We start from the raw sequence: 142,425 nt of genomic DNA on the forward strand, positions 1-142,425 counted from the left end.
GATGTGCAGGCAGCCAAGAGATGCTGAGCTCAGACTGCCCTGGACTGGGAGAGTCTTCAGGAGTCTTCTGACCACACTTACTTCCCCTGCCCCTGGTCCACACCCTGGCCTCTACCCCTCAGACGTCTTGCCTCCTCAGGACCTGGACATCCAAGTTCTCTCCATCTTCATCCCAGCTCCAGAAAGGGAACATGAAAACAAGGAGTGAAGGTGAACACCAAGACAGGGAGTGGAGATGAGCACCAAGTAGTGATGCATCTCAGATCCCTGAGAGGAGAAGGTAGCACCTGTCCGAGGGAAGCTAATGAGTGGTTCGTCTCCATTTGGCTCCAGGGCCCCTTCCAAACCATGACTAACAAGAGATCCCTGCCAGCTCCGTCTGTGATTCCATTCCAGTCTCTACTTCCGTTGCCCTCTCTTGGAGAACGGCCCCACTTGTAACTCTCACGGCGACTCTGTAAGTGAATAGCTATATGTTGTACCAAATCCTCTCAACACCTGTCTCCCACTGATGCCCATTAGTGATCCTCTGGTGCTCAGAGAGTGGTTATTGTTCCGGGGGAAACAGAGGGGGTGACACCGACCTTGCGGATTATACTTTGTACTTCCATCCTGTTCCTGTGTTGCCACTAGAGCCCAGTGACCATGTGTGTGGTGACAGTGAGTCTGTCCAGCATCCCCAATGTAGGAGAAGGTAAAGTGCTTCTGGTGACTTGTGCCCTGGGGTGAGGGACAGAGATACCTGCAGCGCCAGCGCTGCTCTCCTCCTGAGCTCCCCTGGGCTTCATTATACTCAAGGCTAGGGCATCTCTCAAGCTGGAGGGTCCAGAGGTTTCTCTTGACATCCTCACTTCCCTAATCACCATACTCTGTCCTGCCTCTTAGGGGCCGCAAGCAGATGGATGGCTGAGAGGAGAGAAAGTGCAACCGGAAACCACAAGGTACAGACAGAAGGGCAGGAGAGGATATTTCCCCATAACCTGTAAGAGGAAAGACAGGCCCTAATTATAGGGAAGAGGCCAGGCAAACCCAGCTCAGGGGCGCCGTACCCATCTTATAAAGGTTAAATAACTCAAATAATTTATTGTGGAAAATAAGCAGCCATTTTCAAACATTCAAGAAGACGTACTTAGTTCTCAGAGTGAGGAGTGTGTTTATGTATACTCTTTTCAAAACAAACTAATAATAGTATTTTGATTGAGGTGATATTCACATGACATAAAATTACTATTGATGGTTTTGGATGTGTGAGCTATTGGAGAATGAGGTGAAGCAGAAGCTAAAACGACATCGGATGATAAAATAACATGAACCGAAAGTTGCCCCTTGTGGAGTAAAGAAAAAGCATTCTTGAGAGTTCTAGACTCCATGACAATGGGATGAAGTCTTGAGAGATGGCCTCTTGGCCCCTGCAGCACAGTGACAGGAGAGAGACAATCAGGAAGAGACTTTCTGTGGTGGATGAGCTTTTGGAACATGATGCCTAGTATCCAATTTAAACTACTTTCTAACCTGGAGCTTCATTCTCTTCTGCTGTCCCCAAACCTTGAGTGAAGAGCATCACACAAAATATGCTTGAGTTTCGTGCTGGGGAAATGCCACCAAGAAGTCTTAGGTCTCATGTTGGGGGAGAGGACGCCAGCTTGCATATTACAAACCCCATCACCCCCAGGAATTCTCCCACATATTGTGGCGGGTTGGCTGCTTTGGTTCTTTGTAATTATTAAGCGTGGGAGACCCAGTTTCTTCCTGTGGCTTTGAAAATGTGAGCAGGATGGAGATGAGGGCTACTGGTTTGGACCATAAAAACTGAAATCTACTGCCACTATCTTGGAAGATATGAGCCTCGTGTAGTGCAATTTGCACAACATTAAAGCGAGAGAGAAGGAGCTGGGAACAAAGGTACAACCCCTTTGAGACTGTGGTATGCTTCATGAGGCAGGAAGTACGTGGAGGCAACAATCAAGGGCCCCACCTAGGAGAGGTATGGACCACGGGGAAGATGATTGGTTGCAGGGCAGAGAGAAAACTCAGGTGGCCATGAAGTCATCCTCTCTGATTTGGCTTCCTTGGATGGGGTATGTCTAGCTTGTATTCATATTTCGTTTGACTGAGTGTTTATAGAAATATTTTCTTTTGGTAAAATATATGCAACAAAAATTGCTACTTTGACCATTTTCAAGTGTACAGTTCAGTGGCATTAAGGACATTCACCTTGTTGTGTAACTGTCAGCACCATTCATCTCTAGAACTTTTTCTTCTTCCTAAACTGGAATTCTGTCCCCATTAAATGTTAACACTCCCTTTCTCCATCACCCCAGCCCCTGACAACCACCATTCTACTTTCTGTCTCTATAATCTGACTCTTGCCTGCACCTCATCAAAGTAGAATCATTAAGTATTTGACATTTTGTGTGGCTTATGTCCCTTAGCATAATGTCTTCAAGGTTAATCCATATTGGAGCATGTGCTAGAATTTTCTTCCTTTTTAAGGCTGAATAATATTCCATTGTATGTATTTGCCACATTTTGTTTATCCATTCATCCATCGGTGGACACTTGGGTTGCTTCCACTCTCCGGCTATTGGGAATAATCCTACTATGAACATGGGTGTACAAATATCTGTTCGACCTTGCTTTCAATTCTTTTCAGTATCTGCCTCGAAGTGGAATTGCTGGATCATATGGAAATTCTGTGCATAATTTTTTCAGAAATCACCACACCGTTTCCCACAGTGCCTGCAACATTTTGCAGTCCCACCAGCAACACACCAGGGTTATAATTTCTCCGCATCTTTCCTAACACTTCCTATTATTTTTATATAATGGTCATCCTACTAGGTGTGAAGTAGGAACTCACTATGGTTCTGATTTGTATTTCCCTAATAATTACTATAAATTAGTTTCCAGCCTTTAAATATTGGGAAGTCTCTTAAAATGATATTAAAGCCCAAATTTCCTTGAGAAATTGGAAGATCTGGCATTCTCTCCTGATGGTGACCAAAATGGGGCTAAGCAGGGGCCACCTCTTTTACTTTGCTACACTCCCCACCATGCACTGCGGTCTTCCTGGCACTCGGGCCAAAACTCACTACACTCCTCAATCATTTTCTTTACGCCAGACCTACTACACTCACTCACCACAGCTGCCTTGCTCTTGTTGTATTTGATTTGGGGGCTCCTGGAAAGGTTAATGCATTGATGCACCAAACAAAAATCCCACAGGCCAAAGAGTGTCTCTTTAATTCAACTGCTCAGAAATGGTCTGGTCCACCCCCAGCATGGTCAAGGCCTCCCTCTGCTGGACAAGATGTCTTCAGCATGTTGATGGTCCAGAGTACATGTCACATGAGACCTTCTCCATGGGAAACAAGTACATGCCGGTTCCGCCACCCTAACAATGTGAGAGATTCTTATCTTCAGGGAGCAGTGGTTGGTTTGATTTTCCATAAAGTGGTAAAACTGACTTGGATTCTTTTCTGTACGTTTGGCTCTAGAGTCAGTTATAACCACTAGAGGAGATGATTGAACTCATTGCTCACACGCCTTACAGGTTTGGCCCAGAACCATCAGCTTCATCAGTCAGTCTCCGAATTCCAGGGGTAGGAGGAGGTATAGAGCTTGAGGTCAGGCAGGCCCCCCGGCACCCATTTTCTGGATGGAGAGAGGCTGCCAGCAAGCCCAGCTCAACCCCCACCTGAACTCCTCAGCCTCATACTTTCCCCCATTACACTTAATAGTAGGGGATTATTGTCACAACACAATAAGAAAACTTTAAAAGCAGCCAAATATTTTTTTTTATTAAGGTTATGAAAGTTAACATCCTTGTGAAATTACAGTTGTACATCATGATTAGTCATGTTGTAGGTACACCACTTCACCCCTAGTACCTTCCCCCAACCCCCCTTTCCCCTGGCAACCACCGATCAGTTCTCTTTGTCCATATGTTAACTACCACCTATGAGTGGAGTCATACAGAGTTCGTCTTTCTCTGTCTGGCTTATTTCACTCAACATAATACCCTCAAGGTCTATCCATGTTGTGAATGGGACGACTTTGTCCTTTTTTATGGCAAAAGCAGCCAAATATTTTTAAAATTACAACTAGTTGCCTTCATGGAGTGACAATAATAATGAAGATGACATCACACAAGAAACTAAGTCAAGAGACGATGAAGTGATATCTTTAAAGATATTGCAAAAATATGCCACCCGAATTCCACACCCAGACAAAATATCATCCCAAAATTAAATTGAAAAAAGATTTCAGAGTAAAAGGAAGTGGACAGAATTGAACTCAAGTCAACTTTCATTATGGAAATAGTAAAGTAAGCTCTACAGGAGAAGTAAAAATGATTTATTTTAAAATTTTTTAATTATGGTAAAATATATATGACACAAAATTCCCATCTTAACCCTGTTGAATGTACAGTTCGGTAGTGTTAGGAATATTCACATTGTTGTCCAAAGATCTCCAGAAGTTTTTCATCTTGCAAAACTGAAACTCTGAACTCATTAAACATGACTCCCCCTTCTTCTCTCCACCTAGGCTCTGGTAGCACTAATTATATCAGAAATTATAATATCCATAATAAGACAAAATGATCCAAATAGAAGACAAGGGATGTCAGAGTGAATTTTGAGAAAGAACCTTAGCTATTTGAGAGGCACACTTTAGCCATAAGAAAACAAACTGACTGAAAAACAAAGAAGGAAAAAGGATTTGACCTGTTAACCATAACCCAGAAAACTTGTCGTTATAATGACGTTGGCAAGAAATATTTCTAAAGAGAAAGTTCAGTTCAATGAGAATGCATAATAACCCTGAATTTATATGCACCTAATAACATAGTTCAAAATACACAAAGCACAAGTTCATGGATCTTCCTTCTCTCAGGAACTAACAGAACAAGGAACAGAAATTCAGTTAGGGATATAAAAGATTTCAACAACAGAATAGGGCAACTTGACCTTAGTTACAGGTATAGAATGTTACACCCAAGAACTGCAGAAGATACATTATACCCAAGCAGGCAGAAAGAATAAGAAAGATAAAGCAGAAATCAATAAAATTGAAAACAGAAAATCCATTTAAAAACGATGAATGCAAACACTGGTACATTAAACATTGACATGAAGTTGATAAACTTCGAGCAAGATATACAAGATTTAAAAAAAGGTGAGAAGACACATTATCAATATTGTGAACGAAAAGAAGGACATCACTACCTACCCCACAGATATTGAATGGATAACAAGGGACTCGTACAAGCAACTTTATGCATATAAACTTAACAACTTAAATAAACGGACCAGTTCCAGGAAAACTGCACACTACAGTTTGACAGTTTCTCATAAAATTAAATATGAACTTACCATATGGCCCAGTAATCCCATCCCTAGGAATCTATCCAAAGGCAATGAAAACATATGCCCACACAAAGACTCGTACATAAACGTTTGGAGAAGCCTTACTCTTAATGGTCCAAAACTGAAAACAACCCAGGTGCCCTTCACAGGGGAATGGATAAACAAACATGATGCTTCTATATGATGGAATACTACTCAGCAAGAAGAAGAAATGAACTATGACCAGTCTCAAAGGCATAGTGCTGAGTGAAAGAAGCTGAGTGAAAGAGGTTACACACCACATGACTCCATTTCTAGGACGTTCTTTTTGTCTATATTTTTTGCTTGAGGAAGATTGTTGCTGAGCTCACATCTGTGCCAATCTTCCTCTATTTCATGTGGGATGCAGCCACAGCATGGCTTGACGATCTGTGTGTGCAGTGCCCAGAAAGTGAACCCACAAACCCTGGGCCACCAAAGCGGAGAGCACAAACTTGACCACTACACACCGGGCCAGCCCCTGTATGACATTCTGAAGAGATAAAACTGTAGTTATGCAGGATGGATCAGCGGTTGTCAAGGGTTAATTTTGCTTGGAAGCTGTAAATTATCAAGGAACAGCACAAGGGAGTATTTCAGTAATGAAATTATTCTATATTCTAATTGTAGTGGTGTTGGTTAAGCAAATTCATATCTCCATTAAAATTCATTGAACCGTACAGCAAAAAAATAAATTGTACTATATAATAATTTAATAAAAATTAATAAATGGGAACATTTGATAAGATCATTAAGACACCGGGATATGCTAAGATTTCATGACTGGGGCAGCCAGAGCAGTACACAAAAATGAGAAGGTTGACAAAAGAGATTTCCTTAAAAATTTTAAAACTCTTGGGGCCGGCCCCGTGGCCGAGTGGGTAAGTTTGCACGCTCCGCTGTGACAGCCAAGAGTTTCACTGGTTTGGATCCTGGGCGTGGACATGGCACCGCTCATTAGGCCACTCTGAGGCAGCGTCCCACTTGCCACAACAAGAAGGACCCACAACTAAAATACACAACAATGTACTTGGGGGATTTGAGGAGAAAAAAAGCAGAAAGAAAGAAAAAAAAAGACTGGCAACACTTGTTAGCTCAAGTGCCAATCTTTAAAAAAATTTTTTTTAACTCTCTCACATCAAAAAAGAGAATGACAAATGGGAAAAGAGAGTCACAAGTTAGGGCCAGCCTCAGTGATCTAGTGGTTAAGTCCAGCATGCTCCACTTCAGCGGCCCCAGTTTGGTTCCTGGGTGTCGTCCTACACTGCTCTCTTAGTGGCCATGCTGTGCTAGCAGCCCACATACTGAAAAATAGAGGAAAACTGTCACTGATGATAGCTCAGGGTGAATCTTCCACAGGAAAAAAAAAGAGAGAAAGTCACAATTTAAAGGACTCACATCCAGAATAAAGAACTGGAATAAATCAACACAAAAAAGACAGCCCAAAGTTCATTTTTAAATGGGCAAGAGCCCCAAACAGGCATTTCACAAAAGGAGATATTCAAATGGCCAAGAAATATATGAAAAATCTCAACATCATGACTCGTTAGGGAAATGTAAACTAAAATGACGATGACATACCAGCACAAACGGATTGCAATGGTTAAAATTGAGCAGTCAGACCATAAAAGTGTGGCTAAGGAGGTAGAGAGACGAGAACTCTCAAAACACAGCGGGATGTAAATCCACCTGACCTCTCAGAGAACTGTTTGATAGTATCTTCTACAGCTCAATAGACACCTACCCTACGATGGAGCAGCCCCATACCCACCAGGAAAAAGTGCTAGTGCTCCCATTTTCATCACAACATTCCTATCAAGATGATTTTTGAAAATCCAAACACTGGAAACTAATTCAATGCCATTGTACTTTAGAACAGATGAATAAGTTGGAAGTATGTTCACACATGAAATACTATATTAAAAGCAAAACAATACCAAGAAGAAAGATGAATTATTGATAGAGGTACCGACATGGATGAATCTGAAAAACAGTACTGAGGAAAGGCAACCAGACACTAAAGTGTGTACAAAGTCTGACTCCACTTCTATGAAGCACAAACACTGGCGATATGGATTCACAGGGACAGGGAAGAGGGAGGTGGTCCATTTGGGACTGTGTTGACTTGAAGAGCCACAAGGAAACCCCAGCGCCCTCAGCCTGCACTCAAGGCTCCAGGTATCCGATCTTCATTCTCTCCCACCCCTGTGTGTCTTTGGTTCTCCTGGTCCTCGCTGCAAGCAGCAGATACAGGGCATCCCCTCGCCGCCGGCCTGTCTCAGCTCTTGGCACCTCTTCGCCTGAGCTTCTTGCCCACTTCTCATCTTTCCAACCTCAGTTCAGCCCCCTTCCCTCTGGTAGCCTGACCTGACCACCAGGGTGGGTGGAAAGAGTCTGTACGTGGAGCCTGGTGGTGGAAGCGTGCGTGTGCACGTACATAAACATTCATCTAGTCATACTATTGAGGTTTGCTTATTGCACTCAGGTTAAGTCAGACATCAAAAAACGCTGAATAGACAAAAAGCCTGAGTGGAAACAGGTTCAACAAAAATAATAGAAGATTCAGACATAAATTTGCTCTAGAAATTCCCATGGAGACAGTCAATGGTAAGCTCCCGTTTTAGGTTTTGTTGCTTAGTAAAACTTTTGTTTATAATTAAATGTTGTGAGGTTTCATTATAATTATTATGAGATCGGCATCTTTAAATCGGGAAAGAAAAGCTGTGCTCCTGACCCTACTGTGTATCCATGTCTACTTTGATGGAGAAGTTTGGGAGACCAGAAACTCAGGTGTTAAACCAGGTAACTTCTGGGTAACAAGAGGGTAAGGCCCCAAGGTCTTTCCCTTCCTAGGGCTGGGGATGGAGAGAGAGTAGGTGGCAGGGGCAGGGTGGGCAGGACCAACAAGGACGGGTTGGTAAGAGATGCGGAGGGGAGCAGGCCGATGGGGTGTGTCAGTGGGCAGTCAGTGGGATGTCTACAAAATGATCATGTTTTTATTTTCTGTATCTTATGATGTTTTGACACCTTTGAAAGCTTGCTGGCCAGTGGGAGTCTGCCCTACCCTTCCCCCTACCCCCAGGGGTAGCCAATTCCTAGAGACAGCAAAGGGCTCTGCCAGGAGACCAATTCAGATGCAAACCAAGCAATCCTGAGTCCATGTCCCCCAGGAACCCCTTTATCTAACTCCCACACCCCAAGACACTATTTCTCCTGCCCCAATCGCCCAGGACCAGGTACCAGACAACTAGAGACCACCCCGGTTGCCCAAAGCCCACCAGAATTGTTCAAGCTCCCTGATTCTAAACCGTGTGCCCTGCCCTAACTTGTCTTTCCCGGGGAAACCCCAAGAAAGGCCCTGGCCTAGGCTTCCATGCACCTGCTTCTGTCTCCTGACGCAACCAGGTGCCTCCCCTGTGGCGCTGCCAGGAGTGACATGCCACCTTCTCTCCAGAAATGGAAGTAATAAAAATCTTCTTTCAATGGCATTGACCTCTCCAGGTTGCGAACTCCACAAATTGAAATCCGTGAGTATAGACGAGACAGGATTTGAGACGAGAGTTTCCAGGGAGGTGCCGAGAGGGATGTCCCCACGTCTGCCCCTCTGGGCTCCATGTCAACACCTCAGTCTCTTCTTAAGAAGGAGGCATCCTCAGTCAGGCCTTCAACCCTGCGCCCTGGGGCCCTCCACACCTGCAGATCCAACATGGGTCTCAGATCAGAGTCGCACACTTTGAGTTTGACTCCAGGCAGGATGGGACAGCTCAGCCCCACCTGGCACTCAGGGGCCAATCACTGGACTTCCCCAGAGAGGGCCAGGCCTGCTCACCTGGTGTAGTAGATCCAGGTGAGGCCATAGGTGAGGAGAAAGCCTGCCCCCATGAGCGACCCTCTGATCAGGGTGAGGACCAGGGGCCAGGAGCCCTGCTGCTCCTCAGTCACACAGCTGCAGGAAGAGGGGCTTCCTGGGGAAGGGGAGAGGGGGTGAAGTTCTGTCCCCAGACCCCAGTCCCTCCCACGGCCAAACACCGGACCAGGCTGCCCAGGCCAGCACCTGCCCTGCAACTCACTCTGCACAGAGAGGCTGAAGGAAACATGCTGGGAGCCCAGCGGGTTCTGAGCTCGGCAGGTGAATTCCCCTCCGTCTCCGGCCCCCACCTGGGGCAGCTCCAGGACCCCGGGTGCAGAGGGCTGGGATGGGCTCAGGGCTTTTCCTTCACGGGACCAGCTCATCGTGGCAGGGGGGTTGCTGTCAGCCACGCAGACCAGGCGCAGGGACTGACCCTCCAGGACAGGCAGCGATGCGCCGTTCTTTAGGGTCTTCAGGGCTTGGGGAGAGAGGCACAGCAAGGTGGGTGGAGCCAAGAGGTCCACCTCCCCCTCACTCTTCCCACAGAGCCAGAAGGAGAAAGGTGGGGCATGTGACCAGTGCGAGGGCATGGGTTCATCATGGCTCAAGAGGCAATGACCCTGGTGGTCAGGTCAGGGTGCCAGAAAAAAGGAGGCTGAGCTGAGATGGGAAGGATGAGAAGCGGGTGGGCAGCTCACGTGGAGATGTGCCCAGAGCTGAGACAGGCTGGCAGATGAGGGAATGCACCTGTTTCTGTTACCTGCAGGGAGGACCAGGAGAACCTAACACACAACAGGGATGGGCGAGAGGCAAGTCAGATATTTTGGAGCCTTGAGTGCCAGGCTGAGGGCACTTGGTTTTCTCCTGAGATCACTGGGAAGTCATAGCAGCTGTGAGTCCAGAAAACACAGAATCAGCACTGAGTCTAGAAAGCTCCTGCTGCGCCAAGTGGGGCCTGGAATGGAGGCACAGACAGGAGGTAGGGAGGTTGAAGCAATGGTTCAGGGTCAAGGACAAACCCGGAGCTGGGTCTGGGGCCAAGGGCAAGGAGAAGAGGGAAGTAATTGAAGAAGCAAAGTCCTTGAGACTCGCTGAGTCATCGGGTGGAGCTGGTGAGAAAGACAGTTGCAGAATCTTGAGGGTTTTAGGTGAGAGAATTACAGAGAGAGAGTCCTGGAAAGCACTGTGGGAGGCCGGCAGTCTCCATCCCTCCCTCCTTCCACGATCTGGTGGGCATCTCCCTCTCCTTTCCTGGCCCGTTGACTTGGGTCTGGGCATTTACACCCTAGGAGGTTGGCCCAGAGTGTCTGGGCCTCACACCTTCAGAGGAGGCTCCACATCCCACTGGGACACCCTTGGACTGTTTGGTGGAGGGAGAACAGAGAGTCCCACGGCTTCGGGAAATAGATTCCACGAATGCAGCAGGAATAGGACTAAGGAGGCTGGGGTGGAGCCGTAGGAGGAGAAGCACAGAGCAGTGCCATGGTGGGGCGAAATGGGCTTTGAACAAAGTGTATATGTGTGTGTGTGCACATGCGTGTGCATGTGTGCAGACGTGGGCACACGGGAAGTGGGGGGAGAAGGTGGCCATTTTTATCCTTGCTTTGCCCATATCAGATCCCATTCAAGCTCTAATACCCCCTCTCTGCTCAGAGTTGGACCCAGGGGCAGGTCACAACCCCAGAGAGGAGAGGTTCTTTCCTACCTGTGACATTTCTGGAGAAGATGCTTATGGTGAGGTTCTGTGGAGCATCTGGGATAGAAAGACATAGCCCCGTTTCAGAGGTGAGGAGGGGGATGGAAGTTGAGCCTGCACCCAAGGATGGTGGTGGAAACTGGAGAAGATGGAGGTTGCTGTTCTTCCTGCACGCTCCCCACCTGGACTCCCAGGGCTCAGATCCATGCTTGCGTGTTCGAAGCTTAGCTCACCCTCACTCTCTCCCTCTACTCTACACACACAGCCTCATCCGCCCCCAGGGACCAACCATCCCTCCAGCACTCACAGGAGATGTTGAGCTGGATGGTTCTCTCCATGGCCGCCTGTGCTCCTTGGTGTTTCACCCAACAAGTGAAGTTGGTGCCACGGTCTTGGAGCCTCGGTGTGAAGGTGAGCACTGAGGAACGGAGGGTCTTGGGGTCCAGCGAGTGAAGAGCCGTCCCCTCCCAGGAGAACATGAGAGGTCGTCCCCCTTCGCAGGACCCTGGCAGGCTGCAGGTCAGCTTTGTGGGGCGGCCAGACTCCAGAGGCTCCAGAAGGTGGATGTCAGGTTTCTGTGTCAAGTCTGAGGAGGAGAAAGAGAGATGCCTGGGCCCCAGGGGGGTGGGGACCCAGGGTGTGACCCTGAGAGGGACCAGAGCCTCTGGGTCCAAACTGACCCTGGTCCTGTATCCCTCTGACCAGCCCAGCCCAATGCCTGGAGCAAGGAATGTTCCAATGTTCTGTCTAAGATGAGGGTCTCCACATCCCAGGCTCCTCTCCTGGGGCCCCTGCTGTACCTGTCACCAGCAAATGCAGCTTCTTATCTCTGTAACTATAGTTCACATAATGTCCTCTCTCCACTCGGAAGAAGTAGATGCCTGTATCGCTCCTCCTGGCGTCTCTGATGCTCAGGGAGCAGTTGTTGGTCCTGGGGTCCCCGAGGAGGCGGAATCGGCTCTGGGTCTCTGTATCCACTTGTTGCTCTGGGTTGTTTGTGGCCACAGGCATAGGGTAGCGCTGGTAACCCCCATCCCGGAACCAGTAGATGTAGAGTTCACCAGGGGGATTCCTCCGATCCCAGGGGTAGGAGAAGGAGCAGAGCACGAGGACACACAAACCCTCCTGCACAGTCACTGATTCTGGCAGTTGGAGCTGGTACCCTGGATACTCCTGCAGGGACCCTGGGGGCGGGGGTGGGGGGACACAGACACTCAGCTGTGGCTCCAGCCCCTCCCCCTCCCATGTCCATCCCTCCCCCTGGGCAACTCACCCCCCCACAGCAGGGGCAGCAGCAGCAGGGGCACCATGTCTGCCCAGGCCAGAGCACAGCCCAGCTCTACTCCCTCTGTCAGGGAAGGAAATGCCCCAAATATGGGGTGGGGCCGAGGAAGCCCCAATAGGAAGGCAGTGGGTGACAGAGAGCTGTGTTCACAAAGGAAAGGGAACTGGGACACCACAGGCCATGGGGGGAGGTGGGGGCTGAGAAGCCATCCTGTCCCACCCTCTCTCCCATTTTCAGATGGGACTGGGAGCTACCGAGATGGTAAGAGGCTTCTCTAGACTCATAAGCTCCCATAACTCAGTCCTTTCTTCGTGCACCATTGTCTACACAGGGTAAAGAACAGCACCCGACCAGCCCCCTGGGGATTGGAGCCTCTGGGTCTTCTGGAAGATCGAAGAGCAAATTCACTGTCATATGATGGGAGCCCTGAGGACAGGAGCCCAGGCGACGGAGGTGTACCCCTCTGTCAGGAGAGAAGGTAAGTTCTCAGGGACAAATGCATCAGGTGGACATGACTTGGTCTACAGGAGTCATAAGAGATGTTGTCCCCACCAGTGACCCTGGGGCCTCCTGACCCCTTGAACTTGACTCCCCATTCCCATCACTGTCCTCATCCCAGGCGGCCTCAGACTCTGGCCCTGGTGTTGACGCCCAGAGCAGCCCTGAGGGCCGGCATTGGGAATGCAGAAGTTGAGTGCAAAGGAGTACTCGGGCTGGAACCCAGACCCCTCACCCACCACCTGTTCAACTTTACCAAAGTTACTCAGCCTCTCTGTGCCTCAGTTTGCTCATCTAAAAAATAGGGACACTGTTAGAAATACTGTGTGAGGATCAAATGAGTTCATATATGTCAAATGCTTAGGACAGTGCATGGCACTGAGTATTTGCTCATTCCACTAACGTTTCATGGACACCTACTGTGTGCCAGGCCCTGTTTCAGAAAGGTGAGTCAAAAACTAGTCAGAGGAAAAGCATTTAATTAGGAGACTAAAATACATTGTCTCTTAGAGAATGATATATTTTAAGGAAAAAACTGAAAACAAGAAAGCAGAAGAGAGATCGTTGAGGGCTGCTCAAATTTCTAAAAACATGGCTGGGGCAGGCCTCATGGAGAAAGTAACATTCAAGTAAAGACATAAAAGAAGTGAGAGAATGAGTTCTGCGGGTATCTTGGCAAAGGTGGTCCATTCTGAAGGAAAGGGGTGTTCAAAATTCCCAAGGTGCAGTTTGAGTCTGAAGGCAGGAAAAAAACAATGTCCCAGCTGGAAGGCAGTCAGGCAGGAGGAGTTCCCCTTACTCATGGGAGGGTCATTCTTTCTGTTCTATTCAGGCCTTCAACTGGTTGGATGAGGCCCCCCTACATTCAGGAGTGCAATCTGTTTTACTCAATCTACTGATTTAAACATCAATCTCATCCAAAATTGCCCTCACAGAAATAGCAAGAATAATGTTTGGCTAAATGTCTGGGAATCCCATGGCCCCATCAAGTTGACAGAAATGAACCATTACACTGAGTGAGTTGTTGTAAGTGCAACAGCAATTCTGATGTGTGTGTTTTTTCCACATCACCAAGGAATTAACTCCAACCTGACTCTATTTACCTAGAGATAGCTTCAGATGCCACAGGTTCAGGGCTCCAATCCCACAAGACCGCCCTCCACCTCAGACGCCAATTGCAAGTCCAGATCGTCCCCTGCTCTTTTGACCGACTGGCTATAGATTGGAGGTTCCCATGACCCCCTCCTCAGATTTGATCGATTTTCCAGAGTGGCTCACAGAACTCAGGAAGCCAGTTTACTTACTAGATTACCAGTAAACTAGATTACTGGATTATTACAAAGGATATTAAAGGATACGAATCAACAGCCAGATGAAGAGATTGTGAAATGTGAAACAAATATGGGGTCACTTATGTCTAAGGGCTTTAAAATGGAGCCAGGAAGCTGTTAAGGAAATAGGTCTTATTCACGCTCTCAACAGGCAGAACGTGAACTTTTTTTTTTTTTTTTGGTGTGGAAGATGGGCCCTGAGCTAGCACCTATTGCCAATTCTCCTCTTTTTTTGCTTGAGGAAGGTTGGCCCTGAGCTAACATCTGTGCCAGTCTTCCTCTACTTTGTATGTGGGATGCTGCCACAGCATGGCTTGACGAGCAATGTGTAGGTCTGTGTGCCAGATCTAAACCTGTGAACCCTGGGCCACCAAAGCAGAGTGTGCAAACTTAACCACTATGCCACTGGGCCAGCCCACAGAATGAGAACTTTTGAACTGAGTCAAGACACAAATATTCCCAGAACGCTGAGAGAAACCTGCAGCTTGTCACTGTGACTTTTACCTCCCTTTAGCCAAAGTCTTAGCAATCAATTACATTTAGCCAAGATTGGCTTTCTGCGCCAACCCCAATCAACATTCTTTGTGATGCAAACCTCCCTCTTTTGCCTTGAAAAGCCCCTGCCTCTTACTCCCCAGCGAGACACTATTTGGGTTACTACCCGAATCCGTGTGCCCCGAATTGCAATTCTTTGATCCCACATAAACGCCTCTCTGCCTCTCACTTCGGCTCTTTATTTTTAGGCTAACAAGATGCATAGGGGAAAGTATGGGGAAAGGGCACGGAGCTTCCATGCCCTCTCTAAGCTCACCACTCTTCCCGCATCGCCATGTGTTCACCAACCTGGAAGCTCTCCAAACTCCATCCCTTTGGGTTTTATGGAGGCCTCATTACACAGTCATGACTGATTAAATCATTGACCATTGGTGACTGATTCAACCTTCAGCCCCTCTCCCCTCCCCAGAGGTCAGAGGGTGAGACTGAAAGTTCCAACCCTCTAATCACGTGATTGGCTCCCCTGGCAGCCAGCCCCCATCCTGAGGGTCTTTCCAAAAGTCACCTCGTTAACATAACAAAAGATAACTTTGTCACTTAGAAAATTCCAAGGTTTTTAGGAGCTCTGTGCCAGAAACAGGGACAAAGACCAAATATATATATTTCTTATTAGAAATCACAGTGTCACAGGGGTGAAGGCAGTTCAGGGCTCAAGCAGAGAAGGGATAAGATCCAATTTGCTGTCACCTGATCACTCTGCTTGCTGTACTGAGCCTAGACCCCTCCCGGCTGTGACAATGCCCCAGGAGTGAGATGGAGGCACCCGGGTCTGGGTGGGTGCGGTGGAGTTGGTGAGAAGCCGATGGGTTAGCAGTGTTTGTTGACAGACAGCTCAGATGCACATTGGGGGAGAAAGACAAAGGGCAAGAACTACGCCAGCATTTTTGGCCAGAGCAGTTGCAGGCGTGAAGCTGCCATTGTTGGAAAAGGGAAAGACTTTCAGAGTTTTTTTTTTTTTTGAGGAAGATTAGCCCTGAGTTAACATCTGCTGCCAATCCTCCTCTTTTTGCTGAGGAAGACTGGCCCTGAGCTCACATCCGTGCCCATCTTCCTCTACTTTATATAGGGATGCCTACCACAGCATGGCTTGACAAGCGATGCCATGTCCGCACCCGGGATCCGAACTGGGGAACCCAGGGCCGCCGAATCGGGACGTGTGCACTTAATCACTGCACCACAGGGCCGGCCCCCAGAGATTTTTAAAGAAGAGATTTGGGAGCTCAATTTGGGACATGTTGGGTTAGAGATGCGTATCAGACACACAAGTGGAGAATCAGCAGAGGGTGTTTGATCGGCGCGAGTCTGGGGTTTAGGAGAAAGTTCTCACTGGATGCACTAACTTGGAGTCATCACTGTACAGAGAGTATTTAAAGTCATGAGCCTGAGTGAGGTCACAAAGGGTGGGAGTTTAAATGGAAAAGAGATGAGGACCATCTCAGGGGGGTTCTGTGGGCTGAGTATCAGACCCAGCTTCCCGCTGAAAATATCTACAAATACAAGAGGGAAACAAGTCATTGTAAATCTTCTTAAAACCATTGAAGGGCTGACAAGAGAGAAGAATTTTCAGTGCAAAATCTAAGATAGGGTGAGAGCTGTCCCAGTGGCATAGTGGTTAAGTTTGAGTGCTCTGTTTCAGCAGCCCAGGGTTCACAGGTTCAGATCCCAGGCACAGACCTGGCACTACCCATCAAGCCATCCTGTGGCAGCATCCCATAAACAAAATAGAAGAAGATTGGCACAGATGTTAGCTCAGAGCCAATCTTCCTCACCAAAAGAAAAAAAAAAAAAGTAGGACATAGTGGAAATTCAGAGAGGGAATCAGAGCACCAAAGCCACACGAGCCCTGGGGGAATTTTGAACGTGGCAGACTTGAATTTGGGGCTTCCTGGGCCTAAGGATAAAGTCAGACTAGATGTAGAGGAAGGCTGGGGACTTCTGGTCACATGTGTCTTCCTGCGTGCTCCCAGGCTTCATCCAGGGGGACAGAGACTGGAGCAGGGTCAGCCCCACCATCCATCCCCGCCCCGCAACCCTCTGGGGTTCCCGGTCATTAGTAGAGAGGGCAGAAGCATCTCTGGGCTGGAGGGTCAAGATTCTGTGCTGGGATTTCTTCAGTCTCTGACCCAAAACTCTGATTCATCTATTAGGAGTGTGAACACAGAAAAGGTTGGCGAGTGGGAAGGAAGTTGCATCCAGAAGCCACAAAGTGTGGACATAAGGACCCTGGTTCAACAGAAAAGGAAGTCTCCCCATTACATCTCTGAAGCAGGAAGGACACACGGTGGGGAGGAGGCTGGACCGGGCAACCTCAGAGCCAAATATGTGGCAAGAGCTTGCCCGAGAACAAAGCCAACAGAGGACAGCAGAGCTACGGGGCTAACAAATAAAGAAAAAGGGCTTTGGTGACGTTGACCGAGCTCCGGAACCCTCTGTGCCTGAGGCCAGTGTCCTTCAGAACTTTTCAAGCTGAATGAGTCAACACTGCTTTTGTTTTGTTTTGTTTTCTCCATTGGGCCAGTTTGAGCTGGAAAGATATTGTGTGTGTCTAACACAACCTCTCCCCTAACGGCCATGACCACACACCCTTCCCTACTCTGCCTCAGCCCGTGAAGCTGCCAAAAACCACCCCCGTGAAATTTGATTTCAGTTTCACTGTTCACAACCCATCCGTGGATTTCTGGGAAGGATGCTGACATACGTTCATGCTGTTTAACAAGTCCCTCTCCGTCGCCCATCAACATAAAATGAACGTGACCAAAACCAGTTTCAGAAATCAAGGCCAATGCCCCAGCTTAGGCTGCCATAACAAAATTCTACAGACTGGAATCTGAAACAAAAGGAATTTGTTCCTCGTGGTTCTGGAGGCTGGGAAGTCCAAGATCCAAGCCCTGGCTGATTTAGTTCCCTGGGAGGGCTCTTTTCCTGACTCGCAGATGGCCGCCTTCTTTGCTGTGTTGTTACATGGGAGAAAGAGAGAGACAGAGAACTCTGGTCTTTCTTCTTCTTATAAGGACACTAGTTTCATCATGGCGGCTCCACCTTCATGATCTCATCTATACCTAATTACCTCCCAAAGGCCCACCCCCCAACACCATCACATTGGGGGCGGGGCTTCAACATACAAAATTTAGGGGGATGCAAACATTCGGTCCATAGCAACCAACCACATGAGAACAAACGGAGGCTATTCACTCAGGGCTTGCTATAGTAAGCAAGTTGGCCACCATCACTCGTGTTTTGGCAGCAGAGGGTTGGGAAAGCTTCATAGAGAAGAAGAGAGAAGGCTTCAGGGGTACTCTGATCAGAGGCTGTTGACCTAGGGAAGCTGGAGTTGGGCTAAGTAGAAGCGGGGTGTCTAGTGTGACTGGTTAGGGTACACATTTGGCTTTTTCTGGTTGGTACTAGAAGCAGGAACAAAAATTAGGGAGGCCAAGTTATTCATAGAGTCCTGGACATTTTGGATGGATACAGGGGTTATGGTTTGATTTCCTCAATATGTTGCCAGAGACGTGGTCTGACTTCCTACAAGTCTGACTTGTCGATAGCAGGCTGGCTTCTTGGGTCGGTTACTGTAAGTGATGGGTCAACTTCCCGGGCTGGTTATGACACACTGTCGATCAGAGTTCTATTTTTACGTAGGGTCTGAGATCATCCGTTTGTGTATTCAGCCTCTCAACAGTGTTGTGGAAAAATCTCCATATTCAAGAAGGCCTATGAAATTCATTTCAGGGAGAGGACCTATACACTTATTTTTCAAAGCAAATCAGTGACTTTTCGAGTGTCTAAACAGAAAGCCCAGGACTAGTCAGGAGGTTGAGCTGAAGAATTGGCTAAAATTTCTCCACCTAATAAAATCACGGGAATCCTAAGATTGTGGCTAAGAGAGAAGAGACTGTGGGCGGCATTGATCTTCGTGGCGATGGAGGTGATGGGGACGGGAGCTGGTCTTCTTCTGCCGTGAGAGATGAGGCCCCAGCAGCATGGCGACAGGAGATACACAGCTGGTATGAGGCTCCATGGTGTGGAGATGGATGCTGGGGATTAATATCCCATTTAGATTGCTTTCTTGTTTGTGTGGCCATTCTGTGCTACCGTCCCTAAACTTTTACTGTGTTACACATAATACCATTGGATTAATAGTGCTGGAGAATGCAAGAAAGACGTTTTTGCTCCCATGTTGGAAGGAAGGACATCACCATGCATTTGACAAAGGGGAGAATTGTATCATGCACAGCAATCCTCACAGTGTGCAGAGTTGGCAGTTTTGCATTGAATGTGCTTTGGTGGCAGGGGGGTTCCAGTTATATTTTTCCAGATATTAAAAATCCTGGAGGGCTGCAGGATTTGGGGGACCTCTGGTTTGTACCACATGTGATATTAAAATCCCTGGGGATATCAATCTGCTGTAGAACAATTTGCACTTAATCAAAGGTGGACAGAAGGAGCTGAGAACAAAGGCAGAACCCCTGTCTGAGAATAAGGTACAACATTGGGGGTGGGGGGACATAGGGAGGAAATTCTGCAGGGCTCCACCTAGAATGAGTGTCAACCACAGGAAGGACGGCGTCCACACTTGAGCATCAGTTCCTCCAGAGCTGAAGGGAAAACCAGGCACCTGTGAAGAGTGTCTCTCCCTTGATCCGGCTTCCAATGAGCAGGCTAGATCTAGGCCATATTTGTATTTTGTTTGGCTGGAATGGTTTGGAAACATTTTCACTAATAAACTTAAAACATTCAAATATTGGGAGATACCTCACAATAACCCAGATTTTCTCCCAAAATTGGAAGATCTGGCATGCTAACATAGTAGCAGTCAGCTGAGGCTGAACAAGAACTGACTGCTTTAACTTTGCTGCACTCCCCACCATGCCCTATCGTCTCCCTCCACTAAAGCCAAATCTAGGTACCATTTGTCAGAACACTTGCCCAGTTGGTTGTTTTCCTTACATATTCATTTACCATAACTGCCTTGTCCATGTGGAGATTTGATTTGGGGTGCCCTGAACCTACCGAACAAAAATCCCACAAGCTGTATGGTGTCTCTCTCTAATTGGACTTGGCAGAGGTCAAGTTCACCCTGAAAAAGGGAAGACAGCTCAAGGGCGCCCCCTATTGGACCAGGTGAACTTAGCATTTTTGACATATTTTAGACACAAGCTTAGGGAGACCATGTTACCAAAGTGCAAGTTTGAACCTCCAACAAAAAGTGTACAAAAAAAAAAAAAAAGAAGAAAAATGACACAGCAAAAAAGACATCTGGTTTCAACTCCAACGTGTAAAGGGCTTAGAAGGTGTCACTCTCATTCTTAGAACAAGAAAAGGCTGAACAAATTGGGAATCAGTGACTTTTCTTGGATCCATCAGAGAACTGAGATCACCAAGCAAGCCACCACCCCAAAATCTAGAGGGACTGGCAAATCCAGAAAGTTACAATTGAGATCTGTTTACCTAGAGCAGAAGCTACTGGAGTCATAAACTGACAAGGACACTGACACAGTGGTTTGGACAATTTGGGGAGGCTGAGTGTGGGTTACCATGACAGTGAGAAACTCCTGTGGCTCTTGGTTTTAGGGGTCCCCACACTTTCACGGATTTTGCTTTCCAGGAACCCCACCAGGTTTGCATAGTGAAGAGCCCCTCATGGCTCCACCAGGCAGAGCAAAGAGTAATCATTGCTAAATTATGCCGAGAATGTTCTCCATCACATAAGCCTACCCTCCAGGGAAAACTCTTTAGCAGGGATTTTCCCATTTCTCTAAATCCTGCACACTCTAGCCTTCCTGTGTCACGTATGGTGGGTGGAGGGAAGCAGAGATTCACTTGTGAGGACCACAGCCCAGGGACATGGGCTCACTGTTGTGTGGGACTCAGCCTATAGAAGATGATGCTATCGGCTTGGGACACCTCAGGCACCCACCCAGCCCATATTACTTGTAGCCAGCCCCCACAGGCATTTCCCCGACCAGAGCTGATGTTGTGGCTGGACCAGCCCCTGTGGTTCTTATTTTGACTGCAGGACGCACTTCAGAAAAAAACATCAAGAAACTTGGAGGAACAAGATTTACTGTTCACAGGCGCTGGAAGGTACACTGCGCACCTGAGGGCCACACGGTAGAGAGAAACAGAGGGAGTATGGACCTCAAGCTCTGCCTTCATTGGGGTCTGAGGGTGGGATGTCCAGGGTTTCACTAGTTCACTCTTTATTGGATAATTTAAAATGTAAGAGAGAGAATCAAGGCATGGGGAGTGAGGTCACTCAAATGGTGAGTTATCTAAGTTACAGGGGACTTTCTGAGAGAGGGACCTTCATGGATGGGGTGTCCTAGTTTTTTATCTGGTTGTTTTGCCAGTAGCCCTGTCATCCAACTGGCAATATGTTTATTCAAGATAAACGTCTTTTTAAACGGATGCCTCAGCAACCAAAATCTTAACATCAAATGTTTATACTACACACACTAAAAAGCTGAGATTTAATCATAAGATGTGGTGGGATGAATAATGATCCCCTAAGAGATACAGGTCCTAATGCCCAGAACCTGTGAATGTGACCTTAGGTGGCAAAAGAGATTTTGCAGATGTGATTAAGGATCTTGAGATGGGAAGATGATCCTGAATTACCTGAGAGGGCTCTAAAGGTCATCACAAGGGTCCTTAAAAGACAGAGGCAGAGGGAGGTTTGACTACAGGAGAGGAAAAGGCGATGCGACGATGGAAGCAGAGACTGGGCTATGTGCTTTGAAGATGGAGGAAGGGGCCACAAGCCAAGGAATACAGGAGGCCACTGGAAGCTGGAAAAGACACAGAAGCAGATGCTCCTCTCAGAGCCTTCAGAAGGAACCAGCCCTGCTGACATCTTTGCTTTAGTCCCGTGGAACTGAGTTTGGATTTCCGGCCTCCAGAAATGAATACGTTTGTGATGTTTCAAGCCACTGAGTTTGTAGTAATTTGTTAGAGCAGCCAAGGAAACTAATACATAAGACTATAGAATGCTTTTCTCAGCCACACCTGCAAGGTTCTGGGATAAGAACAGGGGGTTACTGCTGAACGAGGACACAAGGGGAATTTGAAGTGCAGCACCTACAGCTACAGAAAACGTTAAACGCAGCCCAACTCCTAGTCACATTAACGTAAACCCTAACACTAAAGGCCAGTTTACCTCAGCTCCTATCCCTCCATACATCACGTCTGGCTTTCAATAAAAAAAATGTCAAGGCACGTTAAAAGGCAAAACAAAACAAAACAAACAGCAAATGACAAGGAGGACACACGGGAACTTTCCACACTTTCTGCTCAATTTTGCTGTGAATCTAAAAAATTAAGTCTGTGAAAACAACCCTAAAGTCTGAAGAAACTAAGCATCAGAATCAGATTCAGACATGACACAGAGGTTGGAACTGTCACACAGGGAATTTAAAATGGCCGTGATGACTATGTCAAGGTTCTAAAGGAAAAGGTAGACAACATGCAAGAACAGATGGCAAGGCAGCAGAGAGATGAAAGCTCTGAGATAGAATCAAAAGGAAATGTTAGAAACAAGAACACTGTAACAGGGACCAGCCCCGTGGCCTAGTGGTTAAGTTTGCAGGCTCCACTTTGGTGGCCCAGGGTTTCACTGGTTCGGATTCTGGATGGGGACCTAGCATCACTCATCAAGCCGTGCTGAGGTGACATCCCATATGGCAGAGCCACAAGGACCTACAGCTGGAATATACAACTATGTACTGGGGGGGCTTTGGGGAGAAGAAGAGGAAAAACAAAGATTGGCAACAGATGTTTGCTCAGGGCCACTATAAAAAAACCACACATACTATAACAGAAATGAAGAACACCTGGTCTGTCTGGCTGACGGCAAACCCTGCCTCCCCTCTGTAACACTGAGATGGGGCTGGGAGGAAAAAGCCCTCAGCACCTAGGGTCCCGGCTCAGGGAAATATTGATCTCTTTAAAATATCGAATATTCTAATTCACTAACATGATATAGCTCTTCTTTAGAGCTTCTTTAATTTGTCTCAGCAACATTGTCCAGTTTTCAGTGTAGAGGTCTTGAAAGTATTTTGTTAGATTTACTTTGAGGAATATCGTGATTTTTGGTGCTTTTTAAAAAGATATTTTTTAATTTAATTTTCTGATGTTGCTAAAATAAATAAAGAAATTATTTCTGCATGTTAATTTTCTTTTTTTTTTTCTTTTTTCTTTTTGGTGGTGAGGAAGATTGTCCCTGAGCTGACATCTGTGCCAATCTTCCTCTATTTTGTATGTGGAACGCTGGCACAGCATGGCTTGATGAGTAGTGTGTAGGTCCACACCCGGAATGTGAACCCAAAAACCCTGGGCCCCTGAAACAGAGCGTGTGAACTTAACCCTACACCATTGGGCCAGCCCCTGTATGTGGATTGTGCATACAGCTACTCTGCTAAATTACATATTAATTCTGGTAGTTTGTTTGTATATTTTCAATTTTCTATGTACACTGTCTTGTAACTGAAAACAGTGATATTTCACCTTTCCCTTTCTAATCAATCTGCCTTTTATTCCTTTTCCCACTTCATTGCACCCTCTAGTGACTTCATCACAATGTTGAATGGAGTGGTCAGAATAGACATCCTTGTCTTTCTCTTGACTTTAGGGGAAAACTGTTCAGTATTTCACTGTTCAGTATAACTGGAAGCCCATGCTACATAAATACAGTGAATCCAGCGCCGCTCCCCCCCCCCCCCCCCCAAAAAAAAAAAAAAATTCTGGATCATATTAGTTTACACACAGATTTTTGAAACTTTTTAAATTCATTGGTCACAGATTAACATTTGGAGATATCTCGCACTAATATGAATGCCTAACTTCTCTTGAAAATTTTGACTATCTGGCATTCCCGTATGACAGAATTCAGCTGCCCGGCTTTATCCTGCCGCATTCTCCCATCAGGTGCTGTGACCTCCTGAACTGAGGCCAGAGCTCAGGTACCATTTGCCCCATTGTTTTTCTTACCCCAAGTCTGCTACACTTATTTCCTATACCTGCCTTTCTATAGATTTGTATCTCCCAGGAAAACGGATACTGTGACCCATCACACAAAACTTCCTCTAGACGGCGGTTTTCCTCTCTAACTGAATTCCTCAACCGTGCATCTTGTTCAACCAGTCAGGAAAGCAATCGAAGTCCAAGTGCGCCCTCTGCTGGACAAGGTCCGATCAAGCGGCACGCTTGACTGGTGAATCACGGCGAGACCAAGATCCCCAACTTCTTCCAACACTTTTTTTAAAGATTTTATTTTTTTTCCTTTTTCTCCCCAAAGCCCCCCACCGGTACATAGTTGTATATTCTTCGTTGTGGGTCCTTCTAGTTGTGGCATGTGGGACGCTGCCTCAGCGTGGTTTGATGAGCAGTGCCATGTCCGTGCCCAGGATTCGAACCAACGAATCACTGGGCTGCCTATAGCGGAGCACGCGAACTTAACCACTCCGCCACGGGGCCAGCCCCTCTTCTAACACGCTTTTGACAAATAATAAAGTAGAAAAGGAATATAGCATGAAAAAAAATTATAAAGAGTACTTTATTGATTAACTGAATGAAAGGAAAAAATGGTAGACGTAGCAGCTTCCTACTTACAAGGAAATTAAAGAACTTTCTTTTTAGGTGTAAGCAATGATAAGACAAGAGAACAAAAATGGAACTAGAAAACCGAGAGGAAATAATTAAGGAGCAAATAATGACAATGAAAAATTAAAATGGACTTAGAAGCGTAAAATACAATACTCAGCACACAGAAAATAAAAACCAGGGGCATTAAGTCCAGGGTCAGGAAAATTGCACAGGATGCAGGAGAAAGAAGCGGGGGGGGGGGGGGGGGAGGCAATGCAGAGAGAAAAGGGGTCAGCTCTGGAGGAAGCAAATTACCTAGAGACTTTTTTGTTCAATTCCTTGCTAATAACAAGGAAACTTGGGATGAATGGATGATTTTTCAGGAACATGTAAATTACAAATATATATATATTCTCAAGAAGAGTTGGACACATTAAACAGATTGATAACTGCGAAATAAATTGACAGGATCATATTAAATTATTTCAGACTATCAACAAGCAGAAAGTTCTGACAACATAAACTAAAGATAAAAATTTAAACCTTCCCGATTATCCATACAAAGCCAGCACGACATAATATAAAAATCTAATATAGGGGGCCAGCCCCATGACCAAGCAGTTAAAGTTCTGCGCGCTCTGCTTCGGCGACCCAAGGTTTGTGGGTTCGGATCCCAGATGCCGACCTACTCCACTCATCAGCCATGCTATGGAGGCATCACACATACAAAGTAGAGGAAGATTGGCACAGATGTTAGCTCAGGGTTAATCTTCCTCAAGCGAAAACAAGAGGAGGATTGGCAATGGATGTTATCTCAAGGCAAAATCTTCCTCAAAATGAAAAAAAAAAACACTTAATATGGTAACACAAAAAAGGAAAATTACAGACAAATCTCCCCAATGAATATTGATAGAAAATTTTTCAAATAGATGCTAGCAATAGAAATCTCCAATAAATTAAAAAATATATACCATGGCCAAATGGATATTACCTAGGAATACAGGCATGATTGAATGTTAGAATATCTATTAAAGTAAATCTTCATTTGGATAGATCAAAGGAGACTACGCATATCGCTTTGTTATATGCTGAAAGGGCACTCTGAAAATTCAGGTAGCTTTCCCAACAAAAATCTCCTTCTCTAGGATTATTTCCTCAATCTAGAACTCTATTTCCCTACCCATCAATAGGCCACATAAAGCCAAAACCAAGTTAAATGCTTCTATGTAAAACACTACATTGACCCACCCCAGGACTCGGTCTTTGGACCACTTCTCTTTGCCATCTTTACTCATTCCCAAGGCAATCTCATCCAGTCTGAAGACTTTAAATTCTATAAAATATTGATAACTCCCAAATGTGTATCTTCATCCTAGTCCTCTCCCCAGAGCTCCAGACTCACACACATGGTTGCCTGCTTCCGTATCTCAGACGCATCGTAAACGCATCCTGTCCAAACCTTACTACAGACTTCTGCCTCAAGCCTGCTCTTCCCACAGTTTTCCTCATCTCTGTAGATGTTAACTCCATTTTCCAGATGCTCAGGCCAAAGATCTTAGAGTCATCCTTGTCTCTCCTCCATCTCTTACACTGTATATCCAGTCAGAAATCCTCTCACATTCACATTCAAGATGTATCCAGAACTCGTCCTCTTCTCCTTCCCTTCCCCTCTATTTCTTTCTCTTCCTCTTCTGATCAATAGAGCTCAGCTATGACAGAACGAGACGGATACCTGTGCAGATAGGTGGCCTAGAATGGGTTGTCTTAAAGAGAGAGAGAGGGATTTCTACCCAAGAACGTCAGAGAGGAATGTCAGAACCTGAGCCAGAGGAGGAGGGCATTTGCATGTGTCTGTACTTGGGAATGACCTGACACGGTGAGGAGGGAGTCCTTGGTGAGATGGGGTGGGCTGGGGACATCCCAGCAGTGGAAGAAAAGCCAAGCAGGATGAGGAGGATAACCTCACTGTGGAGGAACAGTAGCTGAGACAAGGAACTAGTTACACACAGGGGCACTGATCAAATAAGTAAATACGTTATGAATAATGGGAAACAGGTTTCTCATTCTCAGAGAAGGGATTTACACATAGGAGGAGGCAGAAAGTTAGAGTGACCCATGTGGTATTGGATTGGAACTGGAGGTAAAGGAGAGAACTCATGGATTTCAATATTTGTTTTATGAATGAATGAATGAATGAGTGCAGACAAGACACTGCTTCCAACAAAGTCAAGAACAAGACAATGGCGCCTGCTATCACAATTATTATTTAACGTTCCAACAGTGGGGTTCTTGCTTGCAAAGGAAACCCATTTGGATTAACTTAAGCAAAAAAGGAATTTGTTCGTAGGACCTTGGGCAGCTGACAGATTGGATGAGAAAGCTAAAGGACCAAGTTTAGAAAATGGGTCAGAATCCAAGGGAAACAATGAAAGGAGAATCATCGCCAAGTTTGCCTAGGGACAGCCTGGTTCCGTGCCAAGGCCATCAAAGTGAGCACTGGACCCTTCTTGATGTCTTTATAAAGTCTCAGTGTGAGTTCAGTCAGACACCTGCACACCAGCCACTAGGTTTCAGGGAAAGCAAATATCTAGTCTGTAGGTCTTTAGTGGCCGGACATGGAACCTCACACAATGATGGAATTCCTAAGTAGAGAGAAATACAGTTCAGCTGCTCGGTGCCAACATTGTTCTGAGAGTGCTAGCCAAATGCAATTACAAAACGGAACCAAATAAGAGGTATAAATACTGGAAAGGACGTATCCTTATTATTTGTAATCCAAAATTAACTGGGAAATCCAAAATCAACTGGAAAAACTGTTAGAAGGAATATGGTAACTCATTAAAGTGTCAAATTACACCACAGTTTATCAATTTCAGCACTATTGACATTTGGAATCAGATAATCCCTTGATGGGAGGAGGGGGGTAGGGGGTGGTGGGAAGGTGTCTTGTAGGATGTTTAGCAGCATCTCAGTCCTTCACTCACTAGACGCCAGTCGTACCCCTCTCTCCCACTCGGGACCAACAAAAATGTCTCCAGACCTTGCCAAACATCCCCTGGAAGGAGGGCAAAATCATCCCCACTTGAACTGGCTAGCACAATTAATGTATAAAAATCAATGACTTTCTTACATTAAAAAATGACCAATTGAATATTATAATGGAAAAATAATTTTTGTTCGTATTTAAATCACCTTAAAATCATATTAAATCCATCTGGAATGACATTGTGTATGGTGTGAGATAGGGATCTAAGTTTACTTGCTGATTCTTCATAAGATCTTAATTAGTATATTTATCTCACATCGTGCCAAGTCAGAGAACTTGATTACAAGTCCTAAAGGTTTTCCATAAGTTCTCTTGGGTTTTCTGTCATTGGCAAGAGATAATCTTGTCTTTCCCTTTCTCTTATTTACACTGCCTGTGTCAATTTCCTGTCTAGTTGCCTTTCTTAGCACTTTAAGAATAATTATAAATGTGTTCATAGTGGAACTTTGCCTTGTTCCTGGCATAAATGGGAAGACTTTAGAATTTCACCATTATCACCAATGGCTTTTAAATTTCTTTAGCAGTCGATGCATGTAGTCTGTTGGATTTGATATAATTATTTTCTAGATATCCTGAAATAGTGATTTTGATTTTTCTTTTTGGCTTATTATCAGAGAATGTTTTTCTCTCATTTTTGCTCTCTGTGTGTGTGATTTTCACCATTTTACTATATATATAATGACTCATTAATTATATGAACTAGATCCCTTATACAATTCCACAATGATGGAAATGTTCTCTATCTGTGCTGTCCAGTATAGTAGCCACTTGCTACGTGTGGCTGTTGAGCTCTTGAAATATGGGTGGTTGTGACTGAGTAACTGAATTTTCAAGCTTATTTCACTTGAATTAATTTAAATTTAAATGGCCACATGTGGCTAATGGCTACCATTATTAGGCAGCAAAGTTCTAAAACTTTACTTATTTTTATCCATTGAATCTACCATGGCTGAGAGAAGTTAAATAAAATCTCTTGCTACAGATAAATATTTGTATATTTCTCCTCACATTCTGTGGCTTTTGCTGTTTAAGTTTTGATGCTATATTATTTGACATATAGATAATCATGGCTCTTAGATCATTCTTGCATAATACATCTTTTATCTTTAAAGTATTGCATCCTGTTTATGGCTTCTTGTTCCAAATTCAACTTTGTCGTATATTAAAATTGAAGCCTGCTGTCTTCTTCTTTCTGTTGGTGTGATGTGCCTCGACCCATCTTTTCATTTTCAAACTTCCTGAGTCAGTTTATTTCAGCATGTCTCTTCTATTCCCAGAAAATAGGTGGGTTTTGCTGTGTGATCTGACGTGATAACTGCTTTTTTGCAAAATATGTAGAATAAGCACACTTAAATTCATTCCTAGGACAGATACATTTGACCTTAGTCTTATCAGCATTTTAATGATGTACTTTGTTTTTATTGCGTCTTTGAAATTACATTTCTGTGTTTTCTTTGCCTCCTTGTGTGTTTATGTGTGCGATCATTCTTCAGTCTGAGTGATGACAAAATTAGAATATTTCCACTTCCTCTCTTCTCCTCTCCTTCCCCTCCACACTCAATTTTAGTTGATTTTGCTGTTTTTCTTAGTTCCTCTAGTTTTTACTTTCATACCTTAAAATACTCATTCTCCTTTTGTTTGATTGATCTAAAGTTGTGTTTTACTCCACCTGTGCAAACTTAGGAATTGCATGTTCTTCTATCACTTTACATCTCTCATTTTTCTCAAATTTTGTCAGTATATTATTTTTATAGGGGAATGACTTATAATGCTCCTATTCTATGACCACAATCCCTATACTTGTCTTACTCTTTGCCCAACAGGTGAGTAGAGTCAGTGATTAATGGGTTGAAGTTCATCATTTCGTGGCAGGGCTGATACTGCTGGTCCTCTGCCCTCTTCGCTGGTGCTCACCTCCCCCTATAGAGACTGAAATGGCAAGAAGCTAGTTCTCCACATCTGCTGAAATGATCTTCAACTCACTGTTTACAGCCAGTGTCTTCCACTGAAGCCCAGGAAGATGGTAAAAGCTGTTCCTCATATGGCTCCTACAATCTACAATGACAGAGCAAGTAGAATTCTTTCTCTTTCCTGTCATTCCAGTGGAGGGATGAACGACATTTCTGTCTTCCAACGTGGTGTCAGAATACTCTATAAATCCAGTATTATCAGATTGGTGTAATATTGGAATAGGAGTAGAAAAGTAGATCAAAAGACACAATAAGGAATCTAGAATAGAGCCAAGTCTGCATGAGAATTTTAAATGTAACAATTGTGATAGTCATACTCAACAAGAAAGGAGAGTTTATTTAACAAATAGGCCTTGGAAAAACAGACTTATCTGAAAAAAATAATAAAGTTGGACTCATCTCACATCATATACAAAAGTGCAGGCAAGGCTTAAACATTAAAAAAAAAAAAAAAAAAGTCATGAAAAGATTAGGAAAAAACCAGGGAAACCCTGTGTCTGTGGAGGTAACTTTCTTAACCAAGAAAGCTCTGGGGAAAAAATAGTCAGGTGGCTCTAGGAATATAAAAACTTTTGCATAGGAAAATGTACCAAGCCAAATGTACCAAAACCATAATCAGTGTATTAAGGGTCATGGATAGTAAATTTTTCAATACAGATGGCATATAAAAATCAAGATCTATATTCTTACAAGAAGTAAAAAAAAATAACAATCTTGTAGAAAATGGGCAAAGAGCATGAACAGAGAATTCAGACAGAGGCAAATTCAAAAGGCTAAACATCAGACAAATGCTCAAATTAACCAGGAGTTTGAAAAGTGCATAGTTGAGTAAAAATAAAGTGTCACTTTACACATATAATCTGGCAAAACTATAAGGAATTTGAGCACCCTTAGCTGGCATGGATGTGAAGGAAAAGGTGTCCTTACGTGTAGAAGAAATCAGGCACTATCCATTAGCATCACATCTGCACATCCACTCACTCTCAACAATCCCACTCCTGGGAATCTATCCCACTGAAATAACAGCAGGAGGACGTAAGGATAAATGTACAAGGATGTTTATTGCAGCATTACTCCTGGTGGCAAAAACAAAACAAAACAAAAATCACAAAACTAGAAACAGTGAATGATCATCAGTTGGATAAATGGCTGCGCAAATTTTGGCATGCCAACACCACCGAAGACAAGGCATACAAAAAAATCACAACAAACTGAATGAAGAAGATGTGTACGAATTCGTTTATCTTCCATTCAGCCAGATATCAAAGAGACTTGCAAAAATGTGAAACAATGTCTCTTTACATTGATTTTTGAAAACGGAGGTATTTTTCATTAAAATATATTGTTTTAACATGTATAGGCTTATCATTGTTATTTTAAGTGAATTAAAATATATTGTCACAACAATTCCTCATTGGATGAGGATTCTAAAGAAACTATGAATTCAAGTAGAAAAAAAAAAAAATCGGACAACCCAATAGAAAAATTGGCTAATGACCTGAGCAGACTTCACAAAGTCTGAATGACTGCTAACGATATAAAAAGCCTCTCAATAATTTTATTATTTAAAAATATATAGTAATATTTAGTAGTATCATACCAATGTTAATTTCCTGAGTTTTTAAGTTTTTAATTTCATTGTGATAACATTTAACATGGGAACTACCTTCTTAACAAATGTTTAAGTGCGCAATGCAGTATTGTTGACTGAAGATACAGTGTCATACACCAGATCTCCAGCACTTAATTATCACGTTTAACCGAACGTTATGTCAGTTGATTAGTGACTCCCCATGGTTCCTTGCCTCTGTCCCCTGGCAACCATAATTCTACTCTTTGATTCTACGAATTTGCCTATTTTAGATATAAGGGGAATCATTCTGTGGCTAGCTTATCTCAGCATGATGTCCTCAAGGATCGTGCATGTTGTCACATATTGCAGAATTTCTTTTTTTTAAGGCTTCATGAATGGTATTCCATTGTATGTATATGCCACATTTGATTTATTCATTCATCTGCCCATGGACATTTAGGTAGTTCCCACATCTTGGCTGTTGTTAATAATGCTGCAGTAAACATGGGACTACTACCATCTCTGTGAGATCCTGATCTCAATTCTTTTGAATAAATATCCAGAGGTGAGAATGCTGGATCCTAAGGTATTTCTATTTTATCTTTTGAGGAACCTCTATACTGTTTTCCATAGCGTCTGCATCATTTTGCATTCCCACCAACAGTGTGCAAGGGTTCTAATTTCTCCACATCCTTACCAACACTTAGCTTTTTTTTTTTTATAACAGTCATCCTGACAGGTGCAAGGTAATACCTTATTATGGGTTTGATTTGAATTTCCCTGATGATGAGCTATGTTGAGCATTTTTTCATATACCTGTTGGTCATTTCTATTTCTTCTTTGGGGAAATGTCTATTCAAGTCCTTAGCCCATTTTTAAATCGAGTTATTAGATTTTTCACTCTTGAATTATGAGTTCCTTATATATTTTGGAGATTAACTCCTTATCAGATATGTGGCTTGCAAATATTTTCTCCCATTCTGTAGGTTGCCTTTTCACTCTGTTGATCGTTTCCTTTGCTGAGTGGAAGCTTTTTAGTTTGATGTCGTCCCACTTGTTTATTTTTGCTTTTGTTGCCTGTGCTTTTGGTGTCATATCCCTGAAATCATTGCCAAGACCAATGTCATGAAGCTTCCCCCCTATATTTTCTTCTAGGAGCTTTACAGTTTCAGGTCTTACACTGAAGTCTTTAGTCCATTTTGAGTTAATTTCTGTGAGTGGCAGGATAAGGGTCCAATTTCATTCTTGTGCATGTGGATATCCAGTGTTCCCAACACTATTTGTTGAAGAGACTGTCCTTTCCCCATCATGTATTCTTGGCATCAATTACATAAGATGTTAACACTTGGGAAAGTTGAGAGAAGCGTGTGCAGGAATTCTTGGTACCATTTTTGCAACTTTTCAAAACAATAAAATTAGTGCAACATAAAGAGTTAAAATTGTACACTAGTGTAATTTTAACATTTCAGTGTGGAAACAATGATTTCACAGCACTTTTAGCTATTTTTTTCTCTGTTCACCAAAATCCACAGTTCTGATAACTAAACAGATGCTTACTTTGCCAGCAAAGGATCCTAGCGATAGTGATGTTGCCATCAAGTCACTAAGCTTTCCCTCCTCACTAATAGAAACTGACTAAAGGTAAAGATTACTTCCTCTTTAGAGTTGGTCAAAAGTGATGATGTAATTTCATTAAAGCTGTACCACCAACTGAATCTTTGCTGCTTTCTCAATAGTTTCAGAAGCAGATGTAAGATCGTTACCCTCAGTTATATTTTTTTTGTGAAGTATAACATACACAAAGACACATAAAGCAAACGTATTACACACATGAATAATTTTAAAGCAAACACTCTTGGTGTCATAAAGGTCAAGAAATGAAATCTATACAATATTTCAGAATCTCCTCCATGTGATGTCCCCCATGATAACTCCTCCATCCCTCCAGAAGTAAAAAGCATTCTAACTCCTTGATCATCTTGTCCTCACTCTTTTTTTTTTAGTGCTATCACTTATGTAGCTTTCTTTTGCCTGTTTTTAAGATTAGATATTTATGTACATGGAACAAGACTTTATGTATTGTTTGTATCTTCTTATTTTCTCCAACATTGTGTTTGCGAGAGTTGTCTATGTTGTTGCATAGCAATAGTTCATTTCTTTTCATTGCTCCAGTATTCCATTGTGTGGATATACCACTTTTTATTTATCCACGTGACTCTAAGTGGACATTAGGATTGCTTCCAGATTGGGGCCATGACAAATGATGCCTCTATGAACATTCTTGCACACACATCTAGTGTAACTGTGCACAGGTATCTCTCTAGGGCAGCGGTTCTCAAACTTTTGGGTCTGAGGACCCCTTTACACTATTTGAGAAAATTATTGAGTGCCCCAAAGAGCTTTTGCTTGGGCAGATTATAACTATCAATATTTGCTTTATTAGAAATTAAAACTGAGAAAATGTCAAAATATTTGAGTATTAATTCATTTAAAACAATATTTAAAAATTACCTGTTAATACAAAGAATATATTTAATGAAAAATAGCCATGTTTTTGAAAACAAAATCAATGAAAAGAGCGGCATTGTTTTACATTTTTGCAAATTTTTTAATGCCCAGCTTAATGGAACAGATTGCGGAACTTCTCAGCGTCCATAATTGCATGAGCCAATTCCCTATCATAAACCTCTTCCTACGTATCTGTATGTATCTGTCGGTTGTCATACTGTGGCGGCTGCATGTTGCTGTGATGCTGAGAGATATGCCACCAGTATGTCAAATACCGGCAGGGTCACCCACGGTGAACAGGTTTCAATGGAGCTTCCAGACTAAGACGGACTAGGAAGAAGGACCTGATCACGCACTTTGGAAAAAAGTGGCCATGAAAACCCTTTGAACAGCAGTGGAGCATTTGTCTAATGTTGCACCGGAAGGTGAGAAAGGATGGCACGACAAGACCTCATGGGGTTCCACTCTGCTGTACAGTGTCCCTACGAGTCGGAATCGACTGGACGGCACCAACGAAAACAGCATATCTATATCCTATTAGTTCTGTTTCTCCAGAGAACCCTGACTAATACTTCGATCCTCCAAGCCTACAGTTCTCACTGGCTTCAGGCAGCATCCTTCCCTCTCTTGCCCCATCAGGTCTGGAGTCAGTAATGGCTTTCCCACTGCTGCTTGTATGTGGATCCTTTACCACCCCTTACTGGATGTCTTAATGCTGCTACACCTCTGTGACTAGGGCCTTCATTAATTTATGATTAAGTAGGCCCCTGACAGTGCCATCAGTTTCCTGGCATCTATACACTTACCATCTTCTTGCTTTATGTATCTCAGTCCTTCTGCCTGGGATCATTTTCCTTCTGCGATTGAAGTACCTTCCTCCAGAGAGGGTCTAAGTTTGCTCTTCCATTTGCCATGGCCCCAGGCTGGTACCATCTTTATTTCAGTTCTCCTTATTCCAGGAACCTGTTGAAAACTAGAGGTCATTTTCAAAATCAGAATAAGCAAGTGCCGATTGCTGAAAAGCAGCCTGGAATGCTCTGCTTATTTCTCTGTGTTCTAAACTTCAGCTGGGAAATTCCTCACTAGACTGTCATATCCTTCATGATTTTGTAAAGAACGTTTTTAGTATTTTATCCAGCATTTTGAGTTGTTTTCAACAGGAGGGCTGCTCTAAATAACCTAACCCACCATTATCAAAAATAAGAAAGTCCTGCCCTCTCTTACGGTTTTCTTTTCTAAGATTTTTGCATGCACTCATTGTTCTACATAATCACTCAGGAAGAATCTGTCCATAAATTTTGAATGAGAAATACGACAGTGGAGCAAGGCCATTGACTTTCAAGATGTCAATATCATATTAGTTACCTATTGCTACATAACAAATTACCCCCAAAACTAAGCAGCTTAAAACAACACACTTTTATTATTTCCTAGTTTCTGTGGGTCAGGAATTCGAGTACAGCTTTTGTTGTCTTCTGTTTCACAGTTTCTCACTAGGCTGTAATCAAGGTGTTGGTCCAAGACCTGCAGTCTCATTCAAATGCCCTACTGGGGAATGATCCACTTCCAAGCTCATTCATTGGTTTTGTGCAACATTCAGTTCCTCACAGGAGTTTGGAATGAATGCTTTGGTTCCTTGCTAGCTGTTGGCCAGAGGATTCCCTCAGTTTCTTGCTACATGGGCCTTTCCAAAATGGCGCCTCAAATACAGCCACTTACTTCATTAATCAGTGAAAGTCGAGAAGGCGATGGGGAGAATTTGCTAGCAAGACAGAAGTCCCAGTCCTTTAGTAACCTAATCGTGGAAATGAAACGACATCTCATCACTTTCGCCATATTCTATTGGTTATAAGCAAGTCACTAAGTCCAGCCCACACTCAAGGGGAGTTGGATTACCCACAAGGGCATGACTATCAGGAAGAGGAGATCATTGGGAGCCATTTTAGAAGCCTGCCTACACCACAAAAATGCTGTCTGAATTTCCAAATTTAGCTCAGCTTTCAAAAGCTGCACACTAATTTCAGCACCTTGGTAGGAGTGGAATGATAACAAAGTTTTTTTTTTCTTTTTTAAGATTGGCCCTGAGCTAACATTGGTTGCCAATCTTCCTCTTTTTGTTTTTTTCTCCCCAAAGACCCAGTACATGGTTGTATATCCTAGTTGCAGGTCATTCCAGTTCTTCTATGTATGATGCTGCCACAGCATGTTGTCATGAGCGGTATATAGGTCTGCACCCAGGATCCTAACTGGTGAACCCCGGGCCATCAAAGCAGAGCAGACAAACTTAACCACTTGGCCACAGGGCCAGGCATTGATAGCAAAGTGTTTATAACATGTATCACATATGAAATGCTGCTGCCTTCAGAGCACATTGGCTTGGCTTCTTTTTCAGTAGGTTCATCACATAAATCACTTCCTCTGCAAGCAACTCTCGGTTGTCAGTTATTCCTGATCTGTTAGCACTGCCATCTGCAGAGCACACCATAAAATCTCTTTTTGTTCAATAGCCCTTTGAACATGGAAGAACTTCATTGCCATTTTGTTTGAATACCTTGGATGAACACAATTCCAGGATTTCTCCCATGTCATGAGCTTGATTTTGGCTGAAGAAGAATGATGAAAGTGGAGCCCACCATCTTTCTGCTTATGGCCAGGAATTCTCTCACCCGATACTGAGCTCTCATTGTTTTTGGACACAGAACTAAAGAGTGTGAACAAATCACAATACGCTTGTAATTTTGAATTCGTTCATAGCCTTCGCCATTTTTGTCCCATTATCAATGACGACTACTGATTTTCCATTCTACATACATTGCATAAACTATACTCACTATGTTGTAAACTATGCGTGAGGCCCAGGAATATCTCAGCAACTAAACAGAAATACAGTTAAATTCATTACCAATCAGATAAAAAGACATTTGAGTGTTTCTTCATGTCCAAAGTTTCAGGTATAAGATACAGAAGTAGTATATACAATAATTCTGTGCACAGGTTAATATAATGCAGAATAATTTTTCAAAACATGTTTTCTAGAAAGAGCTTTTAGGAATAATAGCTTGGACAAATTTTTAAAATCATTCATCTTCCACTTCTGAAAATGGTTGACAGTAAGCAGTTTGGCAGCTTTGACTTAAAGTTTTGGCTTCAACAGACTCAAAACTAAAACGAATTTATCTTTTTAAAGTATTCTTATAAAATAGTATGTTGTTTTGAAGTTCGATTAGTGAAAACGAAATGTGTTTAGGGGACCTCATTTATAACACTTTCCTTTTTTTTGGTGCTCTTTGCATTCATTATTATGTCTGGATCAAAGACGATTTCTCATAGAAGTTGTTATACACGATTTTAGAGAAATTTATTTCCACTTCAAGAAATTTAAGTCAGCAAAGTTGTCAGTCTTCTTAAACTCATCTTCACAAATGTGAAATATGTTCAAGTAATACTTTTTCTTAAAGGATGCCTGGCCTAAATGAAATTAAATAACTAAAACCTCAAATACAGCTATTAAAGACTACTTTCTTTAATAATATGAATGTTAGAATACCCCATAATTCTACAAAGAAGGCCACCTGCCATTAAAATGATCTCTAAATTTCCGTCTAATGTAATCTTTGCTTTTTGCCTCTTGTTATTATTTACATTTTTACAGGCATTTGTCAGTTCCAAGAGAAGGAAATTTTCTTCCTAATGATATCTAAAATGGCTTTCCTTTGATATTTATACCAACACTCATTCCATTTCCTGATTTGTATAATTACACAGACGTTCTCAAAATTTGCTTTGGGGCATAAAAGGCAGGGTGTAGTGGACAGACTTCCCCTCTCAGGACTGAAGTGCTCACTCACTCCTTCAGCTACTGGGAGTGTTGAAGGCTTAAGTTGAGTGCTCCCTCCCAGAGCTGCCTTCAGAGGAAAGAAGCCACCTGGCCCATGGTCATAGCCCCTTCCTGGGGGCAGCCCACATCCAACGAGTGGTCAACGTGTAACATAAAGGCCCAGTTCCCTGGCCCCCAATTCCAGACACATCTTCAGGGCCCTCGAGCTCCAGAGCTCCCTGTGGGATTGGCTGAGGCCTTTGTTATGACTGCACAATAGTTCAGCATCTCCCACTGCCTAATCCTGCTTTCTTCACTCCCTTCCAGGTATTAAACCTGAAAGTACTCTCCAACTAATTTCCTGAACTCTAATTTCTGTTTCATAATGCTTTTCCTGAAAAACCCCACCTGCAACCCACAGGCTTTCACAATCCTCATTAATTATTTCAGCCTCTTACTCCAGTAATTATATAATTATACACACACACATGACACACGCCTATACTTCAACTGACAAAGTTTTAACCTTGAACACACACACAAGATTTTCACTCGGATATTTAAATTTGAAAGTGACTGTTGAGATCTCAACATTAGATAGGCAGAACCTGACTTGTTCGATATTACTAATGTTACTGCCCTGGCTGGAAGCCATGGTAACCCAATTGATCACATATTCATGGAGCCCACACAAGTTCAAGGATGCCAGAAATGACCTCCAAGCTGGCATTCAAGGTTTCAGCGTTCAAAAGACCGAGGTCAGGCTGAAGTCAAATAGAAAAATTTGAGCAAATATTGACGCTGAAGCTGAATTTTGTTTTTCTTTGTGAGGAAGATTGGCCCTGAGCTAACACCTGTGCCAGTCTTCCTCTATTTTATGTGAGATGCCGTCACAGTGTGGCTTGACAAGTAGTGCTAGGTCCACGCCCAGGATCTGAACCTATGAACCCTGGGCTGCAGAAGAGGAGTGCACGAACTTAGCCACTGTGCCACGGGGGCAGCCCCTGAAGCTGAATTTTAATGCAAACTAAATATGTGTAAACTCATGTACGTGTATGTGTGAAGTAAAGAATGGAAAGACACATAGGTTAACATAGATCCTGTATTGCTTTCCTAGGACTTCCATAACAAATTATCATAAACTGGGTGGCTTGAAACAACAGAAATCGATTCTCTCCCAGTTGTGGAGGCCAGAAGTCAGAAATGAAGGTATCAGCTCCTTCTGAAGGCTCCTTCCTCCCCTCTTCTAGCTTCTGATGGTCCAGCAGTCCTCGGCTTGGAGACGCATCACTCCAGTCTCTGCCTCCGTTGTCACATGGCCTTCCTCCCTGTGGGTCTCCTCTGTATCTTCAAATCTCTCTCTCCTTTTAGGGATACCAGTCATCGGAATTAAGGCCCACCCTAACCCAGTATGACCTCATCTTAACTTGATTATATCTGTGAAGACCCCCAAATAAGGTCATATTCACAGGCACTGGAGATTAAGCCTTCAACCTACCTTTTTGGGAAGACACAACTAAACCCACAACAGACACGTGATTTAGGGTGGAGAGGCCCCTGGGGAATGGACAAAAAGGGAGAAGTCCAGAAAAGGCAAGCAAAGAAAAAAGAAAGGTGGGGGAGGGGAGAGGATGAGTGTCATAAGAATATCTCCATGAGTATAAATTGTCCCATTTATGTGAAATTCTGTGCCTGTGCATGAAGAGACTAGAAGAAAGACCTAGCTCTATATTTCTCTGTAGGAATAATAACAACAGATAATTCTTCTCTGTGGCTTACCATGTGCCAGACACTATTTTAAGCACTTTACATATGTTAACTCCTTTAGTCCTCTGGTCTCAACCCTGCAATGTAGGTACTATTATTATCATACCCATTTCAGGGATGACAAAACTGAGGCATAAAGAGACACAGCTGGTGGAATAGCTGAGCCAGGATTCAAACCCGGGCAATCTGGCTTCAGAGTCTGTGCTCTTCACTGCCTTGCTGCATACAGTACAATTCTGTTCCTGGAAATCAAAAACACTATATGTGCATACAAATGTTTGTATATTTTAGAAGACATAAAATAAAGTGTCAGGATAAGAAAATAAAATCTTGAATTCTAATCAGGTCTGATGGGGAGGGGGTCACAAATGAATGTTCTGATTGGCCCGTATTGGGTCTCACACCCAGCCCATGTGTTTTAGGGGAGGGAAGAGGGGCACTATGCTAGAACATTCTTGTTAGAGTCACATGGAGTGGGTTTCTCACAGGAAAGAGAGGCTCTCTTACGAGAGGAAGGGGAAGTGCATGGCAGCTGATGGGCTTGCAAAACCTATAGCCACTCCGGCTCCAATCTCCTTGAACCTCGGAACCACCTCCCCTACTTTTTGCTGAGACGTGAAGAGCAGAGCAGCTGAACACCCTTCACTATTCAGAGGACCAGAAGGCATGATCCTAAAGGGAAGAGACGGGCTATAGAGAAACCCTCCCCCTCAAATCACACCTATTTTTCCAACTCTCCTTGTCCAGGAAAGGGTTAATAGTGGGAATGAGATTTGTCATCTTCTCCCCACCCACCACCACCACCACACACACACAGAAAAGATGCCCCCGTCCTCAATTCTTACAAGTCCACCAGGGGCAAGTTACCACTTGGGATTATTCAATGGCGCAATCGGAGCATCTGTTGCCTTTGGATCATCTGGTATTGCGGATTCTCTGCCCACCTGAGGATTATCACACCTGTGGGGATTAAGCGGTGCTGTAGGATTATCTTGAGTTTAGGGTTTAACCCCCACCTGGAAGGATTCTCTGGTGGTGCTGTAGGATTATCTCGGGTTTCAGGCTGATCCCTCACGTGGAAGATTCTCTGCTTTGATGTTCTTCATGAGCTGGTGCCTCCTTGTCTACAGCATTGACAGGTGACTCAGACCTACCCAAGGGCAGGCAGAAGTGTCTTCCTGGTTAACAGTCCCAGGAACTTGGGGACGGCCTGGTAAAGGGCAGAATGCTTCTGTTTTCCATTGACATGTTGTTCCAGGGTATAAGAATGGTGGAACTTGTGTCTCAGGCATGGATAGAAATGGTGGTCCCTGTATCTTAGGGGTATGGGAATTGCAAGCAGTACTTGTGTGCCAGTGTCTGATGGGAATGGTGGCCCTTGTGTCTCCAGGGCTGACAGGAATGGCGGATCCTGAGTCTCAGGGGCTGATGGCAATAGCGGATCTTGAGCCACGGGGGCTGCTGGGAATGGTGGATCCAGAGTCTCAGGGATTTGTGGGAACTGCAGTAGCTGAGTCTTAGGTGCCGAGGGATTTGTGAACCCTGGATACCAGAGAATGATGGAAACAGTGGCCCCAGTGACTCACTAACCAATAGGAATGTAACCCTTATGTTTCAGGAACTAACGGGAATTATGTTCTCTTATCCCAGAGGCTTCAGCAAGTCCCAGCCTAACCCACAACCCATTTGTTATTCATCTATCCCTCCGTTCATTCATTTAGCAAACATTTTCCTGAGCCTCTGCTTTGAGCCACACCCTAAGCTGAGCGATACTGAGGAAAGAGATGACTCAGCCGGACAGCGTGCCCTCATAGAATTCCCAGACAGACCGACACCCAGAATCACAACACAGCGGCATCAAGCCCAGGACAGAGACAGCAGAATGGTGTGGTTACCGTCCTGACCTCACTATGGGGCATCTGGGGTGAACGCAGGGTGATTCTAGATACCAAGTCAAGGTGCAGATTTGTGTGCATGGCAAGTCTCCCATGTGCCCAATGTCAATTTCAAGTAGTTCCACATTTTCATGGAGGCAGCCCACCTCCAAAGAAAGGGCATGGAATGTGGAGCCACAGAGGCCTGAGTTCGAATCCTGGCTCTGCTACTCGCTTTGTAAGCTTGGGCAACTCACTATGCAGAACCTCAGTTGCCCCATCCTTAGATGGAGATAATAACAGCCCCTAAAAATAAGATTGTTGTGATGATTGAATGATATAATGTATAACCAATACCCAACCTAGGGCCTGTCCCCAAGTAGACATTCAATAAACGGTATGTGTATTGATTATTATTATTCCTATCATTAGTAAATACTAATAAATTTTAAAAGACCTAGAAGTAAGTATTTGTCAAAACTTGGGTCCAGAGGCTTAAGAGCATTGGAAGAAATCAGTAAAAAACAAAAATCCTCAGTAATCTGCATATGCATAAGCATTAGTTTCTTTATGTAAAAAAAAGCTCCCAATTGATTGAATAAGTATGGATAAATAAATGTATACAATGAAATACTATGCAGCCACTAAAATGAATGTGGTAGTTCTATACGCATGGATATAGGGGAATCTTCAGGATATAGTGTTAAAAAAGCAAAGTGTAGAATAATGTGATCCCATTTGGGGACAGAAATAGAAGGAGAATGGTATAACACATGTGCATAGGTATAGAATTCTACTGGAAAGACACACAAGAAATTGGTAAGCATAAGACGTCCCCAGAAAGAACTGGGTGGCCAGGGGACAGGGTGGGAGGGAAATGCATTTGTCATTGTTAGAGCCCCAGAACCTATATCCACCATTGCCTGAGTGTCTTCTCGAAATGCCCCCAGGCCCCTAATGTCCACTAAGTTCCAAGCTGTGCACAGCATCTTCCTTCTTCCTCCCGGTTCCCCCCTGGGAACAACTCTTGTCCCCTCATTTCCTGGGCCAGACGGACTCCCGGTTGTTGTATCTTTTTCACTTCTTCCCTCCCTGTCACCCCCCACAGGCTGTCAGTCCCCAGTCCCTCCTGCCTCCTCACATTCTCTGCCCCATCCTCTCCTCTCTGCCTGCAGGGTCCCAGCCCCAGCTCACGCATCCTCCTCCCCACTCTCCCAGCCTCCACCACTCTTTCGTCCTTTATCCGTCCCCCACAGGGCCCCAGAGAGGGCCTTCTGACTCCCAGATCAGACCCTGCCCCTCCCCCTTGCTCACAACCCTCTGTGGCTCCCCATCACCCGCAGGAGAAAGTCCCCAGTCTGGCCTTCAGAGCGCTTGCGAACCTGGCCCCGCCCACCACCTCAGCCTCATCTTCTATGCTCCTTGGCTCCTGTCCTCTAAGGCTCCCGTCGGACTTGACTGCTGTGCTGTTCTCCCGGAATCGCCCCTGGTTTCCTGCCTTTGGGCCTCTGCTTAAGCCGTGCCCTCTGCCTGGACCGCCCTTACTGCTGCCTGCCTCTATCTCGACAATTCAGATTTAACTTCTCCCAGTTCTTGGAGGTCAGGCCACAACCACTGCCTTCTCTGGAGGTCCTTTCAGATGTCTCCAGCTAAAAGGATTCCTTCTGCCCCTGGGATCGAACAGCCGCTGGTCTCCCCTCTGTCGTACCCCGATCACCCTGGATTGAAACTGTCTGCGCTGCGTCTGTCTCCTCCATCAGACCGTGAGCTCCGCGTCTGCAAGGGCAGATACGGGTCTGATTCACCTCTGAGGCCCCAATGGGTGGTTGGGTGGGTGGAGAGACCCAAGCGGAGGGAGGGGAAGGAGGCTGGGAGAGAGAGAGGAGAGGAGCAGACCCCGATGGGGCGGAGGTGTAAGGAGGAAGAGGAGAGAGGAGAGAATGCACAGGGCAAGGAGGCAGGCAGAGAGAAGGACAGGGAGCAGAGGTGGAGGAACGAGGGAAAACGGAGCGAAGAGAGAGAAACGGGCCCCGGCCGAGGGAGGAGGAGGGACGGAGAAGTGGGAGCGCCGCCGGCCCCGCCGCCTCCCGGCTCCTTTTGTCCCTTCCCTCCTCCCTGCGTCACGCTCCCCGGCCCGGCCGCCCCTCCCCGCGCCCTCCCCCGCCCCGCTCCTCCTCCCCGGGGCTGGATGGAATTTTTTCCCCTGGACCGAGGCCAGCTCCGGGGCAGGGGGGAAGCCAGGCCGGACTGGGCCGGGCGGTGGGGAGGGGCCGGGGCGGGGGCCCCCTGGGGAGGGGGCTGGTCCGGCGGGGTCCCGGGCGGGGGAGCCGGCCTGCGGAGCCGGGGAGGAGGCGCAGGCCGGAGGGAGCCTGGGCGGAGGGAAGGAGGATGGTGGGGACGCGAGGAGGAAGGGGAGAGGCCGTGGGGCGGCGGAGGCGGGGAGAGGATGGAGAGGAGCCGGCGGTGGTGGGGCCAGCTCAGCCGGCCTGGGGGCTGACCGAGGAGACCCTTCCCTCCGACGCGGGAGCCGCGGAGCCGTGAGTCTGCGGAAAGGGAGGGGGATGGGGCCCGGGGCCCGGACTCCAGGGTCCCTGAGGGAGGAGGCAGCCGGGGGCCTGGATTTCTGGGTTCTGGGAGGAGGAGGGGGCTGGGAACCCAGACTCCTGAATCCTTGGAGGAGGGAGCTGGGGGCCTGGATTCCGGGGTCCAGAAGGAAGAGAGGGCAGGGAACACCTACTGGATTACATTGCGCGGAGAGAGATGGGGCTGTGGGAGCTGGGTACGGAGCTGGAGGAGCCTGGGGGCAAGATGCCCGCCCGAACCCTCGGGGGAGGCGAAGGGAGAGACTCTGGCTTTGGAGGTGCCCCTGGCAGCGGAAGGGTTAACGTCTGGCTGGAGGGGAGGGGGAGGGGCAGGGAAGGGGCTGCGGGGCTTTGAAGGGTCAAGGGTGAGCCGTGCAAGTGGGAGGGGGCCGCGGAGGAGGGGGGAGGTTGTCTGGGCTGCCAGACAGGCCAGGGTCAGCGGCGGGGGCAGGGGATGTCTGGCGGAGGAGAGGCCCAGCATCCATGCTCCCTTGGGGACCCGGGATTCCAGGCCCCAGCCCCCTCCTCCCTTAGATCTGGGAGTCGGCAACGCTGCCCCCTCCCTCAGAATTCCAGAATCCAAATCCCTAGCCCCCTCTACCCCAGGACCCAGGAGTCTGGGTCTCCACCCTCTTCCCACAGACCTGGGAGTCCACACTCCAGCCCCCACTCTCCACGAAACCCCCGAGTTCGGGCCCCCAGCCTCTTCCTCCCCCGAACCCAGGAGTCCCCACCTCCCCCTTAGCCCCAGCTGGAGTCCAGCCCTCCGGGGGTTAAGGGGGCGGGGCCAGCTGGTTGCCATGGTGCCAGACTGTTTGGGTCTGCTCTCTGACCCTTGGGGGCTCCCCAGGGTCTGCAGAGAGGGGGAGGGGGACCCAGACCTGGGGGAAGTCCAGCGCCAACCCCTTCCCCAAATCGGGCCTCTGGGCCCAGGAGTTCGCATCTCCACCAACGCCTTGTCCAGTGACCTTGAACAAGTCCTGACCCTTCTCTCTGGGCCTCAGTTTCCCCAAGGAGAAATTTGTTGGGGGAGTGGGGAGATGCTCAGGTCCTGCAAATCTTGAAGATTCTCAGCTTCCCCTCTCCTCTCACCCCCACCTCAGGCCCCAGGCAGCCCCGGGGCATGCTGGGAACCCAGGCCTGGGCTCTGGGCCAGGTTGTGTGGGGGGGGCGGGGGCAGCCTCCTCCCTTCCCCTTCCTCCCCACCTTGGCCTGACTCTCGCCCCCGCCTGAGGGTCTGGGAGGTTGGGAAGGAGGGAAGGGGGATGAGAGCTGGGACCGGAGACCCGTCTCTGGCCCCCGCCTCCCCCTTTCCTCCTCCGCCCCTTCCCGCCTCTCCTCCCCCTCCTCAGCAGGTCGCTACCCCAGCCCTGGGCCCCTTCTCCAACCACCCCCACCCCACCCCCAGCTCCAGACCTGGCTCTGAGCTGCGAGGGGGAGGGAGAGAAGGAAGGAGAAAGACAGAAAGAGAGAGAGAGAAGGAACAGGGAGGGAGACGGAAAGAGAGAAGCGATGGAGGGGGAGGGAAGGGAGGAGAGAGACCCAGGAGGGAGGGAAGGAGAAAGAGAGAGAAAAGGAGAGAGACAGAGGGAGAGAAGGAGACATGAGAGATGGAGAGAAGGGGGAGGGGAGAAGGGAGGGGGAGCAAGAGAGAGAAATTGAGGGAGAGAGAGACCGAGAGAATGAGAGGGACAAAGACGGAGGGAAAGAGGAGAAGAAGGGGAGGATGAAAGACAGAAGGGAAAGGAAAAGATTGAGAGAAGAGAAGGAGAGAGAGGGAGGGAGGAAAATAAGATCCGAGAGCGGAGAGACAGACTGAGGAAGGCACTGTGAGAGAGAAGGGGAAGACAGACAGACAGAGGGGGAGAATGAGCCATGCACAGCGAAGGAGAGACCACAGATGCAGGAGGAGAAGGAGACCAGGTAAGACAGAAGCCGAGACAGAGACCAAGCGGCAGCAGAAAGAGACTGCAGGACGGTCAGAGAGAGAGAGTGCCAGAACGATGGAGATGGAGCGTGAGACAGTGAGAGCAAGAAAGACAGAGAATGGACAGAGGGACAGCGATTGCACAGAGGGAGGGACCCCCAAGGGCACAGACTCTTGGCCCAGGGATGGAGAGAGTGGGTGCTGGGTCCCGCTGGCCTTACAGGCCCGGCCCCTCCCACTTACCGGCCAGCTTTGGCCAAATCCCTTCCCCTCTTGGGGCTCAGCCTTCTCCCCTGCAAAATGGGGGAACTGATAGCACCTTGTACTCCTGCCTGCGAGATAGCAGAGGCCTGGGGTGGTGTTAGCGCTCAGGGATCATAGCTGTCATCATTGTAAATGATGAGAAGCCGAAAGAAGGGACGGGAGAGGGGAAAAAATTACCCAGAGAGACTTTGAAGGTTTCATGTTCCCTGGTCCTCCTCTGCTCTGGTCCTGGATTCCTGAATCTGACAGGTAGGTGGGGAGCCGTCTTGCCCAATGGGCCAAACTCCAACACAGGTGAGGTTCCCTCTGACCCAGCATCCAGGAAGCCAGGCTGTGCCTTCCCCAGGGAGGCAGGCCTGGCTGGACTCCCGGGTCTGAGGGAGGCGGGGGCTGGGGCCTGGACTCCAGAGACCTTTGGGGAAAAAGGGTCTGGGGGCCTGAACTCCTGGGTCCCTGCTAAGGAAAGGGCCAAGGGACTGATTCCTGGGCTCCTTGGGGAGGAGGGGGCCGGGGGCCCGGATTCCTGGGGCCTGGCACCCACCCGTAGAACCGACCTTGCGGGGCCTTCGCCGCACACAAGCTCGTGTCTGTGGGTCCGTGTCGGGGGCTCACCATCGCGGCTGGGGCCTCCCCGGCCCTCCCCGCCCTCCCTGGCCCTCCTGGCCCCCGTCTGTCCGTCCATCCGTCTGTCTGTCCACCTGCCGCGCCCCCCGGGCTGAGGTAGGAGGTTGTATAGTTGAGGAGGACACCCACGGAGATCACTATACGGCCTCCTAGCTTTCCCCAGGCTGCGCCCTGCACGGGACGGCCCGGCGGGGACCCCCGGGCCCTGACCGCTGCCCCACCCCGCCGGGCTCAGGGGGCTGCCGCAGGGACCCTGAGAGGAGGAGCTGGGCTGTCTCTCCTGTCCTCGCCCCTGCATTCCTTCCCTGAAAGAGATTCTCTCTCATCGAGAAACCTCTATTTTGCTTTCTCTGTCTGTCTCTCTCCATGGTGTCTCTGGAGTCTTCTGTGTGTCTCTGCATGGTGGCTTCTTGGACGCTGTCTCCATCTCTTTTACTGTGCTTTCTGGGTCTCTGACCCTCCCGACGTCTCTCTGTGTCTCAGCTTCTGTCTCGGGCCCTCGTGGTGTCTCTGTGCCATCTCCACCTCTGATCCACCCCCCTACCCCACCCCAGGGTCTGTCAGGCCACCACACACCACAACTGCCGGCCTCTGGGTCCCTGAGACCCTTTAACCTGTGAGGACGTCCAGGGTCACAGGTGAGGTTCTTGGGAGCCTGGCGTCTGGCCCAACCACAAGCCTGGGGATTGCCAGTCCGATCCCTGACCCCTGGCACCCTTCTTTGAAAACCTTGGAGCCTGACATTTGACCAGCAACTGAAACCCAACCTTTGACCCCACACCATGGCCCCTCCCCCGCCCCACGGTGACCTCACAAAGGTCACCAGCTTCTCCCTGGGCCAGGACACAGAGCCTCTGCCATGGCCCTGCTGGCCCCAGAGAGTGCTGTCCCATCCACCCTGGTGGCCCTCGTGGTCCTCAGGGTGCCCGCCTGGGCCTGTCTCCTCTGTTTCACATCCTACAAAGAGCGGCTCCGCATCTGCCAGATCTTCAGCGGTGTGGAGGGCCCGGAGCGTGAGAAGTGCGAGAAGGCGTTCACAGCAGCCTTTCAGGGCCTCCTGGATACTGAAATCAGTGAGAAAACCCCCGTCGTCTTCCAGGGCCCTGGGGGGCATGCAGAGGGAGGGACCAGAGAGGCTAGAGAGACCCAGAGAGACACACAGACACAGGTGGACAGAGATCGGGGGGCAGACCCTGAGAGCGGGGAGGAGAGGCTGGAGCGGGGCTCAGACTCAGAGAAGGAAGGATAGAGACCAAGGGAGTCAGACTCAGAGAAGGAAGGATGGAGACCGAGGGAGTCAGACTCAGAGAAGGAAGGATGGAGCACTAGGGGCATAGAATCAGAGGGGAAGATAGAGACTGGAGCCGGGGCAGAGATTCACAGAGGGGAGGCTAGAGACTGGGGGGGACAGACTCAGAGAAGATAGGATAGAGTCTGGGGAGGGACAGAGACTCAGAGACTGAGATTGTCCACACTGTGGCCATGGTGTTGTGGGGAGGGCTGCCTCCCCCAGCCACTCCCCCCACCGCCCCCCCACCCCCAGACTACGATGAGAGAAACCACCTGCACGATGCCTTCACCCAGATGACCCACTCCCTCCAGGAGATGGCCACTGCCCGGGGTGAGTAGGGTGAGGATGGCACGGGTGGGAGATGTGGGCTCAGAGCCCCAAGAGGCAGACGTGTGTACCGGGAGGACGGCCAGAATGTGGCAGTGATCTGGGAGGAGGTGGTGCTGGGAAGCTGAGTGAGCCTGGTTACTTGTGGGGAGAAGGGATGGGCGATGCTGGCAGGAGGTGAAGGGACAGGGCAGAAGTGACTAGAGCCTGAAGCCCTGTTGGGATCAGGTAAACGTGAGTTCCGACCTGGCTATGTGTCTCTTCCTCTTCCTGGCTATGCAGTTCTGGACATGTCGCTTTCTCCCGCTGGGCCTCAACTTACCCACCTGTGAGGTGGGACCATCTCCCTGCCTCCCAGGATGGCCAGAAGCCCCAGCAAGAGGGGAGGGGCCCCCTGATGAGACAGACCCCAGGGAGGGGCTCTTTCTCTAGGATAAAACATATGTCTGTTCCTCATAGTTAACAAAGTGATCCCACGTTTTTGACCTGTGAGGCTATTACGGGGGGAGGAACGAGGGTAGGAACAGGGAGAAGACTGTTCTGTGTCCGCCGTAAAGAGAGACAGGCACATGTGACAGCCTTGGGGTGGGCGGGACACCAGAGTACAGCTCTGGAGACACACGAGTGTGGCCCTGCTGAGGGGCCTCGGGGCTGAGGGAACACTGGTGGCCGAGGGGCAGCGTTAGCAATAATCACACCAGGTCACCATGGTCACACGACACGTGATCCCCCTGAATCTGCCAGAGACTGGAACTGTTGGGGGTGGAGGGAGGCCCGAGTGCTGCTGAGAAGCATAAACCAGCCACCGCAGAGGTCCGGGGCTCGGGGCTTATTTCTACGTCTAAAGTTACTCCTTTTGCTTCCTGCTCTTGTCCACCAAGCTTTTTGGCAAAAACCCCCAAAGATGGGGAGCTTCCTGTCCATCCAAGAGGTGTCTGGGGGGCCGGCATGGAGAAGACTTCAGTTGGGGGATTCCCCGCCCCTAAAGCAGGACCTGAGGAGCTGGAGCTGGCAGGGGGCTCGGGACCCAAGGAGACGCCCTTTCTCCCCACGTGGGCTGTCTTGTCACAGAAAAAAAAGCAGGAAAGAGCCTAGCTCTGGTTGTAGAAGGTCGTCTAGAGCTGTGTGGGGGATGGACTGGAGCCAGGAGAGAGTGGAGGCTGGGAGGCCTGAGTGGAGGCTGGGCGAAAGGAGGCTGGAGCTGGGGCGGGGGCTGTGAAGGTGAAGAGGGGACCTGCTGAGAGAGTCGAGGGCAGGAGGGATGGGGCTTGGGTCTGATGGGCTGTTCAGGGAGGGGTTAGAGGACAGCGTCGGCCTGCGTGGGCAGTGGGCCATCCCGGTGGAGGGGGGCCCAGGAGAAGGAGCAGGAGTAGGGGCAGATGGTGAGCTGAGCTAGGACGCAGTGACTGTGAGGGGTCCCGGGGACATCCAGGAGTCAGCTAGATACATGGTCCAGGGTTCAGTTGAAAGGTCAGGGAGACTTGAGATTCTGTCCTGGAGGAGCAGGCTGTGAGCAGGCGATGGGCGGCGAGCATCAGCTCTGGGTATAGAAAGATCCTCCAGGGCTGTGCAGAGGATGGACTGGAGGCCGGGAGAAGCTGGTGCAATACGTTCCACAGATACTTATTGAATGTGCCAGGAACAACATTAGGGACCCAGCTGTGCCCAAAACTGCACACTGCCTGCCCTCAGGTTGCCTATATTGTAGGGAGGGATGGGGGACAGACAATAAACATAATCAGTGAAATACTACAGTATGTCTGTTGGCGATCCGTGCTGTGGAGGAAAACAGAGAAGGGAAAGGAGCGAGGTGGCCGATGGGGTGATCATTTAAAATAGGTTGGTGAGGGAAGGCACAAGTGAGAGGGTCCAATTGAGCACAGACCTGAGGGAGGTGACAGTGAGAGCCATGTCAATAATCTGGGGAAAGAGCCATCTAGGCAGAGGGAAGAGCCAGTGCAAAGGCCCTGGGGCCAGTGGGGCTGGAGTGGAATCATTAAGGGAGAAAGTGAGAGGAGATGCAATCAGAGAGGCAGAAAGGGGCACATCCTGTAGGGCCTTCTAGGCCAGTGGTTCTCAAGCCCAGCGTACATCAGAATCTCCTGGGAGCTTGTTAAGATGCAGACCCTTGGGCCCCACCCTCTGTTTCTGACCAGTAGGTCTGAGGTGGGGCCTGGAAGTGGACATTTCTAACAAGTTTCCATGTGCCGCTGCTGCTCCAGGAACACGCTTTGAGAACCAGTCTTGTAGGCCCTTGGACTGACTTTGGCTTTTGCTCTGAGATAGGGGAGCCATTGGAGGATTTTGAGGAGGGAGAGAGAGACAGGATTTGACTAAGGCCATGGGGGACAAAGGGAGAAGCAGGGAGACCAGTGGGGAGATGGTCGGTGGTGGCCCAGGCCAGTCTCAGTGGTCCAGGTGGGCCAAGATGAGGGCTGAGCTGAGGGGGGTGGGGCATGAGAATGGAGGAGAAGGAAGATCAAGAATTTGACTGTGTCTCTGCCAAACCTGTCTGTACATGGGAGAGGCTGTGTCTGCGAGACAGAGAGTTATTTATGCCAATTATCCCCTTTAGGGAAATCCTCGTACCAGGCCTGTGAGGTGGGGTTTCATGGCCCCATTTTCCAGATGACAAAGTTGGGGCTCAGCTAGACAGGGAAGACAGACTCGGGAGATAGCTGGACCAGATGTATGTGGGATGAGGAGGATGGGAAGAAGCCAGGATGACCCCCCCGCTCCCACCCCAGTCTCTCCCAGATGGAGGACCTGAGAGATGGACTTGCTGACTTAGAGTGGCTCTTGGTGGTGGAGTGAGACCATATATAAACCATGCAGTGGGTGTTATGGTGTAGAGAGCAGGGAATACACCACAGGCAGTGGTTACACGCAGAGGCTCTGGAGCCCAAGTGCCTGGCTTCAAATCTAGCTATGTGACCTTGGGCCACCTTCCTAACCTCTCTGTGCCTCAGTTTCCCCAACTCAAACTTGGGGACGGTCGTACTAATAGCTGCCCCTTCCGTAACGCTGTCTGCCAGGCACTATTTTAAGCGCTGACAAACCTTCTCACGCAGTCATTAAACGGCGGCTGGCACATCATTTGGGATGGGGATGCTTTTAGGTTGTATGGCATTAAAAACTCGTGAGGTAGACACTGGGGTCGTCCCATTTTATAAATGAGGAGATTGTGGATCAGGAAGGTTCATTCACTTGGCCAGAGTCACAGAGGGAGGAGGACTTGGGATGGATATCTCAGATCTGAGACAGGTGTGCTCGTAGATGGACGAGCCAGGACTCAAACTCAGATGATCAGAAACAGCTGAAGCTCCTAATGACACGCACTTTTGGGGAAGACTTGACAACGTCCACCCGCGCCCCCTTGTGGTTCACTTGATATAACCCCACCCCTTGGCCTCTTTAGACATTTCACTCCATCCCCACTTTCCTGGCATGATTTACTCTACAGAGAACACACCCTGCTCCATGGCCCACTTAGTATAGCCCACACTCACCCTCCCCTCCAGGTCCTGGGTTTGGCCCAAAGATATTCCCTGGATGATGACTCCAACATCCTGGCCTCTCATTTGAGCGCCCCACTCTGACCACATCCTCCTGATCATACTCCCATCTCCAGACCACACGCCTGCTCTGTGGCCAAGGAGAGACCTCTAAGTCCTTGACCCCTCATTCTGAACCCACTTCCTGGCTTCAGTGACCCCCCTCTCCAGTTTATACCCAGTGAGCATCACTTCAGCCACACTCTTGCCAATATGCTCCATTCTCTCCCTTTTTGTATGGTTTTAAATTGCAGAGGAACCTGCAATGGCATAAACAAGCTAAAAGTTTATTTCTCCCATTTAAAGTAAGACTTGAGGTAGGCCATTAAGGCTAGTGTGGCAGCTCTATATTCTTGGGGACCCAAGCTCCTTCTAGATTTCTGCTCTACCATCCTAGGTTATAGCCCTTGTCCTCATGGTCCTATATGACTGCTGGAGCTCCAGCCATCAAATCCAAATTTCAGGCAGCAGAATGGAGAAAGGGGAAGGGATCAATAAGATGACATCACTTCTCTTTTAAAGCTTCTTCCTGTTGACTCTCCCACATGACTCTTCCACTTAGATCTCAATGGCCAGAACCTGGTCATGGGACCACAACTAGATCATATGACCACAACTGGCTGCAAGGAACACTGCGAAATGTAGTCTTTTATCTGGGGACTCCTTTCCTGGCTGAAATGGAGTGTTCTGTTCCTAAAGAGAAAATAGACATTTGGAGGCACTCGCAATCCCGCAATCCCGGTGGATTATTTTGCTAGGGCCACTGTAACAAAGTATCACAGACTGGAGGCCTTAAGCAACAGATAGTTATTTTCTCACAATTCTGGAGGCTAGAAGCCCAAGATCATGGTGTCAGTGTCGGCAGGGTTGGTCCCTTCTGAGGCCTCTCTCGTTGGCTTGTAGATGACCATCTTTTCCTTGTGTCCTCACATGGTCTTCCCTCTGTGTCTATCTGTGTCCAAACTTCCTCTTAGAAGGAGATTAGTCATATTGGATCAAGGCCCACTCTGATGACCTCATTTTAATTTAATGACCGCTTTAAGATTCTGTTTCCAAGTACAGTCACATTTGGAGGAACTGGGGGTTAGGACTTCAGCACATGAATTTGGGAGGGGCGCAGTTCCTTCCACATTTCAGATTTCCAAAACCACTTCCGCCACTCCATCAATCCAGCCATCCACTTTGGAAAAAGCACAAAACCTTACAGTTTGCAGGCCGTGACAGTGTCCAAAAGTCAGTCACCCCTAAGGACAGAGAACATAAAAAAGTGAAAGAGGAGCAGAAGAGAATCGTGTCTGGGGATGATGGAGAAGGGGCGGGTGCCTAAGCTCCATCAAATGGCTGTCTCGTTGAAATACAGTGTTACAGTGCTTCCAAATTTTTTTAGAGAGATGCCAAGCATTTTATGTGACTTTTCCAAATTTCACATGATGGCAACTCATTCATTTTGTTTTTTTAAATACTTTCCTGGCCAAATGTAACACATCCAAGAGATGGATTGGGGCCACCGGCCACCAGTTGTGGTCTCCATGGAATTCATTCTACTCATCCTCATTGAGCATTTGCTAAGACTCAGGGCCCTCTCCTTGGTTCTGAGGACACAGCACTAAAGAAGGACATGTCCACTTACTTAAGAGACAGACTTAAATGATCACCATTATATAAATAGATGCAATTACAAACTGGTGAGAGCTCTGAATGGAATGAATGGGGCATTGAACTATGGGAGACAAAAGTAGGGAACTGGATTCGACTAGATTTGTGGTTAAGGAAAACCTCTAATGTGGTGACCCAAGGGTCGACATGAAGGATGAGAGGAGTAGGTGGAAAGAGAAGCCAGCACGTGCAAAGGCCCTAAGGTGCTGGAGAATGTGGTTCTTTTGCTATTAGAAGAAATGAAAGGTGAGTCATAGGGAGAGGAAACTAGGCCAGACCATATAGGGCCCAGTACGCCTTGGTGAGGAATGTTTCCTCTCAACAAGATAAATGTAGATGATGGGTTCCATCAGAGAGATGGTTAGGAAGCAGATGGAAGGAGACTGGGGACTCGTCAGCCCTCCCGGTAGACAGGGTGGGAGGAGGTGAGAATCAGGGAGGATGTGGTATATACCAGAGACAGGGATGGGGAGGGGCTGGGCAAGAAGCCGAGACACCATCACAGTACTGGCCTGCTCGGCCAGCCATAGGGGAAGGGCGTTTACTCCAAGGCCCCCCTCCACCCTCCAGGGTCCTTTGAGGTTGCCTTCCCTGATGCTGCGCAGAAAATACAGGAGGTCGTTACACAGCTTAAAGAAGGTAGAACAGATTCCGTCTCCTTCCCCCAGGCACGCACAGAGACTCCGGCGGCTCTCTCTAGTCCAATATCCTGGCCGTCTCTCTTCCGTCTCTTCCATCTCTTCTATCCTGGCCCAACCTGCTTCCCTTGGTGGGCCACTCTGGACACGGTCTCTTTCCCAGCATCGACCACTCTGGGTCTGGTCCTGCCCCTTCGGCCAAAGGTTTTCTCTACTAGGACCCCTTCTTGGGATGGTCCTGTCCCAGATGAGCCCGGACCTCTTCCTGGATCTCTGGGTCTGGCCCTGCCCACACTGTGAAGGATTTCCTATCCAACTGGGCCTCCTCAGTGGGCTACTTCCAGCCTGGCCACACCTCTTTTCTAACTGGGTCCCCTAATTCGACCCTGTTCTCTCCGAGCATCGCCCAGGATGTAGCCCTCTTCCCTCAAGTGGAATACACCAGAGCTGGCCCAGCCTCCTTGGCGCATGCAGCAGGCCTGTACCTGACCTCTCAGTGGGATGCTGCAGGCCTGGCCCGGTCCTCAGGTGGAACACCGCAGCCCTGACCCCGCCCCCTGGGTGGACCGCTGCAGGCCTTGCTCTGCCCCCTCGGAGGAATGCATCCGGCCCAGTAACACCCTGTAGGGAAGCTTCAGCACCTCCCGCGACTTGCAGGGTAGTAATGCTTCCTCTCTCTCCACAGCCCCGGCCTGCATCCCTCCCTGCGGTAAGCAATTCATTCAAAGCTCAGAATTGGGGGAGGAAGGAGGTGGTCGGCAATGAAACGTAGAACTTCGAGTGGGAGAGCATGGGTGGGCCTCCGATCCGAAGGAGGCCACTAAAAGCCCTGGAGGAACGTCAGTCAACCAGGTATTGTTCACAAACCTCAGAGAAGGCGGGTCTGAAAGCCATAGCAAACCAATAGGAATCCTAGTGGTGAGAGAGCCAATGAGCGCAGGGGAGGCGGGGTCCAGAGTGTGTCCGCCGATGGAACCCAGGAAGGCTAAACACACTTTAAGTTGGCCAAGGGGACGCGGCCTGGGGAAGGCAGAGGGAGCCCAGACCCCGCATTCCCGCCCCACAGGACTCCAGGAGGTCGCTCGGCGCTTCCGCTGCCGCGGCTGCTACTCCACAGTCTGCGACCTCCCGCTGGACTGCCCAGGTGAGGGGCGGGGCCTGGGAGGGCCAGGAACCCGATGAACCGGAGCAGCGAGAGCAGAGCGGCGAAGGGGGTGGCCTGGGGCGGGGCCGGGATGGTGACGCGGCCCGTCTTCAGTTCAGGATGTGACGGTGACCCGGGGTCAGCAGGCCATGTTCTCTTGCACCGTGAACTTCCAGCTGCCTAAAGAGGAGATCACCTATTCCTGGAGGTTCGCAGGAGGAGGTGTGAGTCGGGGCGGGGCCGGCGCAGAGGATTTAGCAGGCGGGTGACGCTTTACTAGAGGATGGGTGGTCAGGACCCAGGCGGTGGGTGTCACGGGAGCTCGGTCTCGATTCAGGCTTCCTGCAAGGGGAGGGTCCTGGCGTTTAGGGGAGGGATCAAGGCTCAGAAAGCACGACCGGGGCTCAGGGGGTGGCTTATGCATAAGTATTCAGGGCCGGAAAATAAGTACCAGGCCCACGGGGTGGAGCCAAGACTTGGGAGGCGGGCTCTGCGTGGAGGACCAGCGAGTCAGCACTGACGGGGGAGCCAAGGCTCGAGAGGGCGTGGTCTAGCTCGGGGGCGGGCCTTGTAGGTTGCAGTTCGGAGAGTCGGGCCGCAGAGAATCTGACATGGGCTCGGGGCGGGGACGGGGCACCGCTCCTCTCGCTGCTTCAGCCCGAGCGTCCCGCAGCTCCGGACTCAGGACCCCTCCTACTTCCGAAACATACCGCGGGCCGAAGGCTACCTGGCGCGGATCCGGCCGGTGCAGCCCACGCACCGCGGGACCTTCTCTTGCGTGATTAAGCACGACCAGCGCCTCCTGGCGCGGCTCTACTTCTTTCTTAACGGTGCGGGCGGGGCTGCGTGGAGGGCCGGGCTGCGCCGGGGGCCGGGCTCGCACCCGGCTGACGTGCGCGCCTCCGCAGTGACGGGCTCGCCCCCGATCAAGGAGACCGAGCTCCAAAGCTCCTTTCGCGAAGTTTTACTTTGGGCGCCGCGGGAGGCGGAGATGATCGAACCCTGGAGACCGAGTCTGGGCGAGCTGCTGGCCACGCCTGAAGCCCTGACGCCCAGCAACCAGTGCCTGCTAGCGGCCACCGCGGCCATAGCATCAGCGAGTCTGACCTTGCTGGCGTGGTGAGTCCCGGGGACTCCAGAGTCCCAGCATCCTTCTCTCTTCTTCCTCAGACCCAGGAGTCCAGGCTCCCAGCCCCTCCTCCCTCAGGCCCAGGAGTCCACGCCCTGCCTTTGGGATCCAGGCTTCCAGGACCCAGATTTCTGGTCCTTAACCTCTTCCCCACACACTCAAACCCCTTCTTGTCTCCCCAGGATGTTCTTTCGATGGTACTTCAGTGGCAACTGACAAAGGTATCTTTTTCTCCCTTCCTTATCCTATTTGCGTTTCTAAAATAAAGAATATATTTCAGCTCTATAGAGTCTTTTATCTTTGAAGGCGGTCTCTACTAACGGGGGGAGGGGCCGCCTACCCCGAACATGCGCAGGTGAATAGGCGTCCACGATAACAGTAACATGCACAGCTGTCGCAGCACAAGGCCCCGTGCTGAGGATTTTCGGTACAAGCTCAGACCCCTCCGCAGATTTCTGGCAGCCTCCTGCAGCAGACACCGTCAAACAGAGTCCTAGATGTCGCCCTGAAAGTCCGTTCCTCCCCAGGCTGTCCCACTGTCATGACGGGCACCACCGTCCACCCAGCTGCTCAGCCAGAAACCTAAGAGTCTTCCTCTTCTTCTAATCTATTTCCAAGTGTCAGTATTTTAATTCCCAAGCATCTCACAAAGGTGCCGTCTCTCTGTGGTCCCAGTCACCACCATCTCTTGCCTGGGTCACTGCAGCAGCGTCCCCACTGGCTTCCCTGCCTCTGCTCAGCCTTGTCCCACCGCAGTCCATCACAATGGCAGCCACTTTAAAGAATGTCAGCTCGGGTCACTCCTCTGCTCAAAACCCTTCAGTGGCTCCCTCTTGCCATCGGAACAAAATCCAATTCCTTATCAAGGCCTGCAAGGCCCCAGGTTGTGGCCCTTGCTGACTTCGCTAGCCTTTTCCCCCACCACCACTTTTCCTCCCTGATCTTTCTACCCCACAGTTTCTCTGGCCTCTGCTCCTTCCTTGTGTTCATAATGGTTCTTCTCGCCCTTTCCAGGACCTGATTCCATGCTATTTCCTCCCTAGAATAATGTTTTCTCCCTTTTTTGTTTAGTTAACTCAGTGATGGTTTCCCCTGAAGAGCCTTTACTGTGTTAACCCATTTAACCCCTCCCCCCACCCCCGACAACTCTGTGCGGCGGGCACTGTGTTTATTTACTGACCCCACCTCCCTCTCATCCCCCTCTTTACTCTCTAGGCCCACTGGCTGCCTTTTTCTGTCCGTTGAACATGGAAAGCTCACTCCTGTCTCTGGGCCTTTGCATGTGCTGTCCTTTTGTACTTGAAATAACTACTGTGAATCTCACGAAGCCACCTGCCTATCACCCCGCAGGTCTCAGCTCAAATGTCACCTTCTCTGACTGCTCCCCTTCCCCATGACTGACAGCTCCCTATTTTAGCTTGTGCCTAGCACTCATCCAGACCTAATGTAAACTTATTTTCTTATTTGGTTTTGTGTCTTCCCCATCTAAAAGATAAATTCCTTCTGGGCATGTACTCATTCTCATTCACTGACGTCTTCCCCTCACTGATTCATTCATTCGGCAGAGATTTACCGAGTGCTTACTATGTGTCACGCATTTTCAAGGCCCTGTAGAGACAGCAATGAAGAAATCAGAACAGGAGCTGGCCCCATGGCCGAGTGGTTAAGTTCATACGCTCCACTTCGGGGACCCAGGGTTTCACTGGTTCGGATCCTGGGCGCAGACCTGGCACCACTCATCAAGCCATGCTGAGGTGGTGTCCCACATAGCAGAACTAGAAGGACCTACAACTAAAATATGCAACTAGGTACTGGGAACCTTTGGGGAGAAGAAGGAAAAAAAGAGGAAGATTGGCACCAGATGTTAGCTCAGGGAAATCTTTAAAAAAAAAAAGAGAACAGACAAAAGTCTGCACCCACATGGAATTTAGATTCTAATGAATGGTCTGACAGTAAACAAGAAATTTAAGCAAAATAAAATATTCATGAAGTCGTGTAATATGTTTGATGGAGAAAATAAAGCAGGAAACAGAGATAGGGAATGTTGGGGGTGGGGTGGACCTTTGGAGAAGGCCCCACACTTGAATGTAGTTCTGCTTCTGGTATCTAACACAGGAATAGCAGTGACTCATTCTGCATACATTCAAGTGATGTCTGCCAGTATAATTAAAGAATAACGTATTTATTTTCAATAAAATATATTGAAAGAAAAAGAAGGGAAGGAGGGCGTGAGCCATGTGGATATCTGTGTGCAGTGTTCCAGGCAGAAGAAACGGCAGGAGCACGCCTGGTGCAGAGGGAATAGCCGGGAGGCCGGTGCAGCTGGAGCAGGGGTTTCTACAATGAGTATGCAGTGAGGTCACAGAGAATGCAGACCAGATCATGCAGAACCTCGGTCACTGTAAGGTCTGGATTTTCCTCAGGATGAGATCATGGGTGGTTTCTGAGCCCAGAAAGGTCATGACTTGATTTGATTTACACGGCTAGTGCCTGGGTAACAGACTGTAGGGGGCAAGGGTGGAAGCAGGGGTCACTGTTAGGTGCTGTCGTCATCCAGAATGAGATAGCAGCTTTAAACCAGGACAGATGCAGCTCGTGGACAAAGTGGTGACACGAAGATGAGGAGCAGTGGTTCTAGATCTGTCCTGAAGCTAGAATCAGTGGGATTTGCTGATGGATCAGAATGTTGAGGACGAGAGAAAGGAAAAAGGAGGGTCAAGGATCAGGGGTCAGGACAGCAGCGATGTCCCGTAGAACTCTCCACCATGATGGAAATGTTCTAGATCTCTGCTGTCTAGTATGGCAGCCACCAGCCACATGGGGCCCTGAAGCACGTGAAATGTGGCCAGTGCAACTGAAGGCCCGAATTTATAATCTTTTATAGCTTTACTAATTTAAATCTAAATTGCCCCCCTCATAGAGGCCTGTGTCTGGGGATCCTTAACTGGATCTTTAACCATTGGTTACACTCTTTGTTGCCTTGACTAGGCACTTCTGGAAGGCAGGCTTTTAATCACTTCCGTATTTGCAAACATGGCAGGTTTTGGAATCCAATAGGTACTTGGTAAACATTTTTATGACTGATTGATTGAATCAATGAATGAATGAAAATTGAAATAGTCCCATGTGGTGCTGGTTCCTGTTGTGGACAGTGCAGCTCTAGCATTTTTGGTCTGAGCAGCTGGAAGGATGGAGTTCTGTTTACTGAGCTAATGGAGGAGCAGGTTTCATGGGAGTTAAGGAGGAGGAAGGGAGGATAGATCAGGAGTTGGGTCTAGTTATTAGGTATCCAAGTGAAAATGTCTCAGAGGCAGTTGGATGTACAAGTCTGGAGTTTAGGGGCAAAGTCTGATCTGAAGATAAGTTTCAGCGTCCCACCTCCAGGCATGGAGCATGAATGAGGCATTCAGAGCCATAACAGTGGATGCACAGAGGAAACGAGTGTAGGTGGATAAGAGAAGGAGATGAGAAGTTGTTTCTCCAAAATTAAGCATCAGCAACATTAAGAGGAACCGAGAAGGAAAGCCAAGGGGGGAAGCAAGGCAGCTGTGGCATTCTGAAAGCCAAGTGCAGGAAGCATTTCGAGGAGGAGAGAGGGATCAACTGGGTCAGCTGCTGCCAGATTATGAAACAGGAGGCCTGAGAATTGGCCATTGGTTTTGGCAATGTGGAAATCATTGGTGAACTTGACAAGAGCAATTTCCATGGAGCGGTGGGGGCGACCCTCTCTTGGGCATGGGTTTACAAGTCAGTGGGAGTCAATATACTTAGTCATTAGGGAAATGCAAATCAAACCACAATGAGATACCACTTCACACGCTAGCTATGATCAAAAAGTTGGGTAATAACAAATGTTGGTGAGGATGTAGTGAAACCAGAATCCTCATACTTTGCTGGTGGGAATGTAAGATGGTACAGCCATTGTGGAAAACCATCTGGCAGTTCTCAATAAATTAAACATAGAATTACCATATGACTCAGCAATTCCAGCCCTAGAAAATTAAAAACATACATCCACACAAAAACTTACATGTGAATGTTCATAGCATTATTCACAATAGCCAAAAAGTGGAAACATCCTAAATGTCGATCAGTTGGTAACTGGGTAAACTAAATGTGCTATATTCCTGCAATGGAATATTATTTGGTGATAAAAAGGAGTGGATCATTGACACATACAACAACATGGATGAACCTTGTAAACACGCTTAATGAAAGAAGTCAGCCACAAAAGAGCACACATTGCATGATTCCATTTATATGAGATGTCCGGAATAGGCAAATCCGTAGAGACAGAAAGTCCATCATGGTTGCTTAGGTGGGAGGGTCGGGGTGGGGAAGAGGGGTGAGGAAGGAGAGGCCAACCGCTGTGGGGTTCCTTTGGGAAGATTATGATGATGGCTACGCAAATCTATAAACTTACTAAAGACCATTGAATTATACACTTTAAATGGGCAAACTTTGTGGGAGAGCATTGAAGACCAATAGAGACAGCCTTCAAGGAATTTTGCTGTTAGAAATATGGGACAGTAGCTTGAGGGGAAACTAAAGTGAAGACAGGGAGTCTTAAAAATCAGAGAGTAACAGGGGGCCAGCCTGGTGGCGCAGTGGTTAAATTCGCACGTTCCCCTTTGGTGGCCCGGGGTTCACCAGTTCGGATCCCACGTGCAGCCATGGCACCACTTGGCAAGCCACATATAAAGTAGCGGAAGATGGGCACGGATGTTAGCTCAGGGACAGTCTTCCTCAGCAAAAAGAGGAGGATTGGCAGCAAATGTTAGCTTAGGGCTAATCTTCCTAAAAAAAAAAAAAAAAAAAAAAAAAAATCAGAGTAACAGCACATTTAGGTGCTGATGGGAAAGACCCGGGAGAGAGGGAAGCACTGATGATGGAGGAGAGGCGGGAAGAACCGTGGGAGTAAGATCTTTGAGTACATCAGAGGACATGAGGTCTAGTGCCCAAGTGGAAGGGTTTGGCATTGGCTCAGAGCACAGACTGTTCACCCTCAGTAACAGGGGAAGGTGGCCTGTGTGGGCACAGTTGCAGATGAATGGGAAGACGTGGAGGTGGGGACTCTGAGAGTCGTCTTCTTGTCACCTGTGTTTTCTCAGTGAGATACGAAACAAGCTAAGGTGAGGTGCTGGGGCTTTTGGGAGAGAAGGTTTGAGTTACCTTTCCTAGTAGCCGAGCGGATGGACCAGGGAAACTCCATCCACAGTGCCTAACAGTGTCGGCATGTGGTTGGTGCGCCATAAGAAGCTGTGAATGACAGGTTGAGAAATTGTCCCCTCACAACAACCCTGACCCATGGAATTAATACCCCTATCTTCCAAGAGGGAACCGAGGCTCCAACGAAGGAGGGTATCCTGTCTAGATTCAAAGAGCTGGCACCGAGACTCAGCCACGAGTCCTCAATTCTTGACCGTGCAGCCCCCTCAGTTCTCAGAAAAGGGAGGAGACTCAGAAGAAAATAAATAAAATTCTTTATTATATCCTAATCACACAGTACGAATGGAGATTAAATAAGGACAGGGAGAAATTGGGCCCAGGACAGCATGTGGGGACCCCTTTCCCCACCCCTAAAAATCCACACCCTGTTCAATAAATACCCCTCCCCAGAGACCCAGAAGTCCCAGCCCCAAAAGGGAGTCCAGGCTGCAAAATCTTGGGTCGACTCCCTCACTTCACAGAGGAGGGAAACTGAGGCCCAGAGAATCCGCCAGCAAGTTCGCAGCCCCGGGGCCCCGGCAGGTCTCCTTGGGCCTCCCCTGAACGCCCCTGGGCGGGAGCCCCGCGCACCTGGCCTCACACCTGGACGCGGTAGCCCCCCGCCCGCCGCCGGCAGAGCCTCCGCACGCCCACCCAGTAGAACGTGAGCATGACCGCCCAGTACCCCACGTAGGCACCCGCTCCGGCGGCCAGATGATAGGCCTCGGCGGCCCGCGAAGGGCCGCTCCAGTCGGCCGTGGCCTCGTGCGCCACGCTGCGCACCAGGCCGCCGAGCAGCAGCAGAGCCCAGAGCGCCAGCGGCAGCACAGGGACGTAGTTGGCCGCCAGTTTCCTCCGGCCCGAGGTGCCCCAGCCGCTCTGGTTCATGGTGGCCAGCGCCAGGAACTTGGCGGGCAGGAGGCCGCACATGTAGAGGGGCGCGTAGAGCGAGAGCAGCACCATGCGCGCGCAGCCCCGCAGCCAGGCCGCGAAGGCCGCCTTGGCCAGCGCCACGCCCTGCACGCACAGCAGCACCCAGAGCAGCGCCCACGGGCGGCCGGCGTAGAAGAGCCGCAGCACGGTGGCCGCCACGAAGAAGGGGAAGAGGCCTGAGACCACCGCCTCGTAGGTCATCCACGCGTGGTGTCGGTGCCACCACAGCGCGTTGTACAGCCACTCGCGGAAGTACGACTTGGACCAGCGCGTCTGCTGACTCAGCCAGCGCAGGAAGGACGAGGGCGTCTCCGAGTAGCAGCGGGAGCGGGCGGTGTACCTGGACCCGGGGAAGAAGGAATGGTCAGCACGGCTCCCCCTGCTGGCCGGACGGGAGTCGGGAAGCGGGGCCAGATGGCCACTGGGGCCAGTTTTCTTAACGTCTCTGGGCCTCGGAGTTCTCATATATAAAATGGGATCCATCATGGTTTCTACCTAACAGGGCTATGGTGAGGACTGAATGAGGATTAAATGCCAAGTGCTTAGGATCAGTATATTGTACTTGCCCAATAAACGTTAGCTACCACTGCTGTTTTTACTGTGACTAATATCACTGTTGCATTACTAATATCATTGCGGTTACTGACACTGTTACTAATGCTGTCATTAATCTGTTATGAATACTATGGCGCTCATCATTATTGGCTGGCCCCGTGGTGAGGAACCAGCCAGGCATGGTTCCCACCTAAGGTAGCCCATGTGTTAGAGCTTCTCAAAGGAACATAAAGTCCCCTCCTGTGGCCATGGCAGACATCACTAATCAACCCCTACCCTGTCCAGCTAAGCCCATAGGAGGCTAGAAGCCCTTTTATGGAAGGTCATCAGGTGGCCAACAGCAGTTTGTTAGGAGGGGTCAAACTGTTCTACCCCCACGGTGTCTAGTCTCCTTCCCCGGTGTCACTTGGCATCCTCAATGGGCTCCCTGCTGACCGCAGTGCCCTCTGCAGTCTGTACTCAAAACAGCTGCCGCAGGGATCCTGTTACAACATGTCACCCCTCTACTCAGAACCCTCCCAGGGCTCCCTCATCTTAGTTCAAAGTTCTTACCGTGGCCTACAGGCGGCTCATGAATGGCCCCCTGGTAACTCTCTGTCCTCCTCTCCTGACGCTCTCCCTTGCTATTGCTCCAGATGCACTATTTCAGCCTCCATCCCTCTCTTTCCTCGGGTACCCTATTTAACATTTCATTCCCTACCCCAAAACTTCCTATTCCCCTTCCTGACTTTATTTATCTCCTTAGCAGGCATTATTATCTAACATACTAGACATTCTACTTATTTATCTTATTTATTGTCTGTCTCCCTCAATGTAAGCACGAATTTGTGTCTCTTTTTCATACTGCTGCCTCCCTACAGCTTAATACATTGTAGGCACTTAAAGAATATTTGTTGGGCAAATGAATGCATGGGGTCCCCAGGTTCTCTCTGGCCCTTTTACTGGGTCTAACTTTGTAGACACCACTTTCTTCTGAACCTTACCTGGTTTAGCCCATCTCCTCCTCGAGTCTCAGGGAATTACATCTTTTCTTCCTGAGGCACCCACTAGAGTTTGGTTGCTCCCCTCCTTTCCCTCTTGATTCTTCTTGCTCACTCTATTTAGATCCCACTCTATCTATTCATTTCTTCCCCTTCCCACCTCACTTGGAGTAATCTCCTTTCTCCACGGTAAAGCCATCTCGGCCCATCTCTGTTGTATCTTCCAGGTAGAATTCCCCACCCTCACCCTGACCTCCTTGATAAAGTCCATTGGGTCACATGGTTCAACGAAAATGCGCCCTCTGCCCCTTATGGTACCTTCCAATCTCCCCTAATGCCTCCCTTGGTACAGCCCATTGTCCTGTGAGTTACTTGAGTTCGGAGAATTACCAACACATGCATACACACACACACACACACACACACACACACGCACACTTGCTGGGATACTCATTGACCTCCAGCACACACCTGACCACCCAGCCCTTCAGCTTACTTGGTGGCATAGCCCATGCTGAGCATACGGTTAGTGAGGTGCCGGTCATCCCCAAAGGTACAGTGGGTGCCCAGGAACTTCTGGTTGTACCAGGCCTCAAGGAACTGCTGCAGGAGGTTGTTCCTGTATAGGCCTAGGTGGGAGTGGGGAGTAAAAGAGTATCAGCCTCTGCTAATGCCAACTCCATCCCCTATCTCCAATTCTAGCTCCATCCTTAACCATCTCAATACCACTCTCAGCCCTACCTCCAACGGCAACGGCAGCCCCAATCTTGTTCTCAACCACAAATCCATCATCAATCCCATACTCATCCCAAACTTCCCCTAATCCTGTCCCTGACCCACACCCACTTTGGCAGCAAACCCACCCCAACCCCATCCCTAATCCCACATCCATTCTTAGCCCCATCCCCTACTCATCTTCACTCAAAAATTCATTTCCAACTCCAAACCTGGCCCCAATCCTGTCCTTGACTCCAACTACACTCTCTCCCTTTCCTCAAACCCTCCCCCAGCCCCAACCCAAATCCGCATCCATACCCTTTCTCCCATCCATTCCCAACGCCAAATATCATCCCCTCCTCCAGCTTCCAATCTTATCCCTATCCCCAATTCCTGTCCCAGCCCCATCTTTGTCTCCAATCTCAATCACATCCTCAACCTGTGCCGGCTCCCCTTCTCCCTCTTTACCCCATCCATGGCCCTCTCAAGCCCTACCCCTGCTCACCTAGGGGACCACTGATGCAGGACACACAATGGAAGTAGCTCTGACAAGCCCGCTCCACATTGAAGGCCACCCAGTATCGCAGGCTGCTTAGGAAGCTGACCCAGGAGTCCAGAGGGTTAAGGATCCTCACATCCCCCCCAACAGCTCCCACTTGGGGGTCCTCGTCCAGCACCCGCACCAGCTCCAGCAGTGCCATGGGGTCCAGCCTCGTGTCCGAGTCACAGACCTGTGGGGTGAAAGAGGCCAGGGTCAGACCAGATCCCTGCACGGGGCTGGTGCTTGAGGGGAGGGATAAAGGATGAGCAGCTGAGACACTGTGCAGCGAATCTGAATGTAACTTTGAATTTTTTAGTCCTTTTCAATGTCTAATCCCATTTTAAGATGATACTGCCCTGAGACCCACGCTCTTGCTTAATACCCTCCTCTGGTGTGTGGGCAAGACCTGTAACTTGCTTCTAACCAATGGACTATGGCTATATCTCCCTTGATTATATTACCTTATGTGGAAATGGTGAAGGGGTTTTGCAATGTAATTAAGGTCCCTATCTGTTGGCTTTAAGTGAATCAAAGGGAGATGATCCTGGGTGGGCCTGGCCTAATCGGATGAGCCCTTTAAAAGAAGGTCTAGAAGTCAAAGACTTTCTCTTGCTGGTCTGTAAGAGACAAGCTACTATGAATTCTATGATGGCAAGAAAATGAATTCTGCCAACAAACTCATGAGCTTGGAAGAGGCCCCTGAACCCTAGATAAGACCCAGCTCCAGCTGACACCACGACCACAACCTGATAATACCCTGAACAGAGGATCCAGTTAAGCTTGGCCCAGACTCCTGATTCATGGAAACTATAAGGTAATAATTGTGTTTTGTTTCAAGCTGCCAGATTTGTGGTAATTTGTTATGCAGCAATAGAAAACTAATGCAATGCATCAGTGAATGAATCTCTAAATTGAATGGATGAATAAAGGAATGAATGACCTTTGTACTAGATGGATGGATGAGTGAATGACTGAAGAGGAGTCTGCATCAAATGGATGAACCCATGAAGAAGGGAAGAAATGATGAATCTCTATGTTGAAAGGATAAATGAAAAAATAAAAGGAATGAATGACCTACATATTGGATAGATGGATGGAAGAATGAGGGAAAGAAAGAATCTCTACATTGAATGGATGAATGAATACACAGAGGAAGGAAGAGGTCCGTTCCAATCTCTACATCAAGCAAGGACCCAGGGAAGTGGGATTGGGGCGTTCTGGTCATGGGGGCTGGGGGCACCTTCTGCTCACCTGCACGTAGTCCACCGAGTCGCCGAGAGCCTTGAAGGCGGTGTACATGACCTCGCGCTTGCCGCCCCAGCGCTGCGCCACGCACACGCACCTGCGCGTCCTCACCAGCGCCTCCACCGCCAGCCGCCCGGGGTCCTCAGCCTCCACCTCCCGGTAGGCGCCCTCGCCCGCCGCGCCCGCCGCCGCGGGTTCCCAGGGCTGGTGGTAGTTGCCGTCCCACACGTAGGTGGCGGGGTCCTCGTCGGCGAAGATCTCGCGGAACATGTCGACCATGTAGAGGTCCTCGGCGCGGTTGCCGTCCACCACCATGAGGACGCGCAGGCGCGTGCGCGGGTAGAGCAGGGCGCGGGCGGACGCCAGGCACTGGCGCAGGTAGGCCGGGTCCTCCTGGTACGCCGAGATGGTCAGGGCCACGCTGCGCGCCGAGGCCGCGTCCAGGGGCCCCCGCGCAGCCGCCCGCCGCGCCGCCGCCGCGCCCCGCCGGTGCTCCAGGTACGCGAAGAGGCTCTGCGCCACCAGGTGCACCGACAGGAAGGCCCCGTAGAGGCCGAAGGCCAGGAGGCCGTAGCGATCGGAGGCCAGCGGCACGCCCGCGGCGTAGGCCCAGGTCATGAGGCCCAGGATGAGCAGCGCGAAGGCGATGGTCAGCACCCGCCGGACCAGGCCAGAGCAGTGGTGCGCTGCAGGGCTGGGCTTGGGGACGTCCTGCTGGGAGCGCAGAGAGGGGAGAGCAAGGGAAAAGAGTGCTGAAATCGTCCTGGGGAAGGGAAGACCTCCTGGGTGTTTTTCCCCAAGGGGACGGTAACATCCCCTTTTTGTAGAGAACATCTCTTAACTACTGCAAAGTTATTTTCATCAATGAAAAAAATTGTGGCAAACAGTTATCGAGGCATAATGCCTGATTATATTGATTCTAATACACTTTTTTCACATTTTTAACAGCTCTTAAATCTATGAGGATTACCCTCAATGGAGTGTCACAGTTTAGCAGGGTCCCTCCCTTTCTTCGTGGCACATAAAATAATGATTCATCTCACAATCAATGGTTTCTTAGAGTCGAGATGGTAACAGTAATAATCATATCCGTCTAAAAGAATAATGCAGTATGGTATGTACCAGGCGCTGCTCTAAGCCTCTTAGGCACTAACAGTTTAGTCCTCACAACAGCCCTATGAGGTCGGTACTATTATCATCATCCCGGTTTTACGGATGAGGCAGCTGAGTCACACAGAGGCACAGCAACCCGGCCAAGGTCACACCTGGAAAGTGGAGGGGCCGGGATTTGAACCCTCTCTCCTGTTACAGATGAGGAAACTGAGGCACAGGAAGTGTATTCCTTTGCTGGAGGTCACTCAGACAGCCTGGCTCCATCGTCCTCCTCTGTGCTAAACGGCCTCCTAGGTCACCGGTTCCCACCTCATGGGCTTGTTATGAGTCAAATGAGCCATTAAGCTAAAGATCCGTGTTGTGCAGTGCAGGAGTCACCGGCCACCTGTGGCTACTGGGCACCTGAAATGCAGCCAGTGTGACTGAGGAGCTGACTTTTAAATTTTATTTAATTTAAACTGATTTAAATGTAAACACTGATACTCAGTTATTGGAAAGCTTTTAAGTATGTTTGGAACAAGTGGGATCTATGAAGCTTCTTTTCAACAGTAAATTTTACGAGATTTAAATACAGATTAAGTATTTCCAAGGAAAATGCAGCATCTGCGTGAGATGTGCTTACACATCTGGAATTTGAAGCCTGAGTACAAAAAAGAAGGTAAAATATCTCAATATTTCTGTATTGATTACAGACTGAAATGATAATATTTTTGATATAGAGCAGAGGTCGGCACACTCTGGCACCAAGGGCCGAATGCCTGCCACCTTTTCACCACGACCTGCCAGCTAAGAATGGTTTTTACGTTTTTAAATGGTTGAAAAAAGTCAAAGAAGAACATTTTGAGACACATAAAAATTATATTAGAATTTTTAATTTTAATTTAATATTATAATTTAAATTATAATTTTTAATATTATAAATTCAAATTTCAGTGTCCTTAAGTCAAACTTTTTTGGCACACAACCGTACTCGCCTGTTCACATGTTGTCTATGACTGATTTCACATTACGTCAAAGTTCAGTCGTTGCAACAGAGACTGTATGACCTGCAAAACCTCAAATATTGACTATCCGGCCTTGTTCAGAAAGTTTGCCAGTCCCTGATACATGGGGTTAAATCAAACATATTATTTTTTTTTTTTTTTTTTTAAAGATTTTTTATTTTTTTCCTTTTTCTCCCCAAAGCCCCCGGTACATAGTTGTATATTCTTCGTTGTGGGTCCTTCTAGTTGTGCATGTGGGACGCTGCCTCAGCGTGGTTTGATGAGCAGTGCCATGTCCACGCCCAGGATTCGAACCAACGAAACACTGGGCCGCCTGCAGCGGAGTGCGCGAACTTAACCACTCGGCCACGGGGCCAGCCCCAAATCAAACATATTATTAAAATTCATTTCACCAGTTTCTTTTTACCTTTTTAAATGTGGCTACTAGAAAATTTTAGATTATGTATGTGGCTCACGTTATGTTTCTCTAGGACATAACTAAGAGAGAGCTTTTAGCCTGGCGTTAGTAATCGCTCAATATTAACAATTATTATTATTTCTTCTGGAATCTTCCTTCTCTGTCCCTTTGCCCCAAACCAGGCCCTGCCTGAGTTTCTGGGGGTGGCCCAGTTCATGCTGGGGAGAACAGAGATAGGTGGGCATCCAGAGGGTTCTAATCTCAGCAACGCGCACAGACACACGTGTATTGGCCGTGGACACAACCTCCAGCCAGGTATAGTCACACGTGACGAGGGACACACAGAATGTGCCCACATAGGACAACACCCACGTTCTAGGACACGACCCCAGACACCTGCCCTCAAGTAGCACTTAGGGATCCTGAGACCCACCCCTCTGACAGCCACACAGGTGGACTTGGGCACACACACCTTTCGGCAGGAAGGAGCAACTCTGGGAGATGCCCACAAGGCAACAGACACACAGACACCCACCCGTGGGTCTGGAACAACGGGGCAGAGTTTGAGAAGAAATAGTAACAGTTGAGATTGAACCGTATGAAATTGCCATTTTTACAGGTCAAAAGTGAGCAGATATCGGCGATTTCATTTGGTTCAACCTAAGATTTGTTGAACACATAAAAGGAGAAATCCAGACCCACGTGTCAGGCAAGTCCTGCTCTCCCTCTGGCCCTCTCTCCCCATCCCTGGCACACACACACACACACACACACACGGATTTACAGCAAGATAAACATGGACATGTCACATCTCACGTTCGTATAGGCGGGATGGCCATCCATACACAGCCTCACGTGGTCACTGCCCCACACAGATAGTCACTGTCACCCACATGAGCACACACAGGAAATCTCTCACACACAGTCTCCCCACACACGTTGTCACAGACGTGGGGCTCCCCCACAGGGTCGCAGTCACACGCACACACCTGTCTCATGGCTGCGGGTCCGCCGGCTCTCTCCCTCCGCTCCCGTCCCAGTCTCTCTGTGCCCTGTGCCCGGAGAGCTGGGGGATCCTTTGAAGACCAGCTCAGGCGGGGGCGGGAGCAGGGCCTGACGTCAGGGCTGAACTGGGCCAGGGGCTGTGAGGTCACAGCCGAGCCGGGCAGCTCCACCCGCTTCCCGCCATCACCCCCCATCCCCCGCGCCCAGAGGGGGCTCCCTTCCCTCTCCTCCTAGGTCCCCCCATCGCTCCCCTCATCCCCGTCTCTCCCCGCCGTTTCTTCCTCTCTCTCTCTTGCTCTGTGCTTCTCTCCCATTTTTCTCATCTCTCTTATCCTGTGTCTGTATTTCTCTCCGTCCCTTTCTTTCTTCCTCGTCTCTCCCTGCTTCTCGCCCACCCCAGTCGCCCCACATACGGCCTCTCCCGACAGCCGCTGGCAGACTGTCCCCCAGGGGCTTGTCTGGGCAAATGGCAGATGGAATAAGATGCACACACGTGCGTGTTTGTGGGTGTGACTGTGCTCTGGCTTGTCAGGCACGGCTGTCTGGAAGTGGAGCTGTGAGTGAATGTTCAGCACCTAATTGGTGTGGGTCTGGGCGTACATGCGTGTGCATGTGCATGTGTGTGTGTGCCAGGGGCTGAGGAGGGGACTGGAGCACTGGGATCTGTCTCCCCCGGGCTGGGGGCTGAACTCAGGAGTTGGTGGTCAGCTGCCCCCAGGAGCCACCTGGGAAACTGAGTCAGAGGAAAGGTGGGAGTGGCCTCCCAGAGGCCAACTCCCAGAGGCCCCAGGTCTTGGGGCGTCTGAGCCCCCAGCCCCTCAGGACCAGCAGACTCAGTGATAAACGTCATTGTTTCTATGCCCTTCTTGGCATGAGTTTTTTTTTAAAAAAACCTCTGCACCTAATTCTTTCTCTCCACTCCTCTCACTGACCTGGTAGTGTCTCTCTCTCCCTCCACAGCTGTCTCTCTCCGTTTCTCCCTGTGTCTGTGACTCTGATCCTTTATCTCTAAGTCCTCATCTCCTTCTTTCTCTGTCTTTCTCTTTGTCATTTTGTCTCTGTCTCCCTGGCTCTGTTTTTCTGACCATCTATCTGTCTGTCTGGTTCTCTCCCGGCCTCCCTAGCTTTGTCATTTTTCTCTCTCTCTCTGCTTCTTTCCCTCTCTCTGTGTCCATTTCTGCCTGCTTCCCTCTGGGTTTGTGTCTGTCTGTCTCCAAATTTCTGACTCTCGGGCTCCCTGACTTTCTTATTCTGTGCCCCTTTCTTTCTCAGTGTCTCTCCCTGACTTTCTCATCCTTTCTCATGCTCTCTTTCTCTCTCCTGTGTTTCTCTGCCTCCCTCTCTCTTTGTATATGGCTGTCTCCTTCTCTCCATTTCTCTCTGAATATCTGTATCCTTACCCTTTTTATTTCTGTCTCCCAGTTTTTGTTTCTCTGCTTCTCCTTTCTCTGTCTCTGTCTCTCTCTATCTCTCGGTCTCTATTCTCCCTCGGTCTCTCTGCATCTCTGTGTATCTCTGAGGCTCGATGTCTGTATATGTCTCTCTGTCTCTCTCTCTCATTCACGATTTCACTTTGTTTTTCTGGCTCTAAGTCCTCCCTTTTCCCTGCGCTCCGTCTCGTCCAGCCTGTCCTGGAGCTTTCCCCTGCAAGATGCCAAGTCCTCACTCCCTGGGTTTCCCCGGGGAGTCAGGATGTGGGGGCCTAGGGCCAGGTTGTACCTTTGCCTGAGCGTGCCTGTCAGGGAGAAGAAGGCCAGTTCAGGGCCCAAGTGAGGGGCACCCCACCCGTCCCAGCAGGGCAGGGCCAGCCGACAGCCTCTGACGCTGTGGCCAGGAGCCTGAGCCTCCGCCTGGTGTCTGAGTGTGTCAGGATGATGGGTCCTCCCAGTGGGAGCCAAGCCCAGAGCAGGAGGGGAGGGTGATTCCACTTCCCCGGGGTGGGGATGAGGGGCAGCCCAGGCTCCACTCAGAAGCCCAGCATTTGGCTGCCCCGCCCCCACCCTGCCCTCCCTGGGTGGAGCAGCTGTATAAAACCAGATGTTTCTAAAACCAGAGTGTGGATGAAGAAGGAGAGACCAGGACTTTACACCCCAATGGTTTCCTCCTGCAGGATCCAGGAGTCTAGGCCCCCAGGCCCTCCTCCCTCAGACCCTGGAGTCCAGGCCCCAGCCCCTCCTCCCTCAGACCCAGGGGTCCAGGCCTCCCACCCCCTCCTCCCTCGGACTCTGATGTCCAGCCTCCAGAATTCCTTGCAGGGAGAGATGACCAAGGCTGGAAGCAGCCAAGACAAGAGCTGAAGGACCATGAGAGATGAAACTGGGCCTGCCCACAAGAGGCAGGGACTGGTGGTGGTGGGACCCCTCCTGCTCCCCTCAGTAGCACCCTCTCTCCCAGAACCCTCCCCGCAGTGCAGGCTGATCTCAGGTCCCTGTCCTGGGTCCACAGTGGCCCTCCCACGATTTCAGTTATCCTCAGAAACCCTCGGGGTGTGGTTTACAGAACACCAGGACAGAAGGAGCAGAGAGTGGGGAGATAATAAGGCAGAAATGGAGAGAAAGCAGAAGAAGGAACATTTGTTCACCACAGGGACATCTCCTGTGCCCTTGGTGGCCCAGGCTCTCGGCTGGGCGATGCCAGGCACACAGAGATGACTCAGACCAGGACCCTGCCCTTGAGGAGATGCCAATCTGATGAAGGAGACAGCTGTGTAAACAGAAAACCACAGACCAATGTGAGGATGCACCAATCCAGCGGGGGAGTCAGGGAGGGCTTCCTGGAGGAGGGGACGTCCTGGAGGAGCTGGATCCTGACTGATGAGGATTTCGCCAGGGTAAGGGCTTGGGGGTGGGGCTGGGGTTGGAAGGTGGACTGGGAAGGGCATCCGAGGTAAGAAATGCCCTGGCCAGTGAGAAAAGTACAGGCGGGTTGATGTTTTCAAGCATAAAGGCTGAAGCACGGGTGTGGGTGTGGGGTGCATAGCCGGCTCCTCCCAGTCAGGGTTCTGAATATAGGACTGTCCTGGGGTGCTGGGGAGCCATGGGTAGGCTTGGAGCAGGGAAGAGGAGGGTCAGCTCTGGGCACCTGTGAGGGACAAACTGGATGAGAGACTGGGGACTTTGAGCCAGGATGTCTGGGCGGCTGGTCATATCAGGGTCTTCTCTGGACAAGAGAGCTGAGTCTGAGCTTGGATGCAGGTGGAGGCTGTGGGACTGGAGGCGCAATGGGGACGTGCAGAGCGAAGTGGAGCAGAGGTCCCTGAGAAAACCCTAAGGGGAAAGGACACTGGACAGCAGACACGGCGGACGGGCACCCTGAGCCTTTCATCTGAGCTCCTTCTGACTACATTTCTCTCATTTGGGGCAGGTACCCTGAATAAGGATCACTGGCCTCCTGGCGAACTAGGGAGGGTAGGGGCCCAGGAAGTAACTTGAGGAAGTCTGCGTTTTGCTAAATGCCTGAGTCCAGGTGAATGATTTCTGTGCATGGTGTCCTGGCTGGGAGGGAGGAGTTTGGGAGGATCTAGATGCTGAGAGACAGAGGAGACAGGAAGGGAGAGTGGAGGGGAGGAGAGGAAGGGAGGAGGGAGGAAGGGAGGGGAGAAAGGAGGGAGGGAAGATGGCAGGAGGGAGAGAAGGGAGGAGAGAAAGGAGGGAGGGAGGATGAGAGCGAGGAAGAGGAGAGGGAGGCAGGGGGAGGGGTAGGAAAGGGAGGGAGGCAGGGGGAGGGAGGATGGGAGGGAGGAGGGAGGGAGGCTGGCTCACCCGACCACCCTGTTTAATGTGGAAACCTGCCCCACCCTGGGGTCCTGATCCCCTCTTACCTTCCTCTACCTTTTCTGTTTTCCAGAGCGTTTATCCCCCTCCCACATAAAGCACACCTTGTCCATTTATTATCTTTTCTGTACGATGTGCGTCTCCCTTGTTAGAATGCAAGCTCTACACAGGCAACGGTCTTTGCCTGTTGTGTTCAGGACTCTGTTTCCTCAGGGGCTGGACAGGTGCCTGGTACAGAGCGGGTACTCAGTAAACATGAATGAATGAGTGAGGTTGGGATGGAGAGTGAGAGAAGTAGACAGAGACAGAGAGAAAGAAGAGGAGGAAAAGGAGGGAGGGGGACTGGGAGAGAGAGAGAGAGAGAGAGAGGGAAGAAGGCAGAGAAGTGCGAGGCAGCTGGGACCCCCACCCCTACCCAGCAGCTGGAGTTGACCACCTCTCAGAGGGATGGAAGGGGAGCTCCAGCGAGGCGGGGCTCTAGGCAAGGCTTCCCGGGAGCAGCAAAGATCTGAATCTGGAAGCAGAGTACCTCGGACTTCCAGGAACACAGAGGGCTTGGTCCCAGTGCTCCCAGCGGAGCCTGGACCAGCTGGGGTTCCAGGGGGCCGTTCCTCCCACACACCCACATTCTGGAAAACACCTAGGCCTCCGAGATTCTGCTGACACCCTGGGAGGGAGGGAGGGAGACGGCGATGACTGTACCTCCAGCTCTTCCTCTGAAGGGAAGCTGTGGGACCTCTGGAGAGGGGAGGGCCCCGTGTGCCCATAACCCTGTTCCTCCAGATGAAGATGCCTCCACTCCGGCTTCCACCATGGCTCCTGACTTTTTTCCTGGAGGGAAACAGAGACAGAAGGAGCCAGAGAGAGAGGGGGAGGGAGACTTCCTTTTGCAGCAGCTCTATCCTCGCAGCAAGAGAGACGGGCTCATTTCCAGAGAGGGGAACTGAGGCCTGGCCAGAGTGATGCTGCCAGCGGGTGGGAAAGTCAAGTAAGAAGGTCACTCTGGGAAGAGGGGCTGGGGGCCTGGACTCCTGGGTCTGAGGGAGGAGGGGCTGGGGCCTGGACTCCTGGGTCTGAGGGAGGAGGAGCTGGGGCATAGACTCCTGGGTCTGAGGGAGGAGGGACTCAGAGCCTGGACTCCTGGGTCTGAGGGAGGAGGGGCTGGGGCTGGACCCCCGGGTCTGAGGGAGGAGGGGCTGGGGGCCTGGACTCCTGGGTCTGAGGGAGGAGGGGCTGGGAGTGGACTCCTGGGTCTGAGGGAGGAAGCATCTGGAATTTGCACTCCTCTGTGCTGAAGTGGAGGTCTGGCCCCTGGGCTCTTGGGTCCATCACCCTCTGAGCTCTGACAGAAAAATTTGTGAGCCTCAGATTACTCTTGCACACAAGGCTTTGGCTCTGTACTCCCTCCCCTCCCTTCCCGAAGTTCCGGGCATCCACCTTGAGTCCCTGGTTGGCCCCCACCACAGAGCAGGGCCTGAAGACCCTCCGTGGGAGGAAGACAACAGTCTGAGTCAGAAGACAGATGTGAGGATGGGGAACCGGTGGGCCAAGCTGGGGTCCCCACTGCAGAACCAGTTACTCGCCTGTTCTTGACAAGGAGCCATCTCATTCCCCTGATCCTCTCTTTCTTCATCTGTAAAATGGGGATATTTCAAGCTTTCCCTCAGAGGCAGCCCTTCAGGTTAAGAGAGAGCTTCTGCCTGGCACACTGGCACTTGAGGTTTGGCTTTTCCTGAACCAGCAGTAGCTGAGGGTCTCCATGACTGACTCAGATGGCAGCAGGGGACCCTTCAGTCTCCCAGCTGCCTCAGCTGTTGTCTGGGGAGGAGGCTGGGAGGAGCCCGTGGTCTGCTGTCTGACACTCTTGAGTTCCAAGGCTGGTGGCCTCTGGCAAGCCACCTCCCTGCCCTGCTGGAGCTTCCCCCTCCACCGGCAGACAAGGAGGGCTCATGACCATGTTGATGGGAGTGGACGGAACTGTGCTGGGCAGTGACTGAACCCTTGGGCCCAGCTTCCTCATCTCTCGATGGTGGGTGAGAGGAGCATCCTACCACGGGCTACTGCAAGGAGCTCAGCATAGCAGGAAGCTCAGGAAAGTGTGGGGAGCAGATAGACCATGTTCAGCATAGATCCTGTGCCATGGAGAGGGCAGCCCTGCGGGCTCCAGATAGAGGAAGTCAGAGGAGCAGAAGCCTGGAGGCCCCTTCTGTGGTCAGTGCTGCAGGCGTCTGACATGCAGGGGCTTTAACCACATCATCCTTCCTCATGAAACCTACCAGATGAGAAAAGGAAATAACGCTGCCGTGGTGTTCTGTCCATCGATTGCCAGTACCTGGGCTGTGGGTTTTCAACCTGGAACTCACCCTGGCCGACACTCCTCTGATCCCTGTGATGAGTTCCAAATGCCGAAATTGGGGCTCAGAGAGAAGCAGGAATGTGCCCCAGAGGACACAACCAAAAACAGGCTCCACCGTCTGTTCTCGTCATCACATATCCAGACGTTCTGCAAACTGGTCTGTGGGCACCAGGGCATCTGAATCATCTGTGTGTGTTTGTTAAAACTACAGGTTACTGGGTCCTACCCCCAGTATGTGAGCTCAGGGCCCCTCAAATGACTTGAACACATGTCCCAGATGATTCTTGTGCACTGGTATGTTTGACAACCATCTGACTAGGAAAAACTGCCTCCCAAAGTGAAATTACATTTTCCAGGCTCCTACTTTGTGCCTGGCATTGATCTGTGTGCTTTCTCTCACTTAACACCTTGGAAGACATTAAGGAAAGTATTATAATCCCCTTTTTACAGGTAGGGAAACTAAGATCTTGATATATTCAATGTCACACAGACAGCTGGAGGTACCAGGAATGGAACCCTGATTTAAATGAGCTCCCAACTCATTCATTGGTAATTTGTTATTTCTAGGAAATATTCACACAAGATAGCTTTCTATGCCTGTTGTTGAGTTGCTTCCTTCACTTGCTCACTCATCCATTCATCAGTCGTTGTTACTGGGGCCTCCTCTGTGGCAGAGAATGGCACGGCAGCAAGTTGGAAGGACCACTATTCTAATCGCATCTCTGGCAACCGGCACTGTGAGTTTGGGAAAGTGACTTGATCTCTCATAGCCTCAGTTTCCCTCTTCTCACACCATTTCAGAGCGGGTAGCCGCCCAAAGATACGTTCAAGTCTTAATTCCTGGTACCTGTGAATGTGACCTTACTTGGAAAAAGGGTCTTTCCAGAGGTGATGAAGTTACAGATTTCAAGATATGACCACCCCACCTAAATTCAATGACAGGTGTCCTCGTAAGAGTGAGGCCGAGGGAGATTATTGAACAGTCGCCACAGAGGAGAAGGTGATGTGAGGAGAGAGACAGAAACTGGAGTGATGCATCTGTAAGCCAAGAGCATTAGCTTTCTAGGGCTTCTGTCTGAAGTGCCACAAACTTGATGGCTTCACAAAATTTTTATCATCTCACAGATCTTGAGGCTAGAAGTCAGGCTTTCACCAGGCTGTGAATCCGAGGGCTGTGAATCTGTTCCAGCCCTCTTCTCTAGCTTCTGGTGGTTCACTGACAACCTTTGGTGTCCTTTGCCTTGCAGAAGCATCACCCCAATCTCATCTTCACCTGACATTCTCCTTGTGTGTGTGTCTGTGTCCGATTTTCCCCTCTTCATAGGAACACCCAGTCTTATTGGGTTGGGACCCATCCTACTCCATATGACCTCATCTTAACGTAAATAATTACATCTGCAACAACCCACTGTCCAAATGAGGTCGCATTCTGAGATACTGGGGAGTTAGGACTCCAACTTAGGACTTTGGGGGGGGACACAATTCAATCCATAACACCAAGGATTGTGGGCAGCCACCAGAAGATAGGAGGAGGCATAGAAGAGATCTCCCTGAGAGCCTCCAGAAGGAAGCAACCCTCCTGACACCTTGATTTCAGACTTCTGGCCTCCAGAGCTGTGAGAGAATACATCTCCGTGCTTTTCAGTCACCCAGTTTGTGGTAATGAGTAATAGCAGCCCTAGCAAACTGATACACCAGCCCAGTGCCCAGCACACGCAAGCATGCAATAAACCAGGTGCTGGTCTCTGGCCTGGAGAAGTTCACGGGAACCTTCCTCTTCTAAGGTGCATGGGACCAGAATAGGTCACAAGTGTGGAAATTAACAAAAGAAACCTTAACTAAATTTGAGTCAGGAAGGCCTCTAGGGGGAGCTCTCAGGCCCTATCACACGGTCAATTACACCGAGCAGAAAGAGATAGATGCATGCATCTTGGACAGGAAGTTGAACTACTTTACCACTAAAGGAAGACTTGTCTGTCCACTGGGCATCAGCTCAGCCAATGAGAAGCCGTTGCCACCCTGAACTGTTACTTTCCCCCAATGGACTCTTCTTCAGAACAGCCCCTCCCTACTCCTACTTAGCGTCTATAAAGCCAGCTCCACTTCTTTGTTGGATTTGCCTGTGGTTTGCCATAGTATGTGCATCCTGAATTGCAATTCTTATGGCTAGTCCCACATAAACTCATTTTGAGGCTTTTCAAGTCAACGCAAGGAAGGTGTTCCCTCTCCCGCCTTCTCAGGTCCAAGGATTTCACAGTAAAGTCTAATGAATGATTCCCATTCTGTTGACTGCCAAAGCGATCTGCAATGAGGAAGGAAGACCATGAGGACTGGAAAGGGTTAGGTATGACACAATGGGCCTTGTCATTGTGGTCTGCATCTCAGAGGACAGAGAAAGCAGAGAAGAGCAGGCCTGTCTCCAGGAGGTGGACGTGGCCATAATGTTGATGGTGGTTATGATATATACCAAGCCTTGGGCTACCCACTCCATATTCATTAGCTCTAACCAAAAGATCACCCTCAGATAGTTATGATAGCTCCTGTGTTAAAGAAGAGAAAACTGAGGTTCAAAATGGGAAGTGATTTGTTTAAGTTCACACAAATAGTGTCAGAGCTGTGATTTGAACATGACTCTTACAGAATCCTAAACACATGTGCTTTCTGCACAACCAGCTTTCCAGGAAAAAAAACACCCTTCAATATGTCTGTATATAAATACGTAGATTTGTGATGTTTTACTGACTATGAAAGGTATGTAGCACACAGTTTACAAATAATAATACATCACTCAATACTCTTTATTGTAAATTTCATACAACTATAATTTCAGGGCGACTTGCTATTTCTTGCAAAACCCAGTATCAGTTTTTACAATTCTGCCACCAACAGTAATATCACAATATCAGACCCTCTTTCTGATATTTTTGTTTATGTTAATGAGAGAGACAAAAGGGAAATGAAGAAGGTGTGTCTTGGAACTCCATTTGCTCATGAAAATGGAGAAAAGTAATTAGGAAGTGAAGAATTTTTTAATTTATTACCTTTGTTTTGAATGTCAATTAATTGTAATTGTATATGATTGACTTCCAATAATGGCTCATAATAGTCCTCATGTTTTAACAATTGTCCCTTGGGGAGCTCATATGAACCATCTCAACACATCGCTGGTGGTATTCCCACTCATATGTGTGGGGGACAGACATGGGGCCTCCACCATGTCAGACTCCCAGAAATCATGGTCCCTGGCTACTCTGAGGCGTGGGAGACTGAGGCCATGTCCAGCCCATGGAAATATTATTGACTATGGGGGAATTTGTCAATGGCAGCTTCTCTGCCTCCAGCACTGTCAGATGCTTCAGGTCACTGAGGATTGTGCTTGGAACACAGCTACTTCTGTCTGCACTGAGGGTGTTTCTCCCAGCCTCCCCTCTGTGTCTCCAGATGTGTGGATAGAGGCTGGGGTGTGGAAAGATAAGAAATGATTTTCACTGTCTCTACTGAGCCCTGTGTCAACTTACCTCGTCTTGTTCAGCTGCAGAAAATTCTGAAACTCACCCTTTTCCTTTCTGTGCCAGGAAAGTGCTCTCTTCCTCCCTGCCTCTTCCCTCTGTCCCTCCCTCCCTCCTTTCTCTCTTCCTTTCTCCTTCCCTCCATCCTTTCTTTCTCCTTCCTTTGCTTCTCTCTCCATCTCTCACCTCTCTCTCTATCTCTTTCCTTCCCCATCCTTCTCTTCTCTCTCCTTCTGCTCCTCCCTCCTTTTTCCTCTCTCAGTAAAATTTTTACTGAAGTTTAAATACATACAGAACGTTACATATATAATAAATGTACCATCAAAAAATGTTCACAATGTTAACACACCTGTGTAGCCGGCCCCCAGATCAGGAAGCCGAACATCCCCACCAGCCCCATCCCAGTCACCCTACATGCACACAAGGATCCGCACTGTCCTGACTCTAATCAGCAATGGTTAGTTCCCCGGTTTAAAAACCTCATGTAAATGGAACCATACAGTGTGTCCTGCTTCATGCCTGGTTTCTTTTGCTCAACACTGTGTCTGTGAGATGCATCCACAGTTGTGCACGAGGTTATCATTTGCTCATTCTCATTCCTGTAGGGTTAGAATCTCACTGTGTGAATACACTCTGACTCTTCTCACTGTGCAGACAAGCCTGTTCAGGAGGGATTGTTAATAGGCCATTTCAAAAATGAGAAAACAGAGGTTCAAAGATTCAGGAGTCTGGGGCCCTGGCACTCCCTCTTAGTCACCCAAGAACTGCGGTTCTCAGTTCTCTACCTCTCGGATCTGTTTCTAATCTGCCCAAAGCCTTTCAAGCTTTGGTGATTTCCAAAGGAACAGGGCTGAGGGACAAGAAGGGGAACCAGACCTGGGGCAGCTTGAGTAACAGGAACCTGACTCGCTCCCAATTTCCAAACAGCCAAGGATGTGAGGCCACGATGCCTGTGTTAGCACCATTAGGGGGAAGCTGGAATCCCCCAGAAACCTAAATATCCAACCTTGATCTCCTTCCATTGCATCACCTCCATGCTCCTACCATCATGCAGCGCTCAGCACGTTGGGGGTTGAATTGTGACCTTCTGGCCAAGGACATACAGATCTCTTGTAGGTTTTAAAGGTTACTTGCACATGCCAATGGCTGTCTCCTAAACACATTTGTCAAAAGCAGAAAGAAATTTGGAAAATAAGAGATCATGAGGATGATCATTCCTTCCTGTTTTGTGGGGCCTATGTGCCAGGCTCTATGGCCAGAACAGAGGCAAACAGGACCCAGAACAACCTTAAGCTCAGAGTGTAGTGGGGGAGGAAGGAGGGAGGCCCTCAGTCAGACTAGAGCCACACAGGCCAAGACGTTCACCACTAGCCACATGCAGCTATTTCGGTTTAAATGAATTAAAATTGAATTTATAATCTAGCTCCTCCACTGGTTATTTAGACTCTGAGCCGGATACACTGCTGCCATGAAAAAGGGTGCAGCCAATGAGGAAGAAAGTGAGGAATGGCTGTTGGCAGGTACAGTGGTCGATTCTGACACCAGTGCCCATGCCTGGGTTTCCCCCACACCAAGCAGGGTCTGAGACCAGGTGGGTGTCCTCTAATTCAACTCAATTCTGACACTATCTACCTGGGGATAGCATCAGTCACCACAGGTCAAGGGCTCAATCCCACAAGACTGCCGTCCACTTCAGATGCCAATCACAAGTCCAGCCTGATACCTGTGCTTCTGGCAGACTGGCTATAAATCAGAGGTTCCCATGACCCCCTCTTTGGGTTCAATAAATTTGCTAGGGTGGCTCAGAGGATTCAGGAAAACAGTTTACTCACTAGATTACTGGTTTATTACTAAGGATATTAAAGGATATGAATCAACAGCCACATGAAGAGATGCGTAGGGCGAGGTCCTGAACAAAGGAGCTTCTGACCTCGTGGAATTTGGGGTCCAGCATGGCGGCATGTGGAAGTGTTCTGGTTCACCAACCTGTAAGCTCTCCAAACCCTGTCCTGGGTTTTTATGAAGGCTTCATTACATTGGCGGGATTGATTAAATCATTAGCCATTGGTGATTGAACTCAATCTCCAAGCACTCCCCTCTCCCTGGAGGTCCCACCCTCTAATCCTATGGTTGGTTCCTCTGGTGACTAGCCTTCCTCCTTAGGTGCCTTCCAAAAGTCACATCATTAACACAACAAAAGATAAGAAAATTCTAAGGGTTTTAGGAGCTCCCTGCCAGGAACTGGGATGAACATCAAATATATATTTCTTAAAATAAATCGCAGTATCTCAGATGCTCCCACAGATGCTCCTTTAAATAAGGCAGATTACTTAGCCAAAGAAGACAATTTTTGTACCCTCTGAGAGAAAATACTGGGCAAAAGGTGTAGAGAGAACACAGGCAGTCCCACAAAAACCTGCACAAACATGTTCACAGCAGCACTCTCCACAACAGCCAGAAGGTGGAGATAACCAAAACGTCCACCAACAGATGAACAGAGAAACAAAGTGTGGTCCATCCATACTACGGAATATTATTCAGCCATAAAAAAGAATGAAGTTCTGTCACCTGCTACAACATGGATGAAGCTTGAAAAGTGAAAGAAGCCAGACACAAAAGGTCATGTGTTGTATGATTCCATTTAGATGAAATATCCACAATAGGGAAATTCACAGAGACAGAAACCAACTTAGTTTCCAGGGACTGGGGAATGCAAAGTTGCTGCTTGATGGGTACAGAGTTTCTGTTTGGGGTGAAGAAAAAGTTCTGGAACTAGACGGTGGTGATGGTTGCACTGCAATGTGAATGTACTTAAAGCCACTGAATTATGTGCTTAAAATGGTTAACATGGCAAATATTGTGCTATGTGTGTTTTATCACAATTTTTATAAAGAAAAAGAAGAAGGCGGCGTATGGACATCAGAAAATTGATGGGAGACAGCTTCCGTGACTCGTTGTCAGGCAGTCGTGGGCTAAGGGTTTCTTCCTCCTATGACCCTCTTCCTGAGGGCTGCAAGGTATACAACTTCTCCAGCCCAGACTCTGCCCCTCTCTCTCAGGGGGCACGAAAGCCTCTTTTCTTCTGCCTTTGTGAGAGATCAGGGACAATATCTGGTTAGTTTTCAAAGTGAGGCAAAATGGATCAGTGGGTGACACCAGATAGGGTGGAATCAAGTAATCACACATTGTGGATTCTGTGCTTGAGGAAGTCAGAGCAGGAGACCCCATTTCCACTCTTGTCTCTGTGGTTATCTCCACCAGATGAATAGGACGCACTTTTCCATCCACTGGGTGGCTCAGTACTCTTGGGGTTGAAAAAGCACATGACAGTGTTCTGTCTAAATGCCTGCTGGGTGTGAGATTTGATTAGATTCAGTATGCAGACCACAAGCCAGGCTCTTGCAAAGAGCTTTTCTTCCCTTCTAACCCTTGCAGCATCCTTCTTAAATGGTTGTCGTGAGGAGGAAGTATGTAAATACCAGAAAGCATGGGGCAGTGAGTGACACACAGTGCATAGTGAGTTACGTTAGTTTATTATTATTATTATTATCATCATACCCATTTTACGGATGAGGAAACTGAGACTTAGAGCATTTAAGTTAATTGCCTAAAGTCACCCAACAGCTCAGGCTGTCAGATTCCAGCAAAGGTCTCTCTGCCCCTGCCCTGCCATCCTGCCTCCACGGCTGAGCTGTCTAACACAGCAGCCACTCACAATGTCAGGCTTTGGGGAACTTGAAATCCGGCTAGGTCTATTTGGGAAGGGACGTAAGAGGAAAATACTCATCAGAACTCAAAGACTTAGGATAAGAAAACTAATGTGACATATCACAGTAATAATTTTTATATTGACTACAGATTGAAATGATAATAATTTAGTTATGGAAGATTAAGTAAGATATTTTATAAAGATGAACTTTACTTGTTTCTTCTTACTTTTTCACAGTGCCTGTCAGACAATTTGAAGGTCCATGCGTGGTTCGCATTTCTCCGGAACTTCGATGCTCTACAGTCTCAGAAACAACCTGGAGGGGTTTTCCCACGCCACCCACCATCCAACCACAGAGACACCCTGAGAGCTATTTGTCCTCAAGAATCTTTAAGGCAACCATTTGAAAAGACTGATGCAATGAATCAGGAAGATTCTGCAATGACAGGAGGGGACACACCAGAGAGGAAAAGCTGTGCAATTGTGACTCCACCAAGGTTTGAGGGTGGGGGAGAAAACCTGTGGTCTGCAACCTGTGACCTACGTGGCAGTCACTGTAACACATTCTTACCTTTTTGACTCTGATCTCAACAAGCTCCGAATTGGCTAAGCATCATCATTACCTTGTGACAGAAGAAGAAACTTGGGCTTTAAGAGGGTAAGTGACTGGCCTAAGGTCTAAGGGTGAAATTCTTGAGGGAGTAGAGCTGAGCCCTGCTGATGGGTCCCAAGGAACATCCAGGACCAGTCTCTTCATGTGGAGGCACACCACTGCTCTGGAAATCTACGCTTCCCTGTTACATTCATCTTCCCATGATCCTAATAATTATTTTGCTCCTTCTGCTTTCTCCTCAAGGCCCAGAACCTCCTCTCCCATCCCCTCTCAGCTGATGTCCTTGCCTCACACTCCACCAAATCCACCCTACTGTCTGCTCCTGCTCCACCGCTCTCTGCCTTTGCCTCTCCGACAAGAGAACAAGCAGCTCTGCCCAAGACCTGTCCCCTGTCGTCCTCTGAATCCTGGCCCCCTCACTTTCTCAAGAACTTCCTTCCCTCACTGATCCCTTCTCGCTCCTGCAGCATCAATATTTTCCCTCCACTCCATCACTCCCAGTAGCAGCCCAATATGGTCTAGAACTTCTTCTTTTTCTTTTTAAATTTATCCTTCAAGTCCACATCCTTCTTTAGTTCCCAACCAAATCCTTGGTTCTCTGTCACAGCACCACCTCCTGACAGAGTTGAGTATGTTTGCTGTGCTCATTTCTTCACCTTACATTTCTCTACAGCTCACTCCAAAGAGTCTTTTGTCCCCACCATGCTATGGAGCATACCCTTCTCTAGCTCCCCAGCCCCCAGGGATGCATTTCTCACCTGGACTTTCCACAGACTGTGGGCTTGCTCAGGACGGTTCCAAGTCCTGGTCTCCTGAGGAGAGTGACTCTGGACTAATGGTCTTAGCAGAAGATACCCGAAAGGGCAGGAAAGGGATAAATGAGCTGAAACCAATTGAGGAACAGGAAACCAGGCCTCCTGTTCTTCTCAGTGGCCACAGGAATACACTCATATGGCACTTGTTTTAACAGCATTTGGGGAGTAGACTGGGCCCTTTTAGAAACTCAAGTGTGTATGGATTCTTTTCCTCAACCTCCATCCTCTGTGGGATGCCAAAGTTCAACTCCCTCAACATCAGGGGTCTAGGAATCTGAGTAGCTCTTCAACAACTTCACCTGGATCTCTGGCAACATTCTCCACCCTAAGATCTCTGCCTCCAATTGGGACATTCTCAAATCCATCCCTTTGCTGGACATTAGGACAGGTTTTTTTCCCGGAAGCACACACGTGACAAGTCCCTCTCTTGCTTAAATGGCTTTTCATGTTCTGAAGGAGAAATTCCAAGTCCTTCTTGTGGCATTCAAGACCCTCTGAGAGATGGCCCTGCCACCCTCTACAGACTTGCCTATTGCTCTCTGCCTCACCATCTCTGCTCCAACAACCAAATGAAACCTATTTCTTGGCCTCCTTCCTGTGCATTTTCCCTCCCCTCTGCCTGCAAAGCAATTTTCTATCTCCTCTTTACCTTAGGCTCTAAGACTCAGCCTAGATGTTACCTCTTTCAGGAAGTGACCCTAGACCCTGTCAGTCTCAGTTGGCTCTTCCTTTTGGGGGATCCCATAATGACCCAGGCATCACTCCATCACTACATATACCCCCACTCCACCTTTCTAAGCACTGCACTCTCATCTCTCCATCCAACTGGTCAACATTTCCAGGGCAGAACCCATGACTGATTAACCTCTATGTCCCTATGAGCCAGCATGGGAGCACTTCTGTGGAGGCTATAGCTATATAATACCTCCCACCCTTATTCTTTCATAAGTGAAGTCCATTATATTCAGGTACAATTTACCTCCATCCTCAGCCAATCAGGGAAACCTCATTATTATTATTATTATTATTTTGCCAAGGATTGGACTAGAGATGGTTCTGTCACTCAGTTCTGCCAATAAAAGGTAAGAAGAGGTCCCATAGAGACTCTACAAAAGATTTCTTTGTTTTATAAAATGAGAGAGGCATGTGAATGAAGTCAATTTTTCTGCCCATCCTCATCCTTCTGGCTTGGGAGGTTATGTGGCTGTGATATCTGAAGCAAGGGCAGCCATCTTGTAGTCATGTTCAAGAAGCCCTTGGAAGAAACCAATAAATGGTGGAGTGGAAGGAGTAAATTAAACTCAATTCTTGTTCAGACTCAGAACGTACCTCCTCCCAAATTTCTTAAAATAATAAATTTCTTCATGGTTTAAGCAGTTCACAGATTTGCTATAACTTATACCTGAAAACATCCTTTGTCACAGTGATTTGGGGAGAACAAAGAAAGTAGTTCTCTGTATCTCCTTCTCTTGGACATTTTTTTTCTGGCTTTCCCCTTTTCTCCATGGTTATATCCACTAGGTTTGAGAATAACTCTATAGAACATTCTGATGGTGCTTAAAACCTCAGAAGGGGCCTATAATCTCAGATATTGGCCCACAAATTAGCTCCTTCCGGAGAAGGTTAGGGGATTAATTTTGGTGACTGTGTTGGGTGAAGGGTGCTCTCTCATTCATCTCTTGTACCTCTCTCTGTGTTCTTGGTTACTGTTTCTTCTAGCATCACTGTGATATAATAAGGAATATATTTGGTCTTTGTCCCTATTTTATGGCAGAAGGCTCCTAAAACTCTTGCAATATCCTAAGCAAAGTTTTTTTTTTATTATTCATAAGAGCCCTTTTTGATCACACCAGAGTTTATGTTAATGAGGTTACTTAGAGTCCTGTCCCTAGATAGCCTCAGAAAGACCAGGGGTTACAGATTTTCAGCCCCACCCCCTGACCGCTGGGGAAGAGAGATGGGAGGAGGGCTGGAGATTTAGCTCTACAAAAATTCTTAAACATTGAGATTTGGTGAGCTTCTGGGTTGGTGAACCCATCAAGATGTTGAGAGATGGTACACCCAGCGAGGACATGGAAGCTTTGTGCACAAACCTCCTCCCATACCTTGCCCTATGCATTTCTTACATTTGACTGTTCTCGACTTGTATCTTTTATATAGTAAAGTGGTAAACATAAGTAAATTGCTTTCCTGAGTTCCGTGAGTCATTCTAGCAAATTATTGAACCTGAGGAGGGGGTCATAGGAACCGCTGACTTATAGCTGGTCAGGCAGAAGTGTAGGTAGCCACCTGGGACTTGCAAGTGGCATCTGTAGTGGGGGTAGTCTTGTGGGATGAGCCCTTTAACTCGTGGGATGTGATGCTAGCTCCAGATAGATACTGTCAGAATTGAATTCAATTGTAGGACACCCAGGTGGGGTCCACAGGGAATTGGAGCATTGCTTGGCATAGAAAAAACCCACACATTGGTGTCAGAGAGTCATGTGAGTAGAGAAAAAAGTTTTTGTTTAACCATCATCTCTGTATTTTATTACCTGTCTCGAATTCTTCTCACTTCAGTAATTGTTTCTTTCATTTTCCTGAATCTCTGAAGGAGAAAAGGCATGGACACCCGATTCTTTGACCCTTGGTATTCAGAGGACTGACCTCCTGTCTCCCCAGAGTGTTGGAGCTGAGGGGAATGTTCAGGCATTAAGTTTCTAAGGAGAGTTATGCTGTCAACAACTCCAGGGTGCTTTTTGGAAATTGCAAGATTCTGAGTTTCTGTCCTGATTGGTTCCAGCTCCATTGTCCCTCCCTCTTGTCCTTCAATAAACCATTTGCAGAAGCCCTTCCACCTACATTGCTCAGCAAGAAGCCAGGAACCAGCCACAGGAAAAGGATCTCAGCTGGTGGTAAGGTGGTGGGAGCTGACAATTTAAAAATTATTTGGACATCTCCTATGTGGCCGATGCCTCCTAAACTCTAGAGCTGGGCTACCCAATATAATATGCACTTGCCACTTATGGCCATTGACCTGAGATGTGCTGTAAGTGTAAAATGCAGTTAGGATCTTCAAAGACTTAGCATGAAAAAAGAATATAAAATATCTCATTGATAATTCTTATATTGGTTCCATGTTCAAAGGATATTCCTTTTGATCTGTTAGGTTAAATAAAATGTGTTATTAAAATTCATTAATATATTATTAAAAATAATTTCTTTTACTTTGTAAAAGAAAATTATAAGTCACATATATGTAACTCACATTGTGGCTTGCCTTGATGGCTCGCATTTATGTGTCTATTGGACAGCATTACTCTAGAGATGTAGTGTTGAAAGAACTTGATTGTCTTGTGGAGCTTATATCCCGATGTGGATGGTATTTAGAGCAGAAAATAAGTGAATGTATAAACCAACAAGAAAAGTGTCTGGTGAGATGGCCTGTGCTTGGGGGCAGCTGATTTGTGTTATGGGTCAGGCTGGACCTCTCTGAGGATGAAATATCTAAGATGAGATATGAATATTCAGAAAGAGCCAGATGTGGGAAGCCTGAGAGGAAATGCATTGTAGGCAGAGGAACAGAGGACACAAAAGCCCTGAGATGGCAATGAGCTTGGCGTGTTCAAGGAATCGAAGGAACTCAGAGTGGATGGAGCACAGTATGTGAGGGGAGAGTGGATGTGTGAGGTATGAGGAACAGACTGGGCGGATCCAGGAATGCTTAGCAAACTTGAATTAGGAATTTGGAAGCCATTGAGGGTGTTGAGCAGAATAATGTCAGGATCTGATTTGTGTTTTTGAAAGACCATTTGGCTTCTGTCAGAAAGCATGGGGGGGAGGGGGCAGCATCAGGAGCAGGAACAAGCTATTTGCAAGGTTAGTGCAAATATGCAGGTCAGATGAGGCCATGGATAAGGGAGATGGTGATCGACACAATTCCGGGTGTGGATTCAGTTGCTCTGTAGATAGAATCAACAGGCTCAGATTGGACGGGGTGGTGAGGGAAAGGAAAATCGAGGGTGAGTTTCAGATTTGGAGCTTTAACAACTGAATGTTTAAGCTCCAAATAGATACAGATACCGGGAGAGAGGCAGACTTGGGAGGATGGAACAATTTAGAGTTTGTTTTGGGCAATGTTAGGTTTGGGGTGACTCTGGGATTCCCGTGGGGAGATGTCAAGAATTCAGTTGGTTATACCAGGCTAGAGCTCTGGGGAGAAGCCAAGGCTGATGGTTTAGATCAGAAGTTATCAGTATGATGTTACAACCCATGAGATTGTATAGAGGATGGGGGGGCAGTTACAAGCCCTAGGATGCCTCAAAATTTAGAGTTAAATTTGGAGGCAATAAAGCTAGGAACTGGATTGAGGAGAGGTGACCAAATACGCTATAAAAACAACCAAAATTGTGTTGTGTGTACATTTTATCATCTCAAAGCATAAGAAAAATCTGTCTCAAGAAGGAGGAAGGGGTCAAGTGGGTGCTATGTCACTGACATATCAGGATAAGAACTGGAGGCAGCATAGAGGCCATGAGCATCCTTAAGGAGAGCACATTCCGTGGAGTGCTGAGAATCAAAGTCAATGTCGAGTGTGTTTAGGAGAAAAATATGAGGTTAAGAAGTGGAGACACTCCCTTCTAAAGTTTGGCTGTGAATCTTCTTCACAGAAAGGATTCTCTTGGAGAAATAGAGCCGAAGCCAGAAACGAATAAAGGCCAAGGATGGCTTCCTTTTGAAGGGAGGAGATATGATAACGTTTATGTGACAGTGAGAATGATCGAGTGGAAAGAAAATCCTGGAAGAATTTTGGCAGAAAAGAAAAGGAATGCTTGGAGGAAAATTCTTGGGAAGATGAGAGAGAGAGGGATCCAGAGCAAACATGGGGAGGGGGCAGCCTTTGGAATGACCAAGAACTCTTTATTCACTGTAACAGGTGCAGATAGATTGGACGGTTTGGGTGAGAGAAGGCTAAGAAGTTCACAACTAATTGTTATGATTTTCTCATTAAAATACGAGGTAGGGGCATGAGCTGAGTCAGGATGGGAGAAGAAGTTAGGAAGTCTGAGGAGAAAGCAGAACTGAAAGCATTATTTCGAAGCATGGAAATGCAAACATGCCGGAGAAGAGGATCAGCTAACAAGGAAGTGCTGAGTTTCCATCTGAAATCTGTGGTCGTAAATCCAGAGAGCCCCTTAATAATTGTGACATTGGGCAACCCACTTCCCTTGTGAGAGTCATGGTTTCCTCTTGTAACACACAATGACGATACTTATGCGAAAACAACGATGTTGTAATTGGAGATAATAAAATGTACAGTGACTGGCACATATTTGGGGTTCACCAAATAGCAGCCACCATAGTCCATGCGAGTGTCATGTATGGTCACAGGTTCTCTCCCCAGTGCTGCAACAAGGATGGGCCCATAATTTTACAACTTTGTCCTACTGTCCTTTCCCCAGCTGTCATTGCACAATCGTCTTTCCTTGTGTATAAAAATTTTTAAAGCAATGATTTAGAGATTAGTGAGTGCATCCTATCTTCTGAGCACCTTCTAGGGTGTTCAGTGGGCGAGTGGAGAGAAACAGACTCAGTTGAGGAGGTATGGGGTGGGAGAGAGTTAAGAGCACAATTCTGGTGGAATCGGTCTGATTGATCTCAAATTCTGGCTCTACCTCTTCCTCACTGGGGGCATTAAACAATGAATATAACCTGCTGAAGTCTTAACTTCCTCTTCTGTACAATGGCCATACTAATTGTGTAACTAATATTATTCCATATTTACAATGCTGCAGAGTATGCTCGATGCTTTACGCATATTAACACGTGCAAACCTCAGGGACCTTATGAGATGAGTCGTGATGAGGTGGAAGAGAAGCTCTTGGCATATGGAAAAGGTTCATACGTAGTACTACTACTGTTTCAAGCATTGTTCTTGACCTGAACTTGAGCTTCTATAATGCGTGGCCCCAGGACAAGGCACAGAGCCTGGTGAGGATCGAGAGTTCCTATTTGTTAAAGAGTCATTCGGTCCTGCCTAAAAGATTTCCATGTCTGTTCTCATTAATCCTCACCTAAACCTCAGTCTTCACCACAAAATCACCCCCATTCTGCAGAGGAGGAAAGTGAAGTTGGAAGAGATGTCACTGACCAAGAACCCAGTGGGCAGGTGTCAGAGATGAGATTAGAATACAGATTGACCAAACTCCAGAGCCCAGCACTCCTTACACTGTAACAGTGACTCTCAACTGGGGGTGAGGGAAAGCCCTCCAGGGGACATTTGACAGTGTCTGTAGACACTTTTGGTTGTCACGACTGGAGCGAGGGGGTACTACTGGCATCTGGTAGATAGAGGCCAGGGATGCTGCCAAACATCCTACAGTTTAAGGGATGATCCCCAACAACAAAGGATGGTTAGCTTCAAACGTCAATGGTACTGAGGTTGAAAAATCCTGCACTACATCAAGAAGGTCCCATAGAAGACTTTGGTGGAAGTGACTGGTGAAGACAGGCAGAAAGAAAAGGAAGGGAAAAAAGAGGAGGGAGGGAGGGAGGCAAATCAACATCCTGGATTGTGATCATCTCCACGTAATCTTGGGGGAACCCCTTGAAAAGGCAGCGCTTTAGAGAAGCAAAGACAGTGGCTCTAGAATTGGTTAAACCTGGTTTTCAAAGCTTGCTGCCTCCACTGACTGGCTGGGCTTGATGTTGAACAAACTACTGAAACCCCTGGGACATGGTTTCCCCCTCATAAAAGATGGACGACGGGCAGGCTCCATGGCCAAGTGGTTAAGTTTGCGTGCTCTGCTGCGGTGGCTCAGGGTTTTGTCAGTTCGGATTCTGGGCACGGACATGGCACCACTCATCAAGCCATGCTGAGGTGGTGTCCCACATGCCACAACTAGAAGGACCCACAACTATATACAAGAATATGCAACCATGTACCGGGGAGCTTTGCAGAGAAAAAGTAAAAAATTAAAAAATCTTTTTAAAAAAAGATGGAAGATAATGGATACCCTAGAACAGATTTATGGCTATTAAATTTGAGCACGTGCTCAGTAACAGCTATTTCTCTTAAGGAGGCAGAATACCCTAGGGTAAGATGATTCCCAAATTTTTGAGGCCATAGAAAATCACCCTAGATTTTGTCCAAAGAGATTTTAGGGTGAGGTTCATGAATGTGCATTTTAACAACCACCCTGGATGTTTCGACATAGCTAAAAGACCACAGTATGAGGAAATTTGGGCAAGTGGCATGGACATGGGGGTCACATAGACCTCTGGGTTGAATTTGGATGCAATAGTTATAGATGTGACCTGATCCAGAGGCAGACACTACAATGTTTTGGATTCTCATTCTTAAGAGCAAAGTAATCTATTCCAGAATCTCCCCAGGATATCTTCCCATAGTGTTATTGTCCAGGATTTAGTCATGTGCCCATTGCTAAAACAATCTCTTGCAAAGCAAAGGAGATTCCAGCTACTAGTGAGACAAATCACGATTTGCCTCCAAAGATGGAGCAAGGGACATCTTCCCTGATGGGTGAGTAACAAAACTGTGGTTTGGTAGCAGAGAAGAATAAGGGAATGGATGTTGGGTGGGCAACCAGGAACATTGCTCACAACCAGCAATACACAGTTGTGTAGTGGAGAAAAAGACTTGGAAGTCAGATCAAGCAGGATTGAAGTCCTTCCTCTACCACCAACTATTTAAATGACCTTTGGCGGTTTTCATAACTGCTCTGAACAAGTATGAATTTATTCTTATAAAAACCAGAAATAATGAACATTATAGAGTTGTTATGTAGATCAAACTGAATCCCTGTATATAGCAATTAACACAATGCATGGTCTCTAATAAGAGCCCCACCAATATTATTAACAAAACTTACTACTCTCATACTCTTGTCCCACAGAATGCTAAAGCTGTACAATGGGTGAAAATTCTTTGCCCCCCAGATAGAGGAGAGCACCGTAAGAGAGACGATGAAAAACACAAGGTTGAAGGTAGAGACAGAACCCCCTTCATGACTTCCTCTAGCACAGAATCACAAGATGTAACATATTACTACACATTACCAGTAACTGTTAAAGAGCCTCTTCAACTTTAAACTCAAACTGAACTCTAAGACTTTAACTTAAAGACTAACCAAACAATAGGTCAAGGGTCCTCAGAGTGGGGAGGACAGGAGCTGGGAGTCTGGGAGAACCTGGAGCTGAAAGAGGCTGCACAGCTTGCCAGCGTCCATGCACTGAGTCATGGGTGGAAGAAGATGTGAACCTGCTCACTCTGAGTCTGGTGCTTCCCTTACTCTGCTGAAGCTGCCCGCCATCAATTTTCTGTTGTCTATGCACCTTCAGTTCAGTATTCTGCTGGCGGACAGGATCCTTGTAATCCTCTTGGTTAAGTAATCAGCATGTTAGGTTGAATGCATATTACTAATTATGGAAATATGCAGAACTATCCTTTCCCTAAGGAACAGCCAACAGGGCATCAATTTTATAGTATGACTGGCCACAAGGTTCAGTACAGTGGGTATCCTGATTGGAGTGGGAACTACAGTGGAAGTTGATGTTGGCCATGAATAGGGATGCTGTAAGATGGCTCCACAGCTAAGAAATGGTCATTTTTGAAATGTTTCAGGTGTCAGCAAGATGGAAACCAACTTCTCCGTCCCTCTGAATGGATCCAATGTGAGGCCCCATCAGCCTCCTGGCTACGCTGTTGTGAATATCCTCTCATTGGTGGTGCTTGGGATCACTTTTGTCCTCGGAATCCTGGGCAATGGGCTTGTGATCTGGGTGGCTGGATTCCGGATGGCACGCACAGTCACCACCCTCTGTTACCTGAACTTGGCCATAGCTGACTTCTCTTTCACTACTACCATTCCCTTCCTCATGGTCTCAATGGCCATGGGAAAACAATGGCCTTTTGGCTGGTTCCTATGCAAGTTAGTTCACATCGTGGTGGACATCAACCTGTTTGGGAGTGTCTTCCTAATTGCTTTCATTGCTCTAGACCGCTGTATTTGTGTCCTGCATCCAATCTGGGCCCAAAACCACCGCACTGTAGGTCTGGCTACAAAACTGATCATGGGACCCTGGATTCTTGCTCTAATCCTCACCTCACAAATTTTCCTCTTCTTCACTACAAAAAGTGATGGGAAAGGGAATACACTCTGTACTTTCAGCTTCGAATCCTGGGGTAACACCACTGATGAGAAGAGGAAGATAACCGTCACCGTGTTGACAGTCAGAGGGATCATCCGGTTTATCATTGGCTTCAGTATGCCGATGTCCATCGTCGCAATCTGCTATGGCCTCATTGCTGCCAAGATGCACAAAAAAGGCATGATTAAATCCAGCCACCCCTTACGGGTCCTCACTGCTGTTGTGGCTTCTTTCTTTCTCTGTTGGTTCCCCTTTCAACTGTTTGCCCTTCTTGGCACAGTCTGGATCAAAGAAATATATTTTGAAGGTAAGCACAAAATCATTATTCTCCTTATTAACCTAACGAGCTCCCTGGCCTTCTTCAACAGCTGCCTCAACCCAATACTCTATGTCTTCGTGGGTCGAGACTTCCGAAAGAAACTGATCCACTCCCTGCCAGCCAGTCTGGAGAGGGCCCTGAGTGAGGACTCAGCCCAGACCAGTGACACAATAACCAAATCTTCTTCATCCCCTGCAGAAGTCCAGTTACAGGCAATGTGAGGAGGTCTGGGGGACATTTTTGAGATCTGCCTGCCCCTACCATGCTCCCAGTTGCAGCTTCATTTCCCTTGGATCATCCTGAGCCACTCATCTTGAATAATGCTTTGGGGCCCCCTGATGTGGGGGGAAGAAGGACATAAGGGTAGCATTCTTGTCATTTTGGGGTTTTGGACCTCAGCCTATAACCCGGTGTAAGCAGAGGTGGGAAAATAAAACAAAAGAAAGAGTGATGGGGAATTTGTAAAGCTTAGCTGAGAGAGTCAATTAAGGGGAAAACTTTATTATTTCATCATTAAATACGATGTTGCCTGTAGCGTTTATTTAAAACCTATTTTTCATAAGACTACGCAAGTTTACTCTTTCTACCTCATTAAAGCTTTTCTTTTTTTATAATTGTGAATGGTTATTGGATTGTATCTAATGCATTTTCTGCATATATTAAGGATGATTATATTATTTTTATCTTCTTATTTATATCATCAAAATTACACTGATTAATTTTTGAATGTTAAATTACCCTGCATTCCTAGAATAAATCAAGCTTGGTCATGACATATTTTACGTATTTATAAATTAATCTCACTAGATTGTTTGGAATTTCTGCAGTTATGTTTATGCAATGATTAGTCTGTTATTTTGCTTTCCTCTAATGTCCTTGTCAGGTTTTACATCAAACTTATAATGGCCTCCTGAAAGGAGTCAGGAAGGGACTCCTCTCATTCTATTCCCTGGTGTTACATCTGTTATAAATGTTTAGAGAAATTCTCCAGTGAAGCCTATTGGGTCTCAGGTTTTGTTTCTGGGAAGGTTTTAATGGCAAGTTCAATTTCTTTAAGAGTTATTGGACTATTCAGATTTTCTATTTCCTCTTCTGTCAGTTTTGGTAAACTGTGACTTTCAAGGAATTTAGCCATTTCATCGAAACTGCCAAACTTATTGGCATGAAACAGTATAACTGTGTATAGCGCTTGTATGGTTTCCTTCATGTAATGAGAGTGTAAGCTGAGGGCAGGGATTTTGGTCTGTACTGTTCACTGATGGATCTCCATACCCCAAGTGTAAAATAGTGCCTGACATGTGACAGAGTCTCAATAAATAGTTGTGGAATTAATGAATCAGTAACAATAATATCACTCAGGTGTCAAGTGAGAACCTTCAGTGTCTAGCTAAAATTATCTCTGACCCTTCTATCATGCCTTGGGCCACATCCAGTGAACTCTCACCCCCATGCCCACAATTTTTACAAATTCCCACGTGGTTTACATTTTATGAACACCTGTGGTTTGGGGTTTCTGCTAAAGTACTCTGGCTAACTGTTGCCTGATGACTTTGTTTTGAAATAAATCAGTCCACAATAGTACTGGGTTTTTTTCCTTGCTTTCTGCAAATAATCGCTCACCAATTGTCCTTCAGCGCATGACATGTTTTCCTGATGTTCTGACAAAAGAAAGAACTCAAAATAAATATTAGTCTTGTTTTCAAAAGCCCTTCACCCACCCCACTACCTTACTCAGTCATTCTTCTCCCTTTCCCTCTTGTCACTGCTAAAGTCTTTGCAATTCCAATGCAGAGCAGCTTACCCATCTCATCTGCATCCTTGACTCCTAGAAATGCTTTCCAGTTCCCAAGAAATGTATACTCTTTAATGCCTAACTAAGGCGTGGCCATAGAAAATAAGGAACAAGAAAGAAATGCAAGAGGGCAAAGCCAGGAGCCATGAAGGACAGTGTACATCCTGCAGATAGAGAACCAGTGCTTCCAACTGGCTAAGAAACTTCCTCCACTGGCAGGGCAGGGAGTTCTTACTATTCCTGCCCACCGGCCTTGGTTAATTGCAATAGAATAGTGCTGGCTACATCCTCTCCTTTTTTCTTTTCTTCATTGGGAGTTTTCACTGTGGGTGCCCACTTCCCATTGCATCATTGTATATTGGGTCTCTGGAAGCTGAGGATTCTTTTAAGTTTATGGACTGCTCACCACAAAGAAACACTTCTAGAAACTATTGAGTCAGAAACTCCAAAATAAAATTTTGTGGCCGTCAACCTTGAGAAGGATGGGACTACTTCAGTTTGTGGGGAGGAGTATGCAGGGATGTTGAGTAGACACAGGGGTAGGATGTGGTAAGAACTGACAGCTTCCTACTCAATGTTCATCCCTTTCTTTCATTAACAGAAGTGGGTGGAAACTCATCCACCTAAAACAATACTTTCTCAGCCATCATTCCAGCTACACATGAGTAAATTCTAAGCAATAAGATGCAACAGTTGTCTCTCATCGGTACGTAACCAGCTTCCTCATTCTTTGTAATACTTGCATTGTATTCCATTGGGTGGATACAACAGAATTTATTTAATCAGTCACATATTAACGAACATTTAAATTGTTTCTAATCTTGTGCTGTTACCAATGCATAACTGTGCACACACATGTCCCTTTGTGTGTGTGTGGGTTTATCTGTAGAGTAAATTAGAAGATAACATAATTTAGTTGACTTGCCTGCTCTTATCTATTGCTAGGGTTAAAGGCCCATTGCTAATCTCTCTTAGGAAGACACCTTTTCCTGGTGCATATATAGAAGCCTGATCAGGCTGCCCAGGAAAGATCAATGCAATCAAGAAATTACTGTAAGTTTGTTTGGGTGTAGTAGTGGTATTGGGACTATTGTTTTTAAAGCCCTTATCTGTTAGAGACACAAACTGAAGCAATTTATGATGGAATGTTTGAAACTTGCTTTAAAACATTCCAGAGTAGAAAAAAGAAAGGGGAAGAAAAATGCAATAACCTTGGCCAACTATTTATAAGTAGTGAAGCTAGTGATTTATTATACTATTTTCTTTTGTTTTGTGTATTCTTGAAATTCCTGTTAAGACTTTTTTTTTAAAGGCTGTCTTATACCCAGCAATCCCACATACCTTGAATTATATATATTCATGTTCAGCAGCATATGATTTCACAAATGTTCATTGCAGAATTATTTGTGGTAGCCCAAACTGTAAAGAACTGTAAAGCCCAAAGTTCATCAACAATAGAATGAAAAAATTGTAGGATATTCAGACAGTAAATTATTATTCAGCAATAAACTTTTTTAAAAAGCTACATCTACGTGGATGAATCTCAGATATCGTGATGAGGAAATAATAGAAGACAGAGTATGTACAGCTTGATTCCATTTATATTAAAAATAATTTTGGTTGACAAAATTAAACTGTACAGTTTAGGGATACAAAACTATGTAGTAAAACTATAAAGGGAAGTGATGAACTGATTACCGTAATAGTCCAGACAGCGGTCATAGTTGGACGGAAGGAAAGAAGATGATGGGGAAAAGTGCTCTGTGACTGGTGCCTTGTGGAATGCTGACAGTGATCTATGTCTTGAATTGCTGGGGGTCCATAGGTGTTTCTTTAATAAAAACGTATTGATATTCATGTTTATCTTCTATTCTTTTTTTCCCCCTTAGGTCTGTTATATTCCACATTTTAAAAGTAAAAAAAACTATCAATCAAATTTAGGTGCCTTTTCCTTTATACCAGGAAAGCTTCATAGCTTCTGGATTCAGGCTGCTTGAAGTAGGGCAACCCATTCATATAGACACTGCAGTTCTCTAAATCTGGACTTATGAGGACAGGGAAAGCTGAAAGAGTCAAAAGGCGGCATCAGTAAGCAAGCCTGGCATGACCAGCTTTGGGGTCCTTCTATTGGTCTCAAGTGCTGATGAAAACAAACTCATTGGAAAGCAGGCTCCACCTTGTGACTGGGACAGCACACAGCAGGGAAATGGAAGTCCTGCTTCACCCTCAGTTCTATGACCTCACTGGGAGAGAACCCCTAGGAGCTTGGTTATTTTCCGTGAGCTCACGCAGAGGGAATGTCTAAGTGCATCCGAACAAGGAACTTTGCTTTTTAAATCCAGAAATTCCCCTTCATTCTAGAATGTACATTCCAGAGACCGGAGGGTCTGGAGATCTCTCCTGTATCTATTCCCCCCCAACAGTTCCCACTGCTACTAGATAAGCAAAAGTCTGTGTAAGTGTTTCACAATCTTGGGACACCTGGATTGTTCAACTGGTTTTTTTCCTCACATTCCCATCTCATGCCTCTCCCAGCTCCTAAGAACATCTAGGTAACTGTTTCCCAAATCTTGATCTACAACTAAACTTGTCCCATCAGAACCACCTGGAGAGATATTTTTTTTTAAATCTGGCTTTGGTCATTGCAGCCTCAAGGCGTCTGATTAATAACGTCTGGTGCAGAACTCCAGAATCTCTATTTATTCACAAAGATCCCTGGTATTTGTGATGTGCAGATTCCTTTGATCATTAGCAATTGAATAAACGCTCTCTTTACAAGAGAACAGAATAAGAACTAATATTAGATCTTGGAAACACAGACATATTTTTATAGTCCACACTCAGGAACTAATAGTCTTCTTCCTATGGGACTGGTGAGGCAGCCATTGGGAGGGTAATGTGAATAGAAGTCCAGTTAGCAAAATAAATCTTGACAGAAAGGGTGTTGACCCCAGCATCTTGGTCAGGGCCTTCTGGAGCTACTCTTGTCTTGGTAACCTGTCAATATTCTGTTCTTCTGAAAGGACAGGTTCTCAGAACAGTTAACAGAATTACTACTTAATCACAAAGAAGTCTTTTCCACCCTTTTCACTTCCAAATCCTCAGTCTCCATAATCACATGAGCCAACACCCTGTTGGTTCTGTTTCTCTGGAGAACACTGATATACTACAGGATTACTGTTCATTTTGTTGGGTACAATGGTATGGTGGCTATAGTCTTTTTAAATTCTTATCTGTTACTGATACATATTAAAGTATTTAAGGGGGAATGATACGACACATGACATTAGATTAGAGCATTCCTTGGGAACAAAGAAAAGAAAGACAATCAATGAGAGATCAACAAAATGTTTTAAATTTTTGAAGTTTTCTATTATTGCATATGTTTATAGTTTCTATTTTAAAGTCTTTTTAAAATCACTCTATGACTCAAAAAATCCACTCCTAGATACACGCCCTAGAAAAAATGGGTGCTTATGGAACACTAGGATACATAATATGTGAGAAAAAAACACGGTTGAAGAGAGTGTGCCCAAGATGGTAAAATATTTATATATTTCAAAATAGCCCAAACTGGAAAGAAATCAAATGTCCATCAAAAGTAGCACAAGCAATTGTAGAATATTCCTAAAATAAACTACTATACAGCAATAAAAATGATTGAATTTGCTACACAATGTGGATGAATCTTAAGGTCATCATGGTAAATGAAAAAATTTACATGCATCAGAATAGACATGTCATATTCCATTTACATGAAGTTTCTCAAAAGGCAAAATTAACAATACATCTTAGGTATGCATATTTAAGTGCCAAACGTATTTTTTAAAAACAAGGAAGGCATTACATAAAAGCCCAGAGGGTGATCACAGCTCAAGGGAGAGAGCAGGTCTGATCTATGAAATATCTGAAAAGTCGACATGGCTGGCTGGTAGGCTTGCGGGGTTCTGGTAAGTTTCTATTTCTTGACCTTTGTGAGGGCACATAGGTATCTGTTTTACAAGAATGGGGTTTCTGTACATTTATGTTTTATGCACTTTTCTGCACATTTGTTGTTTCACAAAAAGAAGGGTTATTATCATTTTTTAAAAATCAATCTGTCATGTGTATACCCTGCCCTTTATACTGAAGAAAGCTCCCAGCTCCTGGAGTCCAGGCTGCCTGCACTAGGGCAACCCATTGCTATGGGAGCTGTGGTGTCTCACACTGGGCTCCCTGGGGAGAAATCTAGGGGATCAAACGACAGCAGAAGTAGAACACCTCTGGTTTGATTTGATGTCGATGCCACTTGTGTTACCTTTATTTGTCCCCAGAGCGAATGAAAACTCAACTTAGAACACAGTTTCCACCTCGTGATTGTTTAGAGCTACACCACCATGAAGAAAGTGGAATTCTTGCTAAATCTCACTTTTTCATCCTCCCTGGGAGAGCCCCTTAGGAAAACTTCCTTACTCCCCTGTCAGCTTCTCCAGGGTGAGTTTTCTGGGGCCCTTTGAATGAATAACCTTCCAGGAAATCCAGGATATCCTCATCCATCCAGAATGTTTACCCCAGAGATGGGCCCTCATTTCACCCCTCACTATTTTGAGACAGAAGAAATTAGGTTATAAATGTTTTACAATCTTGGGACACTCTGTTGTTCAACTGTGTCCCCTCTCCTTCCCACCTCCCTCCCCCATCTCACATGCCATCTGTGGCAGTGTGTCCATAGTGTCTATCTTAGTGTGGCCCAACAGGATCACCTGGAGAGGGAGTTAAAAATACAGATTAAGAAACTACATGTTCTGAAAAAGCTCCCCAGCTTCTAAATATTTACCGTGGAGAAATAAACACAGATTTCAACAAAAAGACTTCAGGAAGATTCATAGTAGCTTTATTCACAATATCCCCAAACTCGAAAAAGCCCGGGAGCCCATCAAGAAGAGTGTGGATACACCATGGTGTGTTCATTTATGTTTTCTGTAATTTTATGTATGTGTTATACCTCACAATAAAAAAGGTTAAAGAAAAGTAATACAGGCTATCAGGGTTCTGTAAAAGCATTGTGCAGAAGGTAAATATTAACCTGAGTCTCTCTTACTCTTCTCTTATACAAAATGTCTGGTATAAAATAAAAGTCAAAAGACACACACAAAGAACGAAAATTTGGTACACATTCAGGAATAGAAACACGTAAAGACCCAGAGACCCAGAGAACCACCCAGATTTTGGAGTCGTCAGACAAGGACTTTACTATGAAATATATTAAAGAATTTAGCGGAAAAGATAGATAGACAACATGTATGAAGAGCTGGGAAATTTCAGCAGAGAGATAGGAGTTACAAAATAATCAAATGGAAATGGTACAAATGAAAATACAGTATCAGAGGTGTTTAAGAGCAGATTGAACTCAAAATCAAGCATCAGTGGACCTAGATTCACATCAATAGAAAGCATGCAAAGTGAAACAAAAGGAAAAAACAGTGGGAAGATCATCAGAATAGAGAATCCAAGATCTGTGGGAAAACATCAAATGATGTAAAAACAACAACAAAAAAACAGTAAAAATACAGGGAGATTTTTAACAACACGATCACTCAAATGGCCTAACTGGCATTATGAAATACTACACCAAACAACAGCATAATACAAAACATAATTCTTCTCAAGTGCTAAGCGATAAAATATCTCAATAAAAGTCAAAGGCTTTAAATGATACTAACTATATTCTATGACCACAACTTACAATATTTGAAATCAACATATCAACAAAAATATAAATAGAAAATGCCCAGTATTTGAAAATTAAACAAAATAGTTGTAAATAACCCATGGGTTGAAGAATAAATCTCAAGGAAAATTAGAAAATAATTTTAACTCAATAATAAAAAAATAAAACAAACTTTGTGACTTACAACTAAAGGCAGTGCTTAAAAGGAAATTTTTACCTCTAAGTGCTGTTATTAGAGGAGAAAGGTGTGAACTCAATGAAATAAACTTCCTTCCTTGAGAAGCTAGAGGGGCCGGCCCCATGGCCGAGTGGTTAAGTTCGAGTGCTCAGCTTCAGCGGCCCAGGGTTTCCTGGTTTGGATCCTGGGTGCGGACCCGGCACCACTCATCAGGAGACTCTGAGGCGGCGTCCCACATGCCACAACTAGAAGGACCCACAACTAAAATACACAACTATGTACTGGGGGGATTTGGGGAGAAAAAGCAGGGAAAAAAAGAAGAAGAAGAACATTGGCAGCAGTTGTTAGCTCAGGTGCCGATCTTTAAAGAAAAAAAAAAAGCAGCCAGAAAAAGATCAAATTAAACCCAAAGGAGGTATAAGAAAATGATAAAAAGAAAAGTGGAAATAAATGAAACAGGGAACAATCAATAAGAGAAAATCAACAAAGTCAAAAAGAAGATTATTTTAAGGTACCAATAAATTTGATAAACTTCTAGCAATACTAAGCAAAAAAAAAAAAAAGAGAGCGAGAGAGAGAGAAAACAGAAATCACTAGCCTTAGGAATAAAAAAGGGACATCCTCACAGATCTAAACACATTAAAAGGATATTATAAATAATTTTATGTCACTATATTTAACAATCTAGATGAAATGGACAAATTCCTTGAAAAGCACAACATACAAAACTGACACAACGAAATGAAAAATCTCGACAGTACAATACTAAGTAAAGACATTGAATTCCTAATCAGAAACCTTTATTGAAAACTCCAGGCCCGGATTGCTCCACCTGTGAATTCTACCAAACGTTTAAGGAAGAAATAGCACCAATCTTACAACAAACTTGTCCAAAAGACAGAGGAGAAGGGAACACTTCACGTTTACTTTTAAATAGATCAGTTCAAGATAAAAATTGTGTTTGAAGAGTAATGTAATTTTTAGGAACTAGAATCACAATTAATATTGGCTTTCAGTGTTCCAAAATTGAAGAAAAGGGTTTTTCTTCTTCTTCTTTTTTTTTTTGAGAGGGGGCCTGGTCAGACCTAACAGAGAGATCAGTATCTTGTTTGCATCATACAATTTTAGAGAGAGGCATATTATGCACATGAATGGTTTTACACAGGTAAGTTTTCCTACACTGATGTCATGGAAATATATGGAAGAGAAAATATCTATTTCTTTAAGACAATAATAAAAACCTGGGTTTCTAATGATTTGTCATGTGCATTTGTGGTGAAGAAACAATGAAGCCAAGGAAGTTAATTCTTACTCTTCCAAAATGTCTACGTGCAGTAGCTTTATAAAGTTTTTGACTATATAACAAGGTTGTCCTGACTTTACTGTCAGACACTTCACGAAATCCTAAGATGATAAAAACAATAGAGACACTATGAAACCTTACCGTTCAAATACAGCTGGTTCCTTGATGTGAAAGTACTTGAGTTAGACACTTGTCAATTAGGGAGGGATCACAGTGTGAAAACCAAAGGAAGTGATGTGTTGATGTTTTAGAGCTTTACGTAAGTTAGAAGAACAATTAGTGAGGACTCATATCCACCAACAGGAGCAAGAGCGAGAACACCATCAACATTGCTGAAAGCCTTCTCTTTGCGCTTCTCTGACCACATTCCCATTCACACCACAAAGTAAGTATTACGCTAAATTTTGTGCTTAGTATTCTGCTACTTTTCTTGATGGTTTTGCTATATATGCACCTCTTAGAAACTTGTTTATACCATTTAATTTTAGTAAATAGTAGTACATTGTTCTATGAACAGATTACTATTCTACGAACAGATTTCTCATTCAAGGTCCTATTTGTAGATTCAGTCATGAGTGATGTGGTTCCAAGACCAGGAAATGAATCTGGCCGCTGAAGCAGTGAACAATGAACTTTAACCACTATGCCATCAGGGCTGGCTCCCAAGTAATTTTTAAACACAGTACCTTAACTACACATTTGAGACTGAAAGAACTGTAAGTGAATACTAACTCTAGTCACTAAGTTTTTCGCAAAACAGTATGGGTTAGCTACTTTGAAATTCCTTTCTGTGTATTCTAGGAAATGAGAAAGTATAGAAATATCTTTAGAATAATAGGAGAAAGATCTTCCCACTGTTGGAGAGGAGAGTAACACATACGGAGAGGGAGAAGACTGGAATGAATCCAAGGTGTTGGATTAAAATGAGAAATATTAGTGTGATTCATGGTTGCATACACATATACATTTATACATACATAAATACACAGATCTATATACATATGTATGTGTTTTCTAGTTATTTCCACTGAGACAACCCGAAAGCGATGACACCTCAGTAGCAATGGGTACATCTAGCACCCTGATCTTGGTTTCTAAATACAGCCCTGCACTTGAGAAACCCAGGACTCCTTGGAGAAATGGCTGTTTCACTTCTGGGGCAAGGAAAATAAAGGAACTTGGACAATATTCTTGAACCAAAAAGAAGCGCTCAAAAAATGGTGGAAATGTGAAAAGTACACAGAAGCCAATGTGACAGGACTTGCGCTGGCCAAATCTGAGGAAATATAAGCTCAAAACAAACAATGACAGCAACGATCATAAACCAGCGAATAAAATAATTCTTGAATCCATAGTCACATTTAAAAAATAAACAAACAAATAAATGGGGGAGAAAGGAAAACGCTTTCTTGCAGTAGAATACCCAATAGTAAATATGCATGAAATAACAGAATTATAAAATCACTATTTTGCAGCCATCATGGTAAAAGTGAACCAGGCAAGAATAATCAATGGTTGCTGAAACTAATGAAAGTTTGACGAGGAACCAAATACCTGCATAGTCTCAAGTTATCTCTCTGCAATTTATTAATTTCTAAGGGGAAACCAGTAACTGCAGACTGGAGAAACCAGGCAGGCAACACTCGACCAATGGCCAGAGTTCATATCGTCAGTAATGAGACAATAACATCATGTGCCTCCTGATGTGATGCACTGACACAATGTCATTTCTATAGTATTCCTGCCAAAAACACATAACCAATCATTAAGAGACATCAGACAAACTTAACTTGAAGGATACAGTAGTCCCTTTTACATGCAGCTTCACCCTCTGCATTTTCAACTACGTGCAGTCAACCACAGTCTGAAAATATTAAATGGAAAATTCCAGACACAATTCCTAAGTTTTAAATTGTGCACTGTTCTGAGTAGCATGGTGAAATCTCACATTGTCCTATTCCACCTGTCCAGGATGTGAATCATCCCTTTGTCCGGGGATCCACTGTAACAGCTACCCGCCCATTAGTCACTTAATAGTGTCTCTGTTATCAGATAGACTGTCAAGGTACCACAGTGCTGTGTTCAAGGAACCCTTATTTTACTTAGTTATGGCCCCAAAGCGCAAGAGTAGTGATGCTGGCAATTTGGATATGCAAAGAGAAGTCATAAAGTGCTTCCTTTAAAAGAAAACTTGTAAGTTCTTGACTTAATAAGGAAAGAAAAGAAGTTGTATGCTGAGGTTGCTAAGATCTACAGTAAGAATGAATCTTCTACCTGTGAAATTGTGAAGAAGGAAAAAGAAATTGGTGCTAGTTTTGCCATTGCACCTCAAATATGCATGTACAGGAAAAGACATAGTCTATGTAGGGTTTGGGACTATCTGTGATTTCAGGAATCCACCTGGGGTCTTGGAATGAACCCCCCACAGATAAGGGGGACTACTATATTCTACAAAATAAATGGCCTTTATGCTTCAAAATGGCAAAGTCATGAAGGAAAAAGATAGGAACCGTTCCACATTAAAGGAGATGAAAGAAATATGACAATTACATACAATGTATGTTTTTTAATCCTAATTTTTTTTTTTGCTTATAGAAGATATTACTAGAGGCAATCAACAAACTTCGAATGAAATCTGCAAATGAGACAATAACACTGGATCAGTGTTCCTGATTTAATCGTTGTTCTGTGATTATGCTGGAGAACGTCCTTGTTCTCAATAAACACAGACCTAATCGGCATCGTGTCTGAAACGTACTCTCAAACGGCTCCGAAAAACAAAATAATTTGTATGTATGGAGAAAGAGAATATAATAAAGCCAATGTAGTGAAATGTTAACAGTTGGGGTACCTAGATGAAGAGTTCTCTATTCTTGCAACTTTTCTCTAATTTTGAAATCATTTCAAAATAAAATTACAAAGCAACGCATGTATTCATTTCATGCCTATAAATACTACACTTACATACAAAACTCAAGAAGCCACAAAATTCATGTTCCACGGTATTCTCAGGGAGAGAACATCTAGATACAGCTGAAACTGTTGGTAACTTCTTCATCTTTTGTTCTGATTATTCCATTTATTCACACATTTAGAAAGTCTCATACCCCACAGTAAAAATCTCTTCTTCATACTGAAAGTACTTTGAAGTATTTTCTTTACCAGCATAGTATTCACACCAAGAACAGGATGTACTTTAGAAAATTATTTCTAGGGGAAATGATTCCCTCAATTCATTGACCTGGCTTAATTTTTCCTGAATGTTAATTGTCTGTCTATACACAATAGAGTAGCATTTCATGGTGCGGTCATCCTGATATCTAAGCCACTCATACATTTGCATTCTTATATCTATTATGTGTGGACTTTTTTTCCATAATCACTAAAGGCTTTCAAGAATTTTATGACAATCAGATAGTTATTCCTTAATGTAAAGTCTCTAATATCACATGATTTTGACTTTTAATAAAAACTTTTCCTCACATTTATTACTCTTATATAATTCACTCTGGTTTAAATTGTCTGATGCCTCTGAAATTTGATTTCCCAAAGAAATTCCCTTCATGTGAATAGTTTCTTTCCCATATGAGTTTCTTTGATATAAAATAATGTACACTCTGTCAGAAAGTTTTCACAAAATTGCTACAATTGTAATGGCTTCATTTCTGTTGTATAATGAACATGCAACGACTTGTGGGTGAAAACTGTCACATATTTGATGAATTCCCAGTTTCTCTTGTCTATGCATTTTCCTGATGAACAATGAGTACAAAGTTACTACTGAAAATTTTGCCATATTTATTTACTGCATTAAAGATTTCTGTCTCATTTTCATTCTCTAAGAAATAAACACCTAAGTGAAAATTTTTCTTTATTCACTGTCTGTATAGGAATTCTATTCTACATGCCTGGATCTCATTTTGGCATGACCTCCTTAAATGCTTTCTCATTTTCCCTGTATCAATGATTTCTCTCCTGTATGACATCTTTGGTGTCTACTGAGGTGTGATTTGACGTAAAAGGACCTTCCACATTCATTGCATTCATAGGGTCTCTTTCCTGTATGTGTTCTATGATGTCTATATAGACAAGGTTTCCAGGTGAAAGCTTTCCCACATTCACTACATACATAGGGTTTTTCTCCTGCATGTCTTCTCCGGTGTATGATGAGTGATGACTTATGGCTGAAAGTTTTCTGACAATCACCACATTCATATGGTTTCTGTCCTGTGTGAGCTCTCTGATGTACAATGAGTTGTGACTTCTGTGAGAAGACTTTCCCACATTCACTGCATCTGTAGGGTTTTTCTCCCATGTGTTCTCCGGTGTATAATGAGGGGTGATTTATGCTGAAGGCTTTCTGACATTGCCTTCTCCCTGGTATGAACTCTCTGATGTAAAATGAGTTCTGATTGCAGCATAAAAGCTTTTTGACATTCTTTATTTGAAAAGAGTTTTTCTCCAGTGTGAGTTCTTTGATGTTCAGTGAGCTGTGACCTGCAGAAAAAAGCTTTCTGACACAGAGTGCATTCATTGGGCTTTTCTGCTGTATGTGTTTTGTAATGTACAGTGAGACTAAACTTCAGAGAGAATGTTATTCCACATTCCCTACATCCATAGGGTCTTTCACCTGTATGAGTTCTGTCCTGCTTAATGAGAGGTGGCTTACCAATGAAGGTTTTCTGATGTTTAGTGCATTCAGAGGGTTTCTCTCTTTTGTGACACCTGTGATGTACAGTAAGCTGAGATTTACTACTAAAAGCATTCAGACATTCCCTGCATTCATAAGGCTTCTCTCCTGTGTGAGTTCTCTGATGTAAAGTAAGCTCAGCCTTTGGAATAAAAGCTTTCAGACATTCATTACATTTACATGTTTTCTCTCCTGTATGAATCCTCTGGTGTAGGATGAGCTTTGATTTCTGTGAGAAAAATTTTCTGCATTCACTGCATGTAAGGGTTTCTGTCCTGGGTGAATTCCCTGGTGTAGATGGAGTTTTGGCATATGGTTAAAGGATCTCTGAGATTCACTACACTTGTAAGATCTCATTTCCATTCGACTTCTACATTCAGGCATGACTTCTTATTGACAACTTCTCCACAATCATATCCATAGCCGTTAATTACAGAATGAGCGTTTTTCTGCATAGTATGGAGAAATAATTTCTCAGGTAGATTTAACTTTACAGCTTTCCTACTTACAAAACTTCTGTTCTGGAAAAGGAAATTTAAATTATGTTTCAAAGTTTTTCCATTTGAATCAAATTGATCAAAGTCTTTTCTCAGGTGAGATGTTTTTCCAAATACATCCCCTTTCCAGTGCCTCTCCACAGGGCCAAGCTTGCGAGAGTTTTCCTCGTGACAGTCTATATCATCATCACCTTGCCAGGTATCTTCTAGGAAGGAGACCAATGAATCCGTATATGAGTATGTACTCGAAGGGGTAAACTCTCATAACAAGGATCAAGGATCGAGGAAAAGAGTGAATATTCTATACACAGGATACAAGTTAGAGACATTTAGTAGAAAGAGAAGAGGAAATGGAAGAGAAACAGAGGAACATGAAAGGCATACAAAACATGGGAAAGGGGAAAAATCCATGTGTGTCTGGAACATAATTCTGACCATAGGCGAGATGTTGAGTAGGAGGAAGGCAACATGAACAGTGTTGGTGAGGAAGAGGGAAGATGCTAGAAAGAAAGAATAACCGAGAGAGCAAGGTCCTAGTTCAGTTTCCAGAGATCCAATACAAAGCATAGATATAAGGGACCTACCTCCTTCTAAATGTCAAGCAAAAGAGAGTCCTACTATGAGCAAGGTGACATCTAGAAGACATCTATGAAGCTTGTGTCAACTGTTTTGTATCATGTTTAAGCATTTGAGTATTTTTAAGTAGAATTCTCAAAATAACACATCAAAAGTTCTAACTCCTTACACTTCCACTCATCTATCTGGGTTTTATTCACTCACCTAGATGGCCCTCTCTGCATATTTCTCCTTTTACACAAAGGACACAACGATTCCATCATCTATAAATCCTAAGTTCAAAGACATTAAACTCTTCAGAGGACCTGTAAATTCTAGCAGTTAAGACAGGCAAGGCAACAGACTCGGGGTTCACCAAGGAATGTATAGGAAAGTTGTCCTTACTGACCTGTGCAAGGTTGCTATAATTTCCCAACATTTCATCCCAGTATAGGTTCTTCTGAACAGCATCTAGAAGCCGCCATTCCTCTGAGGTGAAGTCCACAATCACGTCCTTAAATGACAACATTTATCTGAAACAGCATATTCTTATTTCAAGTGATTTTTCATTCAATAATGTGGAAAAAGAGCACATGAATTTATTATGATCATTTTCACAATACATTATGTATCCAAGGTCTGGTGAATCCAGTTTTGACTTACACTTTATGGAAGAAAATTAAAGCTCATTAAAAATATCCTGTCATTGAAAAATCAACCAATGTAACTAACCACATTGATAGAATAAAGGATCAAAATCATATCATCATGACAATGGGTACATGAAATGCATGGAACTCAGGTGTGTATGTGTGTGTCACAACGTCTGAATGGTACTTTAAGATTTGTACATTTTGTTGTATATGAATTTTACATCAAAATAAATAAACGTACTATAAACAAATATTAAACCCAGTCAATGATACACATGCTGGAGTATTTAGGGGGAAATGTACTAATGTTTACAACTTACGTGGAGATGAATCAAAAATTAAGAGAGAAAAGGATGGCTAGACGGAGAGATAGGTGATGAAACAAGCGCACTAAAATGTTAATTGTACAATCTAGTTCGCTGGAATATGGGTGTTCACTGTAAAAGTCTTTCAACTCTTCTGTACATCTGAAAGTTTGTTATAACAAAACATTAGGAAAAACTAGAAAAAACGTACATCATAAAATTTAACAACCTTTAATGATGAAAATTCTTTGCAAATTAGGAATATAAGTAACTTTCCTTAATCTGAAAAATGATATCCATATAAAACTTAAAGCAAACATTAGAGTTAATGGTGAATTATTGAAAGTTTTTGCACTGAGATCATAATGAGACAAGGATGACTGCTACCTCCACTTCTATTCAACATGGTGCTGAAGATCCTAGCCAATGCAACTGAGCAAGAAAGAGAAATAAAAGGCAAAAGAAGTGGAAAGGAAGAAATTTATACTTCACAGAGGACACGATTTTGAAGGTATAAAATCCATAAGAATTACCAACTATTAGAATTCATAAATGAATTTCTCAACGTCACTGACTATAAAGTCAGTATTTATAAATCAATTCCATTTCAATATGCTAACCAACTATTATAAAATGAAACTCAATAATAATGCCATTCATAATAGCATCCAGACACAAGAAATACCTACAAATAATTCTTTAAAAGATGTGCAAGACCTCAACACTGAAAATTACTAAACTCTGCTGAAAGAATTAAAGAAAACCTAAATAAATGCAAGGATATGCCATGTTTCTGAATTGGAAAATTTTATTTTATAAAAATGTTGATTATTCTCCCAATTTATCTATAGAACCAATGCAATACAACCAATATCCAGCAGGTGTTTTGTGGAAACTGACAAGCTGACTCCAAAATTTACAGAAAAATAAGAAGGGCCAAAGCACCACTGCAATCCGGAAAAGGGCCTGCAAGACAAACAAGGATGTTAGCAAGAAGAACAATGAGGAGGCTGCCGCGGTGGTCCAAATGACAGATGATGATGGCTTTGACTATTGTGGTTCTGTGGCAATGGAGAAGAGTGACAGATTTGAGGTCTACTTTGCAAGCAGAACCTACAGGATCTGCCCTGGGATGGTGGCAAGCACAGACATTGATGAAAGCGTGAGAAGTGGAGCTATGCCCCTTAGTTTCTGTATTGTCCATGGCTAAGTTTGTGCTACAGTGGCAACAGAGATGGTCTGGCCAACAAAGACTAAAATACTTACTATCTTGCCCTTTACAGAGGTTTGATGCCTCATCTGAGAAACTAGGAGAAGATGTTAACTGAAAAATGGAAACTGTGGAGGCAACAGGCTTGAGGTGATATGAGGAGCTTGGTTTGGTAACTGGCAAGTTGGACACCTATAGAAATTGTGGACAGGTTTTTGGGACCCCTCTCCCTGATGTAACAGGGGAATCTAGCAAGCAAACTGCATAGACATTAAGTCAGTACAATAAAATCTATGCTGTCCTGAGAAGCAGCCGTGCAGACAATCTTCAGCCTGTGTCAAAATGACCTTGCAACCCCTCATCTCAAGACTGAAGATGCCAGATGCACAGATCTACAACACAGAAAGACAAAGGGAACCTCACTCTCACATTTCACAGCTGCATTTGTTGAGTTTGAGGGAAGAAGTAATGAACCTCGTCCTTGCCTCCCTTCACACACAGATAATGTCAGCATCTCTGAATTTGTTGGAAGGCATTCTTGTTCTCGTTATCTTCAATGTATAATCTAGAGAAAAGCCCACATATACTCCATCTCTTTCTTTTGACATATAAGAAATCTAGTTGTAATTTTTTTTTCTTTTCCTCTTCCCTGCAAATGCACTGTTTTGTGAAAGAGATATAAGCTGCATTTAAACTCACACACCTCAGAGCAGTTCCATTGGAGCACCCTGTTGAACTGTTTTCCTGGGGTTCGAACTCCTCATCCTGATTATTGAATAAACTCCTTCACTAATATCACCTAGACTCTTTATTTCAGACGACACGATGTACCTTATAGATGTTATGGAGGCAGTCAGACATAGGAGGTGATGCTCAGGGGAGAAGCCCAGGCTGGTGACATAAACAGGAAGTCACCAGCTTATGAGTGGTGCCTGAACCTGTCACACTACATGAGGGCACTAAGGGAGTGAGTACAGACAGAAAAGATGTAAGGAATGATCCCTGAGCCATTCTGAGAATTAAGGTTAGAGGATGAGAGACAAGATAAAACTACAAAAAGAAACTGAACCCTAGTAGAAGTGGCCAAAGACAGAAAAGAAATCAAGAGAGTGTGGCATTCTGGACACAAAATGACAAAAGTATTTCAAGGAAGAAGGATCAACTATGTTAGATGCTGCTGAAAGGCCAAGTAAAGATTGATCATGGGATTTAACAACATGGAGTCATTGGTGATACTGATAAAAAAAACACTTTTGGAGCAAGGGTGGGAGTAAAAGCAACTGAGCTAGGTTCAAGAAAGAAAGTGAGGAGGAATGGATGATGCTGAATTTGGGCAACTTTTTTGATTATTGATGAAAACCTGTGAAAATGCTTCTGATGCCTATGTGCCAGCAAACATTTATTGGCAGTGAGGAATTGTCTGCTTCCTTTTAATGTAAAATGTACTTCATAAAAATGCTTGTTTTTCAGGAACAAGACAAGGGGGCCCACTCTCGCCACTCTTATTCAACATAGTACTGGAGGTTTTGTCCAGAGCAATTATGCAAGAAAAAGAAATAAAAGGAATCCAAATAGGTATTGAAGAAGTGAAACTCTCACTGTTGGCAGATGACATGATTTTATATACAGAAAACCCTAAAGAATCCTTTGGAAAACTATTAGAAATAATCAACAACTACAGCAAAGTTGAGGGTACAAAATCAACTTAAAAAAATCAGTTGCATTTCTATATCTAACACTGAACTAACAGAAAGAGAACTCAAGAACACAATCCCATTTACGATCACAACAAAAAGAATAAAATAACTAGGAATAAATTTTACCAAGGAGGTGAGAGAATTATACAATGAAAACTATAAGACATTACTGAAATAAATTGATGATGACATAAAGAAATGGAAAGATATTCCATTCACAAGGATTGGAAGAATAAACATAGTTAAATTGTCCATACTACCTAAAGCAATCTACAGATTCAGTACAATCCCTATAAGAATCCCGATGACATTCCGCACGGAAATAGAACAAAGTGACAGAGCTATTGCAAGGAGCTTGGCATAGCAGGAAGCTCAGGAAAGTTTGGGGAGCAGGCAAACAGACAGTGTGCAGCACAGATGGTGTGCCAACGAGAGGGCACCCCTGCAGGTTCCATATAGAGGAAGTCAGAAGAGCAGAAGTCTGGAGGCCCCTTCTGTGGTCAGTGCTGCAGGCACCCAACATCCAGTGGTTTCAACCACATCATCCTTCCTGATGAAACCTGCCACATGAGAAGAGGAAATAAGGCTTCTGTGGTGTTCTGTCCATCTATTGCCAGCACTTGGGCTGTGGGTTTTCAACCCAGATCTCACCCTGGCCAACACTACTCTGATCCCTCTGATGAGTTCCAAATGCTGAAATTGGAGCTCAGAGAGATGATGGAAGGTGCCCAAGAGGACACAACCAGAAACTGGCTCCACCACTTGCTCTTGTCATCACATATCCAGATGTTCTGTAAACTGGTCTATGAGCACCAGAGAATCCAAGTCCTCTGTGTGCATTTGCTAAAAATACAGATTACTGGGCCCCACTCCCAGTAAGTGAGCTTGGGGCCCCCAAAAATGACTTGAATACATGTCCCAGATGGTTCTCATGCACTGGAAGGTTTGAGAACCATCTGACTAGGAAAAAATGCCTCCCAGAGTGAAATTACATTTTCCAGTCTCCTACTTGGTGCCTGGCATTGATCTATGTTTTTTCTCTCACTTAACACCCTCGAAAAATATTTGAGGAAAGTATTATAATCCCCATTTTACAGGTAAGGAAACTAAAATTTTGATATATTTAATGTCACACAGACAGCTGGAGGTACCAGGAATGGAACCCTGGTTTAAGTGAGCTGCCAACTCATTCACTGATAATTTTCTATTTCTAGGAAATATTCACACAAGATAGCTTTCTATGCCTGTTGCTGAGTTCCTTCATTCACTCGCTCACTCACCCATTCATCAGTCATTGTTACTGAGGCCTCCTCTGTGACAGAGAATGACACGGCAGCAAGTTGAAGAACCAGTATTCTAATCCCATCTCTGACATCCGGCATTGTGACTTTGGTAAAGTGACTTGATCTCTTGTAGCCTCAGTTTCCCTCTTCTCACACTGTTTCAGAGCAAGGATTCCATGAGAGGATGTATATGAGTCACCAGATATAGCAGGTTGGCTGGTAGCCCCCCAAAGATATGTTCAAGTCCTAACTCCTGCTACCTGTGAATGTGACCTTACTTGGAAAAAGGATCTTTGCAGAGGTGATGAAGTTACAGATTTTGAGATATGACCACCCCACCTAAATTCAATGACAGGTGTCCTCGTAAGAGTGAGGCCGAGGGAGATTATTGAACACTCGACACAGAGGAGAAGGTGATGTGAGGACAGAGACAGAAACTGGAGTGATGCATCTGTAAGCCAAGAGCATTAGCTTTCTAGGGCTTCTGTCTGAAGTGCCACAAACTTGATGGCTTCACAAAGTTTTTATCATCTCAAAGATCTTGAGGCTAGAGGTCAAGTTTTCACCAGGCTGTGAATCCAAGGGCTGTGAATCTGTTCCAGCCCTCTTCTCTAGCTTCTGGTGGTTCACTGACAACCTTTGGTGTCCTTTGCCTTGCAGAAGCATCACCCCAATCTCATCTTCACCTGACATTCTCCTCGTGTGTGTGTCTGTGTCCGATTTTCCCCTCTTCATAAGGACACCCAGTCTTATTGGGTTGGGACCCATCCTACTCCATATGATCTCATCTTAACTTAAATAGTCACATCTGCAACAACCCACTATCCAAATGAGGTCACATTCTGAGGTACTGAGGAGTTAGAAACCCAACTTGGGAATCTGAGGGGACACAATTCAATCCATAACACCAAGGATTGTGGGCAGCCACCAGAAGATAGGAGGAGGCATAGAAGAGATCTCCCTGAGAGCCTCCAGAAGGAAGCAACCCTCCTGACACCTTGATTTCAGACTTCTTGCCTCCAGAGCTGTGAGAGAATACATCTCCGTGCTTTTCAGCCACCCAGTTTGTGGTAATGAGTAACAGTAGCCCTAGCAAACTGATACACCAGCCCAGTGCCCAGCACACGCAAGCGTGTAATAAACCGGGTGCTGGTCTCTGCCCTGGAGAAGTTCACAGGGACCTTCTTCCTCTAAGGTGCACGGGACCGGAACAGGTCACAAGTGTAGAAATTAACAAAAGAAACCTTATCTAAATTGGAGTCAGGAAGGCCTCTGGGGGAGCTCTCAGGGCCTAGCACACATGGTCAATTACATTGAACTGGAAGAGCCAGATGCTTGCATCTTGGACAGGAAGAAAAACTACTTTACTACCGAAGAAAGATTTCTCTCCCCAGCAGGTACCAGCCCAGCCAATGAGAAACACCACAGCTCAGCCAATGAGAAACACTGCAGCTCAGCCAATGAGAAACACCACAGCTCAGCCAATGAGAAACGCCACAGCTCAGCCAATGAGAAACGCTGCAGCTCAGCCCATAAGAAATGCCACAGCTCAGCCAATGAGAAACACTGAAGCTCAGCCAATGTGAAATGCCACAGCTCAGCCAATGAGAAATACCACAGCTCAGCCAATCAGAAGCCATTGCCATCCTAAACTGTTACTTTCCCCCAATGGACTTTCCTTTAGAACAGCCCCTCCCTATTCCTCCTTTGTCTCTGTAAAGGCAGCTCCCATTCTTTGTCGGATTTGCCTATGGTTTGCCATAGCATGCGCATCCTGAATTGCGATTCTTTTGGCTAGTCCCAAATAAACTCATTTTGAGGCTTTTCAAGTCAATGCAAGGAAGGTGTTCTCTATCCTCCGTTCCTACATTCAAGGATTTCAGAGTAAAATCTACTGAATGATTTCCCATTCTGTTCATTGTCAAAGGGAAGTGTAATGAGGAAGGAAGACTTTGAGGACCACAAAGGACAGGTCTGACAGGAAAGGCCATGCTATGGTGGTCTGGATCTCAGAGAACAGAGAAAGCAGAGAAGAGCGGGCCTGTCTCCAGCAGGTGGAAATGACCGTAATGTTGATAGTGACCATGATATATACCAAGCCTTGGGCTACCCACTCCATATTCATTAGCTCTAACCAAAAGAGGGAGCTCAGATAGTTATGATAGCTCCCATGTTAAGGAAGACAAAAACGAGGTTCAAAAAGAGAAGTGACTTAAGTTCACACAAATAGTGACAGTGCTGCGATTTGAACACTACTCTTACAGAATCTTAAGCACATTTGCTTTGTCCTCCTTTCTCTCTCCCTCCATCCTTTCTTTCTCCTTCCTTTGCTTCTCTTTCCATCTCTCACCTCTCTCTCTATCTCTTTCCTTCCCCATCCTTCTCTTCTCTCTCCCTCTGCTCCTCCCTCCTTTTTTCTCTCTCAATAAAATTTTTGCTAAAGTTAAAATACATACAGAATGTTGCATATATCATAAATGTACCATCCATAAGTGTTCACAATGTTAACACACCTGTGTAGCCGGCCCCCAAATCAGGAAGCCGAACATCCCCACCAGCCCCATCCCAGTCACCCTACATGCACACAAGGGTACACACTGTCCTGACTCTAATCAGCAATGGTTAGTTCCCCGGTTTAAAAACCTCATGTAAATGGAACCATACAGTGTGTCCTCCTTCATGCCTGGTTTCTTTTGCTCAACACCGTGTCTGTGAGATGCATCCACAGTTGTGCACATGGTTATGATTTGTTCACACTCATTCCTATAGGGTTAGAATCTCATTCTGTGAATACACTCTGACTCTTCTCACTGTGCAGACAAGCCTGTTCAGGAGGAATTGTTAAAAGGCCATTTCAAAAATGAGAAGACAGAGGCTCAAAGATCCAGAAGTCTGGGGCCCCGGCACTACCTCTTAGTCACCCAAGAGCTGTGGTTCTCAGTTCTCTACCTCTTGGATCTGTTTCTGATCTGCCCAAATCTTCTCAAGCTTTCAAGATTTCCGAAGCAGCAGGGCTGAGGGACAAGAAGGGGAAGCAGACCTGGGGCAGCTTGAGGAACAGGAACCTGGGTCCCTTTCAATTTCCCAACAGCCAAAGATGTGAGACCACAATGCCTGTGTTAGCACCATTAGGGGGAAGCTGGTGCTCCCTGGGAACCTAAATATCCAACCCCTGACCTCCTTCCATTGCATCACATCCATACTCCTACTATCCGGCAGCCATCTGCATGTTGGGAGTTGATCAGTGAAGTTCTGGCTGAGGCCATGCAGATCTCTTGGAGGTTTTAAAGGTTACTTGCACATGCCAATGGCTGTCTCCTAAACACATTTGTCAGAAGCAGAAAGAAATCTGGGAAACAGGAGAGCGTGAGGACACTCATTCCTTCCTGTTATGTGGGGCCTGTGTGCCAGGCTCCATGGCTAAAACACAGAGGCAAAATGGACCCAGAACAGCCTTAAGCTCAGAGTGTGGTGGGGGAGGAGGGAGGGAGGGCCTCAGTCATACTACAGCCACACAGGCCAAGACATTGGCCACTAGCCCTATGCCACTATTTCGATTTAAATGAATTAAAATTGAATTTATAAGCTAGCTCCTCCACTGGTTATTTAGACTCTGAGCTGGATACTCTGCTGCCATGAAAAAGGGTGCAGTCCATGAGGAAGAAAGTGAGGAATGGCTGTTGGCAGGTACAGTGGTCGATTCTGACACCAGTGCCCATGCCTGGGTTTCCCCCACACCAAGCAGGGTCTGAGACCAGGTGGGTGTCCTCTAATTCAACTCAATTCTGACACTATCTACCTGGGGATAGCATCAGTCACCACAGGTCAAGGGCTCAGTCCTACAAGACTGCCGTCCACTTCAGATGCCAATCACAAGTCCAGCCTGATACCTGTGCTTCTGGCAGACTGGCTATAAATCAGAGGTTCCCATGACTACCTCTTTGGGTTCAATTATTTTGCTAGGGTGGCTCAGAGAATTCAGGAAAACAGTTTAATCACTAGATTATCAGTTTATTACTAAGAATATTAAAGGCTGTGAATCAATAGCCAGATAAAGAGATGCATAGGGTGAGGTCCTGAACAAAGGAGCTTTTGTCCTTGTGGAATTCAGGGTCCAGCATGGTGGCACATGGAAGCATTCTGATTCACCAACCTCTAGGCTCTCCAAACACTGTCCTTCTGGGTTTATGGAGGCTTCATTACATTGATGGGATTGATTAAATCATTACTCATTGGTGATTGAACTCAATGTCTGGCCCCTCTCCCCTCCCCGGAGGTCCCACTCTCTAACCACATGGTTGGTTCCTCTGGTGACTAGCCCCCATCCTTAGATGTCTTCCAAAAGTCACTTCATTAACATAACAAAAGAAATTTTGTTAAAAAATTTTGTTTAAAAAATTATGCTCTCATCACAGGAAACTCCAAGAGTTTTAGGAGCTCCCTGCCAGGACCTAGGATGAAGACCTAATATATTTTTCTTAAAATAAATCACAGTATCACATATGCTCCTTTAGCTAAGGCAGATTACTTAGCTAAAGATGACAAGGTATTTACCCTCCAAGAGAAAATACTGGGATAAAGGTGTAGAGAGAACACAGGCAGTCCCACAAAAACCTGCACAAACGTTCACAGCACCACACTCCACAACAGCTAGCAGGTGGAGACAACCAAAATGTCCATCAACAGATGAGTGGAGAAACAAAATGTGGTCCATCCATATCACGGAATATTATACAGCCATAAAAAGCAATGAAGTCTTCCACCTGGTACAATATGGATGAACATTGAAAAGTGAAAGAAGCCAGACACAAAAGGTCATGTATTGTATGATTCCATTCAGATGAAATATCCAGAATAGGGATATTCACAGAGACAGAAAGCAAATTAGTTTCCAGGGACTGGGGAATGTGGAGTTACTGCTTGATGGGTACAGAGTTTCTGTTTGGGGGGATGAAAAAGTTCTGGAACTAGACGGTGGTGATGGTTGCACTGCAATGTGAATGTACTTAAAGCCGCTGAATTATATGCTTAAAATGGTTAACATGGCAAATATTGTGCTATATGTGTTTTATCACAATTTTTATAAAGAAAAGGAGGAAGAAGGTGTATGAACATCAGAAAATCGATGGGAGACAGTTTCTGTGACTTGGCAGGCAGTCGTGAGCTAAGGGTTTCTTCCTCCTATGACCCTCTTCCTGAGGGCTGCAAGGTAGGCAACTTCTCCATCCCAGACTCTGCCCCTCTCTCTCAGGGGGAATGAAAGCCTCTTTTCCTCTGCCATTGTGAGAGATCAGGGGCAATACCTGGTTAGTTTTCAAAGTGAGGCAAAATGGATCAGTGGGTGATACGAGACACGATACAGTACTTGATACCAGGGTGGAATCAAGGAATCACACACTGTGGAGTCTGTGCTTGAGGAAGTCAGAGCAGGAGACCCCATTTCCACACTTGTCTCTGTGGTTGTCTCCACCTGATGTATGGGATGCACTTTTCCATCCACTGGCTGGGCTCAGTACTCTTGGGGACGAAAAAGCACATGACAGTGTTCTGTCCAAATGCCTGCTGGGTGTGAGATTTGATTAGATTCAGTATGCAGACCACAAGCCAGGCTCTTGCAAAGAGCTTTTCTTCCCTTCTAACCCTTGCAGCAACCTTCTCAAATGGTTGTCGTGGGGAGGAAGTAGGTGAATACCAGAAAGCATGGACCAGTGAGTGACACACAGTACACACTGAGTAATGTTAGTTTATTCTTTTTCTTATTATTATTATACCCATTTTATAGAAGAACAAACTGAGACTTAGAACATTTAAGTTAATTGCTTAAAGTCACCCAACAGCTCAGGCTGTCAGATTCCAGCAAAGCTCTCTCTCTGCCCCTGCCCTGCCATCCTGCCTCCACGGCTGAGCTCTCTAACACAGCATCCACTCACCATGTCAGGCTCTGGGGCACTTGAAATATGCCTAGGACTATTTGGGCAGGGACATAAGAGGAAAATACCCATCAGAACTCAAAGATTTAGGATGAGAAAACTAACGTGACATATCTCAATAATAATTTTTATATTGACTACAGATTGAAATGATAATAATTTAGTCATAGAAGATCAAGTAAAATATTTTATAAAGATGAACTTTACTTGTTTCTTCTTGCTTTTTCACAGTGCCTGTCGGACAATTTGAAGGTCCATGCGTGGTTCGCATTTCTCCAGAACTTCGATGCTCTACAGTCTCAGAAATAACCTGGAGGGGTTTTCCCGCCCCACCCACCATCCGACCACAGAGACACCCTGAGAGCTATCTGTCCTCAAGAATCTCTAAGGCAACCATTTGAAAAGACTGATGCAATGAATCAGGAAGAGTCTGTAATGAGAGGAGGGGACACACCAGAGAGGAAAAGCTGTGCAATTGTGACTCCACCAAGGTTTGAGGGTGGGGGAGAAAACCTGTGGTCTGCAACCTGTGACCTACGTGGCAGTCACTGTACCGCATTCTTACCTTCTTGCCTCTGATCTCAACAAGCTCTGAATTGGCTAAGCATCATTATCACCTTGTGACAGAAGAAGAAACTTGGACTTAGAGAGGGTAAGTGACTGGCCTAAGGTCTAAGGTTGCAGTTCCTGAGGCAGCAGAGCTGAGCCCTGCTGATGGGTCTCAAGGAACATCCAGACCAGTCTCTTCATGTGGAGGCGCATCACTGCTCTGGAAATCTACGCTTCCCTGTTACATTCTTTCTTCCCATGAACCTATTAATTATTTTCCCCCTTCTGATTTCTCCTCGAAGCTTAGAACCTCCTCTCCCATCCCCTCTCAGCTGATGTCCTTGCCTCACACTCCACCAAATCCACCCTACTGTCTGCTCCTGCTCCACCGCTCTCTGCCTTTGCCTCTCCGACAAGAGAACAAGCAGCTCTGCCCAAGACCTGTCCTCTGTTGTCCTCTGAATCCCGGCCCCCTCACTTTCTCAAAATCTTACCCCATTCGCTGATCTCTTCTCGCTCCTGCAGCATCAATATTTTCCCTCCACTCCATCACTCCCAGCAGCAGCCCAATATTGTCTAGAACTTCTTCTTTTTCTTTTTAAATTTATCCCTCAAGTCCACGTGCTTCTTTAGTTCCCAACCAAATCCTTGGCTCTCCTTCACAGCACCACCTCCTGACAGAGTTGGGAACGTTTGCTGTACTCATTTCTTCACCTTACATTTCTCTACAACTCACTCCAAAGAGTCTTTGTCCCCACCATGCTATGGAGCATACCCTTGTCTAGCTCCCCAGCCCCCAGACATTTCTCACCTGGACTTTCCACAGACTGTGGGCTTGCTAAGGACAGTTCTAAGTTCTGGTCTGAGGAGAGTGACTCTGGACTAACGGTCTTAGCAGCAGATACCCAAAGGGATGGGAAAGGGATAAATGAGCTGAAACCAATTGAGGAACAGGAAACCAGGCCTCTTGTGCTTCTCAATGGCCCCAAGAATACACTCATATGGCACTTGTTTTAACAGCATTTGGGGAGTAGACTAGGCCCTTTTAGAAACTCCACTATCTATGGGTTGTTTTCCTCAACCTCCATCCTCTGTGGGATGCCAAAGTTCAACTCCTTCAATATCAGGTGTCAAGGAATCTGAGTAGCTCTTCAACAACTTCACCTGGATCTCTGGCAACATTCTCCACCCTAAGATCTCTGCCTCCAATTGGGAACATTCTCAAATCCATCCCTTTGATGGACACTAGGACAGGTTTCTTCCCCTGAAACACACAAGTGACAAGTCCTTCTCCTGCTTAAATGGCTTTTTATGTTCTGAAGGAGAAATTCCAAGTCCTTCTTGTGGCATTCAAGACCCTCTGAGAGATGGCCCTGCCGTCCTCTATAGCTCCCTTGCTTATTGCTCTCTGCCCCACCATCTGTGCTCCAACAACCAAATGAAACCTATTTCTTGGCCTGTTTCCTGTGCATTTTCCCTCCCCTCTGCCTGTAAAGCAATTTTCTTTCGCCTCTTTACCTTGGGCTCTAAGACTCAGCCTAGATGCTATCTCTTCCAGGAAGTGACCCTAGACCCTGTCAGTCTCAGTTGGCTCTTCCTTTTAGGAGATCCCGTAATGACCCAGTCATCACTCCATCACTACATATACCCCCACTCCACCTCTCTAAGCACTGCACTCTCATCTCTCCATCCAACTGGTCAGCTTCTCTAGGGCAGAGCCCATGATTGATTAACCTCTATGTCCCTATGAGCCAGCATGGGAGCGCTTCTCTGGAGGCTATACATATATAATACCTGCCACCCTTATCCCTTGATAAGTGAACTTCATTATATTCAGTTGAAATGTACTTTCATTAGAAGCCAATCATGGCAACCTCATTAATTAATTGTTATTTTTTTGCCAAAGATTGGACTAGAGACGGGTATGTCACTCAGTTCTGCCAATGAAAGGTAAGACAAGGTCCCGTAGAGACTCTAGAAAAAGTTTCCTTCCTTATAAAATGAGAGAGGCATGTGAGTGAAGTCAATTTTTATGCTCATCCTCATTCTTGTGGCTTGGGAGGTTATGGGGATGTGATGTCTGGAACAATGGCAACCATCTTGTAGTCATGTTCAAGAATCCCTTGAAAGAAAACTAATAAAATGGTGCCATGGAAGGATTAAATTAAACTCAATTCCTGTTGAAACTCAGAATGTGACTCCTTCTAAATTTCTTAAAATAATAAATTTCTTCATGATTTAAGTGATTCACAGGTTTCCTATAACTTAGACTTGAAAACATCCTATTGGTACAGTGATATGGGAGAAACAAAGAAAATTATCTTTATCTCCTTCTCTTGGACATTTGTTTTCTGGCTCTCTCCTTTTCTCCATGGTTATATTGGAGATATATATATCTCCATTGGGTTTGAGAATAACTCTATAGAACATTCTGATGGTGCTTAAAACCTCAGGAAGGGCCTATAATCTCAAATCAGTGGCTCACAAATTACCCCCTTCAGGAGCAGGCTAGGAGATTACGGTGATGGTGTTCAGTGAATGGTGCTCTCTCACTCATCTCCTGTACCTCTCTCTTTGTTTTTGGTTACCATTTCTTTTAGCACCAATGTGGTATAATAGGAAATGTATTTGGTCTTTGTCACTGGTTCCTGGCACAAGCCTCCTAAAACTCTTGCAATTTCTTGAGTGATTTTTTTTCTTTTTTTATTTATAAGGAGCCCCTTTTGATCACACCAGAGTTTATGCTAATGAGGTGACTTACAGTGGCACCCCTAGATAGCCTCAGAATGACCAGGGGTTACAGCTTGAAACCTTTAGTCCAACATGCTGACCTCTGTGTAGGGGAGGTGGAAGCGGTTTTGCAGATTTCTCCCTATGAAAACTCTTGAACAGGGGCTGGCCCCATTGGCTCGGTTCTTAAGTGCACATGTTCTGCTTTAGTGGCCCAGGGTTCACTGGTTCAGATCCCGGGAGCGCACATGGCACCACTTGGCAAGACATGCTGTGGTAGGCATCCCACATATAAAGTACAGGAAGATGGGCACATGTCTTAGCTCAGGGCCAGTCTTCCTCAGCAAAAAGAGGAGGATTGGCAGCAGTTAGCTCAGGGCTAATCTTCCTCAAAAAACTCTTGAACAGTGAGTTTTGATGAGCTTCCGGGTTGGTTAACCCATCAAGGTTTGGAAGGGTGATGCGCTCAGAGAGGACATGGAAGCTCTGCACAAACCTTCCCCCATACCTTGCCCTATGAATTTCTTCCATTTGGCTCTTCTTGACTAGTATCCTTTATATAAAACAGTGGTAAACATAAGTAAATTGCCTTCCTGAGTTCTGTGAGCCATTCTAGTAAATTGTTGAACCTGAGAACTGGTCGTGGGAACCCCAGATTTATAGCTGGTCAGACAGGAGTATAGGTAGCCACCTGGGACATGCAAGTGGCATCTGCAGTGGGGGTAGTCTTGTGGGATGAGCCTTTTAACTTGTGGGATCCGATGCTAGCTCCAGATAGATACTGTCAGAATTGAATTCAATTGTAGGACACCCAGGTGGGATCCACAGGGAATTACAAAATTGCTTGGTGTAGAAAAAACCCACAAATTTGGTGTCAGAGAGTCATGTGATTAGAGAAAAAAGATTTTGTTTAACCATCATTATCTGTGTTTTTTTTTTTACCTGCCCCTAATTCTTCTCACCACAGCAATTGTGTCTTTCATTTTCCTGAATCTCTGAAGGAGAAAAGGCATGGACACACAGATTCCTTGACCCTTGGTATTCAGAGGACTGATCTCCTGTCTCCCACAGAAGGTTGGAGCTGAGGGGAATGTTCAGGCATTAAGTTTCTAAGGAGAGTTATTCTGTCAGCATCTCCAGGTTGCTTTTTGGAAATTGCAAGATCCTCTGAGTTTCTGCCACCTGATAGGTTCCAGCTTCATTGTCCCTCCCCCTTGTCTTTCAATAAAGCATTTGCAGAAGCCCTTCCACCCACATTGCTCAGCAAGAAGCCAGGAACCAGCCACAGGAAAAGGATCTCAGCTAGTGGTAAGGTGGGGGCCTGACAATTTAAAAATTGTTATTTGGACATCTCCTCTGTGGCCGATGCCTCCTAAACTCTAGAGCTGGGCTACGCAATATAATATGCACTTGCCGCACATGGTCATTGACCTGAGATGTGCTGTAGGTGTAAAATGCAGTTAGGATCTTCAAAGACTTAGCACAAGAAAAGAATGTAAAATATCTCATTGATCTCATTGATAATTCTTATATTGGTTCCGTGTTCAAATGATATTCTTCTTGATAGGTTAAATAAAGTATGCTATTAAAAATCATTAATATGTTATTAAAAATAATTTCTTTCACTTTGTAAAAGGAACTGTAAGTCACATATGTGTAACTCACATTGTGACTTGCCTTGATGGTTCACATTTATGTGTTGGACAGCATTACTCTAGAGATGTAGTGTTGAAAGGAATTAGTCATCTTGTGGAGCTCGTATCCTGAGTGGATGGTATTTATAATGGAAACAAATGAATGGATAAACCGATAAGAAAAGTGTCTGGTGAGATGGCCTGTGCATGGGGTAGCAGATTTTCACTATGGGTCAGGCTGGTCCTCTCTGATGATGAAATGTCTAAGCTGAGATATGAATATTCAGAAAGAGCCAGATGTGGGAAGCCTGGAAGGAAAAGCATTGTAGGCAGAGAAACAGAAGACACAAAAGCAATGAGATGGCAATGAGTTTGGCGTGTTCAAGGAATCAAAGGAATTCAGGGTGGATGGAGCACAGTGTGTGAGGGGAGAGTGGATGTGTGAGGTATGAGGGACACACTGGGCGGATCCAGGAGTGCTTGGTAAACTTGAATTAGGAGTTTGGAAGCCATTGGTGGGTGTTGAGCAGGATAATGTCAGGATCTGATTTGTGTTTTTGAAAGACCATTTGGCTTCTGTCAGAAAGGACTGGGGTAGGGGGCAGCATCAGGAGCAGGAACAAGCTATTTGCAAGGTTAGTGCAAATATGCAGGTCAGATGAGGCCATGGATAAGGGAGGTGGTGATGGACATGATCCCGGGTGTGGATTCAGTTGCTCTGTAGATAGAGTGAACAGACTTGGATTGGACGGGGTGGTGAGGGAAAGGAAAATCGAGGGTCAGTTTCAGATTTGGAGCTTTAACAACTGAATGTTTAAGCTCCCAATAGATCCAGATACTGGGAGAGATGCAGACTTGGGAGGATGGAACAATTTAGAGTTTGGTTTGGGCAATGTTAGGTTTGGGGTGATTCTGGGATTCCCGTGGGGAGATGTCAAGTCAGTTGATTATACCAGGCTAGAGCTCTGGGGAGAAGCCAGGGCTGATGGTTTAGATCAGAAGTTATCAGCATGATGTTACAAGCCATGAGATTGTATAGAGGATGTCGGGGGTGGAGGTAGTTGCAAGCCCTAGAATGCCTCAAAATTTAGAGTCCAACTTGGAGACAAAAAAGCTAGTAAACTGGACTGAGAAGAGGCGGCCAAGTATGCTATAAAGACAACCAAAATTGTGTTATTTGTACATTTTTTCATCTCAAGGCATAAAAAAATCTGTCTCTAGAAGGAGGAAGAGGTTAAGTGGGTCCTATGTCACTGAGATATCAGGGTAAGAACTGGAGGCAGCATAGAGGCCATGAGCATCCTTAAGAAGAGCGCATTCCGTGGAGTGCTGAGGATCGAAGTCAATGTGGAGTGGGTTTAGGAGAAAAATGTGAGGTGAGAAGGTGCAGACACTCCCTTCTAAAGTTTGGCTGTGAATCTTCTTCACAGAAAGAATCCTCTTGGAGAAATAGGGCTGAAGCTGGAAAGGAATAAAGGCCAAGGATGGCTTCCTTTTGAAGAGAGGAGATATAATAACGTTTATGTGACAGTGAGAATGATCGAGTGGAAAGAAGATCCTTGGAGTGTTTTGGAGAAGAAAAGGGATGCTGCAGGAGGAAAATTCTTGGGAAGATGAGAGAGAGAGGGATCCAGAGCAAACATGGGGAGCGCGGCAGCCTTTGGAATGAACAAGAACTCTTTATTCACTGTAACAGGTGCAGTTAGATGGCAGGCTTTGGGTGAGAGAAGGCTAAAAAGTTAACAGCTAATTGTTATGATCTTCTCATTAAAATACAAAGGATGGGGGAAGTTAGGAAGTCTGAGAAGAAAGCAGAACTAAAAGCATTATTTCGAAGCATGGAAATGCAAATATGCTGGAGAAGAGGAGATCAGCTAACAAGGAAGTGCTGAGTTTCCATCTGAAATCTGTGGTTGAAAATCCAGAGTGCCCCTTAATAATTGTGACATTGAGTGACCCACTTCCCTCGCGAGGGTCATGGTTTCCTATTGTAACACACGACGAGGATACTTATGCAAAAGAAAAGATGTTGTAATTGGAGACGATAAAATGTACAGTGACTGGCACATATTTGGGATTCAACAAATAGCAGCCACCATAGTCCACGCGAGTGTCATCTGTGGTCACAGGTTCTCTCCTTAATGCTGCAACAAGGGTGGGCCCATAATTTTACAACTTTTCCCCACTGTCCTTTCCCCAGCTGTCATTGCACAATCGTCTTTCCTGGTTGTATCAACATTTTCAAAGCAACGATTTAGAGATTATTAAGCGCATCCTGTCTTCTGAGCGCCTTGCAGGGTGTCCAGTTGGCAGGTAGAGAGAAACAGACTCAGTTGAGGAGGTATGGGGTGGGAGAGAGTTAAGAGCACAATTCTGGTGGAATTGGTCTGCTGACCTCAAATTCTGACCCTACCTCTTCCTCACTGGGGGCATTAAACAATGAATATAACCTGCTGAAGTCTTAACTTCCTCTTCTGTACAATGGCCATGCTAATTGTATAACTAATATTATTCCATATTTACAATGAAACATAGTATGCTCGATGCATTATACATATTAACACTTGCAATACTGAGGGCCCCTACTAGATGAGTCATGATAAGCGTGAAAAGAGAAGCTCTTGGCATGTGGAAAAGGTTCATACGTAGTACTACTACTGTTTCGAGCATTGTTCTTGACCTGAACTTGAGCTTCTACAATATGTGGCCCCAGGACAAGACATAGAGCCTGGTGAGGATCGAGAGTTCATATTTGTTAAAGACTCACTCGGTCCTACTTAAAAGATTTCCATGTCTGTTCTCACTAATCCTCACCTGAAACACAGTCGTCACCACAAAATCACCTTCATTCTGCGGAGGAGGAAACTGAAGTTGGAAGAGATGTCACTGACTAAGAACTCAGTGAGCAGGGGTCAGAGATGAGATTAGAATACAGATTGACCAAACTCCAGAGCCCAGCACTCCTTACACTGTAACAGTGACTCTCAACTGGGGGTGAGGGAAAGCCCTCCAGGGGACATTTGACAATGTCTGTAGACACTTTTGGTTGTCACAACTGGAGGGAGGGGGTGCTACTGGCTTCTGATAGGCAGAGGCTATGGATGCTGCTAAACATCCTACAATGTAAGGTACCGTCCCCCACAACAAAGAACGATAGAGCCCCAAGTGTCAAAGGTATCACGGTTGAGAAACCCCACGCTACATGTAAAGCAATGTCCCATAGAAAACATTGGTGGAAGTGACTGGTAAAGACAGGAAGAACAAAAGGGAAAGGAGAAAGCAAAGGAGGGAAGGGCAGAGGGAGAAAAATCAATATCCTAGGGTGTGATCATCTCCCGGTAGTCTTGGGGGAATCCATTGAAAAGGCAGCACTTTAGAGAGGCAGAGAGAGAGGTTATGGAGTTGGTTAAATCTAGATTTCAAAGCTTGCTACATCCACTGACCGGCTGGGCATGACATTAAACAAAGCCCTGAAACCCTTAGGCCATAGTCTCCCCCCAATAAAAGATGGATGATAATGGATGTCCTGCAATATTATTATGAGTATTAAATGTGAACAGATGCTCTGTAACTGCTATTTCTCTTAAAGAAGCAGAATAGCCTAGGGTAAGATGGTTCTCAAATTTTTGAGGCCATAGGAAATCACCCTAACTTTTATTCAAAGAGATTCTAGGGTGTGGTTCATGAATGTACATTTTTTTTAAAGATTTTATTTTTTTCCTTTTTCTCCCCAAGGCCCCCAGTACATAGTTGTATATTCTTTGTTGTGGGTCCTTCTAGTTGTGGCATGTGGGACGCTGCCTCAGCGTGGTTTGATGAGCAGTGCCATGTCCGCGCCCAGGATTCGAACCGACAAAACACTGGGCCGCCTGCAGCAGAGTGCGCGAACTTAACCACTCGGCCACAGGGCCAGCCCCCGTGAATGTACATTTTTAAAGCCACCCTGGATGTTTCTGATATGGCTACCTGACTACACTGTTAGGAAATTTGGCCAAGTGGCATGGACACAGGGCTCAAACAGACCTCTGGGTTGAATTTGGATGCAATAGTTATAGGTGTGACCTGATCCAGAGGCAGACACTACACCTTTTGGATTCTCATCCTTAGAGCAAGGAAGTCTATCCCAGAAGTTCCCCAGGATATCTTCCATGGTGTTAGTGTCGAGGATTTAGTCATGTGCCCACTGCTAAAACAATCTCTTGTAAAGCAAAGGGGATACTAGTTCCAGCTTCTAGTGAGACTAATCTCAATTTGCCTCCAAAGATGGAGCAAGGGACATCTTCCCTGATGGGTGAGTGACTAAACAAAGTTGTGATTTGGTAGCAGAGAAGAATAGGGGAATGGATGTTGGGTGGGCACCAGCAATGTTGCTTGCAACCAGCAATACACAGTTGTGTAGTGGAGAAAAGACATGGAAATCAGATCAAGCAGGATTGAAGTCCTTCCTCTACCACTTACAACTTAAATGACCTTTGGCAGGTTTCATCATTGCTCTGAACAATTATGAATTTATTCTTATAAAAACTAGAAATAATGAACACTATGTCATGTAGATCAAATGAATCCCTATATACAGCAGTTGACACAATGCATGATCTCTAATAAGAACCCCATAAATATTATTAACAAAACTTACTACTCTCATACTCTTGTCCCACAGAATGCTAAAGCCGTACAATGAGTGAAAATTCTTTGCACCCCAAATAGAGGAGAGTGCCATAACAAACAGAGACAATGAAAAACAGAGGGTTGAACATAGAGACAGGGCCCCCTTCACTTACTTCCTTTAGCACAGAATCACAAGATGTAACATATTACTACATATTACCAGTAACTGTCCAAGATCCTCTTCAACTTTAAACTCAATCAAACTCTAAAACTTTAAAGACTAACCAAACAATAGGTCAAGGGTCCTCAGAGTAGGGAGGACAGGAGCTGGGAGTCTCAGAGAACCTGGAGCTGAAAGAGGCTGCACAGCTTGCCAACATCTGTGCATTAAGTCATGGGTGGAAGAAGATGTGAACCTGCTCACTCTGAGTCTGGTGCTTCCCTCACTCTGCTGAAGCTGCCTGCCATCAATTTTCTGTTGTCTATGCACCTTCAGTTCAGTATTCTGCTGGTGGACATTTTATAGCATGACTGGCCAGAAGGTTCAGTAGTGTGAGTATCCTGGTTGGAGTGAGAGCTTTAGTGGAAGTTGAGGTTGCTCATGAATGGGGATGCTGTAAGATGGTTCCACAGCTAAGAAATGGTCATTGCTGAAATGTTTCAGGTGTCAGCAAGATGGAAACCAACTTCTCCATCCCTCTGAATGGATCTGGTGAGGAGCCCCATGAGCCTCCTGGCTACGCTGTTGTGAATATCCTCTCATTGGTGGTGCTTGGGATCACTTTTGTCCTCGGCATCCTGGGCAACGGGCTTGTGATCTGGGTGACTGGATTCCGGATGGCACGCACAGTCACCACCCTCTGTTACCTGAACCTGGCCATAGCTGACTTCTCTTTCAGTGCTACTATTCCATTCCTCATGGTCTCAATGGCCATGAGAGAGCAATGGCCTTTTGGCTGGTTCCTATGCAAGTTAGTTGACAGTGTGGTGGACATCAACCTGTTTGGAAGTGTCTTCCTAATTGCTTTCATTGCTCTAGACCGCTGTATTTGTGTCCTGCATCCCGTCTGGGCCCAGAACCACCGCACTGTAGGTCTGGCTACAAAGCTGATCATTGGACCCTGGGTTCTTGCTGTACTCCTTACCTTCCAAATTTTCATTTTCGTGACTACAGCAAAGGATGAGAAAGGGAATACATACTGTACTTTCAACTTTAGATCCTGGGGTAACACCATGGAAGAGAGGATTAAGGTGTTCATCACCGTGATGACAACCAGAGGGATCATCCGGTTTATCATTGGCTTCAGTATGCCGATGTCCATCATCGCTATCTGCTATGGGCTTATTGCTGCCAAGATGCACAAAAAAGCTATGATAAAATCCAATCGTACCTTACGGGTCCTCACTGCTGTTGTGGCTTCTTTCTTTCTCTGTTGGTTCCCCTTTCAACTGCTGGCCCTTCTGGACACAGTCTGGATCAAAGAAATATATTTTGGTGGTAAGTACAGAATCATTGCTGTCCTGCTTATCCCAACGAGCTCCCTGGCCTTCTTTAACAGTTGCCTCAACCCAATACTCTATGTCTTCGTGGGTCGAGACTTCCGAAAGAGACTGATCCACTCCCTGCCAGCCAGTCTGGAGAGGGCCCTGAGTGAGGACTCAGCCCAGACCACTGACACAACAACCAAATCTTCTTCATCCCCTGCAGAAGTCCAGCTACAGGCAATGTAAGGGGACCTGGGGGACATTTTTGAGTTCTGCCTTCTCCTACCTTGCTCCCAGTTCCAGCTTCACCTTACCTTGGGTCATCCTGAGCCACTCAGCATGAAGTACTTTGATGTCCCCTGATTGGGAGACAAGAAGGACATAAGGGTACTATTCGTGTCATTTTTGCTTTTTGGACCTCAGCCTATAACCCGGTGTCAGTGGAGGTGTGAAACGAGAACAAGAGAAAGAGTGTTGGGGAATTGGTAATGCTTAAATGAGAGAATCTATTAAGGAGAAAACTTTACAATTTCACCATTAAGTAGGATGTTTGCTGCAGGGTTTTTTTTTTTAAAGATTTTATTTTTCCTTTTTCTCCCCAAAGCCCCCCTGTACATAGTTGTGTATTTTCAGTTGTGGCATGCGGGACACCGCCTCAGCATGGCTTGATGAGAGGTGCCATGTCTGCACTCAGGATCTGAACCGGCAAAACCTCAGGCCACTGAAGAGAAGCTCATGAACTTAACCACTCAGCCGTGGGGCCAATCCCTGTAGGGTTTTTTTTTTTTTTTAAGCTATTTTCTTTTAATCAGTTACAGAAGTTTTCTATTCCTACTTTATTAAGAGTCTTCTTTTTTTGCTCATGGATGGCTATTGGATTGTATCTATGCATTTTCGGCACATATTAAGATGACCCTATTATTTTTATCCTTTTATTTACATCATCACAAAGTACACTGATCAATTTTTGAATGTTAAACTACCCTGCATTCCTAGAATAAATCATGCTGCGTCATGATGTATTTTACATATTTGAGATTAATCTCACTAGATTGTTTAGAATTTTGGCATTTAAATTTATGTAAAGATGGATCTCTTATTTTACTTTCCTCTAATGCCCTAGTTAGGTTTTATTTCAAACTTATAATGGCCTCCTGAAAGGAGTCAGGAAGGGACTCCTCTCATTCTACTCCCTGGTGTTACATCTGTTATAAATGTTTAGAGAAATTCATCAGTGAAGCCAATCAGTTCTCAGGTTTTGTTTCTGGGAAGGTTTTAATGGCAGGGTCAATTTCTTTAACAGTTATTGGACTATTCAGATTTTCTATTTCCTCTTCCGTCAGTTTTGGTAAACTGTGACTTTCAAAGAATTTAGCCATTTCATCGAAACTGCCAAACTTATTGGCATGAAACAGTATAATAACTGTGTACAGCGCTTGTATGGTTTCCTTCATGTAATGAGAGTGTAAGCCGAGGGCAGGGATTTTGGACTGTATCGTTCACTGATGGATCTCCATATCCTATGTGTAAAATAGTGCCTGATATGTGACAGAGTCTCAATAAATAGTTGTGGAATTAATGAATCAATAAACAATTGTATCACCCAGGTGTCAAGTGAGAACCTTCAATGTCTAGTTAAAATTATCTCTGACCCTCCTATCATGCTTTGGGCCACACCCAGTGAACTCTCACCCCCGTGCCCACAATTTTTACAAATTCCCACGTGGTTTACATTTTATGAACACCTGTGGTTTAGGGTTTCTGCTAAAGTACTCTGGCTAACTGTTGCCTGACATCTTTGTTTTGAAATAAATCCGTCCACAATAGTACTGGGTCTTTTTCCTTGCTCTCTGTAAATAATCACTCACCAATTGTCCTTCAGTGCATAACATATTTTCCTGATGTTCTGGCAAAAGAAACAACTCAAAATAAATATCAATCTTATTTTCAAAAGCCCTTCTCCCTTTCCCTCCTGTCACTGCTAAAGTCTTTGCAATTCCAATGCAGAGCAGCTTACCCATCTCATCTGCATCCTTGACTCTTAGAAATGCTTTCCAGTTCCCAAGAAATGTGTACTCTTTAATGCCTAACTAAGGTGTGGCCATAGAAAATAAAGAATAAGAAAGAAATGAAGGGGGCAAAGCCAGGAGCCATGAAGGACAGTATACATCCTGTAGATAGAGAACCAGTGCTTCCAATTGGCTAATTGAGAAACTTCCTCCACTGGCAGGGCAGGGAGTTCTTGCTATTCCTGCCCACCAGCCTTGGTTAGTTGCAATAGAATAGTACCAGCTACATCCTCTCCTTTTTTCTTTTCTTCATTGGGAGTTTTCACTGTGGGTGCCCACTTCCCATTGCGTCATTGTATATTGGATCTCAGGAAGCTGTGGATTCTTTTAAGTTTATGGAATGCTCACCACAAAGAAACACTTCTTGGGGCTGCCTGGGTGGCACAGCGGTTAAGTTTACACGTTCTGATTCGGTGGCCTGGGCGTTGCCGGTTCAGATCCTGGGTGCTCATATGGCATCGCTTGGCAAGCCATGCTGTGGCAGGCGTCCCACATATAAAATAGAGGAAGATGTGCATGGATGTTAGCTCAAGGCCGGTCTTCCTCAGCAAAAAGAGGAGGATTGGCAGCAGATGTTAGCTCAGGGCTAATCTTCATCAAAAGAAAAGAAAAGAAAAGAAAAGAAACACTTCTAGACTTGACTGAGTCAAAAATGTCCAAAATAAAATTTCGGGGGCCTTGACCTTGAGAATGATGGGACTACTTCTGTTTGGGGAGAAGAGTATGCAGGGATGTTGAGTAGAAACAGGGGTAGGATGTGGTAAGAACTTCCAGCTTCTTCCCAATGTTCATCCCCTTCCTTCTTTAACAGAAGTGGGTAGAAACTGATCATCCTAAAACAATACTTTTCACAGCCATCCTTCCAGCTAGATGCAAGTAAGTCCTAAGCAATAAGACATAACGGTTGTGTCACATCAGTCCGTAAACAGCTTCCTCATTCTTTATAATACTTGCATGGTATTCCATTAGGCGGATGAAACAAAATTTATCACTCACATGTTAATAAACATTTAAATTGTTTCTAATCTTGTGCTGTTACCAACAATGCCTAACTGTGTACACACATGTCCCTTTGTGTGCGTGTGGTTTTATCTGTAGGGTAAATTAAAAGATAACATAATTTAGTTGACTTCCATGCTCTTATCTATTGCTAGGGGGTTAAAGGCCCATTGCTAATCTCTCTTAGGAAGACACCTTTTCCTGGTGCCTATATAGAAGCCTGATCAGGCTGCCCAGGAAAGATCAATGCAATCAAGAAATTACTGTAAATTTGTTTGGGTGTAGTAGTGGTATTGGGGTTATTGTTTTTAAAGTCCTTATCTTTTAGAGATACAGACGGAAGCAATTTATGATGGAATGGTTGAAACTTGCTTTAAAACATCCAAGAGTAGAAAAAAGAAAGGGGAAGAAAAATGCAATAACATTGGCAAAATATTTATAAGTGGTGAAGCTGGTGATTCATTATACTATTTTCTTTTCTTTTGTGTAAAACTTGAAATTCCTGTTAAGACCTTTCTTTAAAAGACTTTCTTAAACCCAGCAATCCGACATACCCTGAATTATATGTATTTATGTTCAGCAGCATCTGTGTTCACAAATGTTCATTGCAGAATTATTCATGGTAGCCCAAAGTAAAGAACCCCAAATTCATCAGAATAGAATGAACAAATTGTAGGGAATTCAGACAGTAAGTTATTATTCAGCAATAAACTAAAAAAAACCCTACATCAACATGGGTGAATCTCAGATATCATGTTGAGGAAATAACAGAAGACATAGAGTATGTACAGCTTGATTCCATTTATATTAAAAATAATTTTTTTGGGGTTTTTTTTGAGGAAGATTAGCCCTCAGCTAACTACTGCCAGTCCTCCTCTTTTTGCTGAGGAAGCCTGGCTCTGAGCTAACATCCGTGCCCATCTTCCTCTAGTTTATACGTGGGACGCCTACCACAGCATGGCTGCCAAGCAGTGCCATGTCCACACCCGGGATCCGAACCAGCAAACCCCGGGCCGCCGAGAAGCAGAACATGCGAACTTAACCGCTGCGCCACAGGGCCGGCCCCTATATTAAAAATAATTTTGATTAACAAAATTGAACTATACAGTTTAGGGATAGAAAACTATACAGCAAAACCATAAAGTGATGAAATGATTACCGTAATAGTCAAGACAGTGGTTGGAGTTGGATGGACGGAGAGAACATGATGAGGAAAAAGCATGTTGTGACTGGTGCCTTGTGGAATGCTGACAGTGATCTCTGTCTTGACTTTCTGGAGGAACATAGGTGTTTCTTTAATAAAAACGTATTGATATTCATGTTTATCTTTTATTCTTTTTTACCCCCTTAGGTCTGTTATATTCCACACTTTAAAAGTTAAAAAAACTATCAATCAAATTCAGGTGCCTTTTCCTTTATACCAGGAAAGTTTCATAGCTTATGGATCCAGGCTGCTTGAGGTAGTGCGACCCATTCATGTAGACACTGCAAACCTCTAATCTGGACTTATGAGGACAGGGAAAGCTGAAAGAGTCAAAAGGCGGCATCAGTAAGCAATCCTGGTATGACCAGCTTTGGGGTCCCTCTATTGGTCTCAAGTGCTGATGAAAACTAACTCATTGGAAATCAGGCTCCACCTTGTGACTGGGACAGCACACAGCAAGGAAATGGAAGTCCTGCTTCACCCTCAGTTCTATGACCTCACTGGGAGAGACCCCCTAGGAGCTTGGTTATTTTCCGTGAGCTCACGCAGAGGGAATGTCTAAGTGCATCTGAACAAAGAACTTTGTTTTTTTAAATCCAGAAATTCCCCTTCATTCTAGAATGTACATTCCAGAGAAGGGAGGGTCTGGAGATCTCTCCTGTATCTATCCCTACCTAAGAGTTCCCACTGCTACTAGATAAGCAAAAGTCTGTGTAAGTGTTTCAAAATCTTGGGACACCTGGATTGTTCAACTGGGTTTTCCCCTCACATTCCCATCTCATGCCTCTCCCAGCTCCAAAGAACATCTAGGTAACTGTTTCCCAAATCTTGATCTACAACTGATGTTCTACCATCAGAATCACCTGGCAAGGTGTTTTTTTAAATATGGGTTCCATCAAGGCAGCCTCAAGACATCTGGTTAATAATGTCTCGTGCAGAACACAGGAATCTCTATTTATTCACAAAGATCCCTGGTATTTGTGATGTGCAGATTCCTCTGATCATTAGCAATTGAATAAATGCTCTCTTTACAAGAGAACAGAGTAAGAACTAATATTAGATCTTGGAAACACGGACATATCTGTATAGTCCACACTCAGGAACTAATAGTCTTCTTCCTGTGGGGCTGGTGAGGCAGCCATTGGGAGGCAATGTGAACAGAAGTTCACTTAGCAACAAAAATCTTGACAGAAAGGGTGTTGACCCCAACGTCTTGTTCAAGGCCCTCTGGAGCTACTCTGGTCTTGGTAAGATGTCAATGTTCCGTATTTCTGAAGGGAGAGGTTCTCAGAATAGTTAACCGTTAACTAATTAATCAGAAAGACATCTTCCCTACCCTTTCCACCTCGAAATTCTTAGCCTCCATAATCACATGAACCAATACCTTACCCAACACCCTATTGCTTCTGTTTCTCTGGAGAACACTGATATATTAAAGCATTACTGTTCTTTTTGCTGGGTACAAGGGTATGGTGGCTATAGCCTTTTTAAATTCTTATCCGCTACAGATACATATTAAAGCATTTAAGGGGGAAATCATACGACACATGACGTTAGATTAGAACATCCCTGGGGAAAAAAGGAAAGAAAGACAATCAATGAGAGATCAACAAAATGTTTTAAATTGTTGAAGTTTTCTAATCTTGCATATGTTTATAGTTTCTATTTTAAAGTCTTTTTAAAATCACTCTATGATCCAACAAATCCACTCCTAGATACATGCCCTACCAAAAAAATGTGTGCTTATGAACACTAGGATACATAATATGTGAGGGAAAAACACAGGTGAACAGAGTGTGCCCAAGATGATAAAATATTTATATATCTCAAAATAGCCCCAAACTGGAAACAAACCAAATGTCCACCAAACATGGGATAAACACTTGCAGTATATTCCTAAAATAAATTACTAAATACGAATAAAAATGATCGAGTTAGCTACACAATATGGATGAATATTAAAGTCATCACGGTAAATGAAAAAAAGTTACATGCATCAGAATAGACAGGTCATATTCCGTTTACATGAAGTTTCTCAAAAGGCAAAATTAACAATACTTCTTAGGTATGCATAATTAGGTATCAAAGGTATTTTTCAAAAACAAGGAATGCATTACACAAAAGCCAAGAGTGTGATCACAGCTCAGGGGAGAGAGCAGATCTGATCTGTAAAGTATCTGAAAAGCCGACATGGCTGGCTGGCAGGCTTGTGGGGTTCTGGTAAGTTTCCATTTCTTGACCTTTGTGAGGGCACATAGGTATCTGTTTTACAAGAATGGGTTTTCTGCACATTTATGTTTTATGCACTTTTCTGCACATTTGTTGTTTCACAATAAAAGGGTTATTATTATTTTTTAAAAATCTATCTATCATGTGTGTACCCTGCCCTTTACCTTAAAGAAACCTCACAGCTCCTGGAATCCAGGCTGAACTAGGGCAACCTATTGCTATCGGAGCTGTGGTATCTCACATTGGGCTCCCTGGGGAGAAATCTAGGGCATCAAAGGACAGCAGAAGTGAAACACCTCTGGTTTGACCTGATGATGACACCACTCATGTTACCTGTATTTATCCCAAAAGCTAATTAAAACTCAAGTTAGAACACAATTTCCACCTCAAGATTGTTTAGAGCTACACCTCAATGAAGAAAGTGAAAGTTTTGCTAAATCTCACTTTTTCATCCTCCCTGGGAGAGCCCCTTAAGAAAACATGCTTACTTCGCTGTCAACTTCTCCAGGGTGAGTTTTCTGGGGCCCTTTGAATGAATAACCTTCCAGGAAATCCAGAGTATCCTCATCCATCCAGAATGTATATCCCAGAGATGGGCCCTCATTGCAACCCTCACTATTTCGAGACAGAAGAAAATAGGGTATAAATGTTCTACAATCTTGGGACACTCTGTTGTTCCACTGTGTCCCCTCTCATTCCCACCTCCCTCCCCCATCTCCAAACACCATCTGTGGTAGTGTGTACATAGTGTCTGTCTCTAGTGTGGCCATGACAGGATCACCTAGAGAGTGAGTTAAAAATACAGATTAAGAAACTACGTGTTCTGGTAGGACGTCAGCATCATGGCGGAGTTAGCTCTTCCCTTGGACTCTCTCTTCTAAGATACAACCGAAAGGACATTCCTACACCAACAGAAAACATATATACATCACAAAAGGTGTCTGGGAGACACATGCAGCCATATGCCTGAAGATAGTGGTGAGACTGGATCATTCAGAAGTAGTTGAAGCTGATCTACAGGAGCTCCATGGAGAGAGATGGGCTGCGGTGGCGGGAAGTGTGCAGGTGAAAAGGGCACCCCATCCCTGCCTGATACTCCAGCCTCAGATTGTCCAAAGCATGGCACACATAGTGTGGCAGAGGTGTGCGGAAGGTACGCAGTTGGGGAGGTGCCCCATCCCTGCCCACCACTCCAGCCCTAGGATCGCATGGAGTAGGGCACTGAGACCTTGGCAGTGGTGGCAGGGAAAGTGCACAGCCCAAGTCATCTGGAGCATGGCACAGAGAGTGTGGCAGCCACAGAGGGGAAAGTGCACAGGTGAGAGAAGTGCCCCGACCCCTGCCCAGTACTCCAGCCCTAGAGTCATCCAGAGCATGGCGCAGAGAATGTGGCAGCCATAGAGGGGAAGGTGTGCAGGTCAGAGAGGTGCTCTGGCCCCCACCCAGTACTCCAGCCCCAGAGTTGTCTGGAGCACAGTGTAGAGAGTACAGTAGCCGTGGAGGAGAAAGTGCACAGGTGAGAGAGATTCCCTGGTCCCCACCCAGTACTCCAGCCCCAGAATTGTCTGGAGCATGGTGCGGAGATCTTGGCAGTGGTGGCAGGGAAAGGGCAAGTGCACAGTCCTGCAATTGCCCAGAGCTCCATATAGAGAGACAAGTAGGGGCCAGGGAAGCACTGGGGAAGGAGAGTACCCCCCCCCCAACCTTGTCCAGTGTTCCAGGTCTGCCATTGATCAGTCACTCAGAGAGAAAAGCAGTCAGTGGCTGGAGCTGGGGAGCACCTGCTTGTGACAGGCCCAGAAAACACAGCGTCTTATCCCCATCCTGTGGTGGTACATGGTAGCTGTGACCAGATAAGAGCACCATGAGGAAACAAAAGTCTACCCCATCAAGCAATGTGAGTAGGTATATTAAAGTTTCTGACCAGAAGGAAAGTGACAAGTACCCAGAAACCAACCCTGAAGGAACAGAAATCCATAACCTAAATGACAAAAAATTCAAAACAGCTATCATAAAATAACTCATCAAGTTACAAGAAAACACAGAAAGACAAAATAACGAATTCAGAATTCACTAAGGAGATTGAAACTGTAAAGAAGAACCAATCAGAATTGTTGGAGATGAGAACCACAATGGATGAAATAAAGAAAAATCTGGATTCCCTAAACAACAGAGCTGATAATATGGAGGAGAGAATCAACCAGTTAGGGGATAGTACTATAGAAATGCTTCAGAGGGAGGAGAAGAGAAAACTAAGACTAAAAAGAAATGAATAAGCTCTCAGAGAAATATCTGACTCAATCAGGAAATGCAACATAAGGATTATAGGTATTTAAGAGGGGGAAGAAAAGGAGAATGGGGCAGAAAGCTTGTTCAAAGAAATAATAGCTGAGAATTTCCAAAACCTGGGGAGGGAACTGGAAATCCATTTGAAAGAAGCCTCTAGATCTCCTGATGTCAATGTAAAAAGACCCACTCCAAGGCAGATAGTAGCAAAGCTGGAAAAGTCAGGGACAAAGAAAATATACTAAGGGCAGCAAGCCAGAAGAAAATAACCTATAAAGGAACCCCTATCAGGTTTTGAGCAGATTTCTCAGCAGAAGCCTTACAGGTTAGCAGAGGGTGGAATGATATGTTCAAAATCCTGAAAGACAAAACTTTCAGCTGAGAATACTCTATCCAGCAAAAATCTCCTTCAGATGTGGTGGAGAAATAAAAACTTTCCCAAATAAGCAAAAGCTAAGGGAGTTCATTGCCACAAGACCCACCCCCCCCCACACACACACACGCAAGAAATCCTCAAGAAGGCCCTCATGCCTTTAAAAAAAAATAGGAAAGGAGCTACAAAGCCCTGAGCCAGGAGGTGAATAGGTAGGCAATAATCAGAAAATGGCAGCTCTTGATCAGATCAAGTTAGTAAACACTTAACTTTAACATCAAGGATAAAGAAAAGGAAAACACCAAAACAAAAATGATCTCATCATTTTAACCACAAACTCACAACACAAAATGGATAAAGAAGGGGTAAACATAACTTAGAAGGGAAAGAGGACAGGGATGGAATCAGTATAGTCTAAGGAAATAAGAGGCTATCAGAAAATGGACTCTCTCAACTACAAGATTTTTTTATATGAACCTAAACGTAACCACTAAACAAATAATTAGAACAGAGACATTTATGACTAACAAGGAGAAAACAAAGAAAACCAACAGAGAAAACTACCTAATCAAATGGGTAGTCTGAAATACACAGGACGAGAAACAAAGGAAATGCAGAAGAACAGGAAAACGTGCAATAAGATGGCAGTATTAAGCCCTCATATGTCAGTAATCAATCTAAATGAAAATAGATTGAATTCTGCAGTCAAAAGACACAGGGTGGCCGGATAGATTAAAGAACAAGACCCAACAATGTGCTGCCTCCAGGAAACACATCTCAGCTCTAGAGACAAACACAGGCTCAGAGTGAAGGGATGGAAGATGACACTCCAAGCTAATGGCAAACAAAAGAAAGCAGGTGTTGCCATACTTATATCAGAAAAAGTAGACCTCCAGATAAAACGGGTAAAGAGAAACATAGAGGGGCAGTATATAATGATAAAAGGGACTCTCCACCAAGAAGACACAACACTTATAAACATGTATGCACCCAACACAGGAGCACCAAAGTACATAAAGCAACTATTAACAAACCTAATAGGATATATCAATGACAACACACTAATAGTAGTGGACCCCAACACCCCACTTACATCAATGGGTAGATCAACCAGACAAAAAGTCAACAGAAGGATAGTGGACTTACATGGAAAACTGGAGTAGATGAACTTAATAGATATATAGAGAGCACTCCACCCAAAAACTGCAGAATATACTTTCTTCTCAATCACACATGGAACACTCTCAAGGATAGACCACATATTGGGAAACAAGGCATACCTCAATAAATTTAAGAAGACTGAAATCATATCTACTATCTTTTCCAACCATAGAGCTGTGAAACTAGAAATTAACTACAGGAAACAGCTGGAAAAGTAACAAAATGTGGAGAATAAACAACTTTCTACTGAACAACCAATGGTTCATCAAAGAAAGGGAGAAATAAAAAAATATTTGGAGATAAACAAGAACGAAAACACACCATACCAACTCTTACGAGATGCAGCAAAAGTGGTCCTAAGAGGGAAATTTATAGCAATACAGGCCCACGTTAACAAACAAGAAAAAGTTCAAATTAACAATCTTAAACTACACCTAACAGAATTAGAAAAAGAAGAACAAACTAAGCCCAAACTCAGCAGAAGGAGGGAAATAATAAAAATTAGAGCAAAAATAAATGAAATTGAAACAAAAAAGACTGTAAAAAGGATCAATGAAACAAGAAGCTGGTTCTTTAAGAGAATAAACAAAATTAATAAACCCTTAGCTAGACTCACTAAGAAAAAAGAGAGAAGGTTCAAATAAATAAAATTAGAAATGAAAGAGGAGAAATTACAATGGATACCACAGAAATACAAAAGACTATAAGAGAATACTATTAAAAACTATACGCCAACAAACTGGACAATCTAGAAGAAATGGGTAAATTATTAGACTCTTACAACCTCCCAAAACTGAATCAAGAAGAAATCGAGACTCTGAATAGACCAATCACAAGTAAAGAGATTGAACAGTAATCAAAAATCTCCCCAAAATAAAAGTCCAGGACCAGACGGCTTCTCAGGAGAATTCTACCAAACCTTCAAAGACCATTTATTACCTATTCTTCTCAAACTGTTCCAAAAAATCGAGGAAGACGGAAATATTCCTAACACGTTCTATGAGGCCAACATTACCCTGATCCTAAAGCCAGACAAGAACAACACAAAGAAGGAAAATTACAGGCCAATATCGTTGATGAACACAGATGCAAAAATCCTCAAGTAAATATTGGCAAACTGAATATAGCAATACATTTAAAAGATCATACGCCATGATCAAGTGGGATTCATACTAGGGACACAGGGATGGTTCAACATCTGCAAATCAGTCAATGAGATACACTACATTAACAAAAGGAGGAGCAAAAACCACATGACCATCTCCATAGATGCAGAGAAAGCATTTGACAAGATCCAACATCCGTTCATGATAAAAACTCTCAATAAAATTTGTATAGAAGGAAAATACCTCAACATAATAAAGGCCATACATGACAAACCCACAGCCAACATCATACTCAATGGGGAAAAACTGAAAGCCATCCCGCTGAGAACAGGAACAAGACAAGGATGCCCACTCTCACCACTCTTATTTAACATA

At 45.7% G+C, this 142,425-nt stretch overlaps 5 protein-coding genes, 2 long non-coding RNA genes and 1 pseudogene across 21 annotated transcripts; 4 read left to right on the forward strand and 4 right to left on the reverse strand.

Moving 5' to 3' along the window:
* Positions 1–4,355: 4,355 nt before the first annotated feature.
* On the reverse strand, positions 4,356–12,295 carry LOC103554206 (sialic acid-binding Ig-like lectin 14). Its single transcript, XM_070558431.1, has 7 exons — positions 12,207–12,295; positions 11,734–12,117; positions 11,241–11,519; positions 10,943–10,990; positions 9,458–9,715; positions 9,217–9,352; positions 4,356–9,080 (listed from the first exon to the last, which is right to left on the reverse strand). The coding sequence occupies exons 1-7, from the start codon at positions 12,241–12,243 to the stop codon at positions 9,044–9,046; spliced, it is 1,179 nt and encodes a 392-aa protein (XP_070414532.1). The 5' UTR covers positions 12,244–12,295; the 3' UTR covers positions 4,356–9,043.
* A 25,888-nt stretch (positions 12,296–38,183) lies between these two features.
* Positions 38,184–46,455, reverse strand: LOC139073553 (uncharacterized). 6 transcript variants are annotated; one of them, XR_011522427.1, is made up of 3 exons: positions 45,687–46,455; positions 38,969–42,512; positions 38,184–38,459 (listed from the first exon to the last, which is right to left on the reverse strand). It is a non-coding gene; the product is annotated as an uncharacterized lncRNA (long non-coding RNA). The 6 variants fall into 6 exon arrangements; XR_011522426.1 differs by lacking the exon at positions 45,687–46,455 and having other exon boundaries at positions 38,969–40,404; positions 41,654–42,832; XR_011522429.1 differs by lacking the exon at positions 45,687–46,455 and having other exon boundaries at positions 38,969–39,104; positions 39,879–42,832.
* Positions 46,456–46,900: 445 nt separating this feature from the next.
* Positions 46,901–56,157, forward strand: SPACA6 (sperm acrosome associated 6). Of its 4 annotated transcripts, XM_008525160.2 has the most exons (9): positions 46,901–47,206; positions 47,677–47,754; positions 53,532–53,600; positions 54,285–54,308; positions 54,666–54,743; positions 54,858–54,967; positions 55,417–55,573; positions 55,652–55,862; positions 56,055–56,157. In XM_008525160.2, the coding sequence occupies exons 1-9, from the start codon at positions 46,993–46,995 to the stop codon at positions 56,086–56,088; spliced, it is 975 nt and encodes a 324-aa protein (XP_008523382.1). In that variant the 5' UTR covers positions 46,901–46,992; the 3' UTR covers positions 56,089–56,157. The 4 variants fall into 4 exon arrangements, with proteins under 4 accessions (XP_008523382.1, XP_008523381.1, XP_070414537.1 ...); XM_008525159.2 differs by having other exon boundaries at positions 55,417–55,862; XM_070558436.1 differs by lacking the exon at positions 53,532–53,600 and having other exon boundaries at positions 55,417–55,862.
* A 5,181-nt stretch (positions 56,158–61,338) lies between these two features.
* Positions 61,339–74,202, reverse strand: HAS1 (hyaluronan synthase 1). Of its 3 annotated transcripts, none has more exons than XM_070558426.1 (5): positions 74,046–74,202; positions 66,058–66,762; positions 64,771–64,996; positions 64,045–64,177; positions 61,339–62,353 (listed from the first exon to the last, which is right to left on the reverse strand). In XM_070558426.1, exons 2-5 carry the CDS (start codon positions 66,667–66,669, stop codon positions 61,678–61,680), a joined length of 1,647 nt encoding a protein of 548 aa, XP_070414527.1. In that variant the 5' UTR covers positions 66,670–66,762; positions 74,046–74,202; the 3' UTR covers positions 61,339–61,677. The 3 variants fall into 3 exon arrangements, with proteins under 3 accessions (XP_070414527.1, XP_070414526.1, XP_070414525.1); XM_070558425.1 differs by lacking the exon at positions 74,046–74,202 and adding an exon at positions 69,555–69,731; XM_070558424.1 differs by lacking the exon at positions 74,046–74,202 and having other exon boundaries at positions 66,058–68,071.
* On the forward strand, positions 71,627–73,459 carry LOC139073555 (uncharacterized). The gene is made up of 2 exons (XR_011522433.1): positions 71,627–72,400; positions 72,765–73,459. It is a non-coding gene; the product is annotated as an uncharacterized lncRNA (long non-coding RNA).
* Positions 74,203–83,258: 9,056 nt separating the features above from the next.
* On the forward strand, positions 83,259–97,131 carry LOC103554201 (N-formyl peptide receptor 2-like). Of its 2 annotated transcripts, none has more exons than XM_008525158.2 (2): positions 83,259–83,575; positions 92,969–97,131. In XM_008525158.2, exon 2 carries the CDS (start codon positions 92,980–92,982, stop codon positions 94,033–94,035), a length of 1,056 nt encoding a protein of 351 aa, XP_008523380.1. In that variant the 5' UTR covers positions 83,259–83,575; positions 92,969–92,979; the 3' UTR covers positions 94,036–97,131. The 2 variants fall into 2 exon arrangements, with proteins under 2 accessions (XP_008523380.1, XP_008523379.1); XM_008525157.2 differs by lacking the exon at positions 83,259–83,575 and adding an exon at positions 86,859–87,239.
* Positions 97,132–106,743: 9,612 nt separating this feature from the next.
* On the reverse strand, positions 106,744–107,871 carry LOC139073693 (zinc finger protein 605-like; annotated as a pseudogene).
* Positions 107,872–124,136: 16,265 nt separating this feature from the next.
* On the forward strand, positions 124,137–132,452 carry LOC103554200 (N-formyl peptide receptor 2-like). 4 transcript variants are annotated; one of them, XM_070558434.1, is made up of 2 exons: positions 124,137–124,204; positions 125,961–132,452. In XM_070558434.1, the coding sequence occupies exon 2, from the start codon at positions 129,814–129,816 to the stop codon at positions 130,867–130,869; it is 1,056 nt and encodes a 351-aa protein (XP_070414535.1). In that variant the 5' UTR covers positions 124,137–124,204; positions 125,961–129,813; the 3' UTR covers positions 130,870–132,452. The 4 variants fall into 4 exon arrangements, with proteins under 4 accessions (XP_070414535.1, XP_008523377.1, XP_070414536.1 ...); XM_008525155.2 differs by having other exon boundaries at positions 124,141–124,204; positions 129,803–132,452; XM_070558435.1 differs by having other exon boundaries at positions 124,142–124,209.
* Positions 132,453–142,425: the final 9,973 nt, after the last annotated feature.

The sequence above is a fragment of the Equus przewalskii genome, chromosome 9, assembly GCF_037783145.1.
Source record: "Equus przewalskii isolate Varuska chromosome 9, EquPr2, whole genome shotgun sequence".
NCBI lineage: Eukaryota > Metazoa > Chordata > Mammalia > Perissodactyla > Equidae > Equus > Equus przewalskii.

Excerpts from the sequence above, each read along its gene's own strand:
- LOC103554206 (XM_070558431.1), bottom strand. The coding sequence starts at position 12,243 with ATGGTGCCCCTGCTGCTGCTGCCCCTGCTGTGGGGGG. Across the intron at positions 12,118-12,206 it reads GCTGCCCCTGCTGTGGGGGG|GGTCCCTGCAGGAGTATCCA; the intron begins GTGAGTTGCCCA and ends CCCCGCCCCCAG. Across the intron at positions 11,520-11,733 it reads GCTGCATTTGCTGGTGACAG|ACTTGACACAGAAACCTGAC; the intron begins GTACAGCAGGGG and ends TCTCCTCCTCAG.
- HAS1 (XM_070558424.1), bottom strand. The coding sequence starts at position 66,885 with ATGTTCTCTACAAAAAGGGGATGTTACCGTCCCCTTGGGGAAAAACAC. Across the intron at positions 64,178-64,770 it reads CTGCATCAGTGGTCCCCTAG|GCCTATACAGGAACAACCTC; the intron begins GTGAGCAGGGGT and ends ACTCCCACCTAG. Across the intron at positions 62,354-64,044 it reads AGCATGGGCTATGCCACCAA|GTACACCGCCCGCTCCCGCT; the intron begins GTAAGCTGAAGG and ends CCCCGGGTCCAG.
- LOC103554201 (XM_008525158.2), top strand. The coding sequence starts at position 92,980 with ATGGAAACCAACTTCTCCGTCCCTCTGAATGGATCCAATGTGAGGCCC.
- SPACA6 (XM_008525159.2), top strand. The coding sequence starts at position 46,993 with ATGGCCCTGCTGGCCCCAGAGAGTGCTGTCCCATCCACCCTGGTGGCC. Across the intron at positions 54,309-54,665 it reads GGCCTGCATCCCTCCCTGCG|GACTCCAGGAGGTCGCTCGG; the intron begins GTAAGCAATTCA and ends CCCGCCCCACAG. Across the intron at positions 54,968-55,416 it reads GGAGGTTCGCAGGAGGAGGT|CTCCGGACTCAGGACCCCTC; the intron begins GTGAGTCGGGGC and ends AGCGTCCCGCAG.
- LOC103554200 (XM_070558434.1), top strand. The coding sequence starts at position 129,814 with ATGGAAACCAACTTCTCCATCCCTCTGAATGGATCTGGTGAGGAGCCC.